The sequence below is a fragment of the Ictidomys tridecemlineatus genome, unplaced genomic scaffold (genome assembly GCF_052094955.1).
Source record: "Ictidomys tridecemlineatus isolate mIctTri1 unplaced genomic scaffold, mIctTri1.hap1 Scaffold_259, whole genome shotgun sequence".
Classification (NCBI taxonomy): domain Eukaryota; kingdom Metazoa; phylum Chordata; class Mammalia; order Rodentia; family Sciuridae; genus Ictidomys; species Ictidomys tridecemlineatus.
Genome location: NW_027522254.1, coordinates 239,292 through 383,470, shown reverse-complemented (window position 1 = coordinate 383,470; position 144,179 = coordinate 239,292). Strand labels below are relative to the sequence as shown.

At 39.4% G+C, this 144,179-nt stretch overlaps 1 pseudogene; it reads right to left on the bottom strand.

Annotated features, from left to right (window-relative positions):
• Positions 1–61,095: 61,095 nt before the first annotated feature.
• On the bottom strand, positions 61,096–127,789 carry LOC144373140 (biotin--protein ligase-like; annotated as a pseudogene).
• Between the last annotated feature and the right edge of the window lie 16,390 nt (positions 127,790–144,179).

Sequence of the window (144,179 nt, the reverse complement as noted above, 5' to 3'; positions counted from 1 at the left end):
ATGGCAATTTCACATAGTTCACCCTAAAACAATATCACCATGGTAAAGACAGCATATCAAAGAGGACATTGGTGAGCACTGGAGTCCAGGCTCTGGGTTCATATGCCTGCTGGACCACTCACTAGCTGTGTTATATCAGCTAAGTCACTCAACCCCACTGACTGAGCCTCTTGCACAAAGTAGCAGGACCTCAGATGTGAATCCTTACTCCTTAAGTTTCCTAAGCAAGAAAATTAATAAAGCAACTTGCCACCCTCCTTCAGCTTAGAGCTACTGATCATCTTCCAGCTTCTCACAGACAGAGCAGCAATGCCTGCAAATTATCCCATACAAAGAAAAATAAATAAATAAAAATTTTGCAAAACCTAAAACAATTCACAACAATTTTTAAATGTAATACATCTGCAAAGACTATTTTGAATCTATAATGATTAAAATTCACCAGGAGTCATAATAGTATTCAGTCCCCCAAATATTGAAAATTCCTCTTCAAAGCAAAACAAAAAATGAGCCCAACATCACTCTAACAGAACAAAAATCAACTCAAATACAGCTACTCTTTCTTCTTGAGGTAATGAGATCACAGAGACTGCCTTGGTCCACATCCTTGTGAGAGTTACTGTTGGGCTCCTTAGCTTGCAGCCAGATACTTTGCTGCCAATTATGAACTCTCTTACTACACACACACACACAAAAAAAAAAAAAAAACAACCCACACCACCCAATGAGCCCAACTCTTCCTACAGCTTTCAGTACCCACTCCCATATCTAGTCAGCAGTCTCATAGCTCATATACCTGTGAGTTTCACACCCGTGAGCTCATTCCCCCAGGGTGTCCTGTGTTGTGCCTTGGCACTTTGGGCTCTCCTTTTTTTTAACTGTGAATGGCAGCACTTCCCTCAATGAAAGCAACTCAGTCATCTGCAAGCCTATGAGCAATCAAGTAGGACACCATTTGTACTTATGCTTGTTTCTTTTTTCTGCAGGCACTGTCATTCATTTGGATAGTCCTCAAACTTGTCTCAGCACCTATCATATATAGTGCTCAATAAATCTTTTATGAATGCTTAAAGACACACTCATACTAAAAAAGTGAAGGAGGGGGATGGGGTTGTGGCTCAAAGGTAGAGTGCTCACCTAGCATGGGCAAGGCTCTGGGTTCAATCCTCAGCACCACATAAAAATAAAATAAAATAAAATAAAGGTATTGTGTCCAACTACAACTAAAAAATAAATATTTTTTTTAAAAAAAGTGAAGGAGGATCTACCAGTCCCTTCCAGACACATCAGAATGACTTCTTTTTTTTTATTCTTGGATAAATACCTCTCTCCCTAAGGCTCATGCTTTCCTTCCTTCAGCCCAATACCAACACATATCTATTGTGTGCTTACTGCAGACTAAAAATTATTTGATTTAATGTCACTAAAATAACCAATAACAATCAACATTTACTCAATGCTACTTTGTGGGAATCACAGTGCCATTATCTCATTTAAAGTTCACAATGACTCTGTGAAGTAGACTCTATTCCACCTGAATTTGCAGATTAAAAAAGAATAAGGAAATTAAGCCAATTACCCACAGGCATAGAGCTAGTGAGCGGTAGTACTGGGAGTAGTCAGCAGAGTCTAATATGCTATGTTACATAATAAAAATATGCACTGATATCTTATTTCATAACACATTTTTAAAATATCTTCTAATACAACCCTATGTTTTTTAGGACTTGAAACACCCAACTTAGAAGCCTAGGGGGTAGATGGGCATCATGGAGCACACCTGTAATCCCCACTAGTCTGAAGCCTAAAGCAGGAGGACTGCAAGATGAAGGCCAGCCTAGAACTCAAGTTTTTGAAACCCTGTCTCAAAACACTTTTTAAAAAGAGGTGGGTATTCAGGGGGTAGGGTGATTACCTAGCATGTCAGAGACCCTGGATACAATCCTCAGGATCTCTACCACCACCCCCCCAAAAAAAATAAATTAAAAGAAACCTAGAAGTTAGACTGCCTCATGTTCTAACAGCAGCAGAATTATAATGTCAAAGAAGGCCCTTTGGCCCTGCAAATCTTAAACAAATCATAGAGAGACTTTGCACCTCCCTGGCCTCCAATCTGCTATTTGATGACCTACTCTGTATCTCACACTTTCTTTCTAAAGATAATTTTTAAAATACAAGAATCCTACATGTAGAAGTACTGTTCAATGTGTTTAATATTCAATTTAGAATACTGGTATCCATAAAATCTTTAAAAACTGTGTTTTATGCATAGGTGCTAAAAAATATTTTATTACTAAAGCCAGGTCAACATGTTGAAGATATATCAGTAATAATTTGAGAAAGACAAAGGTTTGGGGGAAAGCAGTTTCCAGTTATGATGAAACATGCTCAGTTCCAACAAAACAGTTCAGAGTAAAGAAGGTAATGAAGGAAAGAAAACCTCAGTTAGACAAGAATAGCAAGACAATCGCTGTTTGCATGTGATTTTCAGAGTGACACTGTTACAAGAGTGACTACTGGGAAAAGAATATGTGACAATGATCACAGGTAACTTGCTTATGTCAAAAATCCAATCCTCAAAATCCCATCCTTTTCCTGACAGCTCCACTCTCACTTTTAGCTCCTTTGAATTATGTGCCTTCAGCAAATAGTGTAAACTAACCATATCATTTCTGACTTGTTTCTTTTCCCCTGTATTCTTAGGTATTTCAAGGACTCTCTTCTATTTTGCCCACTAAAGTGTAACTGGTCTTGAGTTTTCCAGATTTCTGCTTCACATATCTTTGCAATTAATCATTGCAACCTGCCACATTCTGCCAAATAGTGGTGATACAGCCATGTGCTGGCAATGCAGAACAATGAGGAACACACAAAAGGCCTCAGCATACACCATAAGAAAGGCCAGTGTTTCATGTTTTATGCACTTTGCATTATACTTAGTAACATTAACAAGATCAACAAAACACTGGTTCCAACTAAATTAGAGATTTGGTAGAAGCTGTTTCTTAGAAACTTCTTTTTCCCTAGGAAAGTAGCCTGTGTAAAGCAGTTTCAACATCCCTGGAACAAAGAAGGCACTTGGGAAATTCTGGTTGACCCTCCCTCCAAGCAGAAATCTCTGCTTCCTTTAGAGCACATGATGATAAGAGCAAAGCACAGGGTGAGCCCAGCCAACTGCAGAAGTCACCACACACACAGAGCACAATGCTCAGAGGGCTGGGAGTCAAGAGACTGCAGAAAAGAGAGGAAATAAAACCTACATTTTTTGGATGTGAGGATTTAAAATTCACATTCATGAGGGAACTACTCTTTTTTTTTTCCAAAAGCATTTTAATTGACATCACAAAATTCAAAAAAGCTAATAATAGATCTTGGAGCCAAATACTTTTCTAGCTACTCCTCTATTATCTCTTGTAGTCCTCTGTAAATCTCTAAAAGGTGGGAACAAGTGTCTACTTTCACAAAAGGAAAAACAAGGGTTAAAGGGGTAGCATGACCTACTTAAGATCTCACAGTTATTATGGAACAGTTTTGATTCCCATCCAGACCCACCTGATGCCAAGACCCATGGCTACCCTGCCTGGTTGCTTAGAATGATATAGGGACTTTACAACCAACAAAATCATAAGCTCACTGCAATATCATCTCCTTGAGCAAAATTCATAGATGGCAAACAGATGGGCTAGGCTCAGAAAGACGCAAAAACATGAATCCTCTACAAATAGGAAGTCACCACACATCCTTCTCAGCTCTGTAATCACCATGGACAATCACTCTCCATGGCATGAGATAGGAGAAAGGGAACTGAGGTTGGGGCAGTCTCTCTTTAAAGCAAGGTGCAACATTAATGCTCCATTGATAGGGATTCAGGTATTCCAATTTGTCTAAACTCCAGACAATCTTTATTTGTATGGCACTTATGCATAGATACGAGCACTTTAACTCAGAGAATTTTTAATCACCATTTAATCATCTGGAAAGACATCACAAACCAATTAGAACAGAGATGTAAGCACCAGATAAAGGGAAAGCAATAGCAGTAAATATAATTTACTAAAATTATAAAGATAGACACATCCTCCCCCATTAAACATGCACATGCCGTGAACCAAACATAACAGCATTCCTCAAATGAGTAGACTAAGTAGGAAACAAAGACATGCTTTTGGGGGTTCAAGTAAAGCCTTCCTTGAATTTCTCCACCTATACACAATACTTGCATGAGTCCCTGCCTTCAAATAAGGCAATGATCCATGTCTTCCCATGATGTGACTCAAAGAAGACAACACTTTCCTCCCAAAAGCTAGACTCCAAGAAAACCAGAAGAGGGTGGGAAGGCAGGTCATTGAGCACATACCAAGCAGCCAACACCTAGGAACTAACAGGATGGTTCTGTGAGTCACTAGGTTAAGGCAACAACAAAGGAAAGACTGGAGGTCAGAATGGCCTGGGGAAAAGGAAGCAGCCAGGAAGTGGCCATGCCAAGGGGCCAGAGGATGGCACAGCATCCCAGAGAATGCTGGAGAGTTCTCCATTCCAGTTCTTCAATAGAACCCCTAGAGGAGAATGGCAGCTATCATCAAATCTTCCCCATTTCCCCCAAAGGCAGAAAAGAGTCAACACACACACACACACACACACACACACACACACACACCATCTAGGAAATACCCGACTGCCACAACAGGTAAATCATGTCAAATCTGACAAAAAAGGATAACTTCTCTTACTAATCCACATATGTGTGTGTGTGTGTGTGTGTGTGTGTGTGTGTGTGTGTGTGTGTGTGTTGGCTTCTGGGGATTTAACTAAAAGGAGCTTTACAACTGATATAAAACTAGAGAGTTCTTTTTTATTTATAATTTTAAGACAGGGTCTTGCTAAGTTGCTGAAAGTCTAACAAATTTCTAAGGCTGACCTTGAACATGTAATCCTCCTGCCTCACCTCCTGAGTCACTGAAATTATCAGCTTATACCATGCCACTCAACTGAAAATGATATATTCTTAATTGAATATACTGGAGAAGACATCACTGCTACATCTTAGCTAGTGAAATGTATACACTAAGCAGCAACACAGAGGTAGCTTTTCAAATCTTGAATTCAGGTCAAAGCTTATCTTGAAGCTGGATGAGCTGAACACTACAGGCTTTATTCATTTAAATCCATTCCTCTCTCCCTGACTTGTTCCTCTCCGAAACCACAAACCTCTCATTCTCATACACAGAGAAGGACAGGATTCCACAGTTGACACAAAATCCTTTAATTCTGGCTTTAGGAGGATGAGAGATTTGAAGGTAGGTGAGTCAATGGGCATAAAGCGATAATTAGGGAAAAGAAATGAGTTCAATGTTCTATTACACAGTAGGGTAGAATAATGTAACCTATTTCAAAACAGGATTTTGGGGCTGGGGTTGTGATTTAGTGGTAGAGTGCTTGCCTAGCATGTGTGAAGCACTGGGTTTGAGCCTCAGCACCACATAAAAAATAAATGAAATGAAAATATTGTGTCCATGTATAACTAAAAATATTTTAAAACAAAAAAATAAAAGAATTCAAGTGGTCTTAGCAAAAAGAAATCATGACTGAGGTAAAAAATATGCTAATTACCCCAATTCAATTATTTCATAACATGTACTAAAGCAACACACTATAGCCATAAATACAACAGTACAATTATATGCTAATAAACATTTTTATAATGTTCTGGTTTCATCACTTACTCATCATCTCTGAGCCTCAGTTTCCTCACCTAGAAAATAAGAAGTGTGATTTCTCTAAACCAAACATCACTCAGAGTGTTCAAGAAACAAATTAGGCGATAGTACTTTGAAAGAAATACGCAGTCAGCGAATGCTTTTTAAAATATTCAAAGTTTATAAGCTTATAAAAGATGAATTCTAAACCAAATAAATATACATTATTTTGCTAATAAATTATAATAAAGACTATATGAAGGATAAGATTAAATTGAGTAATGGTAGTGTGAATATCAAAAGGGATTAAATATCCCAACTCTTCAGTTTAATAAAATGTTTGGTATTTAAAAAATTACTATTAATACCAATGTGTCTCCAATTTGTTTTGGTAATCATAAAGGTACATAAAAGACCATCTGAAAATGACAACTAGAACTTGGCTATTCAATATTATCATAGTAAAGATTAAACACAATTGTGAATCAAATCTAATTTGTTGGTATACATTAGGGTACAATATTTTTGTAGTTCTAGAAATTAATGTTATTTTGAATTGCCAAAAAGATTATTAAACTTATGCAATGAGTTCTCCATAGATCTGAGGAATGAAAGTAAATTATTTTATATTTGCTGTAACTTGGGAAGTCAAAATGTGCTTCATCTGACATCACTTATAATATAAAAGAGTGGTTTTGCTAACAGCAAAATAAAATTTATTTTGATAATTATATATAATATTAACTAAGTCTTAAGAAGCATGTCCTAAAATTTACTACTAATGACAATATCATTGCCCTTTAAATAAATTCTAACAAATTTGAATTTGAGCACCCCAATGAATTTAACACCAGTTATGTATTTAAAGAACAAACCAGTACGAGCATATTTTATGTTTGCTTCTTTAAAGAGGTTTATAAAGTTTTATAACCACAGAATATGCTAACATTTAAAAATTATAATTGTGAAAAACACGTTTTTCATAATGGTTAACTGTGAGAACATGTAATAGTATTAAAACAAGAATAAAAAAATATGGGGCCATTATCATGTGGGCCCTTTCTCCCTTTGATATAAGGAAGGATGTTTCTCTGGCATTTGCCCTAACTGTTTGAGAGAGAGAATTTTTTAAATATTTATTTTTTAGTTTTTGGCATACACAACATCTTTGTTTGTATGTGGTGCGAGGATTGAACTCGGGGTGCACACATACCAGGCAAGTGCGCTACTGCTTGAGCCACATCCCCAGCCCTGTTCTACAAATTTAAAGGAGGTATTTAGAAAACAACAAGCATGGTATATAACACTAATAAGTATTTTTTTTTTCTATCTGTTCTACTTTTAGTAGCACAGTAATAGAAATTTTAACATGGAAAACTTTTTTTTTCCTCCTACATGCTCTGTAAATCACTTTAAATGTAAAACATCATGTGAGATTTTCCACTAAAGCAGTGTTTCATCTAAACAGATTAAATAAGCAGAAAAGCTCTCCTTACCAACAAAAAGTGGTTTAAAATATTAAATCTGTCTGATTACACAATTACAAATTACTCACTAAATCTACTTTCTTACTTTCCAAGTACAATATCAAAATAGTACTTACTTATAATTCTCATTAGAATTCTAGTTTAAAATATATTAATATTTAGGACTACCTTCTACAGAAGTCCCCTCACAGAATATCATATATCAATCAAACTTATTGAGGTCATACACCAATGAGTACTTGATGGATATTAGTGGCAGATTGTTTCTAATGTCATCAGTAAACTAGCTCTCATCTGTATTTTTTGCAAGCTTCTACACACAGTAATTTTGAATACTATAAATATGTCATCATAAATGATACAGTGACTAGACAGGAGAATGCTATGTAAGTAGAAAGTACCATGATGTCTCTGGCTTACTTTAGAATTATTTAGCAGGGAAAAATAAACATAAAATAGATATACATATAGGTAGAGACAAAATAAATACAGCCAACATTAACATTTGTTGAAACTAGATGATACGTACATGGATATTCATTGTACTAGACTAACCACAGGCACCCACCAGAGGACTGAGTGTGTGTGTAATGCTTGTGATGTCTCAGACATACAAAGCACTTTGTTAAAGAATGTCCATTTCCTTTCCATGGTAAGTAGACATAATTTTTCACCCTCTAATACTTCTATTGCTCAGAGTGGCTTATGTTATGAGTTATGCATTGCCATTTTCTCTTGTTTATTTTAATAATATGAAAAATTACATTCATAAAATAAATGGTTTTGTTTCATGATACCCCAAAAAGTGTAAATTTTTCACTCTATATTGAAGTACAGTTTTCTTGCTATTGCAAAAATCTAATAATATTTAACACTATTTACTAAAATGAGAGTCTTCTTAATAACAAGCTATTATTCTTGAATACTGAAACATCACCTACACCAAATTCATTTTGTAAGTCTATTGAATTTACTTTTCTTATTAAACTGGGCACCGAGCAAATAGTTTTAATGCAAGCATAATATTTCCAACTACTACATTTTTAATTTGGCAATCTAAAACAATGTGGAATGAATCCAATTCTCATTGATTGGATTCCAAAAAGCACCCTTAACCCACCACAAAGACAAAACAGCATTTTTACTATCTGGTGTCAACGCTCTCAAGTAGAGAAATTCTGAGGTCCCCTAAAAATCACAAGAATTTCAATGTCTAAAAAACCAAACTGCATACACAAAAGGCTCTTTATAAAGGCTTCAACCCTAAGCAATTCTACTTTCACAAACATTATACAGAACATAACATACTTTCCTCAGGAAGTGCACACCCCACCATGTGATCAGACTGAAGGGCCACACCAGCTACCAGAAAGAATTATGGTTTCTAATAAGAATAGATTGAAAAGATGCTGCTGCAGCTTCCCAATGGGTTGCACCCACAGATGGCACCCAGAGCTTAGCTCCTCACCTGTGAAGTTGTCAGGACCAGGAGGGGTGCCCCACTAAGAGTTACAGCTTATGATTGGCTTTCTTGTCAGTCTCGGTTTTTGTTCACAACTTCAGTGATGTTTGCAGGTGGTGAAGCATAACAATGGAAGGTATTTCGACTAGAAACGCCCCTTTCACCAGTGCTATGATGGGTGTAAGGTAGAGAAACAAGATGAGGCCCAGTGTGCCAGCTGGCCATCCCTGGGGCTCACACACCACCAGGGCCATTACCAGGATGAGGGTTTCCGTCAGTCGGTTTGCATGTGCTTAGGTTCCCACTCCCCACCACCCTGGGGAGCCACCAAGGTTGTTTGGGTACAGAGCACAGTGTTCCTTACACAGGTGGTAAGCGCAGCGCAGATGGAAAGTGTCGCAGCCATGCACCTGGTGGCACAAGGTCTTCTCCATCAGGTCCTGAGATTCATACCCCATCAGCTCCGCCACCCTGCGGAGAGGATTTTGGGTGGGCTGGGTGCCCCGGTGCCCTCAACTCCTGACCAAACACAGTTCCAGACCTGGGTGCCCGCCCTCAGTTGCAGAACCTGGTTCGTTGCCTCATCTGCAGAATGGGTCATTCAGATCAAGGGGAATCTGTCCCTGACTAAGAAGGGTTGCATTACACTAGAAACAGCCATTTTTGGTCCTGCCCACCCACCCGGAGTCCAGAAAGATGAGCTTCATGTCCAGGCTGGCTCGAAACATGAACATGTTACTGTGCAGCTTGATCTCCGTGACAGTGCTAGGAGGCAGCGAGTGACCCACAGCCACCAGGCCCACATTCTGGTAACAGCTGTCAAAGGGGGACATGTCCAAGCTGTATTGGCCGATCTTCAGGGAGCCACTGCAGTGACTGACCTGTGGCAGAGTGGGAGGGCGAAGGACTCAGCCCCACTCAGGAAGAGCCCCAGAAATATGAGGAGGGGGTTGAAACATGTGGAAACTACTCAGCCAGAAATATTGTCTGGGCCATGCCCTTCTGGGAAGGGGCCCAAAGTGAGAGGACTCTAAAGTATCTCAAGAGAGTGACTGCAGGTACAACTGAACTCACTTGGGAGCTTGTAAAAATGAAGATGCCTAGACCTCCACCAACCCTAACGGTCTTAGGATGTTCAATCGCATTCAACCTGAGAACCACAGCTTTGAGCTGAAGCTTTGATTCTTAACTTCTTTGGAGGTCCAAATCTGGTGCTCGGCTTAAACTCCTAGGAATCCACCAAGGGTTCCTCACCACTTCAGAGGTTTTTCAGGATTCTTCAGACCCATCTCTGAGAGGCCCATGACTGTGGAGTACTAGGCCAGTCAGACCCAGTCTTTAAGCTTCATTTCCAGTAGTTCATACAGTTCGGGGACCGATAGAGCATCTGGACCCGCTGCTCTTTGAAACAAAGGTACTACATATGGCTCACACAGGACTGTCCCTGATGTGGAAATGACCCTCAGACGCTGCAGATGCCTTGGGTCCCCGCGCCATCCAAAACACCCAACCACTGCTGGGTGTCAATCTTTCACCTCAGCCACTTACCTTGTAGTCCCGCAGGTGAGGCCAGCGTTCCGCTTGGCTAAGACACACTTCATCCTCAGGAAGAAGGAGTGCTCGATCTCGTGCTCTGAGAGAGAGAGAGAGAGAGGAGCAGAGGGAAGATCAGGACATGAGACATGCGACTGAGTGGCTCCAGCCACGACAAACTTGGGGAAAACCACAAACTGAGCGCCATGTGCTTAAGCATCGCAGACAAGTGTCTGCCTTACACTGTACAAAGTGACGGTGGTAGGGTGGGTGGGCGGTGGGCACTGCGGTCATCTCGTCGTGGTCAGAAGGGTGGATGTATTCAAAAATGCTGTTTCTGGTCAGCTCTATTTGTAAAGACAAGAGTATCATCACCTGTGCAGTAATAGAATGTCCCATGGAGAAGCTGAAAACTTGGTGTGTGGGGGGGTCTGTTGGGCCATGAAAACAGGAGCCAGCAATTGGCCCTGAGTTCTGATTTCATTTCTCCCCTTGCTACCTATTGCATCCTATGTACACCTCAGCTCCCTTATCTGTGAGATAATAACTAGTAGTCGTTATAGTAGTAGTAGTAGTAGTAGCAGCAGCAGCTCTGGTAAAGATAAGTATATAATCTCTTCCTACAGTATCTGGCTTATTATAAAGCCTCAAAAAAGTAGCAATTGCCTGGGCTTTGGGTGGAAGTTAATGGATAAGGGAAGTCTAGGAATGAGAAGATCCAGACCTGTTTAATGAATCCCTCCATCAGCTGAGAAGTCTCTAGCCCAGAAATGCAGACATAAAAGGATTGGGGAAGCCCCACCCTCCTGCTTCCAACTCTGGCTGTAAACACTGCAGGATGGAAGTGTAGACCATTCACTACCTGAGAAAGACCCAGGTGAACTGAGGCTGTCTCTGATATGTACATGATCTTCCCATCTGGGGCCACCACAAAGATGAAGCCGTCCAGGTTCTGGGAGGCAGAAATAGAGTAAATGGAGAGGCTTCTGGGCCATCTGTTGAAATGCAGGGGTGGGGAAAGGCAAAAGTTAGAAACATTCAGACACAAATGCAGAGAGATAGAAAAGAGAGAGACTGTTGGGAAACAGGACATAGAACCAGTCACAAGAGGCCCTCCTTTTTTTTTCATTCATTCCAATTTTGTAAGCATCTGAAGCATTTAACACACTAGAAGAGATCCAGAGGAAGTTGTGGACAATGCTCATGTTGCATAGGCTCAGGATTTACCAAAGGGGACAAAGAAAACATGTTTGTAATAGACATGAACACAAATTCTGGAGATAAATCACAGAAGTAGATTAGGTTCTACTGAAAGAACCAGAGGTTTTCTGTGTCAGGCTTGAAGGGCTCTGTAGGGATGTTGTTAGATCATGAAAAGAATAATAGCAGTGTTTGGGAAAGATCCGATCCCTACTGCACTGGTCAACATGGACGAACCTAGAGTCTGAAATCTATAGAGACAATTAAGCTGGTCAATGGCACTAGAAAGTGTACAGGAAAGGGGGATTTAGGAGATGAGAGAAGGGGAGTCAAAGATGCCTTACAGGAGCTGATGTTTGAGCAGAACTTTGGAAAGGGAGGTTGGGCTAGAGAAGGGAAGAAGAGCATCCTAGGCAGAAGGGATAATGTGGCAAAGGCAGGGACTTTGTGGGAGGATGAATCTGATGTATTCTGAAGTGATGTGCTTGGTGTACTACAGGTGGAGCTGAAAAAGTACACCCACAATGAATTTTTGAAATGTGGAATGTCAATTTGAGGAATCTGAAGTTGTTCTTATAGATATATAGGATTCCAACAGAGGTTTTCTAAGCAGGAAAATAACATACTTAGATATATTATTTTAATCTTGGAAATGACCTACAGAAGGAAGGAAGGAATGGGGGTGAAGAGGTCGGAACAGATAGCTGCAGCGGAGATGGGTCAAGTCTGAAACTGAGTGATCACAAAAGAGATGAAGAAAGATGAGAATCTTTGCCTCTGAGCTGTAGCCCCAGCCCTAAGCCCCCTATTTTGTAGGATGAACAAGTTGAGGGAGGATAAAAAAATGGGCATCTAATTCTTAATGTCAAAATGCAGTGGGGCCTTTGTAGAGCCTAATGGGTAGAAGAGCTGACAGACTGCAGGGATGTTGGAGCAAATGGGGAAGGGAGTGAGCCACTGAAATAAGGAATGGAAGTCAATCCTACCAGAAGTTTGGGGGGGGGGGAAGGAGAGATTGGGAAAGAGCTAGAAGGGGTTAGGGATTGTTTGGGGGTTTTGTTATCTTGTTTATATTGCCAGAAGAGATTGGCTGGGATTATGAAAAGATGGGGGGGGGGCAACTGAGAGACATCTGATGAAAGGTGTTGAAATGAAGGGAATTACAGCACCTTTTCTAGATAAATTCAAAAGTATGGAAGCCAGGCCAGCAAAGAAAAGCTCATACCCTTTTTTCTTTGTTCAGTGCAACTAAAATCTCTTGTTTCTTGAGGGAAAAGAGTATGGGTACTAGTAGAACATGAAGGCTGTGGGACCCTGCGGAGAGATTATGTTCATTCGGGTCCTGGAGGAAGAATTGAGGGCTTCCCTTAAACTTCTTAGGTTCCAAGCTACCACTTCCAGTGGACTTGAATAATAATAAAGAGGGTGTGTGGTAGGGGACAAGTGTCAAACCTAAAAATGCCATCGGGAGTTTTATTATTTAAAATATTTGTTCGGTGACTTAGGATGGCAACAGACAATTTTAAACCATGTGCACTGCAAACAACAATGTAATCGGCACCTCACATGGGTTCAACTCATTACCTGGGGGTGTGTATGTGTGGAATCCAGAGCCTGGCCTGGCTTGGGGCCAAGGGGAGTCTGGGAACTATGAGGAAGAGATGAAATGAGTTGCAGACCCAGCTGGAACCGCAACGTGTAGGTTAAAGCACAGACGGGCACTTCTACCAGATTCCTGTTATTTCCTTGGGAAATCCTTTATTTCAGATGGTTCTGCGGCTCTATCTTGGCAGCTTGGCCCTGGGCTTCCAGTGCCAGCGGACGGAGAGATGACAAAAGATGCCCCCTGCCTTGGTCTCAGCACCCTGATGGAGCCCTGCTGGGCTGTTTTCCAAACCCCAAGCCTTGGTTGCCACTTGCCTCCCTCTCAGCCTGGCGAGTCGCCCTCCGCCCATCCTCGCCTAGGTAAGAGCTTTAGTTCTAATTTGGAGATGCTGTTAGGCTGAGAGAGCCATGTCCAGAATGGATCTTTACATTTTACTTTTTAGTTAGTTAGTTTTTAAGAAAGCAGAGGCCCATCCAGGAATCCAGGACCTGGAAGGATGTGAGCCACTGGGAGACGTGTGTCCTACCTGGAGGATATGGGAGCCCAGTTCGTGGCCAACGTGGTCCAGGGGGCTGGTCCGACTTGAGTTGCCCCCTGCCTCACCAAGCCCTGGGAAGAAATAGAAACAAACTTTAGTATCAGAATCCCAGCCCGAGTGTCAGTTGGGGACCAGTTTGCATTTTTTGTGATTTGTTACCCATTAATGCAAGAAGCCCCTGATAATATTTCCCGTCCCCTCCACCCAACCTGCACAGTGGGAAAAGGTTATTCCAGAGAATAAATTTTGTCCCCTCCCTGGGTTCCGAACAGAGGCCAACCTCTGGCTCTGAGGGAACCAGGTGTCTCAGCTAGGAAGGCTCTCCTGGAGTGCTTTCCTGGCTGGACCTCAAGGGGCCTCTGCGCTAGAGAAGCCCCCAACATTACACAACAGCGATCACTTTTGCGTAGGTTCACTAGGTTGTTTAAGGAAAGGAGAGACACTCATTTATTGCCCAAAGTTTTCATCATTGTCCTTACCAAGAGGCAGAGGATGTCCCCCCACATAGCGAACCTCTGCCCGCAAAGTGGCCCCCCAAAACTGGCCAGGTTCATCTGGTCCCTGGCGTCCTCTGTGATTGGCTGCGTGACTTTCTAGACATTCTCCTCTCCTGGATCTGACTTTAATCGCCTTCAAAAAAATCCTTGAGCTTGCGGTTGACTTTCAGTCTGACGCTTACCAGCATCCCTTCCTAATCCTTCATCTTCCTTTTCCTTGTGAGCCCCAGCATTTCACACCCTAGTCCTGTCCCCTCCACCTCCAAAAAGGGGCAGGGGGACTTCCCTGAAGTCGGTTACCCTGAGGTTCTAACAATTTCTTAGCAATATTTTCATTGCATTCTTGACATAGAAAGTAATTCCATTCTCTACTTGTCAGGTACCGTCTCCTATTAACAAGGACAGTCCATTCATCTCCTCTGTTACCAGGTTAAGATCTTTTGAGGCTTTGCCAGTTTTTATGGTGATGCCTAAAACAGCAAACCTTCAAGACTCTCATGGTTGATTTTTTAAAAATTAATAGTCTACTCTATTTATTACCTGTGTACATAAAGAAATAAAAAGGCAGAAGAAACTTGGACAGAGCTATGTTGAATTTGTTATAGATAATATCTCTAACAGGGCTTGTGGAATGATATCATCTAGAGAGTGAAGTCCTTCCATTCTTACATCATTGTACAAGGTTTAACATGACATCTTTTAATTTTTTTAGATGACCTTCATTAGGGGAACATTCTTAAAATGTACGATGACAAAAACACTCTAAATGTGGCGCTGGGAAGAATCTTTCACAATAAAGCAAGGAGTTAGGTTTTTTTCAAGGTGTTGGCCAGGAGCTGCTTCCTAAGCAAGCAATCAAAATCCTGGCAAAGAGTAACACTGAATGCCCCTTAAGCTCAAATAGGGTCTTTCTGGGCGTTTGAACATCTAACTAAATCTAAAGATTTCCCCACCGCTTGGTAAACACTGAGGTCCCTGCCTGCAAAGGGACTCCTGACAATCCCTCGTGCAGACTGACTCCTCCTGTCTTTTTAGCCCACCCCAACTTCCCTCCCCAGAGTGACTCCACTGCCCTGGTTTCTTTCCTTCTCTGGACCATTCCAGGAGGTCCTTGTCACAGTCACCTGTAAACACCCCTTCGTGTTGTCTCCTTCCACTTTGCTCCTCATGATTAAACCAATCTATTCTCCTTGATATCTGGCACCACATTTTCTTTTCTTTTAAGTTTCTGTTCAGACATTGCTACCCAGAAGAAGAGTCAGAAAGAGCTGACTGTGGAGGCTAACAGGGTAAAGGAAAAGGACCCTGCAGAGAGTGCCGAACTACATGGTTTGCCAACATATTATCAACCACCATAAACTACTGGGAGGGTCATCTGGCATCCCAGGTATTTCCCTGTTTCATGCTGATTGGTGGCTGCTAGGGTTGCTATGGATCCCCACCTAGCCTGACTGAGTCAGGGACACCTGGCACAGCAGATCTCTCCGGTTATTTGTAGATAAACAACTTAGCAGGGTGGGAATGTGCCTAGGAGAGCTCTGTGGGTTTTTCCAAGGACAAAGATGATGTCCCTTCCTTGGACAGGTTTTTCACTAAGTCTTCCTTGTGTGGGGAGACCGACTGAAGCCCCCAGAAGTGTTGGAAACCTGTGCATGGCCAACAAACGTCTTCAATGTGAAATTCTGTTGGTCTCCAGGAGCGCCTATCCTACCAAATGATCTGAAGATCTCCCGGGCTGGGCTGTTAGGGGTGGGGGTGGGACACTGGTCTAGGACTTGCAGCCACCCTCCACTGTTTCTGGTATCGGGTAACGGCCTTATTATTATGCTCCTATGAGGGAAAATAAGACCTTTCAAAGGTCAATAAACAGCCCATCAGGGACGGGTTAACAGAGACCTCCCTCCCCCTCACTTATCCACTCTCCACCCACCCCCACCACCTTTTTAAGGAACCTTTTTGCTTTCACAAAGCATTGCCTTCTATTTTGGTTTCCCTTGGAAATCTCCGTCACTCGGTTGAGTCTGGCTTAAGGTTTTATAAGGAACAGGCTACCCTCACCTGTCCGTCTTCCCTGAGATAATACCAGGATGAACTCGCCCTTTGGGGTGCAGAGGACACTCCCCCAAGCCTGCATCAAGGGTCCTCCTTTCCAAAAGTCTCCAAGTGGGCCAGAGACCCCTCTCCATGGACCCCCTCCCTCTTTCATTCAGTGTCGCGCTCTGGCACCCAATTTCAGTTGCGAGGGGGGAAGCTGAGATTTCCTTTCTGCACTTGACCTACTGCAGAAAATTTGCAAATCCTTTTGATTGTATGTTTAAAATGAGGAGGAAACCAGCTCCCTTGGCGGTGGGATTACAGTGGGAACAAGATCTAAAGATTCTCTTGTAATTCGGTGAGGCCGAGGGAACAGGGTTTTGCAAAGGAGAAAAGGAGCTCTGTGAGGGAGGCAATCACTAAATCGTTTTTTTAGACAAAAAGATTTTCCCCAGCTAAAGTGGCTGAAGACAAAAAAAAAAAAACATTATCTATTTTGGAAGATTTCCAAGATATGCCACATTAACCTTAGCAGACAAATTTTGCTTCTCCCAGGCCCCCCTCTTTCCTTCAAGTCTGGTTTATCATATTTACATAAATAGCATTAGAAGGGATGTATCTATTATGGATCTAAAGGGCTAGCTCACATTTCACGTGAAAACCCCTGTAAGTTTCAAGGTTGCTTTACCCTTGGTTCAAGGTGCCATTTCCATTTAAATACCCCCTGACCCAAGGATTACCTCGATGGACTGACTGCATGGGTTTTGTAATTTTCTGAAAATGAGATTTTGATTTATAAAACAAGAAACCAATTAGTAACCAAATGAGGCTAAGTAGGTCCACTAAAATTGACCTAATCCCACAGGCACCATTTAGGCCCATTCTTGCCGAATGAATAATGTGCCTCAGTCTAGCTGAGCCCAAAGCATCATCCAGCTGTGTTATTGCAAGCAGCAGAAATAAATGGATTGAGGTTTTCCTTCCAAATGAATTTCATACCCTTGACAAAATACAGATTACAGATCCTGCATCATTGCTGCGTTCACTCTGACAGGAAGAGGTGGAAGGAAAGAGCGTGTTCTTTCTTGTATTCTGTACACCCTCTACTGCCTCAGAAATGCATGCTCCCTGTAGTTGTTCCCGGGACCACTATCTACTCGATGGATCAAGGTATGCCTTTCAGGCAAGGAGGGGATAAATGCATAAACTAGAGAAGCTGTCCCTCCATTGGACGACCACCTAGAGACTGGGGCTGGGAAGACCCTGGAAGGCACAACTCCTAATGTTTAGTCCGAAGTCATTTGTCCAAGCTACCTGGGGTGAACTGCGACCAAGGGTGAGGGGGAGAAGGCTGGACCAGGAAGGAAATCCCAAAGCCTATGTATCCTGCAGAGCCTGGGCATCATCACTGAACACAAATGCTAGAATTCCTCCGCCACCTTGATACCACGCCACCTTGGTGTTGGGGTTTCCTGCGCCTCTGCAGCTGGACTCTCTGGGGAAGAGAGATGGAGAATGGACACTTCCCATTGAGACAGACTCCTGGATCAGTCCTTGGGCAAAAGGTCAACTGGGGAATGGACATGCACCCTCTTCCTCCTCTAGTGCAGGGGCACTTCTAAGCCACCCGGCCTGTGTGACAGTGCTCCCTAGGGCATCGATGACCCTGCCCTGCCAGGCCTTGTCCTGCACCAGCTCCCCGGGGCCCCACAATGTATGACTCTCCTCTGTCTGCAATGCATGTGCCCTGCCTTCGTTTGCCTGCCGCTCAGGGGCCAGAGACGCTCTGTGGCTGTGCCTGAGAAGCCACTAATGTTACTGCAAATGTGGGAATGGGGTGACTGGGCCACTGCAGAGAGAATGGGACTCACTATGCCAACTTAATTGGCCTTGGACCTTCAGACCTTGATACAGGTGAAATGAACTTGAGACTGTGATATGGTAGCTGTCCCTAGCCTAGGCTGAGCCACAAAGGCACAGTAGTCGCCCACTGTGTGGGGAGACCTGAGGAGGAAAATTTGTTTCATTGTGGACATTCTTTTAGCATCCTCAGAATAGAAGGACCATTCCTAAATAATTGAGATTCCTCTTCCTAGCATAAAATTTAAATTTTTATGGATCAAAGACTGGCAATGAATAACCCACTAAAATCATTAATATTATAAGAGTCTGAACCTTTTTTAAAAAAAAAATTCCTGGATCTATAGAGAAATGCAGCATCAATCCGTGGCTTTGTATTCTGTGTCACCATTTGTCAGGAAAAGTTTCAAGCTACTGGGATTCCCTAGAACTGAAAAACAACTCTTGTAAAAATCAGGTTTTTTACTCTGTAAGCTTAGTATTGTTTTAGCTTCAAGTACATGATCATACCTTATTTGAAATCATCACCATAGCTTTTTATACCTGTTTTTTTTTATATTTTTTCAGGTTATTATTTTTTGGTAGTGATCTGTCTCCTTAAGAAAAAAAGTGTTCCTCCCACCCCAGTGGCTAGACCTACAATTTCTAGCAAATAAATCTGCCTTGCAAATAATCTGCACAAAATTTAGTTCTTCACTCCACATTTTAAATCAACATCAAAACTAGAATCAAACGGAGAAAATCAGTGTAGAGCATAAACTGTGCTTAAAGGCTTTTAAATGAGAAAAACTTCTGTAAGAAAATAAACATGGAAACTTAATGGTCAATCATTTCCTTGAGCAGAAAGAAAAACAGTCTTGAATCACCGATGCACGTGGGAAATGGGCGCCGCTTTCTTTTCTTAAGTTCTCTGCTTCAAAAAATATAATACAATTAGGGATTTCAATCTAGAGATGAATATTATAGAAAGGGTCTGTGGAGGTTTGCTTATTCATACTCTCTTTCCTGAACACTCACTCATTTCAATTGTGATTATTTTTATTTTCTAAAGAGGTTTTGACAATGAAATGGCAGATATTACCAAGACTGAACAGCTATAGACTTGAAAACATATTTGATTCCTTCAAAGTTCATTCCACATGCCACTATGCCCAGTAAAATTGCATTATAGATGGATAATTAATATGTATTTCTTTTTAGTTGAATTTTTCCTATTTAGCACACAAACAAGGTCAAGACATCTCTTTTTTATCCTGTCTTTCCAGCTTTGATAGCACATAAGATTTATATATTTCTACATGCCTCAATCTTTCCTTTTCTAGACTATTTAGAAAAGACTATTATCAGTCAGAAGATATGTGCTTTTAATGATGTCACAATAATGTTATCAGAATTTCTTTTTTACTTTACTTTTTTTTACTATTAAATCTCAAATTCAACATAGAAATCTAATGTTTTATTCTTAATTATTTGGAATATCCATATCCCATCCTCTTTTCTCTATCATCCCCCCTTTATTAGTTTATTATTCTCTACTCAGGTAAAATAAGTTTAAAAGCTGAAACAGGCCACCAAATAAAAGCTAATAGACTCTTGAGTGAAAAACCACACTTAGCAAGGAAGATTGGAAAGGAAATGATCTATATTTTAATTATTTTTCTCCTTTAAAAATAAGTATGGGGAATTTTATTTGTTCATTTAATTTATAGCTTTTTGCATTGTACAGTAATATAGTTGAATTTGATATGAACAAAAAAAACCAAATTTTACAATCTCATTATGCCTATAGCTATGTCACCAGATTTATAATTATTTGAGAGTGTCTTACAAGAATCTTTGTGTAATGGAATATTTACCATAATAATCCCCGACGTTTGCTCTTCAGTCCTATTGCATCCGAGATGACTCTGAGTCCCTTTATGTAAAACATGAATCCCAGGTAACTCTTTCCGACCACTGCGAAGACAACAGCATCAGAGCCTAAGAGATCTGTGGCTCCGCCATCACACCCTTGCCCCTATTCCGAGAAACTGCTGTGAAGGGGCCTCGGCGCCCTCGGCTTTCCTAGCAAGGATCAGTCATTTTTGTTTTTTTTTTTTAAGATACAAAGAAAGGAGCAGCGGGACTGAGCACCCTGCAAATAACGCTCGCCTTCCCTCACCCATGTCAGCCACGTTCTCCAGCCTACTGGGAACCTGCCCCAAAAAACAAAATACATATTTTTGAAGACCCTTAGAAGATCTTCAGCCTTGGGTCTCTGCACGGGCGCCCAGGCCAGGCACACGTCCCAGGAAAGCAAGTTTCAGCCAATCAGAATCCTCCACAGCTCTGCGGACAACGCCTTTCAGGCCCGACCTTGGCAGATCTGGAGCTGGGTCACCTCTGTAACATGGGTCTCAAGTCTGAGGGCTTCTCAACAAGTGGCACTGACTCATCAAGCCCCTCGGGGCTCCAGAAGGGAAGAGACCCAGCAGGGGAGGTAACCCTCGGGGTACTCAGCGCCAGGTTAACAGGTGGCACACTCACCGGCAGCCGCTTCGCAGGCGCCGGGGGACGGAAGCTTCCCAGCCTAGCACCCCCAGCCTCAGAGCTGGAACGACGCTGGGCGGGCCTAGGGTGTCTTCTGCTTTACCTACCTTCAGTCCTGGAGGGCTGCAAAGGGTGCGAAGAGACCCACCTCTTAATTGTACTCATGCCTATGGTCCAACTGAACAACTATGCCGGCCTCTCCGATTCCCGCTAGCAGAGAGGTGCAGAGCATTCCCTGGCTCCTGTCCCTTGATCATTAATTGGGGGAGGGGTACGTGACGGAAGCAGGAGGATGCCGGCTTTGGGACGAAAGAGGTGGTTTAAGAATCCTCCTCCTCGGTTGTTGCCAGTATTATTCCTAATTGGAAGCCCAAAGCGCCCCTCAGTAACTTCTTTACAGCTCAAGGCGCTTAGCTTCCACTTCACTCCCGGGCTCCCTTTCTCCCACCCTTTCTCAATGCCACTCACCAGTCTTCCCACCTCCTATTGGCCGGATGCGCCTGCGGGGCAGTGTTCATTGGCTAATGGAGCTGAGTGATGACAGGACGCCCCCACTGCCCCCAAGTGCCCCCGTCTGAGCTCCCAGTCCTACCACCCGCGGGGTCACCACAAACCTAATGAGACCAGGGTGCAGGGGTCCAGTTGCCAAGCTGCCATGGTCTTTCCGGGCCTCTGGGGCCTGCTGGGTGTTGTGCACGCCCCGTGCTATCCCTGCTCCCCTGGTTGGGTGTCTGAGCACTCAGCTTGAGGCACCAGCGTAATGGTGCTGGGAGCACTTAGAGGTTGTGTGCTGCAACCCCCAGGCTGCAGAGGGCGGGCTTGGAGGCTGGGGCTGCCGGCAGGCAATACCGTTGCTTCCCGGACTGAGCACTCTGCCCAAACGCTATTTTCTCTCCCATTTCTCTGAAACCAGAAGGACACCGAATTCATCACCAGAGGAAATAAATACAATGCCTGTCTTTACTCCCAAAGAAGAGCGTCTTTTTTGAAAGGCGTCGGATTTGTGGCTCATTTGCTCACTGTGGAAATCTCTGTTGGGGGAGTTTCTTCCTATGGCAAGCAGCAAATGGACACTAGGAGAAAAGAGGCTATATTTCAGATCCAAATAGAATTAGAAGTGATTGACAGATATCTCACAACAACCCATTATCTTAAATATCAGCCGACTCTTTAGTTGGGTTTTGTTTCAAGAAATAAAAGCCCAACATGAATATTCTTTACAGAAAAGATACAGTCTGCAAAATTGAACTTAAAATGTCTACAATTCCCCACTAGGAGCTTTTTAAAAGAACGCTCCCAAGTGTTGTTGCTGACAAATGATGGTTTAGATATCCTCTAATTTGGATTGCCCTTTCTTTCTGTCATCTGAGAAAAGACAACAGATAGCAAGTCCCAGAATTGGTTTCCTAATTTGAGAATATCTTGAAAATGCAGAATAAATTTCCTATAGGAAGCCAAGAGACTGGGTCAATTCAGGATGTATTTGTATGAATATACCTCCTCACTTGCAGAACCATAGACATATAGAGGAATTATTATCTAATTTAGTTAGATGTAAGTAGATCTATCCATATCTAACAAATATGCAGAATCTAGCAGTGTTCCTGCTTTCTACTGGATACAATTCAAACAAGTGGAATAAAAAAGAAAGTCATGTTTGGATTAGTAGTACTTTCAATTGAGCCCAGTATCTAATGTGTTGACAAAAGCACTGTTGGGCTGCTTCCCAACCAGACACATCAGAGGGACTGAACAGAAAGTATTAACAGGGCAGTAGAGGGAGCTAGGAAAAGGAAAAGCAACCTTGAGTTTATCGAGGACTGAATCAAGTAGGTAAGCTAAAATTCCCATATTTACTACAAATATGCACCCATATTTACTACAAATGTAGTAAATATGGGTGCATCTTCCTCACTTGGGTAGGCTCATTGTCTGGCAAGTTCCTACCCCCTTTGCTTTGAAATTCCTTCCAGTAAAGTCACTTACCTTGTGCGAACACCCCTCTCATTTTGAGATAGCTGGTCATGAGTGAGTCTGATTATGGAAGCTTTGTCCAGCTGAGAGGTGATAGCTGAGGGCAAAGGCAGTGATTCAGCAAGTTCATAAAACTCACTGTTTTCCTTCTCCCTCCTAGTCTGGGCAGCATTTTTGGACTTCTCTTTCATTGTGTCTCGTTCCCCCCTTCTTCTTACAATGTGAGCTCCACAGATTTATCCAAAACCAAAAATCAATTTTCAATTAGATATCATACTTGGCAAAAACATAAGACATACTTTAAATGAAGAGGCTGAAGTCTGCACCAGGGAATGCAGTGCTGGTAGTAAAAGGACAGCACAGAGAACAGAAAATATCTTCTTTGAAAAAGTGTACAATAGGAAAGTTGCTGATACACGGCAATTTGGGCAATCCTGAGGTTTCTAGTCTCATATGTTGTCAGGGCAACAGAGGAACCAACCTTTTCTTGTATTCAGTGCTGTGAACCCCATTCCTTGGACAATCTTTATCCTCCCGTTTATGGTGCTGATTGCTGCTGGAAAAAAAAATACTCTAGAGAGGGTTGTGTGCCATTCTACTGATGTTCAGAACACCTTTAAGAGTGTTTGTTTAAAAATACAGACATCTGCTATCTCCTTGCTGCTCAATGGCATAAGCTCTAAGTTGATGTCAGCTTTCTGGTGTTATTTTCACATCTGGGCAACACCTGGCAAAAAGGGGTCAAAGGTTGGGATAGTCAGAAAAGAGGGAAAGAACCAAACAGATTTTGTGGGTGTTTCAAAACTGGAACCAGCTAGTGGGCTGTAATCTAGAAGGAGGAGTCATTTCCCCAGTGGGTGTAGCCACTTGGAGACCTATTCTGGGCAGTACGCATCACCAAATGGTGTACAGTAGCAAGAGATGGTTAGGAAGATTGAGATGTTATGTGGTCTGGTCGCTTTTACACAAAATTCCAGAAAGATCAGATAAAGTCAAGTCAGCTACTACAGTAGCAGTAGCAATTGGAACCAGTGGGAGAGATTCGGAGGGCGTGAAAGAACCTTTCCTAGCTCTCCTCTTTCTGCCAGTGTGGACAGATATCAGGATAAGATGGAGCCACCGGGCTAAGCAAAGCCACTTTAGGGTTAAGAAGCAGTTTTCTATTGTTCTAGACAGGATTCCAGTGAAGTCTGCGGCTGCTCTAAACCCTATCTCTTTTGCAAATAGCGTGCAGGTGTGGAAGTGCTTTTCTGGAGTCTGAAACCTGTACTCTGTAGGGACTCTGGTGGGCGGGGGCGTGTGGAGAGCCTGCATTTCCCCCCTTTTCATGCAGGGTGCGTTTTAAATGGAAGAAATGTAGTATTTTTTCCTCAGAAGCAAAAGGGGAAAAATCAGTTTTGAAGTTTTTACACCAAAGGCGGATGTTGTGGGCTGCCTAGCGGGTTACTCCAAGGCCCCAAGGTATCTCTTTTGTTGATGAACCCAGTAAAGGTCATTTAATAAACAAAGTGAACATAGGGCCCTGAGGTAACAGCCCCTCACTAAATCCTTGGCATACAACTGTGTGAGCCGTGTTTACCCAGAGAGTGAATCAGCACAGCGACATAACACCTGCTTTTCTAATCTCTGAACTCAGTTTGGAGCAAGGACTCTTTCACTCCCCCACCCGACCCAAGGACCCCACTTGGCACCCTCTTGGCAATCCCGCCCACCAGCCCCGCACGCATCTGCGCCTTGCCAGCCTGGGACGTGAACCCTGAATCAGAACTTCAGGTGCCTCCCACGTGTTCTGTGAGTTTGCCTTTGCCTCCAGCATGGGAAATTTTAAATAAGTTTCTTGAGACTAAGAGGCTAATCCTACCAACCTCTTTTCCAATATAAGAGGAAAGCAAAGAGATGGGCACAGCGAGCCACCCACACCAAACAGGGATCCTACAGAATCTAGGCCATCGCCTCCTTTGTATTAAAACTTAGCCCTGTGGTCCAGAGGTGGTCTACACTGCCCCTGGAGGAGACTCAATTAAGTGAGGAAAGTGATCCTGATCTATACAGACATCTCCCCCAACCAAGAAGGGCAAACAGACGAAAGGCAGCACGTTGTTTCCTGAGCCCCTTCCACATTTGGGGCTCCCTAGAATGCTGCCTTCGTGGAACCTGCTAGCAGCTGTGGCCCAGACACCTGGACATGCATAAGCCCAGGGCTCTGGTGGGGTGAGCTGTGAGCTCGCTGTGGCGGATTGGGAATCATGCCTGTGCCTGTGAAGTCTCCTGCACTGCATGTGTTCAGAAAGAAAAAGAGGGGGGCCCCCAAGAGCCGCCTGACCTTTTCGACATCAGGCCAACTCTGACTAGAGATGCTGTACCTTGTATTATAAAAGAAAAGGTCAATGCCAAGAGGAATTCCCAAAACAAACTGCCAAACTGGATTGTAGCACTGCGGCACAGACCTGGGCCCATTGCCGTTCCAATCCTGCTCCAGTATAGACCTCCGTCCTGTCTTCCTGTAATTACTCTCTGTTCCCAGCTATCTGAACATTTTAATCAAAATAAGAGTGATTTCTGATGCTTTTCTTTTTAAAACTGCCAGAAAGTCACACAGTGTCATCTTCTCATATCACATGTGCACAGATGCACAAAAAACACAGACATGGATTTTACTCAATGAGCAAGGTCAGAATGAGGGATATATTTATAATCAAGATGAAAAATTCAAAGGTGTCCACATAAACATCTCCGTATGATATATCCAAATGTTCACTCTTTACCATGGAAAAAGGAAATTTTATCCAGAAAACGTTAAGGTCTTTAGAAATAAATACTCACATGTTTCTTCCATGTATACAAGGTGGATTTTTTGGTTTGCTTTGGTTTGGTTTGTTTTTGTGGTACTGGGGATGGGACTAAACAAGTTAATGTTAATCTTGTCCTTGACCCATTTTATTACTATAATTAGGATGTTGACAACTCTGTGAAGTTGTGATGTTGAAGCAGAAAAAAGGGATAAGCCTATCAGAAAAGAAAGGAAAAGAGGAAACAAAATAAAGGGGAAGTAGCCATTCTTAATGCCTTAAAATTACAGGAAATATTACTTCTTTGATCAGGAAGTTTTGAAAAGTATATTTTCTGCCAAAGAAAGAAAGAAACCACACACACACACAAACATACACACACACACACACACACACACACAGAGAAAATAAAGCAACTTGAAAGATAAGAGTGGTGAATATAAGAAAGGATTCTGCACAGTTTCTCTAAATATTCTGAATAATGTTATCCATCCAGATTTTCAAACCACATTCTAAAACATAACCTTTAATTGGTTACTGAAAAAATGAGTGCTTTAAAACATTTATTAGAAGTTGCAATAGCTACAAAGGAAAGTCTGAAACTGTTTATTCTGAAGATAGAGTCAGGTGGGTTGCCTTCTGTTCCCAGAGAGGGCCATTTTTACAGTTTTTTCCCCTTCCAGAAACCAACTAAGAATGATGCGTGCACATAAGCCAGCAATTGTGGACCTAGGAACACAACAGAGATATTCAAACCTGATGATGAACATGGACTAACAACTTCAGGTTGAAAGATACTTTGATTCCTAAATTGTTTCTGTATTTCAGAGGAAACTACAATCTTGGTAAAACTGCCTATGGGGGGGGGGACCCTGCTAATAGCCAAGAGGGACTGGGTAATGTCATTAGCCTGGGAAAGGCTGAAATCCCTGAGAATGGGCTGGATTCAGAGGGCAGGTGCCTATGTAACTTCAGGTCTTTAACACAAACTTTTCACAACCTTTGAGACCTTTTGGACTAGGTTTCTAGAGAATTTCTACCTCTGAGTCCCCTTCTCAGGACCCAGGTGGCAGTGCACCCCAAATTATGTCACAAACACCTAGCCCTGCACTCTTGAGGCAGGGTGAGTAAGGGATTCTGGTGAGGTGAATTCTTTAAATCCATGAACAGATTCTCTACTTCCAGACCTGGCTGATCCTCAGGGTTACCTAGTACAGAGGTGAGAAAGGAAGGCATCTTTTAAATATGGGCTGTGGGGGGCCTATCTGATTTAGGAATCAGAAATTCCTTTTGAACTCCCAAATTGGCATTCTGTAAGATGAGAGGCAAGGCGAATCTGATCACCAGGCAGCCACAAACGTGGGTGGGAGTGGGAGTAAGGGTCCACTGATCCAGAGGCATGAGTGCATCTCCTGCAGCTCAGTAAGGGGGCAGGGATCTGCAGCAGTTTAGCAAGACTACCACACTGCAGGACTAAGGGCTTTGAATCTCCTGGCACAGAGCCAAAAGTAGCTGCTGCCTGCAATTGCTTTTGTGGTGTTGCATCAGGACCCTGGGCCAGAGATCAAGTGCTTCAAGTCTAGGTAGCACATCCCTATGTCCATCTTTATCTCTGGGCCAAGGATACCCATTATCTGCCCTTGAAATGCTGGGTGCTTAGCGTGGTGTATTTGAAACTTGAGTATGCACAGAAATCTCCTGTTGTGTTGGTTAAAATATAGATTTCTGGGTCCCATTATAGAGTTCAAGATCAGTAGAACTAGAGTGGGACCCAGTGATTGACTTTTCAGGTGCTGCTGCTGCACACTTAGAGAACTATTGCTTTAGTCTGCTTTTTCTAAGTCTATTTATCTTATTTTATTTTTTATTTTTTTCTTTTTAGATATACATAACAGTAGAGTGTATTTTGACATATTATATATGCATGGAGTGTAACTTATTTTAATTAGGATCCTATTCTTGTACATGATTTCAGTCTTGCTTTGATTAGGAGGGAAAAAATATTGTAGTGTCTAGGGCATGTGACATGGGATAATATGGCTGACAGATTGAGGCCCAGGAGTGAAAATCTCCTCTAGAAAAGTGACGGGATCTCTGAAGGTGGCTCCTTTCTGTTTTCTAAGGAAAGAGCATGGCCTCAAGATCAGGGAGAGTAGGCCATGACTCCAGCCAGACCACACTTCTATGGGGAGTTTGGCCTCAGAATGATAGAGAAGTGCTTTTGACCATTAGAATGTTCCAGGGTTTGGGGGTTTTGGCTCTTGCAAGAAAGAAGTCCAGAGAATTCAGGAAAAAACTAGGCACTGGTTCTTCTGTTGGTCCCAATTTGTTTTCCTAATTTTAAAAGAATATGTATAGATAAAGGGTCCAAGGTATTTGTGGTATTGTGGCAGGGGAATAGTCCATAGAGAAAGAGGCCCTGACATTGGGCTGGGGAGGTCTAGGCCTTCTCCCTCCTCTTCAGATCACATCTTAACATTATAACTTTGTTGGCAATTAGGAATTTCTGTTATGTTTTTATGTGCTCCTTCCTCCATAAGAAGATATTTTAAATTATATTTTATAACTATTGGTATAAAGATGGATGCAATTCATGCTGGATTTATTATCATATACTTATTATTATGTTTATTTTTATTCTGATTATGAAAGAAATTAGAGTTAAAACATTCTCATAACCCATAAAATTATATGGGATCAGGGAATATGGCTAAGTGCAGAATGGTTAAGTCAGCACTACTCCTGAAAGGGTATGGAAGCTGCTCATGCCTCTTTTAAGCTGTGATATTTATCTCTGAGTCAAGTTCCACATCTGGTGTGAAACTGGTTGGCCCCTTAGTACATCTACTAAAAAGTCTGTCCACCCAAAAACCGGGTAGAAAAATTCAGACAATTAGGTTACCAGCATAATCTTATCAGCTGGCCTGTGTAATTTATTTTCTTTATCTGAAAATCCAAATTATTCCATGAAATCCAATTGATGTAAACCAAGCAAATATATATTTGGACTATTCTTCTCTGCTGCTATACAATGACTTAAGTTCCTAATATCTTACTAGAATTTCTTTAAAGCAAACACTATGATTAATATTTTATACCCTCTTCTGCACCTATTTTTTTTTGTTTTTATTTTTTTACTTCTCATGACAATATGCACGGATCTTCTTTATCCTTTCTTTCCTAAACACCATGTAGCATTCTGTTTTAAGGATATAGTGGTGCTATTTACAACTGAAGGCATCAGTTTTGTTTTCTGTTATTGATATCACAAGCAATACTGCAATGAATAACACTTTATACATGCCATTCACCTGTGTACAAATGTACCCACAGAAGAGTTCTCAAAAGGGGAGTTGCTGGGCCAAAGTTTACATGGATTTGTACTTCTGATATACATTGCTAAATTGTCCTTCATGAGAATTGTGCCAACTGACATTCCCACCAACAATGTGGAAGGACAACTGTTTGCTCTATGACTGAAGCATCTTATCACTCCCCACCCCTTACTTTGATGGGTGAAAGTCATCAGTTTATTTTAATTTTTTTCTTTTATTAGGGAGATTCAGCCTAAAAGCCATTTTAATTTCTCATTTGTGAACTGTCAATGCAAGAACATTTGAAGGTGGGGCTTTCTCTGGCTCTAAATTGGTTAAAGCCCCTTGAAAAGGAAGAAGAGGTAGAACATGGTTTTTAAAAAGAGATGAGGGCTTCTTGAAGCCCTGGGAGCAGAGCTCTCTAATCAACCTGACAAATGGAGATAATTAGGAACACAGGTTCAAAGTTCAGAAGTCATCTACCAACACTTTTATTCATATAAAATATTTAGCACTCTCTAATGCAAAACACAGAATAAAAATATGCAAATATAGTTCCAGCGTGTCTTTATCCAACAGACTTCATGACTAATTATAATAAATTCTATTATGTGTACATATTTTAAAATTGTGATTAATTTCTGGATTCTGATTGCTTTGAAATTCAGTCACCCCAAATTGACATTTGATAAACCTTTTTCTGTAGTTTTACCTACAAACACACAGGGATTTTACCACAACAGCTCAAGTAGTGACATATGCTAGCCAATCACTTTTCATGATTTGAACAAATAACTTGGATAAAACAAGGGGATAGATTCAGCTCAGCATCAGTTTCACAGGAGGGAAAGCCATAATGTTTTGGTTAAGGATCTAAAAAAATGATGCATAGGAGAAAACAGAGGAAAACAAGTGTACTGCAAATGTGCAGCTATGGCAGTTTAGATCTGATCTGATATTTATTTTCACTCCTGGAGAGCCAATAATCTGTTTTCAATGATAAATGTCATACCATAAGCCATCATGTATTCTCTCTGAATAATCAAAAGTCACAAAAAAGAAACCTTGATGACAATGTATTTTACTCCAACACTTATAATTTTATATTAACTCTTCTTAATTTTTAAAGACCTAATTTATTTAAGAGCCTGGCAGCATTGGGAGTATAACCCAGTTCGATATCAGATAGCATCCCCTCTCTTTCTCTTTCTCCTGACTCCCGCCTTCCTCCCATCAGAAAGACATGATAATGAGAAATTATTCCAGAGGAGGAGCTGCTTTAGAAACCAATAGATTTCATGGCAACTCCTGATTCCACATGACTCCTAATAACCAGCATTTCAGTTAAAAATTGTCTGTCTGACAATTACTAATTGGGCATTATGTAAAATTGTGGATGTGTAACTGACGTGATTCTGCAATCCGCATTTGGGGTAAAATTGGGAGTTCATAACCCACTTCAATCTAATGTATGAAATATGATATGTCAAGAGCTTTGTAATGTTGTGAACAACCAATAAAAAAAATAAAAAATTAAAAAAAAAGCAGAAAGAGGTTCAAAAGCAAGTAATCCCTTCAGAAACCCTCCTGCTCTGAAAAGGCTTTTACTAATTCTTTGTACATCTAAACCAGAAATAGTATTTAAAACCAAAAGACAATGTGTACTTCCTTTGTCTAGATCTGTTGGCAAGTAGACAGCAAGTAAAAAGAGCAAATCTTCAAGCCCCAATCACTCAACAGTGAGCAACCCACCCCTCACTCAATGCCGTCACCTGCCTGAAAGTGAGATAATTTAAATAAAATGCTATTTCCAGTATAAGGGTTACAATTACCCTTTCGTTACCAACAGGGAAAGTGAGCAGCAGATTAAGCAGCTGAAGCTGTTAAAATAGTCCATTCTGGCTAGGCCTGCAAAGACACAAGCTGTAGAATGCCTGGCATACATGCTTAGCACTTTTTATTCATCACTAAAATTAACACTTAAAAAAAATTGTCTGTCTGATATTCTGTCCAATGCTGGTGCTTTATGTGGGGTTTGCCCTAGTTTACATCTCAGAAATAAAGTCTTAACCTCCAGTTTTATGAATAAGCAGCAGCAGCAGAGATATGTCACCACCTGTAAGCATGATGGAGCTAGTGATTTGTCAAGTATTTTTGTTTCTGATTTTCAGACTACCTGATAGAGATGGACACTGAATGAGAAATGTCCAGAGCTGGTAGCACATAATGTAGAAATCTGGGAGGTGTGTTCCACTGCAAATTGACAGGGAGAGTCAAATGTTCTCATTCCTCTCCAGACCAAGCATGGATCAGGCCGTTGATGGCAGGTTGTGAGTGTTGGGCTTCTAGTCACAGACCACTGAACTGGAAGATGAAAACTAAATAAAAACAAAAATCATCCAAAATCATTTGGTTTTGCCCTAATGAAGAATGATCTGCTGGCCTCCCAAGACATATTGGCACCACTGTCAAAAGTCAAAAGAAATTTGTACCAGGACAGATTTGTAAAACGTCACATCTAACTATTTTATAATTCTTCACTGTAACCCAGAAGCAAATCGTCACTAGTGAGTCAAGTGATTGCTCTTGGAAACACTCCAAGTCTATGATGGAGTTTGGTACAAAAGTAAGGCTGAGTTAGTTTTTATTCCTGAGCTTCTTCCATAGTTTCTGGGTCCACTTAGGGAGCATGGGCCTCAACTATAAAGAAAAAGACTGGAATTCAGCCCTGGATCAGTCCCGTGTCCCATGCAGAGAGTGTGACATTTTCCTGTTTGTACAAAAGCACTATACAATCTAGCTCCAGCTCTGCTGATGCTAACTTTGAGGATTTTTTAAAAGTTTGTGTGAAAAATGCCAAGGAGAATTTACCATAGTGCATTGGACATAACTATGTGGTGGCTGATGGATAACCAGCAAATGAAATTTTTACCCCAACATGGGATTGAAATAACAGAAGGTATATAGCAAATTTGCTTAGTGAGGGCATATTCCAGAGAAAGTGAAAGAATTAAAAAGGAATGTTTCTTTGAGGGAGAAAGAGATGAAAATGTGGAGGTGGGAAGCATTGAAACCAGTTTTACAAAAATCTTCACATCAACATGTACAAAATGCTTTAAAACTCAATTGATCAAGTTTAGAGGAAAATGCTTTAAAATATCTGGATATGTTTATTTTGAAATATTAAACAATCAGTTTGTGCATTAAAAAACCACTCTGCTTTGACTAACTGAAAATATAAAGAGATGTATGAACCTAGTGTAGACTCATAATATTTAATAATATTATAAGCCATCCATTCTTTTTTTTTTAAAGAGAGAGTGAGAGAGGAGAGAGAGAGAGAATTTTTAATATTTATTTTTCAGTTCTCGGCGGACACAACATCTTTGTTGGTATGTGGTGCTGAGGATCGAACCCTGGTCGCACGCATACCAGGAGAGCGCGCTACTGCTTGAGCCACATCCCCAGCCCCAGCCATCCATTCTTCAATGTTCAGAAATGCTGTAGTTTATACAGAACCTTTCCAACTTTTTAGAATGAGCTGAAACCTGACCAGTGAGACCAGTTCTTCAGTGTCTATGAAGTAACCTAAATGTGGTAGGTGCTCACATTAGGAGAGAGTGCTTACCCCAGCTCCCAGTTGTCCTGTGATTTCTGCATGGAAGGAGTTAATTAAAGCTTCTGTGAATTTGTAATCTACCACATTCCTGTGAATAAAGGAACATAGGATATCTTCCTAAGTGGGCAAAAGGGAAGGCTGAAGAACAGAGAGCTGTGAAACTTTTTTAGAACCATAGTGGGATAATCTTCACTCAGTTAAGGATTCTCTGAAAAGAAAAAAAAAGACCAAGTAAAAAGAAATTAAATATATTGAAATTAGAGTAACCAAGGTTGGGAGGGAATAGCATCCCAATAGAAATGAAGGAAGCAGAAACATCTCTTTCTGAAAGGAGCTTAATAGTTAGCATAGATTTCTTTTCTTTTTTCCTTTTGTTTTTGTTTCTATTTTAGTCAGCTTTTTCACTGCTGTGACTGAAAGTTCCAACCAGAACACATGTAGAGGAGGAAAAGTTTATTTGAGGGCTCATGGTTTCAGAGGTCTCAGTCCACAGACAGCCGGCTCCATTCCTCGGGATTTTGAGGTGAGGCTGAACATCCTTGCAGAAGAGTATGGTGCAGGAAAGCAGCTCATGTGATGATCAGAAAGCAGAGAGAGAGAGAGAGAGAGAGAGAGAGAGAGAGAGAGAGAGAGAGAGAGAGATTCCACTTTCCAGATACCAAATATATACCCTACAGTCATGTCCCAATGATCCACCTCCTGCAGCCACACCCTACCCATCTTCAGGTACCACTCAGTTAATCTCAGCCAATCCTATTAATTCACTGATTGGTTTAATTAAGAATCCTATAACCCAATAATTTCTCCTTTAAACCTTTTTGTGTTGTTTACATATGAGTTTGGGGGGACTCCCTCACAGCCAAACATATAACATAGAGTTTTGCTAAGTTGTAGAGGCTGACCTCAAACTTGCAAACCTCCTGTTTCAACCTCCTGAATTGCTGGGATTTCAGAAGTGTGCCAGTACTCCCGGTTTGGCAAGGATTTCTTGAAGCTTTATAAACTTCTTATTTTGAACTAATGACAGACTTACAGAAAGTTGCAAATAAATACACAGAGAAGTCCAGTACACCTTTAACCCAGCCTGCTACATTATTAACATCTTGTATAACTATATTGCATATAAATAACAGAAAACTGACATTGATATAATTCACAGGGCTTATTGGTTTTCTCTGGTTATATTTGCACTCATGTGTGTGTGTGTGTGTGTGTGTGTGTGTGTGTGTGTGTGGTTTTATGTGGCATTGTGACATGTGCAGCTTGGTGTACCATCAGCACAAGTCTCCCTTATACTACCTCTTTACAGACACACCTGCACCTTTCCCTCTGTCCCCATCTCTAATCTCTGGTAACCATAAATCTTTCTTTATTTCTTTAATTTTATTATTTCAAGAATGGAATATAGAAAGATGGAATCCTAGGTCACTGTTTGAAACTGAAGTGTTCACTAGGCATACCTCCAGAGAGTCACCCATGTTGTTCCTTTTTGTTGCTGAGTGATATTCAAAGGTATGAATTTGCACAGTTTGCTTAATCACTTACCCTCTGAAGTCATTTGGGTGTTTTCCAGTTTTATGATTCGTAAGGCTGCTATGAGCATTGTTGTACAAGTTTCTGCATGAATGTCAGTTCTCCTTTCTCTGGGACAGATGCCCAAGACAGCAACTGCCTGATCATATGGAAAGTCCCTTGTTTTGAATTTTAAAAGAAATGGCCAAACAATTGTTATCACCATTTTTCAACCCTACCAACATGTGTGAGTGACCCATCTTCTCTACATATCCACCATAATTTGGTACCACTGCTGTTTTATTTTAGCCATTCTGATGTCTGATATTGTGGCATTACTTTGTACCTCCCTAATGACTAGTAATAATGAATATCTTCTTAAGTACTTATTTGCCACATGTATGTCACTTTTGGTAAAATGTCAACTCATGTTTTTGTGCATGCTCTAATTGGATCATTTGTCTTTTTGATTTTACTGTTGAGTTTTGAGATTTTTATACATATACATACAAGTCCTTTTTGAAATTTGTAATTTGCAAATATTTTCTCTTTGTATGTAGTTCATCTTTTCATTTCCTTTACACTGTTTTTCATGCAGCAAAAGTTTAAAGTGTTGCATGGTATCCAATTTTTCATTTTTTAAATTGACTTTTTAAAAGTCTTAGGACAACATCACCCACAAAGGTCATACACCAGCATAAAACAACAGCCCCATGAGGTTGTTTCCATGATGGCAATAAGAACAGGAATGGAATGTTCATAGACTAGATGGATCAGAGTGGAGATGGAAAGTGGGGGAATGTGAGAGAAGAGGTCACACTTTGCATGCATTTTACTTTGAGCAAAATAAGGACATATGGCAAGGTCTTGGGCAAAGGGCTGAAAAGATTGGACTCGGTTTTGATAGAGAAACTCTGGCTATGTTTGAAGGGGGTCAGAAGGGAAACAGTGGGACTGCTATGGGGATCCAGGCCAAAACTTTAGCAAGGGGATAGCAGTAGAGGTGGTGACAAGTGGCTGGATTTTGCACATATTTAAAAGTAAGTACATCAGTATTTTCTGATGAACTGGATTTGGTGTGAAAGAAAGAGGAAAAAGAAAGACTCCAAGATTAAAGATAAAACAATATAAAAAAAATTCAAAGTTAATGAGAAGAAAAGGAAAGGAGGGAAAGAGAAAGAGAAATGGAGCCAATGAAAAGACAGCTCAGTCTTTGTATGGGGTGATTTATTAGTATTATTTAAAATTTAAAATCAAAATATACTTTGGTCCAACTATTGTTTAAATAAATCTGTCCTTCAGAGGTACTTGCCCATGTGCACATTTATATGTAAAAGGACTTGCTAAAGAGCTGTTTTTCATAGTGATAAGCAGAAACAACCTCAACATACAGCATTTGGGGAAAGTTTTTTATATTATATTAACTATAAACCACCATGTCCCATGAAACTAAGTGACATATATCTACACAATGCTCTTCAAGGTACATTGGTAAATGAAAAGAAAGCAAATAGTGGAGTAATATATGAACCAGGTGAAAAAATTACATACACGGTTGCTTCTTCACATATATGTAAACATCTAGGGACAGGTCCGAAGTGACACATAGGAAACTCTTCATAGAGCAAGGAATGATGAGAGAAGACATCTATTTTTATTTTCATAATATGTTTAAGACTTTATTGAATGCTGTTTCAATGAAACACATTGAATGGGATTATTATATACAATTTTTTTAAGTAGAAGTTTTTTTTTTTTCTTGTTAATCAACTCAATTATTCACTACCTTCCTTAAAGGTCCAAGGAGGTCCTGGCCTCACTCTAAGGAACATCACTTTCCTGGTTAGGGAATGAGTGTGGGGTGGCTGGGGTCTCAGATGGCCAAGGACAATCTATTCAGAAATGCTCTGGAGAAACTGAAGGCACGTTTCTGTGAGTGATACACCCTCAAAGAATTTGTGAGCCTACCCTCAAATCCTGGACCACTTTGGCACTTTCAGTGTTTTGTGGAAGATAGAGATAAGACTCCAGTATACCTCTCCCCTGAGGCTCCTGATCATCTGTTTCCTCATCTATGAAATAAGGGATAAGAGCCATGGTCCCAGGAGAGATGGTGCTAGAAGGACTTTGCAGTGGCAGTGTTGGTGGAGGGGGCTGAGGTCTCAGGCTGCTAGGGCTGTCAAAGTACGAGTGTTTTTCTCACTCCAAGCCAGGGGGTGCTATGTTGTAGGACCTCTATAAATATGTTAATAAATGCATTTGCTGCAATTCAAGGAGGTATTTTTTCAGGCTAATCTAAGTATTTTGTGGATGTTTTTTTCTAAGGTAAGTTTTTGTGAAAATGGTCTTTCTGGATCCATTTAGGTTTCTTCTTTTCATTCTTCAAACTTTACTTTCATTTGCATCCCCAGTGGCACTTGTTTGCAAGGGTACTCAAGGACAGAATGCCGGCAGTCCAATTTGCCACCTATAGGTGGACATTTTCATGACATGAGTTTCCCTGTGGCCCAGATAGTGGACTAAAGAAGCAAACAAAAACTAACTGCAAATGAACAAACAAACAAAAAAGTCATGCTCAAATCTCCTCAATGACTTCAACATCAACCTTACTCTCCACATTTCTGTTTTCATTATCCCATTTTGTTTTCATTATCCCATAAGAATTGATGTTAATTAGGGTCACTAGCCATGATTTTGTGATTACAAATCTGTACAACTTTGGTTATATGAAAATTCATCTAAATGTTTTATCTTTTCCTGTTAGGATTTTATAATACTATTTCTTCCCTCGCCTTTCCCCTGACACTGTGCCTAGTTCAAATGACTTATTTCTTTAAAAAACAAAAGAACATGCCTGTCACCCTGCCTTGTTTCTTATAGTACAGGAGGTGAAGCATGGAGCTGTGAGTCAACATCATTCACATGCTCCACTGATATTAGTCAGTGGAGGGAAGAACCCAGGACTTGTTTTACCTCTGAGCTTCATCATGGTCTTGCTTCTGAATAGACATTTCCTCATCTGCTGTGCAGTCCTTTCTAGCTCTAATAAGCTAGGCTCTATGGTCTAAATATAATTAAATCATAATAGTTCACATTGATTAATCCTTTTATACCTACCAGGCCGTGAACTAAGCACCATCTTATTTGATTTGTTTGACAAAACTGAAGTAGGTGCCACTATCACAAGTAAGAAAACAGAGAAATATGGAGTCTTCCCCAACTTAAAAGGAAATGCATGCTAGGCCAGAATTTGAACAGACAATCTGACTACTGAGTCCATTGAGCCTCGAGTCACTGTAATGTGTTTCCTGCTAAGTGTTGTCCCCTTTCATATAGATCCTGTGGATGTCTAACCATGTATTCCAATAATGTTGTCACCGCTACTTTTGGAGTACTGTTTAGAATAATAGAGTATTCAAACTAGTGTACTAATTTGAATCAAACTAGAAAGTTGGCTTTATTTGTGTTTGGATGATGCCAAGGTAAGCAAGCATCCTAGCCAACTGATGTTCTTTCTTTCTTTCTTTCTTTCTTTCTTTTTTCTTTCTTTCTTTCTTTCTTTCTTTCTTTCTTTCTTTCTTTCTTTCTTTCTTTCTTTCTTTCTTTCTAAAGCCATGCTAGGAATTGAACTCAGCCACAACTACTGTTTTTTTTATCTATCTGCATCCCACATATATCAAGCTCCTAATGATCTTTATACAAAGAGATAAAAGAAAGGGGTCTGCAAGACAGCATGTGCTGGTTGAGGGAGCTGTGGGAACTGCTGAGGGTCAAGAAAGGAGCTCCCTCCCAGGCAAAGTCCTTGTGAAGAAGGAGTGGAGCACAGCAGAGAGCATGTGGCATGTGAGAACAGTGAAGAGTTGGGCAAGTGCAGTAGGTATGTTTAACCAGAGAGGAGGGTTTGTCTCTGGAATCAGAGACAAAGAACATGGAAGTCTTGTGCGCCAGGTCAGGTAGTACAGAATTCCCTTGGGAATGAGAAACTTCTCTGAGCAGGGGTCTTGGGTGACCCTGCTTGGATCTTCACTTATCTTTTCTCACTGAGCTCTTAGATAATGTCCTTGATGCATTAGGGACTCCCCATCACCCCATTTCCATGGCTGTTCACATTTTCTTATAGCATAGAGCACTTCACATAACCCAGACTTGTATTAATATGCCACACCCATGTGCCTACTGGTTGTTTGCTTTAGGACACTCAGACTGAGCATGTACTGAGTGGGTTTCTCATTTGTTCATGGTCCTAACATAATGGAAGACACCAAGATCAACTGCTGAAGGACATTGTCAGATCTTTATCTCTTCTGTCTTTCACAGACCCCACCAGTCACCAAAGCCTATCACAGATGCATTTTTCCATGGTTAAAGCAAACAGACTTTGGAGTTGAACAGATTTGAGTATGGATCTTGAATGTCATTATTAGTTGTAAGGCCTTGGCCAATCTTATTGAGCCACATTTTCACCATCTATTAAATGGGCAAAATGCCAACCTTACTTTCTTACCCACAGAATTAAATGAGCTACATGTAACAGAAACTTGCAGTGATATTATGGGAATTTTCATTTTCAATACTCAGAAAATGTCTATTAGATTGAAGGTTTCTGAACAATCTCATGGTAGCTAAGTGCTCTTCCCCAAGGGCCTCCTACATATCCATTTTGTATCCTTTCTACCCTGCAGCTCTGTGCCCCAGATGCTAAATATATACAGAGTCCCAAGAGGAAAACTGGACTTCCTCTATCTTCTAGTTTGGTTTAATCAGGGGGCATCCAATGGAGAATGGAGGAGAGAAAGTTTTAACTGTTTACTGCCATGATTTGACCACTTCTTTCCATGAACTTGACAATGGCCACATTCTTCTCTGGTGCAACTCTGATGAGCAGCCTCTATCTATGGCTGAAGCACTCACCAGTTTAGGGAATCCTTCTTTTCTTGCCTCATCTTGCCCAGAGCAAGACCCTAGTGTTGCTTGTACCCAGTGTTAGTTACTCTTTGGTGGTGCCCAGAACAGGGTCCCATTTCTGCAAACAGGTTAAACCTGTTTTAAACCCTTATCAGTTAAACCTTGTGCATAGGCTCATCAGTTTGGGTTGGAATTGGGCTAGAATAATATACAAATGTCCTTTTGGAAAGGATCATCTGGTGGTGGCCCACAAGGTGGCTTGAAGGGATGAAATCTATCTGGAGAGAGATCTGGTGAGGGACTGGGTTAGAAGCAGCAGGCAGTTTAGTGAGGGAGGAGAATAAGGGCAGGTGCAAATGTCCTCTTTGCTATGCAGCAGCCCTACTTCTGCTCCCAGCTACGTTGTCTAGAGGACACAACTGTTCACTGCATATTTCAAATGCCAAATATCATTTTTAGGTGACTGAAAGATAAATCCAAGAAACAGAACATCTGATAGGCTCCCATTGTTCCAATGAAACCATAATCAGTGCTCAGGACTGTCTGCATCTCATCAGAGTGCCACCCTATCTTGGTCACCTTCACCATAACAAATTTGAGATTTGATTTAGATGACACTTTCCTAACTGAAGCATATTTTGCACTCTGTTCTTTTTCTTCTGGCTTTATGTGCATCCATCCTACCCACCCTCTTCCTTTCTGGCAGAAGCAGAACCTGCCTGGGAAATATGTGGGCACAGCAGGAGCTACTGGGTGACTGGGTGGTGCCTACCTTTGTGTTTCCCATGCGCAACACAGATTTTCTCTCTTGTCTTCTTCCCTGGCTTTCACTCTTTATATTTCAAAACTAGGAAATGTATTGTAAGACTGCTTTCATTGATTCCTGGATTAAAAGATGGTCTGACAATGCTGTGATAATCTCAAAAGGAGAGTGATACCCTGTCCCCAATAAACTCTTTCCTTTTTGTTTTTCATATTTTTATCTTTTCAGCCTTGACTAGGCTCAATTAAAAACAATGGCCACCTCTTCAAAAAGGAACACCAAGCCCTTTGAATGGGCTCATTCTGCTCCAGATTCTTGCCATCTATCTTCCCTTGGCAAGTGCCAGGAGAAGTCCGCAGGTAGTTGTCCAAATATAAATGAAAAGGCTTAACTCTAAAACATTACCATCTGAGAGGGGTTTTAGGAGACTTTACTCTGTGGTTTTGGCAGTGACAGTGTGTTCCTTTGCCAGCATGCAGAGAAATTTGCCCTGTGTCTCTTGGGAGTTAGAGATTTTCATCTCTAGTATCACCACACAAGACCTATCCACACTTTCACCTCCCCAATAAATCAGAAAACTCAAAAATAAAAAGTGAACAGCCAAAAATAAAATAAAAGTGAATGGAGAGAAGGTAGGGGCTGAGGAAACAAAGGAAAGGGAAAGGTATGGCAACACTGAGTCTATATTTTATCCCTTATCAAAGACACATTTATACATGTAAAAACAGAGGATATTTCAATATCTGAATGAAGGAAGAAGAGAGGTGTTTTCAAGCAGATTCCTCCAGTACAACTGTCTCCATGCTTACACTAGTGTGGCACATTATTGGAGTTATATATAAAAACAATGTATATTTAAGTGATCATCAGATTCTCAGGTAAGGACAGAAAAATAAAGCAACAAGAGAATATTAGAGGGAAAGACCATAGGGTATAAGCTTTGCAATTTACCCTTAATTTTTTTGGTACTTTCTTTTTTATATGTCTCTGTTAGGCAGCAACCACCAGAGACAGGTCTTATGAACCTACAGGAAAATGTTACTTCCAGGCAAAATCCATTTTCCAAAGCAGATTCTGTTGTGTTTCAAAGTTGCAGCAAGTTTAACAGTAGAATGTGTCACATAGTAATATTATTGAGAACTTAGGGCTTCAATTATGAATCTAACATTAGATTCTTCAACTTTCTGAGTGAGTGATCCATTTTAGACTATTTAGAATACTTTATTTTCCATTTTGGTAAGCCATTCTAAGTATCTAATAATCTCAAATAACCACTGAAAAGGGATAAATATGACAGCTTTTTTTTTCTTATTTGGAGGCACAAAGCTTTGATTATTTAAGTAAAAGAACATAAACATCTGATCTCAACTTATAAATGACCTTAGAAAGAAAAGTTATATGAACAAAATAAAAATCCCCAGGTAAGTATCAGTAACAAAGGTAAAAACTCACATCAACAGTAGGCCAGTGTGGAGCCCTTGATCCTCCTTCTTGTTAGAGGGTGGGAAATCTTGACCCTCAGCCCTAAATATTGGGCTTAGGTCAGGGGACAGACCACCCAGCCTCAGTATCTGCCATCCCAAAGGTTCTGTGCAGACAGGCCACTTGTGCCTCCTGACTTAGAGTTCTCTTAGATGCCTGAGGCTCCTCCTCTGTTATGTGGCCCAAGGGAACACACACCCTGCTTTAGCCTGATGCTAGTTTCAGATGGGCTCATGACAGCTGACCACTCTACAACAGGAGTCCCCGGTAGCCTGGGTAACTCCAGTGTGTTCCCAAACACTCAGCCAGAATCCCATCTTAGCCTGCTACTGCTGCTGGAGGCTCAGCATGGAGCAGGGAAGATGCTCCTGTGCTTTCTTCTAAAAAAGAAAAGGGGCAGAGTTGGACCACAGGGAGGTACATAGATGCTTCCAATGAGTCCAGAAAGGACATCATTATAAAAAACTTTATCCTTTATTTTCCCATATGTACCAATCTTATTCTTTCCCTAGAATATGGAGAAATTGCCAAAAGAACTGAGCCCTAAGCATTATAAGCACCATGAGTGCAGAAATATTTTGTTCCTCAGCCCTTGTGATGGCATTACAGAGATTAGCACTTGATAACCTTGATGGTTGTGCACTTCTGAAGTAAGTAAAAGTCTCCTAATGAGCTCCTAAATTAAGGAAGAGAGGAGGCCCAGCTAACTTCTACATGCTATTAGCATCAGAAGCATGGCAAAGCTACAATTTAGCACTAATCTTAAAAGCTTATGAATGCCAGAAAATGATGTAAACTGAAGAATAAGTCTATCGAGCAAATCTGCTGTGTCCCCTCTATTAGATAATTAGTTCTGTGAGCTCTAAGAGAACTAATTTTCTACATTAGACAAGAAATAAATTACTGATCCAGGTGAAAGGGGAAAAATTTATCATCAAGTCATAAATGTCTAATTAAAACTTTGAGAAAAGCAATTAGCAAAAATGAAGGCTATGATTTAAGCTGATTTAGGCTCAAAAAGAGAAGAGAACACCTTTTTACACCATCCATTTGTGATCCAGCAAAGCTTCATTTGTGTGAAAAAGACTTTCAAACTTCTCTTTGTGCACTAATTTCCAAATTGACTAAGACAGAATCTCAGTATCATCTTGTTTTTGGCCAAATCTGTTTTTACCTAAATTGATTGTGTCAGATTTTTTTGCCATTTCCAAAGATTAAATTCTGTCTCCAAGAATGTTTGTCATCACAGAGGAAAAACATTCTTTAGGTTTGAAAAGGAATTCTGCAAAAAGTTTCAGAAGCAAGTGGGCAAGCTGGGCATAGTGCTGCATGCCAATAATCCCATGTTCTCAGGAAGCTGAGGCAGGAAGAGTGCAAGTTCAAGGACAGTGTAGGTAACTTAGCAATACTCTGTCTTAAAAAAACCCACACTAAAAGGTGGCAGAGATGAGCTGGGAATTTAGCTCAGTGGAAGAGCATTTGCCTACCATGTGCAGGGCCTGATTTTCATCTCCAGTACCAGAAAAGTAAAAATTTTAAAAAGTGCATAATAGTTGCATTGTTGAACCAAGAATAGCCTATGAAAATTATTGTTTTGCAGAAAATAATATTAATTTAATGTTATTTTAAACTTTGGCTAAAAGTCAAATTGATTTATAATTATTTCTTTTAAAACTAAGCATCTATATAATCAAATTCATGAAAGTCTTTTTTATATACTTTTTCTATTAAGTTATACATGATAGTAGAATGTATTTTGACACATTATACATTTCTGGAGCATAACTTCTCATTCTTCTGGTGGTACATGATGTAGAATTACATTGTTCTTGAAATCATATATGCACATAGGCTAGTAATGTCTGATTCATTTTACTGTCTCTCCTGTTCCCATTCCCCCTATCTTCCCTTCATTCCCCTTTGTTTAATCCAAAGTACTTCCAATTTTCCCTAACCACCACTTCCCTTATTGTGAATAAACATCTGCATATCAGAGAAAACATTCGGCCTATGGTTTATTTCACTTAGCATGATATTCTCCAGTTCCATCCACTTATGGGCAAATGCTATAATTTCATTCTTCTTTATGGCTAAGAAATATTCCATTGTGTATATATACCATATTTTATGTATTCATTCTTCTGTTGATGGGCACCTAGATTGCTTCCATTGTTTCACTATTGTGAATTGAGCTGCTATAAACATTGATGTGGCTGCATCACTGAGTGCTGATTTTAATTCCTTTAGGTATAACCCATGGAGTGAGATAACTGAGTCAAATGGTAGTTCAAATTTCAAGTTTTCTGAGGAACCTCAATACTGCTTTCTGTATTGGTTCTACCAATTTGCAGTCCCACCAGAAATGTATGAGTGTACCTTATGAGAGTCATTTTTAATCAAAGGACTATTGTTGAAATTTATACAATTGCTTTTAAGATAGTTGAAGAAAAGAGAAAATCTTTTGTTTCTCTTTAAAAAAAACACTGGCATGCTAAAGCTCTCCTTTTACATTCTTTGTTCTTATGAAAAGATCTCATTTCATTTTCCATGTCTATAATTATTGGCTAAGAAAAATTATTTCCTTTCACTTATTTTCCATTTTATCTTTACTCTGTCTTCCTCAGCCTATTGAAATATATGTTCTCTAAATTTTAGAGATTTTGACTGATTTTGAATTCCTTGAAATTATTTTCTTGTTGATAGATAGCTCTTAGGTAGCCAGGAAGTTGTGGGGTTCACCTAGAGTAAATAGAGATAACAAGCCCTAAAAGAAATCAGGAAATGTGTGAAGTCCTAGATTCTAATTCACTTTTCAAGATCTTTTTTCATCGAATTTCCCAGTATCTATCAATTGTAGTAATATGGAAGCATCATTGCCCTCAGCTCTGAATTAGTCTTTTCCTATTTCCCTATCTTCACATGCCACCTTCGTCTTGTGTCTAAAACTCACATTGACATCTCTGTAACCACTGGAAAATTTTCAAAGCTCCAAAGTTTTCTGAAGGGCTGATTTAGAAAGATGAATTGCTTGAGGTGCATTTTTAAAACTTTTCCAAAGGTTTCCTATTCTTGTGGTAAAGCAATCAACATGGGTGAAAGAATTGCATAAAGCTCTAATCCTTGCTGAGTTATGAAATTATCACGTCTGCCTCACACACAGGTCAGTATACTGGTGCCTCACAGGGCACTTGGAGTGCAGAGGTTAGAGAGGTAGGAGGGTAGGTAGTGGTGATTTTTTGGAAATAAACAGCATTCACTGGTCAAGGTGTTTACATGATCTCTTTAGAAGCCACTGGGATAGAGATAGTGGGGCAAGCAAGGTGATTGTGACCACACAGTGTGGGAAGATAGGTTTCCAGGCAGGGAGGCCTCCATATGCCCTATCCTGGCTCTAAACTACCAGAACCCCAAAGAGTAGGAGACATGGGTGGCCACTGTGCTTAATGCTGCAATGTTGAGACCTGTGAGTTTTCCATATTTGAGTTTGACTAGCCAATCTCAAAGTCAGTGTACCAGGGTAGATGCTACAGCTGAATAGATATTTGGGGGTCAAAATTTCCAGTCTTGCTCTTCCCATGTATTATTTGCATGTAGAACTTTTGTGTGAGTGCTCTGTACCCTGTGTTTAACCATGTGAAAGGAGGTGTTCTGATTTCATCCTACAACTTGGAAACAAGATTCAAAGGTCTACGACACACAGGTAGGAAATGGCGGGGATATGGCTTCCCTCTAGGCCCAGCTCCAAGTCCTGTGATTTTTCTGCCACCCATGGGTCTTGGTAAATGTTAATTTCTCCTCAAGAAGATTCCTCAAATTTTGAGATAATAGGGGAGAAGGAGAGTGGGGGAACAGGCAACCCTGGTAATAATCTGAGGAAGGCACTGGTACTTTATGGGGACCTGCTGGCAAAGGAAAGATGTGTTTTCAAACCCGTCCTTAATATCAGCCATGGTCAACCTGAGAACAATTTGCAGTGGAAAGTTGCACCCAGAAAATTCTGCAGCCTGATCCTAATTAGGACCTAACCTCTTTCATCAGGTGAACTTTTTCTTTATTCCTTCACTGTAGAAAACGGACTTTAATTTGTTAGTGAAATAGCATATTAATATATGTAGCCTTATAATTTGTGGATGATTGAGAGAAAATAGTTTCATTGGAAAAATTGGGCTTTTGTTTCTAACTTTCCTTTTTTTATTTCTCCAAAATAATTAGTGCTTTAAATGTGTTCTTTCAGTTTTATAATAAAGGAGTGAAGGAGACAACTAACTTCTTCCAGAGCCTTCTTTCTTATCTACCTGTGTGTGTTATCTTCGTGGCTTTGTGGTTTCAAATCAGGGAGAGTTTATATATTTCCCAGAGGACATTGAATGGCAGTATTTGAAGTGGAGGCTGCAACCTCAAAGAAACTTACCAACAAATGAAATCAAGGCAGAAGCACATGGACACAAGTGAGAGAATAGGGAGTCAACATGCCCCAGAGAGTGCAGGTTTATAACCCAGATCTGACACCACTCTGGGGGACTTCTTTGCACCTTTGGACTCTTATTTCATGGATATTTTGAGTTGGGAGGAGCAGTGATTATAGAAGTGCTAGAAGCAGACCAGATGCCCAGTTTCTCCCTATCTTGACCTCTTCCCTTTCTAATCCACTGCAGGTTGCTTATATTCCAGGCAATGGCTCTTTATTTGAAGGTGTTTGAAAATGACATGCTTCTGTGTTCTGCCAACAGTAGGAAGAGGGCAGTTCCACTGAGGAAAAATTCATTGAGCACTTAAGTGTCAGGCCTTGGGAATAAAAGATGAAGAAACCCTGCCATGAGTGGGTTACCCCCACTGGACCAGGAAGACCCAAAGGCACTGTAAGCATCATGGGTAGGTGCCCAGGGAAGTGCTGGGGAGAACAGGGAGTGGACACTTGGCCAGTCAGAGAGATGCCTCTGGAATAGACTTGAAGAGGAGAAATGTCACAGGCAAGAAGAGGATAAAGACCTTCCAACAGAGCTGGGCCTGGACATGTGGAGAGGGAGGCAAAATGGGAGGTCTGCAGCGGAGACACAAGGCTGCTGGCACTAAGGCCTGGCAGGAGTCTCTGAAACCTGTGAAGCCCAGGAGGTAAAAGGAGAGGGTTTCTTCAGTTTCTTAGGGCTTCCATTAAAACAAAACAAAACAACAACAACAATAACAATAAAGCCAACTCCTAATTGGATGGCTTAGAACAACGGAAATTCCCTATGGCCTCACAGTTCTGGAGGGTAGAAGTCTGCTTTCAAGGAGTCAGCAACCTGGGGAAGAAGGATCCTGGTCTCATTGGGTTCCCATCACCCTTGACTTTGGCTTCAGTCTCTGTGGACTTGTTCTCCTGGGGTCCTCCCAGTATTTCTTCAGGCCATGATCCCTCCACACATGTCTGTATCTGTGTCCAGACTTCCCCCTTTTTATAAGGACACCAGTCCCACGGGATCAGGGACTCCCTGATGACCTGTTTGCATTTGAGTGCTTCTGTTAAAAACACTATTTCCAACTCCGGTTACATTCTGAGGTACTGAGAATGAGGACTCAAACGTCCTTTTGCTGAGAGAGGAGTGGGAAGAAGACACAATTTCAATCATTCTAGGCATTAAAGGGGAAAATAACCCTGAGATTTTTTAAAGCATAAAACAAGCAAGACAAGACCTCTTTTAACACCCCTCCACACTAACCACCTCCTTCCTCCACCCAAAAAAACCACAACTTTTTTTTCTGCCTAAAGCACAATGCAGGGTCTACTTTTGTTTTAATCATCCTCTATTGCAGACTCATCCCTGGTGACCATCTTACTCAGGATCAGAGTTTTATGGAGGACTTGAGGGCTTTGGGCAGCAGTGGGGTGATTTCCCCAGACTGCAAACACTTTGGAGGCCTTGTGCCTTCTCGGAGGAGGGTCTCCCCATGGACCCTCTTCACGGATGAAAAATCCCCCTTCCCCGTAAGTTGTCCTTGGCAGGAAATGAAAGCTTTTCCCTCGACTCTCCATGGGATCCTCTCCCTTCATACAAACAGCTCACAAACCACTTGTGAAGGAAACACTGCATTCATCTTTTGGCTTTGTTTGTTGGAAGCAGACTATGATTTTGAGCATTTTATTCTTTTTAAAATGTTTTTATTAGTACATTATAGTTATACATAATAGTGGGTTTATTTGGACAGAGTATATCTTCATGGAATGCAGTTTGCTCTATTTCAGTCTCCAGTACTTTCTCTTCCTCTCCCCTCCTCCTTCCTCCTGTTGGCCTTCTTCTCCTCTTCTGGGCTTCCTTTTATTGATTATTATTTTAATTAGTGCTTAATAGACATGCATAAAGATGGAGTTCACTGTAGTCTATTCATATATGTTCATAGCATCATTTGATTAATTTCATTACAAAGTTCCTCCCTTTTCCAGTTCTTCCTCCCTCCTTCTCAATTCCCTTCCTCCACTCCACTTATCACAGCTCTATTTTCAGGGATCCATCTTGTTTTTTCCCCCTCATGTTTGAACATATTCTTTTATCCAACATTTGAACCAATATTTTTTTTTTGTCATGCTGGTTATTGAACCTAGGGCCTCATGCTAGGCAAGTGCTCTGCCCCTGAGCTGTATCTCCAGCCTGAATCCAACTCTTTTCAATGGAAAATTACTGTGTGAGCATGAGGTTACCAAAAAAAAAAAAAACCAAATACTGCAAAACATTAAACATGAAGTCTCTCCCTCTAATCCCTCCTCAGAAGCCACTGCTCATAAATTTTCTGTACAGCCTTCCAGAATTATTCTATGTAGAGCATTGAGTTCTTTAGACAACACACACTTAGTAGGAAACATGTTGTTAAGTGAATAGCAGTCTGGGGTGGAGGCTGTATAATATTCTCCAGCAGTGTCTGTTAGACGTTGGGGACCGAGTTTTACCAGAGAACTCTTTGCCTGAAAAAAACCTTGAATTTCTGAGATTCTGTTAGTACTTTGTTCTCCTTCATATCAGCTTTCCAGCTACAGGAAGGGATTTGTCTACCTAATGACCTGCAGCCAGGAAGGATATTCGGTAACCTCACTTTGTTCTGTTGACCTTCACTGGAGCCTCAACTGATCCTCTGAAGAGAAGATGGGACAATGAGCATGATGAGTGCTTGAGAAAGCTCTATTTAAATGTTCATTTTCTCCTGTTCGTTTGTTGGTTTTAATCCTTAAGTCCATTATTTTAAATCTGTCTGCATTGCACAGATCATTCTCAAGCACTTCCTCTGTACAAGGCTGTGGGTGCAGGTGAGGAGACAAGGTGAACTTGTGCCTGAGCACCGACAGCATTCCCGGCAGAGGTGGTGGTGACTCACTGGGTGGGAATGGTGCAGGAAAGGGCCAGGGAAACCATCCAAGGCTTGTTCTTATTGTCTTTTCTATTCTGAACATCTGCACAGTTCAGTTCCGGTCGAAGGTTGGACTTTGTATGTATTTCTTCTGATGATGCATATGAGATGCAATATATTCTGAGAGGGATACGGATTGCTTCTGAAAACAATTCAAATGATGAAGGAATTTTATATGTGATCTTTTTGTTTTTTCTTGAATAAACCTTAAGTTATGGTGACATGGTGACTGAGGTGCTCTGACAAGTCTGACATCTCTTTAAATAGATCCCCCATTTGGGTGTGCATCAGAATGAAAGCCATTCGAGGCAGTTCATTGCAGAGTGTTGCGGTATTTGCATTTCTCATCAAAGCTGTCTTTTCTTTATTCAGCACTTTTATTTCTCAGTGAGGGTGGTGTTGGAGGTAGTGATGTTGGAGGTAGTTTGCTTCTATGGTTGTAGCTAAAACTGGGAAGTAATAATTTTCTGGGTTTTCTTTTCCAATCCATGTGATAGGAAATACAAAAACATAAAGAAATCTGGTTAATATGAATACCCCAGGGAATACCATTTTACACCAAATATACTCTAAGGGAGGAATGATTGTTAATGTCAGCTTTAAAAGTCTGTAAATCAAAAATAGAAGAGAACCTTGAAGACCTTTGTCACACCATGAAGCATTGTTGATTCATGTTAACATTTTAGCCACCCTGCTTTTCTAGGAGAGAAAGAATTCAGGACACATTCCCATTTCTTAGGAGATTCACTAAGAGACACGGGCAGCCCAGTGGCTTCACTGTGCACCTTTGGGCAGAGCTTGCTGTGTCTCACTGGGAGAGCAGGAAAAGAGGGGGCTCTTGACTCTTATTCATGGGATTCCCAGGGAATTCTCCCAGAGGAAATCTCCCCAATCACAAAAAATCCCAGGAGTTCCTGGGAAGTTTTGCAGTTGAACCTTAGTTTAGAACAGCAGAAGAGCAAAGCACATGCTAACCCTGTCGTCTTGATATATTTAGGGTAATTGTGAGAAACTGTTGCCCTGTGGACCTCAACCTGGGTCTGAAATATGTTGTGTGGCTGCCTTTATTCTACAATTTCAGAATCACCTGCTGAGATATAGGGGCTGGAGGTGGAGCTCAGTGGTACAGCACATGCCTAGCCTTCACAAGGCTTTGAGTTCAATTCCAGCACCTCACCACGCCCCAAAAGTCATACTACTCTAGGAAAATCATCATTTATTCTGTCTGATTTCTTTTGATTCCTGAACTAAAATTTGAACTTGAATATTGGTTACCTATGTGCATTTTTTTTCTGCTAGGGATTGAACCCAAAACCTAATGCATGCTAAGCACATACTCTATCACTGAGCTATATCTCCATCCTGGCTATGTGCATTTTGATTAAATTAAAATGATAAGATCAGAAATGGGAAAATTTTTGTTGCAGCAATTATTTGTAGTATCATGCATATAAAAGCTCATCGACTTAAAAATGAGCAAACTGTTCTATGTTCATACAGTGTAATAAACTAATTTTGTGTGAAAAATGTTTAAAAGCTTGGTAAGTGCTTCTGTGTTAGTTATCTATTGATAATAAACCCCAAACATGTTAGCTTAAAACAATACACATTTATTATCTTGTAGGTTCTGTTAATCAGGGATCCTGGAAAGATTTAGCAGCTCATTCTGGCTCAGAATCTTTGAGGAAGCTGCCTTCAAACTCTCTTCTTGGCTATGGGTGCCTCTCTGCAGATCTTTTTCCACAGGGATGCCTCATGACATAGCACGGCCATATCAGCTGCCTATCTCCAATAGGGATGAATCCTAGAGAGAATAAGAGAGAGTGCCCAAGATAGAAGTCATAGTCATTTTATGACCTAACCTTCTAAGTGGCATCACATTACATATTCTGTTCACTTAATGAGAGAAAATTCCCCAAGGGTGTGAAGAATAGAAAGTTGGGATAATCAGGGGACCAAATGGAGGCTGTTACAACTGATTACTATTTTTGAATGTATTAAAATAAATGATAAAATTGTATAAAATATGAAAAAAAATTGTAGTAACATCAATAATAATATTATGAAAAGAAACATGAAATTTGGGGTGAGGATTGGCTCTTGGAATAGAAGGTGGGAGCAGGATTGGGAAAGGGTAAAGAGTACCTGTAATTTTTTAGTTCTCTTTAAAACAGTGAATATGGGGCTGGGGATGTGGCTCAAGCGGTAGCATGCTCGCCTGGCATGCGTGCGGCCCAGGGTTCGATTCTTAGCACCACACACAAACAAAGATGTTGTGTCCGCCGAAAACCAAAAAAATAAATACTAAAAAATTCTCTCTCTCTCTCTCTCTCTCTCTCTCTCTCTCTCTCTCTCTTTCTTTAAAAAAGAGTGAATATGAAAATGTTATACTTCAATAAATTTGGAAGACAGTGAATAAATGTACATTGACATTTCTGTATTGTTGATAGGTCTGCAATATTTCACAATATTAAGGAATGAGCAAAATAAAAATAATCAAAACCCCTTCATCTATCTTTTTTGAGCTCACTGGGATGGGCTTCAGACATTTGGCAGAGATGTGAGAGATAGAGGAGAGGGAACCCCCGACTCTCTGGTTATCTGTTTTGCTTGGGTTTCACTTTATTGGAGATTCTAGTGTTACTAAAGGACCACTATTCAGCCAACCAGTAACATTTTAGTGTGTAATAGACAGTCTTAGATTGAGTGATAGGAAAGCCGACTCACCCTCACACTCTAACCCGAGTCTTCCCTAATTTAGGGATATGGATCCTTGCAGGAGAAGGCATAGTTAAGTTTTCATGAATGGAAATTTGTTTCTGCACTTTATTTTTAAAGATTTCTAGAAACAACAACTTTCATCTCTAGTATTTAATAGGTTACTGAAATACATTTTCAATAAAATGAACTGGTGAAATGGTCTGGAGACCATATCTGTATGTAATTGCAGCCTGTGTATACTCTATATTTCTCTTTTTCATTTAACATCTCATTGTTGTCATATTATCTTCATCTGATCTTATTAAAAGATTTTTGTTATGAAACATTTTCCTAGGTTTTTTATTATTGTAATTGGTAATGTTTTTCTAAATTCTTTTTTAGCAGTTTTCCTGCATTTTAATTGGTGTTTTTCCTTTCTGATTGCTGATTCATGGATTTTCTGGAATGCACATGCAGATTGCATCTCTGTGAACAGTTATTTTAAATATGCCAGGATTGTTCCTAGAAGATTTCCTAAGTAAAAACTGATTCCAATCAACTTACTTAAATTCATTCTGAATTACCTCAGACTCTGTCTTTAACACATTCAATATTTATGAAATGCATCCCCATGAGTGTTTAAAAAATATTGTTTGGGGATGGGATGAAGCATCCAAAAATAATTAACACAGTGGAGAAAGATAACAAATGGAAAAAACTGAAATAGGTTTTTAGTGAATATAGTTAAATTGATTTTCATGCTTATATAAGCATGGGAGGAACACAACTCCCAGGAAGGTTGGGTGGGTATAGCTTGCAATATTAAGCAAAGTACATAAATGCTTTCAAAGGACACTACAGAACCTGCTTGACCATTTTATTTCACTCTAGGTGTAACAAACCTTATGATCCATACACTCAGTGAGAGTGTGAAGTACCCCATATTCCTGCTCTCAAAAGTTCTTCTGCTCCAGAGTGATCCCTGTTTCTGCTGATTCAGACATCAGAAATGGCCTTTAGTAGTCTGTGAAGTGGTGAAGTTTGTCTCTAGAACACAGATGAGTAGAAATGAGGAAGTCAGACCTCTCTTCTACTCTCTGGGCTTTCTAGGTGCTGTTTACTATCCCCTCAAAACATGGTCTCAGGAAATACCCACAGAAAGCTCCAATGAAGTAACTCAGGTTTCCATATGGGTACTGAGCTACATTTCAGAAGTGGAATACCTATTCCTGAGAAATAGGACACAAATACAAAAATTTATTATTTTTGGTAGAAGTGGAGATGGTAAAGTGTGTTTTTAGTCTACTACCTTACTGACACATAAAATCAACCCTGAGAATGACATTATTCATAGTTTACTAACTTAGACTTCCATTCTGTTAGCTATTTTTAATTATTTATCATTTTCTAAGCATTTTCACATAAATGATTCATTTAATGAAATTGATCCAACACTTGCTGTGTGAGAGGAAGCCTGAGCAAGAGTTAGCTCTGTTTTTATGGGTGAGGAAATGGGAACAGAGGATAGTCAATAGGATATTTTACCCTAAATCTTTCAAAATGTGATTGGATTACCACATACAACATGGGGTGAAGTAACACCACAGAAGCTCATTAAAAAACAAACAAACAAAAAAAACCCAATAAATCACACAAACAAGAACTGCTTCTTTTGGCATAGCAAATACAGCTTTTCTTTATAAGCTTTTCCTATTCCTTCTAGATCCCTGGTGAAATCATGTTGTAAAAGACAGTAAAGCATATTTATGATAATACTAATGAGCTCAAGTAACACAGATAAAGATGCACACTCTTGGTAAATAGCCCATAATCAGGCCATTTTTTGTATTGTAATTAGAAGAATTTATTTGAAGATAAAATTGAAGTTATCAGCATTCCTTGTTAGAATTGTAAACACTTTCATGCAATATTGATTTTAGATATTTAAGGAAATATTCAATGACTGGTTTCCAGTGTGTCCTAGAGTTTGGTAGAGAGAAACGGTTATGTTGAGGAAGATAATGTTTGATTAATGAAGATTTCCATTGGTAGTTTGCCTATTCATTATTTTTTAACCATAGTGTGAAGTTTGATTTTTTTCTCATTTTAATCAAAACTTTCTCTTCTATAATTTTATTTTATTTATTTAAAAATGTATCTTGTTTTTCATGGACATAAAATAATTGTACATATTGATACAGTACAATGAGGGTCTTGATACATGTGTCCATTATGCAACAAATTGCATCAGGGTACTTAGGATATCCATCACTTCATATGTTTGTTTGTGTTGAGAATATTAAAAATTTCCTTCTAGCTATTTTGAAGTAGTCACTAAATATTGCTGTTTTAAAATGTTTGATGAATATTGCTAGCCATATCTCTACTGTGCAATAGAACACCAGAACTTATTCCACCATTTTAACTGGATTGTCTCCTGAATAAATGGTGCTGGGAAAACTACAAAAGAATGAAGCTAGACCTCATTGCTCACCAAATACAAAAATCAACCCAAAATTGCTTAAAGGCTTAAATGTTAGACCTGTAATAATAAACTATTAGATACTCATTTTTTTTGCCAGTTCACTCTGTTTAGTTTTTTTTTAATTAACCCATGTATACAATTTGACTCAAGGCAGTTATAAACCTAGAACTCACATATCCAAATAAGTCCTGACCTTTTAGTTTGCTACTTTTGGAGAATATGTGCCAATCCTGACACGTTGTCATGAAGAACACTTTTAGGACTTCTCTTTTCTGATTGTCTTTCGTGTCAATTCACAAATCATGAGAAAAGTAGTTTCATTTTTGACAGTTAGCATTACTCTGTGTTATCAGCCTTCTCCTTCTCAGAAATTATTTGGTTATTTCAGAAGTTCCATTTATACCACAAAGGAGTAACATTTGACACCTTTAAGGGCATTTGGAAAAATGGGTCATTGGCTTTGGGGAGTTCCAGAATTCGCTGTAGCAGTCTAAAAAAAATAGACTTTCAGGACAACCAAAAATCAATTATTATTCTCAGAATTTTTGAGAACCTGGAAAGAAATAATATAACAAAACTTCTTAAGCTCAAATTTTTAATTTCTTGTGTTGGCTAGATTTTAAATTTTTATTTTTATTTATTTTTTAAAAATATTTATTTATTTATTTTAGTTGTAGATGGACACAGTATCTTAATTTTTATGTGTTTATTTTTATGTGGTGCTGAGGATCAAACCCATGGCCCCTGCGTGAGAAGCGAGTGCTCTACCACTGAATTACAACCCCAACCCCTAAAATTTTTAGTTTTGAAAGCAGGAAAAAAAAAGCTTATCCAATGCATGTCTTTGAAACAAATTTCTATATTCAGTAATACTCATTTGAAAGCTAAAACCTTAATTCAAGTTAGTTTTTCTTTTTAAAAAGAAGGTGGTTTATGACATATTTTTTGCCTACTCACTTTGGATTATTTCTGAAAGACAGAAGGCCCAAATTTTTACCAATCTTTATTCTTTAGATATTTGAAGCTTCTGTTTAGGAGGCAAACTAAAATGGTCATATTCATTTGCAACTTTAGAATACTTGTAATATCCAAGATGTATTGCTATATAAAAAATTTCACTCTCCTTTTCCTTAAATCACCATCATTGTTATCATCAAAATATCAATTAAGTATACTTTTCCTTGACAGAAGATATAAGAAGATCTGGTTAGTTTTTGTTGAGCCTCTAAGCATAGCTGTGATTTCTAGAACGAGGTGGAGGTGTGTGGGTACTTTATAATTCATCTGACTGTCCATGAACATTTAATGATTCAAGAAATATTTATTGAGCTATTGTTAAGGTGAGATTGCAATAAATCACCAAGTCGATCTTAAAGCAGGAGACAGAAACCTTATTCATCAGCCATTGGTTCAGATCCACCAGCTGGCAGGCCAAGGGGTAGGCTGCAGGTCTGTACTTTTTGACTCCCTCCTGGGATTTGAGGACACTTTTTGTAGTCCCAAACTATACTAATCATAAGTAGCTGCTGCTGTGATTCCAAACAAATTTCATGAGATCTAAAATCATAAGCAGAAGGGGGAGTGGGTCAAAATGTCCCTAGTTGAGTACAAGTTGAATGGTTACTCACATTTAGACAATCAGTCTTGGAGAGGGTACATTGTCCAAGAAAAATGAGAACCAAAGGGAGAACAATTTTACATTGTATAAGAATTGCCATTTTGTGTTGTCAAATATGCTTTGCTAAGCAACTATTGATGGATACAGAAGTGAGGCTTTCCCACGGGAGAAGCAGTTTTTATGTGACAGGGAGTCTCAGGGGAAGATGGAGTCTGTTTGGTCTTTGCCTGTATAACGTGGTCTAGAACACTACCACAAGCCAGGACATGCTGTCAGTCCTGGTTTTACAGTAAAAGACAAAAGTGACAAAAATTTCTGCCTTCCTGAATCTTAGTCAGGAGAGACTCCTGCTTCAGTAATAAACCAAAGGATAGTTTTATAGTGGTGATAGAAATGATGGAGAAAAACCAAACAGGACAGGAGAATGGGTATGACTGATGGGCTTGGCACTTAAACTAAGATGGTCAGACATGCCAAACAAGGCAGGGAAAAGCTTTCCAACTGATGGAATGAAAGGGAAGAGGGTTTTCAACTAGCCGCAATGTGACCCATGGTTTGATGTGAACTGAGCAGGAGAGAGAGTAAGGAGATAAATGAGAAGGAGGTGAAGGCAGGAGACAGCAGACCATGCAGGGCCTTGGAAGGCACTGTAAGGATCTGGGCTTTTATTCTGAGAAAGGCATTGGAATCTCTTGAGCAAATCAGACTCCTGTTAAGACTTAGGTTTCAAAAGGCTGACTGTGTAGAGAAAAGATTTGTGAAGGGGCACGATGGGTGGGAAGCCCATCAGGAGGTAGCATGCAAGGGGTGGTAGAGGTGGAAGTGTCTGGACGAATTCAAAGGTGTAGCTGAAAAGGTTTGCTGACAGATGTGGAAGATGTGCTTGGGAAACGACTGCAGTTTTCCAAGGATGCTGATTAGTGATTCACTAAAAGGGTATGCTGAAATTTGAGGGGGAGGGCCGATTTTGTGTTTTGACTTTGTTGTATTACTTGTGTGTGTAATATTTGGTGACCAAATATCTCATGTCACTGTATCCTCTTCCCACCAAAGCCATCTGTGGAATTTGAAAGAACAGGAAAAAGAGGGTTCCTTATCCATGTAAGAAAATAGGTATATTCCCCTTTAGATGCTGATAAAGCTTTTGTGTTCTTATATCAAGGGTTATGGAGTATGAAGGTGGTTTCAGATCTTGAATTCTAGTTGCTCCTACATGCAATAGAAAATGTAATAGGAATAAATTACAAATATATAATGGGGATATATGTACACATACAAATACATTAATTTACATTAATGGATGTGGCAAGGGGAAATACTGGAAGGAAAAAGGCTGATTTTTACCAATTAGTAAAAATTGATGCCCTATCATCACCCACCTCAATACAGGTGATAGCATGGGATCTTTGAGGAGTGAAGCCAGATAATTTACTTATTCATTACCTATCCTTTCTAGTTGCCCACCCAGATCCTTACCTCCTACTCACAAAGTTTCTGTCTTCCTGTTTTGCTGAAATACTTAACCATCACTAATGACAACTACACTCAAAGACCCTTGACTTAGTTCATGCTTCCTTGACCTCTTGCCTATTTGGTACCCATTACCCACAACAGACATGGATGCATGCCCTGTTAGGCTCTTGGGTGTCTCCTCTTTCTACTGATTCTTTGTTCTACTCTCAAAATATTCTTTTCAAAACCTTCTCTGGCCCCTCAGGACTCCTTACTAAGGAATACTATATATTAAATTATTTTCAGAATGTTTTTTCCTTGACTTTCTTAGTCATACCTTTCCTACATGTACAACAATCAGATTGATTTTCTAAAGAAAGTTTCTCCAGTGTCAAGCCCTGAGCACTCGTGAATTTTCCGAGAATTCCGTGGCATGTGCATGAAGTTTGCAGTCATTACTAACTCAAGGTTACTTCACAGACTTGGGTTTTTGTTTGCTGGACTCTGAAAATGCAAACCTCCCTTTCCTCTGAACGGAGCCTCCGCTGCCATGGATGAGATGGAAAGCCTTCCAATATGCTGGGCCCATCGACCTCAGATTGATCTATTTTGACCCTCAGCAAGCAGCAGATGCAGGAGCTGGAGGCACACTTCCTGAAGGACCCCTTTCCATCCCACGGTACCACGGTGGCCATGGCCTCCAGCCTCGTCCTAGAGGAGCAACTGGTGCAGAATTGGTTTACGATGCAACAGAAGATATAACCCAACTCTGAACGAGGCTGTCACCCATTTGCACAATGCCTCGGGAGGCCTTGCGCTCATCCTGGGCACACTCCACCTGGGCAGGCCCATTCTGGTCAAGCTTCTGTTGTCCATGCCCATACTGCAAAGATGTCCACTACCCCAGCCCAAGAAGAACCAGAAGCTTCTCCATTCAGGCCCAGGAGAGTGCCTGGCCCCTCACGGGAGAGGATGAGGAACTAGAAGCCGCCTTGAATAGACTCTACACTGCAGAGCCTGAGTAAGGTGACCTTGAAGACTCAGACAAATCATCATATCCAGCAGATTTCTGAGTGGATGGGAGTTCTGCACCTGCCACCTTCCAAAGGTCCCACAGGTCCTCCCTCCGGCTACTATTCCATCTAGTTGTTGTCCCCACCTGTCATTTGAGTCACCTAGAAGTGTCTGAGTCTCCAGTCCAGGAGTGCAATTCCTGGGTGCATTTCCTTCCCTTGATGCTGACCCCGCCCATAGCCAATTTTATCACTCTTTCCTAATTTATGGGGATCTTTGCCCGCAGCCCAGTGCCGCGGCTGCCTGCATCTCCAGGAATGAGGGACATCTGCTTTCCCCAAGGATTTTCCCACAGTCCTCTGCTGACAGCCACACCCACATCAGATCCCATCCCCCACCTCCATCTTTTAGATACTATATCCAATATAATTTCATCATTTTGAAATAGTTTGGAGCTTTGTCTTAATTTAGGTATTTTTCCTCTTATTTTCTTTTGGTCTTTGCTTTGTTACTTGTTTGAGGTTATTTTTCTGTTTGATTTTCCATAAATTTTCTACTTTTGCTTCAGTGAAAAAAAAAGAAAAAGAAAAAGAAAATGCAGACCAGTTAGACACTCTAGGTTGGGCTATTTCAGAGTCTTGCTAATACTGTTTTAACTGTAATCTTCTTTCATCCTCCCCTCCCAATTCTAATCAGCAGCATTAAATGATTAAATGTGTAGATCACTTTGGGTCATATGGACATTTTAACAATATTAATTTTTCCAATCCATGAAGATAGAATGTATTTCCATTTATTTGTGTTCTTTTCAATTTAGTTCTCTCTCTCTTTTTTTCTTTGAGTTCCTTATATATTCTGGTATTAAGATCTTGTTGGGTGAAGAATTTGCAAATATTTTCTCCCATTCTTTGTTTTTTTTCTTCACTCTTACTTATAATCTTTTGCTGAAAATGTGTTTTTTAGTTTTATAGTATCAGATCTTACATATGTAAGTCTTTAATCCATCTCAAGTTAATTTTTTAATGTGGTGTGAGAGAGGAATCTAATCTCATACATCTATGTGTTGACATCTAGATTTCTCGATAGCATTTACTGAAGAGGGTAATTGCCCAAAAGCATGATCTTGGTGTCTTTGCCAACAATTTGATTTTAAGTGCATGAATTTATTTCTGGGTTTGAAAAATCCTATTTTATTAGTCTTTGTCTATATTTGTGCTAGCACCACAGATAGTTTGGGTCACTATAGTTTTATAATATATTTTGAAGTTGGATTGTGTGATGCCTCCAGCTTTGTTATTTTTGCTCAAGATTGGCTATATTAGGTCTTTTGTCATTCCATATGAATAAGAGTACGAATTTTAGGATTTTTTCCTATTATTGAAATAAGTATGACTTTAACATTTTAATTGCATTCAACGGATACATCATTTTGGATAGTATGGATATTTTAGCACTATTAATTTTTCCAATCCATGAAGATGGAATGTCTTTATTTATTTGATATGTTCTTTAGTTTCTTTCACTAATGTTTTATGGTTTTCAATGTAGAGATCTCTTGCTTCTGTGGGTAAATTTATCGCTAGGTATTTTTATTTTATTTGTAGCTATAGTGAATGAGATTGACAAATGATGTGAGCAGACATCTCAAAAGAAGATTACAAATGGCTAACAATTACCTAAAAAAACTGCTCAATATTACTGGTTGTCAGGGATATTCAAACCAAAACCAAAATGATATCTAAAAACCCAGTTAGAATCACAATAGTAATAATAGTAATAATAATAATAATAATAATAAAATACCAAAAAGGCAAATGTTGATGAGATTGTGGAGAATAGAAAACTATTATACACTATTGGTGAGAATGTAAATTAGAATAGCCACTATGAAAAAAAGCATGGAGTTTCCTCAAAAAACTAAAAGCTGAACCAGTACATATAATAGTAACCCCATTACTATTAGCTATATATACATCCAAAGGAAATGAAATTAGCATATCAAAGAGATACCTACACTTTCATGTTTACTAAAACACTATTTACAATACTCAAATATGGAATCAACTGTGTCCATCAATGAATGAACTGATAAATAAAATGTCAAACACACAAATGAAATATTATTCAGCCATAAAAGAAAGGGATTATGTTATTTGTGGAAACACAAATATGTTGGACATCATGTTAAGTGAAATAAGCCATGCATAAAAAGACAAATATTGCATGATTTCACTCACTTGTGGAATCTTAAAAATGCTGAGCTTATAAAACTAGAGGGCAAAATACTGTTTATGAGAGGTTGGGAGACTAGGGGAGATGTTGAGGAGGAGATATTGGTTAATGTGTACAAAGTCACAGCCAAACAGGATAAATATAACTACATATCCTTAGTTATTCAATACACAATGTATCAATGTTCCAAACACCCATAAAGATGTACAATTATGTCAGTAAAAAGAGCATAAAGTAAAAATAAAACTACAACAAACCCGGTCTAAATATTCCTTAATATTTTTATGTAATATTTCTCTAACCCACAGAGCATTTTCTTCCTATTACTATTTTGATTTCTTTATCACAATTATGTACATCTTGTTTTCATCACTAGACTATCTCGTCTGAAGGGCGGGTATGTCTTTAATTCATTAGAGTACCCAACACGGTACCTAGGACAAATAGGATCGGCACTGCGACTATTTTGAATCGATAAAATCCAAAGGAATATGAAAATGACCTACCATAGAATTTTAGGGTTGTACAATGTAATAGCCAACTCAGAGATGATGCAGTATCTGAGGGGAAGGGGGCTGTGGGGAGTCTAGTTAAGAAAATCATTTTATGGCAATTAACTGAAATCTTTTTTCATTTCTCCCTAAGAAAACAAAATACTCCTCACAAATTTTAGGACAAATAATTCTCTGAGCAGTCAGTATTTGAATAATTTTAAATACTGATGAATTTTTAGGCCATGAAAAGTTATGAGAAATTTATGATTTATAAATCTAAAAATAGGACTAATCTGATTATTATACATCCTATTCATGAAACACATAACACTAAAATTTTGGGTGAGTAATCAGTGTGGATACCATCATAGACCCATCAGAATAAGATTAACTTTTGTATCCAAGTGCACCCTGCTTGACTAGTACCCTCTGTGCCTTATTTTGAAACTTAAAAGATTTGTCATGTTACTATTTTTTCTCTCTGATGGATATAAATCCTCCTACATCCTGTGTCATGATCAGTGAAGCAGATTTCCTACTTCCCAAAACCTGCGTGCTCCCTAACAGAGAGATGATGCTAAAAACAGGAAGTTTCAGGTGAGGCTGTATCCTTGCAAGTTTCTGTATGGACTGGTAACTGTTGTCTACATGTAAACTTCATTTTCTTTAAATTCCACTAAAACTACAGAGAAGGCACAAATCTCAATTAGGAAATAAACTTCCAAAAGAAAAAACACAGAGAACTCACTCTATCTAAAGCTTTTGGGGACACCTCATCCCCTCATTACTTGGCATGTTCATCTCAGTTATTTAGATTTTATTTTTGGAAAGTGACTGCTGGTTCCCTTCATGCTACTTTTATTTCTTCTTCCTCCTTTTCTTTTTATTTTAGCATGAAAGAGGAGATATACATAAACCATAAATTTCGAATTCAGAAAAACTTATATTTTACTACTTGTGACAATTAAAAAATATTTAAAGGTCATTCATTCAGGAATCACTTTTCAAAGACAGAATTGCATTCCACTAAAATATATACTATGTGGATGTTGAACTTTAACAACATTTTAGTTTCAAACAATATTTTTCCAAAAAGGAACTTTATGGACATAGATATTTCCATGATTATACTTGGGAACCTATCTGTGGAAGTGGATGATAAAGACCAAAAATTGTCTCCACATGTTACTTCATAAGTTAGACTGTAGTTTCCTCCTTGCATAAATAAATATGTCAAAAAGAGAAGTAGTCTTGAAGTAGAAGAGAAAGAAAAAGAGGGAAGAATAGGAAAAAGGGATATAAAGGGAGAGAAGCAGGAGAAAAACCTGAGTCAGCCAGAGAAGCAGGAGAAAAACTTAAGTCAGCTTGTCTTGAAGTGGCACTCTGTATATTTTATTTCCACCAGTATTGTATCTACCTTTTCTAAGATCAGTATATTCTTTTATCTTTTTTTAATTGTCATTGGACTCTGAAATATAGTTTTACATCATGTATTATTAACATTTATAAGAAATTTTTGAAATCATTTCATCGTGATCAGATCACAGTATAAATTTTGCTCACAAGACACACTGTATATCACCTCATAGATTTATACATTTTATGATGCAGAGTTAAAATCCTAACATGGTCACACCTCAATGTAGTTTGTATTTAAAAAAGGAAAAACCAGTATTCATGTAAACAGTACATTATGAGATGTAAAATTTGATTGATAACTCATATAACCTCAAATATACACAAATTATAAGATTATTCTACATGCTCATTCATTTTACATGTAAAGAAAGAAGACAATATTATAAAAGGCAACATTTGTTAAAAGGCCACTGTGGCTAACTTGGTGTCGCTGGAGTCAGTACTGCAGCCACTGTTAATTTCCTGGATGTCTTGAGGTTAGGAGTAGATTCTGTCAAGGCAGACATCAAGTAATTCAACTTTGTCCAGATGACTGAACAGCCAGATTCCTTAACAAATTCCTTCAAATGCACTGTTTGTGTCAGGTTATTGTATTGCCAGGTCAGAGAAGGCATCAGAGACCTCTGTGTGGACCTGCATGGAAATGCTTGCTTGTGAAACGTTGAGATAAATGTCACACTGCTGGTCCAGACCAAGGTAGCAGTCACTCATGAGATAGAGAGTGTAGATATACCTAGAATAAGAAAACAGAACAAAAATGTAAAACTGGTTTCCTAATCAGAGTCACACTTAATTCTTTTATAACTTTGGTGGTAAGATTCTGCTTACCTTCTGGGTATTTCAGTGGTGAAAAAAGAAAGGGAAGCAATGTGATGATTTCGAACATATCCTACTTGTCTTAAAGCAAGAAGTTCTCTCTTGTCCACTTCTCCAATATCAAGAACCATCCTTCATCTTTTGATTTGGGAAATCAAGGGGTAACTGCAGAGCTCTCTTGCTTTCCCTATAAACCACAGAAAAAGATAAACTATTGACTACATCTAGACTTTTCACATGGTTTGGAGGTGGTTAAAAGGCACCGCTCGGGGCTAGGATTGTGGCTCAGCAGTAGATCACTTGTCTAGCTTGTGCAGGGCCCTGGGTTTGATCCTCAGCACCACATAAAAATAAATAGATACAATAAAGATATTGTGTCCAATTACAACTAAAAAAAAGGCACTAGGGTCTTACCAGAAGGCCATAAAAAAAAGAGTTCAGCACTTCCATCTGGGATGTCTTTAATTCCCTTCCTTTGTGGTGATTGATATGTTTTTGTATGTTTCTTCAGGGCATACAGAAAACCCTTTGAGCTACTACTACCAGAATATTTGGCTCAGAAAGAATAAAGCTCTGAATCCTGACATCAAATTAGTAAAATCTCAAGCCATTCCTCCAATTAACATTAATACCCCACTTATAGAAAAACAAACAGAGATATAGCCATGTGAACCAAATCTTCCCAGTCTTATTTACAAAGAACTGATGCTTAGGAAAACAAACAAAAACCAGTCAAGACTAGACTGTGTAACTCAAGATAATAAGCACAATATCAGATCAATATCTTCTTTCCACCCAAGAATAAAATACACATAAAAAAGCACATAGTATATCAAAAGTTCCTTTCTTTGAGGAGTGAGGAACTATAAGTCATGCAATTTGTAACACACAGGAATCACCACAATTTAAGACTAGCACCAAAGTCGGAGCTGGGGTTGTAGCTCAATGGTAGAGCGCTTGCCTAGCTTGTGCAAGGCCGTGAGTTTGATTCTCAGTACCACATAAAAATAAGTAAATAAAATAAAGGCATTGTGTCCAACTATACCTAAAAAATATTTTTTAAAAAATTAAAAACAAAAGACTAGTACTAATGTAATGACAGAATCTGGAGTCTTTATCTTGGATCAACTTTTACAAAAACAAGGTTACTATAATGTGTCTTTAAGACAATGACTTTATGGCATAAAACATATTAATAATGACATGTTCCTATTGAGATTTCACTCTGTATTCCAAGGGGAGATGCTTCAGTTATAGCATTTTAAAACAGAGCCAGAGAGTAATATATAGTTCCATAGCAGTTAGGAATAACATCTACAATTTTTTTGAACATGATTACATCTAATTTTAAAGTAGATTTTGAAGGTTAAAAAAAACAAATCTACCTTTGCTCCATGATTTTATCTTTATTATTATGATTTTTATAACTATTTATATGATTAGTTTATGATTATTACTATTTTTGGAAGCTGGAATTTAGTAAGTCATCTAGAAATGCTCATATTGAAGCTCTGAAATGCTAGAGGCCTATCAGTTCATGTTAGTATTGGCTGATATTTAGTATTAGAAATGAAATGAAGTGAGACCTGTACTGAAAGGACATTATAACAATACACATGACTATTCTATGAAAACAGAGAAGCTTACTCATCCCAGAGGGTTACTCTAGATATTAAAAACCCTGAATCCACTAGGATAAAAAGAAAAAAAATGGACAAATTCTTTCGTATTTTAATTACTATGGTATTAAAAACCAATCAGCTCACACTATGTGTACTAATATTCTTAGAGGACTAAATAATTGATTTTGGTGTCAGAGGCTACAGAAAAGAGCATAGTAATTTAAAATAAAACTACTGTACATTTTTGGTCTGTATGAAATTGACAAAGCTCTCTCATGTGCATTATAATGAAGGAAGCAGCTAGATGTGGCAACTGAGTCTCAGAAAAGCTTAGCTTCTAATTCAAATTCAATAGAGCTAAGAAGGAAAGCTTCAATTTCATCTGCATCTGGCCTGATGTGTTTCCTATACCAAAGTGCCTCTAGTGCAGTACTTCTCAAACTTTAATGTCCTTAATAATCATGTGTACATGGGGGGACTGGGGATGGTAGAGCATTACCTAGTGTGTGTGAGACCACTGGATTCAATCCTAGGTACGAGAAAAAACCAAACCAAAACAAAAAAAGGATCAAGTGGGGCACCAAAAAGAGCTTCAGTTTTGCGAATCGCTCAGACCCTGAGATTCTGATTCAGTCATTCAGGAGTGGGGCCAAGAATCTATACTATAAAGGCACTCCAGGAAATTCTGCTAGACTGAGTGTGTAAACCACACTTTGAGAATAGTACTCCAGGCAATATATGACTATGTAAGGTGGATATTCTGGGGTTGAAAAATGGCACATGAGAACTGACTGACTACTGTCAAAGACTGACTCTTACTGGTTAAGGCCAGTTGAGAAAGCAGGATTCATGAATGACACGGACACATTAGTAATAGAAAAGATATGTGTGGTGGCACATGCTGGTAGTTGGTGCCAAATATTTGAGAATGGAGACCAAATACTATACCTTGTGGAACCCAAAGTGAACTCTCTGCAAGCTGACTTGGAGCACATACTCCTGATCAGCGTGCAATCTGATCCATTTGTTGTCATCTCGTTTGTCTGCAGTCAGAGTTGAGACAGAGAGTTCATTGTGTCCTTCAGCTAAGTCATCCCATGAGCCTTTAACACTTATGCCAACATCTATCACTGGCAAATGAGATAAAAAATTCCATGCCTAAAAAAAAGGAAAAACAACAAAAAATGTCACATGGAGTATTCAACTAAGAAATAGTGTAATTTTAGAAAAAAATCAAACTTTTAATTTTGAGATTAATTCTGAATTAGATGCAATTGAAAGAAATAATGGACATCTTTTGCATCGTTTACCCAGTATCATGCAATGCTGGCATTTTTCAATACCAGGATACTGACATTGACACAATCCACTGATTATTCAGGTTTCCCTAGTTTTTCTTGTACATAGGTGAATATATGTAGAACAGTGTTTTATAAAATCCTCTTTAAGTTTTTTTTATAAACCAAAAAAATTATTATCTAAACTTTTAACTTATTATAAATGCCTTTTCATATTGAGTGGTTATTGACTATACTTAAAAAAGAGGGATTAAAAGTGTTTATTGCTATTTTTTTTTAAAGAGAAGCATCTATTTTAACGTTTATGTGACATTTAAGGTAGAAAACATTACTTAGCGATATAAAGGAAATCTGAAAATAAATCTGTGATGCAATTGTTAATGTCAGTATAATCCATTGACACTTGTTATATAACACAGGGAATCCTGTAAGACTAGGGTTCCTTGTATAAACAAATAGGTTTTTTTGGGCATTATCATGCTGAAAGTACCAGCTAAAATCACACATATTAAAAGAGTAGAAATATTTTACCAACTTTATTCTTGCCTTTTAAATTAAAAGATATTTGTGGGTAATCAGTATTCCAATAGTACATGCTTAACAATGCTGAATGAACAAATCAAGGAGTGAATCTTATATTCATGGAAAGTATATATAACACAATAAACTTTAGGACTATGTAACTGTAACTTTTTTTTTTTTTAACATTCACAATTATGTGGTAATGTAACTATTGGTCAAGACACCTTTTTTTAACATTTATTTATTTTTTAATTGTAGTTTGACTCAATATCTTTATTTATTTTCATGGGGTGCTGAGGATTGAACCCAGGGCCTCGCACATGCTAGGCGAACGCTCTACTGCTGAGCCACAACCTCAGCCCAAGACAACTTCTTAATAGCTGTTTTATCAGTTGTTACTTTCTAAGGTCATTTTATTTTATTTTATTTTATTTTATTTTTAAGAGAGAGAGAGAGAGAGAGAGAGAGAGAGAGAGAGAGAGAGAGAAAGAGAGAGAGAGAGAATTTTTTAATATTTTTTTGTTGTTGTTCTCGGCGGACACAACATCTTTGTCGGTATGTGGTGTTGAGGATCGAACCCGGGCTGCACGCATGCCAGGCGAGCCCGCTACCGTTTGAGCCACATCCTCAGCCCTAAGGTCATTTTAAAAATTACACAATGAGTTTAATTTTAGTTTTCCTTTTAGTTCTTTTATATATGGTATGGATTTCCTTATAAGCTTTAATTTTCTGTTTGCTAAGACTTTAGTGTTGCTGGTATATGTAATTAAACGCAGTAGCCCTGATGAACCAAACTATCACTTAGGAATTAAAAAAAAATAAAGATAAAAAAATAGATCCAATGCAAAATTTCAATTCAACTCCAATCCTATAACTTGTCTTGTGAATTTGAAATTATGCCTACAACTAGACTTCTGAAATTGAAATTGTCAAGCTACAAAATGTACTTCAAGTACAAATGATGGTCTATCTCCTACTAGAACCAAAAGTCACTGAGTTCAGAAGCTGCACCAATTAATGTTCTAATATTGGCCGACACAGAAAAGTGGTCGAGGGAACACTTAAATATACAATTTCTGCAAAACATTTAATTTTGTGAAACAAAGCAACTAACATTTACCACACAAAGCAGGACTTCATATGCTTTTATACTCATACCATTAAATTAGTCAACAATATGATGTTTTCTGATATTAGCAACTCACTGAGATTTTTCTTTACAAAGCTTCCAAATGTCTAACTGGCTTATATTTACATATGACATCTTTTTGTAGGACTTATTATTATGTTTTAACTTATAATGTGTACACATATATTTATTTGGTTTATATGTATTTATGTATATAAAACATGAGCTTTTTAAAAGAAACTGCTAAGATATTTCAATACCAGCCAAACATATCTATCTGAGGATTAATCTTCATCTATTGAATGAAGCACTGCCATGCATACAATTATTTAATTAGCAGCCAAATCCTCTGCCAGTCAGCAACCGTTCCAGGCATACTGATGGGTAGGAGATGCAAATCTCACAGTTGTACTGCTTTTTCTCATTACTACTGCAATTAGCACTTAAATTGATGCTTTAAACATACTAATTTCTGGAATAATTCAGGATTTGTATGGGATCACCTCACTGCAAAGCCAACACCAGATTGCTCTGCAAATTAAAGAACTTTTGAGCCCAATAACCATCATCATATTAGACAGAGCCAATTTGCATTTGGTTTTAAAGATAACAAAATGGAAATTTATGCAAATAAATTAGTAAGTTTACTTGTGAATTCTCCCTGAACTAATTATAACACATCTTGTTCAAAAAAAAGTTTTACTTGGAAAGAAAAAGAGACATGCTTTAAAAGTTTCTTTAATATGTGCACATACAAATCAATATAATTATGTTATAAATCCTGAACATTCACTTTGACACATTTAGGGTAAAACTGCTTAAGACTTAAAAGGCTAGAAAGCCAAGTATCTGGCATTGTTCATTTGGTTTTTGGCCTTCCAAAGATTGTTTAGATTTAACTTTCCTTATAAGTTACATAGTGAACAAATAAGGGGTTTATTTGAAAGAATCTCTTTGAATCTAGGAACAATAATGTAATTAAAATAAGAGTGGAACATAAATAATTGAAGGAATTAGATGAAAATATACCCTACCATAAAAGGGCAAAACTCCCTAGAAGAGATGGAGTAGGTTCCTGGGTAATGCAATCTGGTGATGTAAAGGCTAAATGGAGCCTTCCAAAGTGAGCTTGAAAGCCTTATACTGAACAAGTTCTCATAATGCCAGTAATGTTATTAATCACTATTACTATCATTTGTTCAATTATTATTCTATGTCAAGAACTATATAAAGCAGCTTACATAATACTATTTTGCTTAACTTTCACAAGAATGTCATAAGATATATATAATGTTTCTATAGTTAGTAAATGACAAAGACAGAATTTTAACACAGGTGGGACTGACTTCAAGACACACACCCTAAGTTAGAAAACTCTTGGTACAACTTCACAGAGTAAGGCGGCCTTACCTGCTTTGTTTTGGTGACCTGCAGCTCCTTCTCAAACATGGAGCTGAATATATGGTCTTTCCATACACAGGCATGAATCAGGGAGGCACTCAATGGAGGTTTGGCACCTACACATGAGCACTTTATAACTGGTTTCCATTTCCTTAGAAATTATATCAACACCAACAAAATAACTCTTTCAAAGCACAAGTAAGATTTCTGATAACATTGGTGTGTATAATATTAACAATTGTTAAAAAATTATCATATAACTCTTTATAGGCCATTATATTAAGTTTTAAATATTGGCTAACATTCTTTATATCAACCTAAGGCAGTATCACTATCATTATATGAAATCTGTAAACTTTAAATAATGTATCAGGTTCAGTAAATACATAAAAGAGTTCATATGCAGTGGATGTGTTTCTATAGGAAGCACCGATGTGAAACAATATTTCCATGGAGATAAAAGTGCTGATGTGAAACCCTGACATGATTTTGGTGAATGTGTGCAAGTGTCTACTATAATTACTTGAATAAAGTTTTTAAATTTTAAGTTTGGGGAGCACAGAATTTAAAGTACACTTTGGAGAATTTTGAGATAAGTTTAAGTTGTGCCAGATCACAGGAACACGAGCCACCTAAATGTTATGGTAAGAAGAAAATATAGTTGAAATTATATTAATATTGAATTTTTAAGGGTGATAAGAAAATTGGACCAAATCTCCTATACCCTCCAGCAGATTCCCTCATAGATGATTCTGTGTGAGGTTGTGCCTTTAATGTGCTTTCTATACTACTGAAATCCAACTCACATAACCTTCAGAACCTTACCAGCAGAGCTTCTGACAAGTTGTAGATATATCTACCTTCTCTCCCTGCCACCTGTTGCTGCTATGGCTCACTTTCTGAATGTGTCTGTTAGTTTCCAGGGACATCCTATGGTAGGGAATCAAGCATACCTGTCACCCTGTCACCCAGTACACTTGATTCAAATTAGGGATTTTTCTTAGGGGACCCCAGGTGTTCCTGAGGTTCTTGGTGGCATCTGCACTTGGATGGCTTAAATAACTGTGATCCTCATGCAGCTTACAAGAGGTAGAGGGTGCATGATGGCAAGCCAGACTATTTTGGTTATCTCCATAACTTTGAAATAACATTCTGGCTTCAAGGTATCTCAACTGCTGTGAAACATTGGTGTGAAAGGATATTTTCATTTAAACACTTTCAATCTAGCGTGTATACTGTAATGTTCTTTTCCTTGTTAAAACATTTGCAGCCATGTATGTGAGACCTAAGTGTTAAATTATTCGACACTATTACAAACTCAGTACAGATTATACCTTGAACTCCCACTACACCTGACTATCTAGTTTTGGACATTTCAGATCCATAATTTACTATTTTTTTTTAAAAAAACATTTTCTTTTAGTTGTCATAGGACACATATCTTTATTTTATTTATTTATTTTTTTGTAGTTCTGAGGCTTGAACCCAGCACCTTGCATGTGCTAGGTGAGCCCTACCCAGTCCCCCATGGTTTACTTTGGACAATGGATTTCAGATCCCTCAGTCTCTTCTACTTAACAGAAGCTGCCAATTTATCTTGGTTTTAGATCACAAAGCACCTTAATAATGTTTTCTTAAATAAAGCTGATAATGTATAGAAATAAATGCAGTTAAAATAGAAACATATTTAATATTGCAAAGGGAGAACACACAATTTAGGTAGGAGAAGGTTAAAATGAATTGTGGTTCAGCTTGGTACTGAGGGCAGGTCTCCTTCTGGGAAAGGGGCATTTTTACTCCAAAGAATCAATATTGTAGGCACCACATGAAATTCCAGTGTCTATATGTATTTTAATAAGGGAATTTTTGGGGATCTGGGTGTGTAGCTCAGTGGTACAGCCTAGCATGCATGAAGCCCTGGGTCTGATTCCCCAAAATACCCACTCCTCCCCCCAAAAATGCATTAAAAAACTTTTAAAAAATTACATTGCAAATTAAAACAATTACCTGAAAAGGTGAAGATGGTGCTGTTCTATGTTTGGTAGGTAAGAAGAGAAGAATCTTTTAACCACCGGCCCTGGATCAACATCTGAATGAGATTGGTGGTATTCAGGGCAGTCACCAGCCAACCTTGGTTTGCAGCCACATCCAGCATTGCCTGAATAGGCAAATAGCACATGTTACAAGAACATCAAGGCATTCACCCTCTCCCATTGGAAATCTTACATTAGCTTTAACAAAACAAACAAAAACAAAAAATCAATCATTTTATCACTAAATTAGTATTCATCCAAATAAAAACAGAATAAACTACAGTTGGATGGGGAGAGCAAAATGAATTTCCTGTAACATCCTACAAAAAGTCAAACCCTAAGCTAATTTTAAGAGTAAAAACTCATTGTACTTTGAAAACAAATATTTAATAATTCACTATATCAAGAATACTAGTAGTTGCATTTCTTCTTTTTTAAAACAATTCTTTTTAGTTGTTGATGGTCCTTTATTTTATTTATTTATTTATACACAGTGCTGAGAATTGAACCCAGTGCCTTATGCATGCTAGGTAAGTGCTCCACCACTAAGCTACAACTCCAGGCCCTTCACAGAGTCTTTTAAATTTGAAAACTATTTATGATGGTAAGGAGAGAGAAGGTTTTCTTGTGAAACCCTCATTTTCCCCAAAGAGCAAGTTAAGAATAGAGTCTTGTTCTCAATGACAATAATACACCACATCCTAGGCAAAGGGGCAATTGCCAGTGGTATATGTGGAATGATGGAGAGCTATTCATATCAGTCTATACATTTAATCCAATGTTTTATGAACAAACAAAACGCTGCATTTGCTTAAGGCAAAACTAAACAGTGAAATCTTATTAGTTTAAACAGTGAAGTCTTAGAAGTTTACACAGGCAAAGCCATTTCAATTAAATTAGATTCTGGAGAATGCTGTCTTAAAGACACATAAGTTAATATTATGATCTTAGGCAGTTATTTCATACAGTTTTAAGACTCCACTCTCTTATTTTTGGATGTACCTAGCAAAGCATTACAATGATACTTTAATGGTAAATATCTCACTGACAGCAAAATATTTTAAAAATATTGAACAAAAATCTATTAATTTTGAAATAATTTTAAACTGTTCTAGTAAAATCAATTTCCTGTACTTCTAAGAATTTTGACAGAAACACATTCTTCTAAGTTGCAAATTTACAATTCTGTGTTTTCTAATTTACAAAAAGTAAACTATTTTAATAAATTTGGTTAAACTAACCTATGATCTCTTTATATACATTACAGGGAAATAGAATAAAGTTTTTGCATACCCTAATTAGTGTTAAAGGATGGTCAAAATGATTTTTAGTACCTGCTAACCTGCTAGTTATACATTATAAAGTCTGAATGTTGGTGTAATAAATATATGTGTCTTTATGTGCATGTATGACTGTGTGTACACATATGAATGTACATATTTATGAATCCAGAGAAGATATATCTATATTTTTTTTACAAAGAAGAAAAATGCACTTTTTCTGTGAAGTATAGGAAACAAGCAGGTTATGATTAATATATGCTACATACAAAAAAAAGTAGTTCACTAGTTGTAACTCTTGAGACTTGCTAAGGGAAAAGGAAAAGAAAAATGAAAAATTATACCTAATTCAATATCATAACTTGTAATGTGGAGTAAGTATGGCAATTTTATGTGTGATTTTACATTACAACTTGACTGGAAATAAATTCCAGACCAAAAATTCACATACTAGGAGAGTTGGATGAATGAACCATATGTTTTTAACTTTGAAGTTTTGACGATAAAGTTGAAAGATTGCATAAAATTTATGAGACTTCCCCAGAATTTTTTATTTTATGATCCAGATGTGAAAATGTAAAAAAAAAAAAGCAAAATAAGTGCTTATCATGTGGAGTAAATGAACGGCCATATCACTTATCATTTATTTTTTAGTTTTCGGCGGACACAACATCTTTGTTTGCAAACTATTATCTTTTATTAGTTTACAGAAAAGTCAGGTGGGTAGATCAAGAATCCGGGATGATAAAAGGTTTTGAGGCTTGTGTGGTGAACCAAATACTATTCCCCTTTTCTCTCTGCTCACCCGGCCCTGGTGCTCCTGTTGTCTCCTCCCCACTACTTGATACTGATGCTCCTGTCTCTGCTGGAACATTATATAAATTTCCTTTATTCTCAATCTCATAAGTTTTCTTTAATTTGTACTTTATATTTTTTCAAATTGAATTTTTAAAAAGGTAAAACTGGTCATGTCATTCCCCTGCTTAAATTTCTTCAATGCCATCAGTTGGTAAGGAGAATAAAACTAACATGTCTCTCTGCATTACAGATGGTCAACACCCCACTATCTATTTGGTCCTTGATTTATCTGGTCCTTACTTTTCTCTCTGGCCATCCCCTCACATAGAGCACTAGAAAATTACTGGTATTTTTTCACATTTACCCTTGCTTTTATTTATTTATTTTGTAAAACAAATATCATTCCTTTTGTTCACCTGAGAAATTCCTATTCATTCTTTGGGTCTAGCTTAAACACTACTGAAACATCACTGATTCTTTTTTTTTAAGAGAGAGAGAGAGAGAGAGAGAGAGAGAGAGAGAGAGAGAGAGAGAGAGAATTTTAATATTTATTTATTTATTTTTTAGTTTTCGGCGGACACAACATCTTTGTTTGCATGTGATGCTGAGGATCTAACCCGGGCTGCATGCATGCCAGGCGAGCATGCTACAGCTTGAGCCACATCCCCAGCCCTTCACTGATTCTTTCAGATGGATTTAGTCCTTTCTCTATGCCTTTGCTGCTTTTGAGGAATGCCATCATTATTATAGCATGACTTTTTGTTTACACATTTGTCCTTTGAACTATAGGTTCTTTGACAGCAAGAATCTGGGATTATTTTCTATAACTCCAGCCCTAGCAAAGAACACTCAAAAAATACCTGTTCTACTAAAGAACACTGGAAAGCCCATGGTACATGCTGATAATCCCAGTGGCTCAGGAGGCTGGGACAGGAGGATTTTAAGTTCAAAACCAGCCTCAGTAATGTAATTAATGTCCTAAGCATCTTGGCAAGACCTTGTCTTAAAAAATAAAAAGGGCTGGGTATATGGCTCAGTGGTTAAGCACCCCTGGGTTTAATCCTCAGTAACAAACTAACAAACAAAAGAATATAGATTAAAAAATTATAAGAATTATAATAAATTCTGCCTAAGTTACTGTACAAAACAGAAGATAAAACACAAGTTTTGATGTCACACACACACACAGATTTGTATCCTAATTCTGTCTCATTTATAACTCAGGAAGATCACTTTACCCTACTGAACCTAAGCTTCTCACTAATAGAAGGGTACCATATTTCACCTCCACATGCTTTCTTTTCCAAGAAGCAAGATACTTGCAGCCCTGCCTGGCCTAAGTGGACAGAATGTCACATTCTTTAGCAAACTATCTGTTAACTGCCAGAGACCAGATTCTGAAACTTTGAGAGATTAAAAAAAAAGGTTCCTTCTAACCATAAAATCTGTAATCCAATTTGAACCGGTCAGCATGGGTGAAGGTGATCTGGAGTTGCTATGACAATGGAAACTTGAAAAATTCAAGAGGTGAACCTAGCCGGGAAGCCTGGCTCTTGCCCCTGGCAAGACCCCTTGCTATGACACTCCTAGGCCTTATATTCACTCCTTACACGTTAAACTGCCTGGTCCAGTTTGTTACGTCATGCCTAAAAGCAACAAAACTAAAGATGGTCCTGACTTCTGAACAGAAAGACCTTAAATATCCAGCTTTATAAAGGTTGATGCCTCATATGATACAGACAGGCATCAGAGGGGGAAATGAAGAAGAAACATTGGTTTACATTACATTACATTACTTTACAGTTTTGGTCTTTGTAAAAGTGTTACTTAATTACTCATCCCTGTAAGAGTGTAGTTTAGTGCTAGATTTTTTTTTAATATAGCTCTTAGAAATGTAAGCTTACAGTTTTTGAGAAACTGCTGCCTGTGGTGAAGGTCACTTGTGATTTCGCTTGGAGGTATTTCACTGCATTCATTCTGCATCTGGGTACTACTTATTGAAGAAATCCTGTACATGATTCTTGGTCACACAGTTCAGTAATTCAAACTCACCAATGTTGTAATGGTTAAAAGAAATGATATCAAATTTCCTACAACAGTTCCACATAACCTCAGCTCGGGGCCCAGAATTTCAGAGCACTAACTCATCTGGGTACACCGGAATCATAAACCTGAGTTCTCCAACAACAATCCCCCCCCACAAAAAGGTATCATATTTCCTTTTAGGTGATGTATGAGGGTAAAATGAAATGTTCTACTTACTATATTAGTACCTAATATACTATGCTACAGAGTGGATACTAATGGACAAATGCATATTTTAAAGTTCCTCTATGATAAGATAAAGACATCCTAAATCAACCCATTCTTTCTAACAGGAATTTTCTTTGATCTTTTTGTTGTTGATTTCTACACTGGGCAGTAGTAGATGGGCAAAGGAGATGCATGGGATGGAAAGTACAGGTCCATCAAAAGAGGTGTGCAGTTATAGGAAAGCCAGGAGAGAAGGTCAAAAGCTGATCCTGCAACTTAGGTCACACTGGAAGGTGTGGGCCTTCTCAATTCAGTAGGCAAGTTTATTTTACTCTTCAGAAGTGCATTAACTAATAGGAGGTAAAGATGGGGGTGGTCTAGGTAAACAAGCTGGGGGATTCTGGTAGTATGTACCTTTATATGACTGAGCCTAGAAGAACTGACTCTATCGCCTTATCTTTATAGTAGTCTGTCTGGAAGATAAGGTCTAATATGCTCCTCTCCAGAGTCTGGCTTTGGCTACAGTGGAGAATATGGCTTAGTTTCCATGTTACCTTGAAGTCCTTTACAGTGATGCAAGGCTTAACAATAAAAGGCTTCTTCAGTACGTTGAGAAAGAACCCTGGACATTTTTTAGCAACTTTACATTAATATTAGGTAGATACTGAATCCCCTTTCACCTCTTATCCACTTTCTCCTTGGCACACAATCTATCAGACAAAGAATAATTCTGAGTACAGGGGGAAAATACATGGGGCTCACTGCATAAGACCTTCTACCACAATGGCACCAATTTCAATTGATTGCTGATTCAAAACAATTTTTCATATCCAGTCATGGCAGAGTGGAAATGTGATTTCTAGTACACTATGCATTTATAAAATTACAATGTAACCAAAGAAAACCTTTATCCTTATTACTAGAAGCAGTGGGGCAATTGTCATTTGCTGATGAGGGGTGGGTTGAAAAGGAGGCGATGAGTTTGGTCTTGAACACATTTTAACTAGAGTGCTACTATGAAGCCAGGTAAGAAGTTCAGGTGAAAATGAGCTGTGGAGAAAGTAGAGACTGGAGCTCTGGACTCTGAAATCCTGTCAAAGAGTTATATGAGCCACCCTGTCTGTGGCAGAAGTAGAGAGAGTAGAATTGAGGTTACCAGGAGATCTGGAAAGACAGAAAAGAATAATGGAGGAGGATATCTAAGGATTCTCAAGGCCAAGAACAGACATTTGTTAAGTGTCTACTATTTGCCAAAAATTCTGAAAAATGTTTTATGTAAGATACTGAATTTAAGCCTATTTCACAGATGGAGAAATTGTGGCTAAAAGAGGTAAAGAAACATGTCTAAGCCTGCATAATTCTAGTAAGTGGGATTCAAATACAATCCAAATGATTTACTTTAACAACATTGTGGGTAATATGGAAGGTGTGTAGAATTTAAATGGGGTTATAAACTAGAATTACAGATTTTATGAGAAATGGGTATAGCTGTAACAATGAAACTTTGAGAAGTTTTCCTGACAACACACTGTATTTAAAGTGAATATAGTCAGTAATCCCTTGGTATATAAGAGGGATTGGTTGTAGAACCCTGGCAGATACCAAAATTTTTAGATGGTAAATCTCTTACTTAAAGTGGAGAATTTGTATGTATCTTCCTGTATGCTTTAAATTCTCTCTAGATAGCTTACAATACCAAATAAAATGTAAACATTATGCAATTAGATGTTATACTGAATTGTTTAGAAAATATGATGAGAAAAATATGCTGTACATATTCAATACAGATACAATTTCTTTCCTTTACATTTTTAATGTACCATTGATTGAAACTGCAGATATGGAATTGAAGAAAATGGAAGGCCAACTTTTTAAATTTTGGATAAAGTGTAAACAATAGTATGATTCATGAATATCTGACACTGATTTGAAGGTGGTGTGTGGTACACTTCAGAGAGACTCAGAATGACAGTTTCAAGTTCCGTGCCTCTAATTTTACTATGAAACCTTGGGAAAATCCCTTAACTCCTGGTATTTATTTTCCTCATCTGAAAAATATTATTTGATTACGTACTTTTTAAGGTTTGTCTTCTGTCCAAGCTTTACTCTTTCAGTGATTAAATACTAATACACTCATAGTATGTAATTATTTGTTTTTATGAAGTTTGCTTTTTATCATTTTAGGTGGGCAATAAGATTCTTAAGGTCAGAGGAAGATTATACTAAATACAAAATAAGCTGTATGGAGAAAACACCCTCCTGAGTTCAGAAGATGAGGGTTTCTGAGGTCCAGAAACTGATGATACTGATGCCAGAGGCTTTCAGTAATCTCTGTAAATTGGAGGTGATATCTTATGCTGTGAGAAAGAAAAATGCTGGGAATAATTACTGGTAGGATAAAGATGTGGAAAACAACAAAACAAAATTAGAGCTGCTGTGAGCTTCAATGACTCTGTACTAGCAAAAATTAGCAGTGCCCTGTGGTTGTTTACAGCAATAATGAATAACTTGGGTGTGAAAGCAGAGAATTCAGGTGTTACCCAAGGAGGTAAGATCTTTTAGGGAATTCTGGCATTATTGTTAAAATGGCTAACTCTGGGACTGATGCTATTTAGGTGGCAATCGAGGTTTTAATGGGACTGAGAAATAAACTGAGGGATCAGGAAGGAGAGAAGATATCCCAGGTCATAGTATCACAAATGTTTAGTCAAGTTGATTGACAAAAATGGTGCAGCCAAAGAGGTGACTTGGAAGATGATATCACAAAGGTGGAGGTTGAAGTGGTTTGGATATAACAGCAATAAGAGTAAAGGAGTTTGGGATGCATACCATTATGATATACATAAGGTTATTTGTTTAAGCTTCTGTGATGGAACCAAAGATGGAGAGCTGAAGGCTATTAACTGGTGCTTAAGGAAGGTGGGGAAAGAGATCTAGAGATTGGGAGACACTTGAAAACAAATCTTATGTACAATGAAAATTACAAACAACATAGATGGAAGAAGCAGGAATCTGAGAAGGAAGTGGTTGGAGAGACCCAGGGAGGTCTACTCTTACTGTGGGGAGTAAAAGAATCAGCCAACTCAAGAGTTTCAGAGAGAAAGGTGAAATGAAGATGGTGTGTGTATCTGCTTCTATTTCAGCAAGAGAACAAGAGAAGGGAGGAGAGAAAGAAGGATAATGTGAAAGGAGGAGGCAAAAAATAAAAAGAGACAATATACTCTTGCTAGAACTCCTCCCCATATAGGAAGTCCAAGAGCTTCTGAAGTACTTGGTTATATACAAGGGTAAAGCCAAACAAAACAGCAATGGAAAAAAAAAAACAAACAAGAAGACAAGGCTTAAAACAGTGAGAACTTAGAAAATGAACAATCTCTAGAAGGAAATGTTTTGGGTGTGAGATTCCTAAAGTCAAGGTGTGCTTTTTGACTTAGATACATTTCATGTCCTCAACATTTATTTTGAATCCATTTCAAGAATTCCCTAAGTTCATCAAACTTGATCTTAGCATTTAAATTCAACCACAGTTTTATAGTGCTGGAACTATTTTTGCATGTCAGATTTATTCAAATCTACTGATATTTTTCTTCTTATTTTCTGAGATTGCCAATTACACTTTAAACAGCTAATACTTAAAGTTTGACAATATCTCTATATTTTATAGCAAGTATTATGAATCTCATGCAATTATTGTGAAAAGATTCAAATGGTGAATTATATAAAGTCCAGACTGTGTAGACAGTATGTATATATAATATAATGAAAATATTTGTACAGTAATATATAGTATAAAACACTTTCACAAATGGCTATCATTTAATCCATAACAATACCAACTATGAGGCAGGCATCAGTATTACCTGCTTTCCACAGACAGGGAAACTGAAACTCACTATGTCATTCTTCTGGTTAAAAAAAAATGGGATGGAGTTAAGGATTTCTCTCAGATCTACGCTCATTGCACAATAACCCATTACTTCTGCTGACTTGCACCCTGTCTTGTTTCAAAAGGATTTGAGATGGCTTACATCTGATTCTCTTTTGTTTACATAGCTGAAATTACAAACTGCAGATAAAATTATGTGTTTATTTAATTATTATCTCTGCAAGTGAATTTAAAACTTATGTTAACATAAATTTTAAACACATAAAATTTAAAAATTAATTTTAATCTACCATTGGTTATAACTACATCTGAATATTTGATCTTTAGGCATTTACCTTTTGGACACACCTGAATTCTTTAGTTAAATAATTCAAGGGTAGAATAGAAAAATTGAGTACTGTGATCAAATTAAGTCAGCTTCTTTGTAAGATAACTGAATCACTGACCTAGGCTATTAAAAGAAAAAATGATATCATTAGAAGAAAAATGATACCATAAAAAGGTATATTAATATATCTGGCTCTAAGATTTTTTTTAAAGAGAGAGTGAGAGAGGGGGACAGAGAGAGAGAATTTTAACATTTATTTATTTTTTCTTAGTTCTCGGCGGACACAACATCTTTGTTGGTATGTGGTGCTGCTGAGGATCGAACTTGGGCCGCACGCATGCTAGGCGAGCGCGCTACCACTTGAGCCACATCCCAGCCCCCCCTGGCTCTAAGATTTATTATTAAAAATTTCTCCTAAAATCTAAAGTTCAATTTGAGAAATCTGTGAGTTTAACCCTCAGTGTTGTCAAGATTCTGGCTGTAGGATGCATGAGTGGAGCTGGACAGATAATGTTCCAGACTTTTTCTACATAGTGGGCACATTCTATAGACTTGAACCCTCTTTTCCTTTTCTCTTGATCCTCCCTCCTCCTCCAGGGACCCCTGCCCCCTGGATCTCTTGGAGTCGTCTTGATGTCACCAGTGATTGTACAGGCACTGCAACAGCACAGGAAAATCATATCATGATGAAAGTTAAAATGGCTGGTGATGTTGCTAATTCTATTCAGGTTAAATGATATGAAGATAATATACTGTTATAAGATTTAAAATAAAGATTTAGTTAGTCCAGAATGAGAAGAAAATTGCATTGATTTATAAAAATCTAGTGGTTATTAATGGAAAAACAACAAAGTAAGAGAAACTGTCACAGTCAAGATAAGAGGAGTCAAAGGAGACATGAAGAGTACAGTTAAATAATGTGGTATTATAAATGAAATTCTTGAGTACAGAAAAGATATGAAATACAAATTAGAGAGTTATGAATGAATATGCACTTTTGTTGATAGCAAAAATAACTTGTTAATGTATATAAGCTACTAACACTAGAGGAAAAGCAGGTTCAAGGTACACAGGAACTCTATATTTTTGCCACTTTCCTGGAAATCTAAAACTATTCTCAAATTAAAAGTTCATTACAAAACAATAACATAACCATGGAAGTTTATCCTAGGCAGCTTGTTAAAACATTAGTTGTCAGACGTCTGCTAGCAAATGCATTATTTAACTCAAGAGCTCCCCAAAGCTTTAACAGTGCTGGGAAGACCTAAAAAAGCTTTCTTGACAGAAAGGCACACTCTTTTAAAAGTTCAGGTCAGTTGCAAGTAATGATACAATATTTTGTCAATAATTAAAATGCTGTAAGTACATTTATAAGAATATTTTCCAATAGCACCAGTTGTTCATAGTAACTTTCTCCTGAACTTGTACCCCCAAAAGGTTAGCATTCAGGAAGCTCAGCTGCTGTCTAACAAACTTAATTAATCAAAAACTCATTTCCAAGCTGTAACTATGAGTAACAGCACTTCAAGTGTGCTAGCAAGCCTACAAGTTAATCAAAATGCTAATATAGTACAAATTATAGTTGTGATTAACATTTCACAGTAGCTGCTTAAGTAAATTGATCACACAAATGGGTTAAGCATTACTCATTTCCTACAGCCCCAACCGGGAAAAGGGTTGTTATGTGGGGATGCAGAGAGGAGCTTTGGGGAGAATGATCCTTCATAATAGCATCATATCATCAATACACCATCACTGAATTGTCATACAAAAGCTTACAGGTAAAGTCATCCATGAGAAAATAGCCTCCCAAATTATATTATAGTCCTTGAAGGGAGATTGCTTTTAAATCCACAAGAGTAAGTAAAGGTGTTTAACACTGCAAAATACACACATTTGTGTTAGTTTCGGACATGCTAAATACACCAGCTCAGTGCTGTTTTCCTAGTGGGGAATGGTGCTTTCTTTTAGGGGATGTTCTAGTCATTATCCTTTGGAGTTAAACTGTACCTTTGACTATCCAGGATGACTTTTCTCAACTACTGTGTGAATCTTTGTAAGAGTAAATCATTCAAGAGTAAGCTCATTTCTTAAAACTATTTGCTTTTAAATACCCATTAATAAAACGTCATCAGGTTTTTATGGCAAGATCTTAGCTTCTGGAAATCTGGCCAGGAGAGCAGCCAGATTAGAGTTTACACTGCTCTTTATGAATTTGATAGCACTACACAAATATTTATAACAGAGACTACATTTATTGGTAGAAAATTCAGATTTGGTAGACAATCTTGAAATAAGTGGTAATCTATATACATAGAATAAATCTATCCTTTACAATTTTTTCTTATGAAAAAACTAGAAAGGAAAAGTGAAATATTTATTTCATTCTGAAACTGATATCTACTATATGCCAAGCACTGTGCCAAAGTAATCTTAATAGTGATGCTACAGGTATTGAAAAGTTTCCAGCATATCTTAGGTGACACAAAACCTCCAAATATATGTTCAAACCATTGATACTTTTTGAAACATGTTATGATAGACATGTTATTGACTGATAATCTACCTGTCTTTTTAGAAGAATGATCTGAAAAAGCTTTCTAAAGCCTGTTGTGCTACACTAACCTTTGTTTTCATTTGGTTTAATTATAAACATTTAAAAATTTCAAAGAATTTTACTAAGAGTAGTACTGAAGATTACCTGTCATTTGCTGTATCAAAACATTTCTTGCAAGTATTGGATTAAGGATTTGACTAAGTACTTCTTTTGTTAAATTTGATACTACCTTAGGACTATTTTCACTGCTAACTGCATTTGACTCTGCAATTCTAAAACTGACATTCTTCAATACACTACCAATCCACTGTACCTTACTATACATGGGAAGCATTTGTCAATGAGACATAGTCCTCTCTTATAGTATCCTCAATTGAAAGGCCTTTTTTGAGTTTACCCATCTTTTGTTGTTGTTGTTGTTGTTGTTTTGGTGCTGCTGGGGACCAAACCCAGGGCTGGAAAACTGTTTCTGTGTCCTTTACTTTCCTTTTCTCCGACTCTGATATGTGTACATACATGTTCACACACATATATCTTATGCATCTCTATAATTATAGAGAGTACAGAAAAATATAATATTGGCTATGTGAAATGTAATATATTTTTAATTTATTAGATGTTGTCATAAAAATAAGAATGTCAAAGTACTATTTTGAAATTTAGACTAAAAAAAAAACCCTGCCAATAAACTTTAAATGTCTATTTTGCAAATTTCAGAAGTCTCTCTATAAAATAAAGAGAATAAAAAATTTTTAATGTTAAGTCACTATGACACAGTAAGGATATAGAAAACCTACTAACCATGAGAATCCTAAGATTTATTTACTTGAGTCCCCAACTTATTGTTTTACTTTATGACGATTAATAATGCTTCATGCTTGTAAGATATTATTTTAACTCAGACATCAGGGTTTAAGTGATCTTCCTAAGGTTTCATAGTAAAATGACAGCAGAGGAAATTTATAGAGGTGGTGTACCAAGCCCCATCCATAAAAGACAGGATCAGGCTGCTGTGCCATGAATGCAGTATATAATTTTCAATCGCTAGGAGGGCTGTATCTTGGAAAACTGTTGAGCCAATACTTTCTATGACTAAGAGTACCCATGTATCTAAATGAGAACAAAGGCACAAAATTAGAACATCAATCAGTCTTTACAGAAAATTTTAATCTGAGACAATTTGAGAAGCAAAATAAAAATGACAGCAAGGAAGTTTAACCAATAGGATAAAACAAACATCTATGATCCTATAGTTATGTAACTGAATAAAGTAAATAAATGTGAAAGAAATTTGTGCAACTTTATAGTGCAATTTCAGGAATGACAGAAATAGAAACTCCCAATAGTGGGATTAATGCAGATCTTAAAAATTCCAGTCATACATTTTAGCTGTTCCAATTTTATAAAATACGTTATTCACTAAAATAGCACTTGTATAAAAAATGTCTCAAACTAGAGTATTAACTTTTCCTTTTGATTTTTTTAAATATATGACAGCAGAATGCATTACAATGCTGAACCATGTTGGCTTAGGAAAGGACTTCCTCAATAAGATTGCTAAAGCACAAGAAATAAAATAAAGAATCAATAAAAAATCAATAAAAAGTTTCTTCACAGCAAAGGAAACAATCAAGAATGTGAACAGAGAGCCTACAATATGGAAGAAAATTTTTGCCACCAGCATGTCAGACAGAGCATTGATCTCCAAGATATATACAGAAATCAACAAACTTAACCAAATAAATAAGTAAATAATAACAACAACAACAACAAAAACAAATAACCCAATTGACAAATGGGTTAAGGAACTAAACAGGCACTACTCAGAAGAAAAAAAAATATGAATGGTCAAAAAATATATGAAAAAACATGTTCAACATCTCTAGCAATTAGAGAAAAACAAATCAAAGCTACACTGAAATTCCATCTCACCCCAGTCAGAATGGCAGAGGTTCATTCATACATTGTTGGTGGGAGTGCAAATTAGTGCAAACACTCAGAAAGCAGTATGGAGATTCCTTAGAAAACTTGGACTGGTTGTACATTCTGTGTCGAAGGAACTGCTGAGCTAGAGTCAACACTATAAATACAGAGATTTGATAAATTGTGGTATAAAGGTGTATTAAGAATCGTAATGCAAAAAATTATGAATGTATTGCACTCCACTATTGTCATGTATGTAAGAAATAATTAAAAAAAAGAAAACTTGGAATGGAACTACCATTTGACTCTGTTATTCCACTCCTTTATTTATATCCAAAGGACTTAAAATCAGCATACTACAGTAACACAGCTACTTCAATGTTTATAGCAGCTCAATTCAAAATAGCTATGATACCAACCTAGGTGCACTTGAAGAGATGAATGGATGAAAAAATTGTGGTATATATACACAATTGAATATTACTTAGTCATAAAGAAGAATAAAATTATGGCATTTGCTTGTAAGTAGATGGAACTAAAGAATATCACTCTAAATTAAATGTCAGTCACAAAAATTCAAAGGCATAATGTTCTTTCTGATACGTGGATGATAAGTCACAACAAAGGGAGTGGGGTTTCGAAATTCACTGGACTAGACAAAGGGAAATGAAGCAAAGGGAGGGGGTGAATGCAATAGGAAATATGGAATATCATTCCTATCCTCATATATAAATAAATGACCAGTATAACACTACATCATGTACAACCACAATAACAGTATCCTAATTGTAACAAGTTACACTTATTCTATGTATGTATAATATTTCAAAATATACTCTACCCTCATGTAAAAAATAATAATGATAAAAAGAAAAAAAACCTTTCTTTTTCATAAGGTTATAGCTGAAATCAAAGAATTCTAGAATTTCAGAAATAATGGGGACTTTAGAAATGATTTAATACAATTTTTTAGGAAAAAGTTCCAGAGAAGTTGTGATGTCCCTTGTGTCACACAATAAATTGGTAGTGGGGGTAGAACAAAAACCTGATTTTCTTTCTTTGACAAACTGTGGAAAAATTTAGAAGCCCCTGATTGATTTCATGTAATGAAATCATTATGTTTTCTTTGGAGTTTTATTTAGTTAAATTAAGTTTGCCCTGTTCCTACATTTATTCAAGTAGTACTGACAACAACAGAAAAAAATCCTCAACCATGAGAACCAGAATAAACGTGTGCAATCACAGTTCATCTATTTCACCAAGGACTAAAGGTCCAGTGAAGTTGTGAAACTTGCCATCATAAAGAATTAAAAAGTGTCTACCCATTCTGGATCACAGTCTCCTTTTCCAGCTTCCACTTTCCAGTAAAGTAGACTTTATTGCAATCTGAGTCACATTATGCTGTTTTATAAGCATATAAAATAAAATTAAATGTTTAACTGAAAAAAGTAAGAAACTAACTACCCAGAACAATCTTCAGATTCAATGTAATCCCTAACAAATGCCAATAGCAGTTTTCTTAGAGATAGAAAAAATCTAAATTATTAAGGAACCATGAAGAACCAAAAAACCAAATAAATCTTGAGAAAGAATAAAGTTAGAGGCATTCTACTTCTTGACTACAAATTATAGTACAAAGCTTCAATAATTAAGATAGTATGGTGCTGGCACCAACATATATACATAGACCAACAGAACAGAATAGAGTCTAGAAATAAACACACATCCTGTCACTAATCTGACAAGAATACTAAGAAAGAAAAGGATAGGCTTCAATAAATGGTGTTGAGAAAACTGAACATCTACATTTAACAGAATGAAACTGGAACCTTGTCTTACACCATATGCAATAATCATCTCGAAATTTACTAAAAACTTAGATGTAAGATCTGAAACCATAAAATTCCTAGAAGAAAACAGGGAAAAAGATCTTGACACTGGTCTTAGCAATGAGTTTTTGAATAAGTTCCCAAGAACACAGGGAAAAAAAAGGTACAAATAAACAAAGCTACAAACCTTCTGCACAGAAAAGGAAGCCATCAATGAATTAAAAAAATAACATATGTAATAGGAGAAAATACTTGCAGATGTTAGTAAGGTGTTAATATCCAAAACCTAAAAGGAACTTATATAGCCCAAGAACAAAAAGGCTAAAAATTCTATTATAAAAAAAAAAGGTGGAGGGACAAATGAGGCCAATAGATATCATTCTGTTGAAATACAGAATGGCTAACAGACATGAAAAGGTGCTTACTTTCACCAATCATTGGGGAAATGTAGATCAAAATCCCAGTGAGGGCTGGGGTTGTGGCTCAGTGGTAGAGCACACGTCAAGCATGTGAGAGGCCCTGGGTTTGATCCTCAGCACCACATAAAAATAAATAAATAAAATAAAGGTATTGTATCCAACAACAACTAAAAAATAAATATTTTTAAAAAATTGCAATGAGTCAACACCTCACATCTGTTAGAACGAATATTATTAAAACAATGAAAGTATTGGCAAGGATGTGGAGAAAAGGAAACTGCTACACACTGCTGGTAGAAATGTAGTTGGGGAAGCCATTATGGAAAATACACATGGACAGCCTTAAGAAATTACACATGGAAAACATCATCATCATCATCATAGAAATTCTACTTTTGAATACAGAGAATTCTACTTTTGAATACAGAGATCAATATCCCAAAGACATGTACACTCTATGTTTATTACATCATTGATTAGAAAAGCCAAGAAAAAGAAACAGTCTAAGTGACCCAAGATGGATGAAAAAAGAAACTGAAACACAATGGGAGATCTTTCAGCTTTTCAAAAGAATAAAATCTTGCCATTTGCAATACTATACATTGTGTTAAGAGAAATAAGCTGAAAACAACAAAACACTGAATAATTTCATTAACAGGTGCAATAATAAAAAAGTCAAATTCATAGAAGCAGATTAAAATAATGGTTAAGAGGGGGTGAAAGTGGGAGATAAGAGGAGATATTGCTTAAAGGATACAAAGTTTCATTTATGTAAAACAAGTTCTAGACATCTAAGGTACAGAAGGGTGACTGTATTTAATAATATCGTATTAATAGACTTGAAATTTGCTAACTAGATATTAAATGTTCCCACTGCAAAAATATGTGATTATCTGAAGTGATAGATATCTAGCTATCTTGATTCTAGCAATTATTTTATAATTTATATGTATATTTAAGTACCACATTGAACACCTCAAATATAAATCATTTTTATTAAAAATAAAATAGTATTGGGGAAAATTTACTAAATATTATGTTTTTTAAAAAAAAATAAAAATCAATACTTATTTGATTCCGGTGTTATTTGACATTAATTGATAATATCAATATTTGGAGGAATGTAGCATAAATTATGTCTATATTTCCTGTGTATAAATGAAGTGTTTTAAAGTATTAGCATTTCATTCATATCCAAAGAATGATTATGAATCATTATATACCTAACAAGTACAGCTAAGAATTAATTACCTCATAAAAGAAGTACCCATGAATTATAGATATGAGGATGTGTGAGCACTATATACATGAGAAATTCACCTAGAAGCCTCCAAAGTTGATATCAAGTTTTTTGCAACAAATTATTTTAATACTGATATGGCCCCCTGGAAAATTCACTGAGAGTATAACAAAGCTATTCACCAGGGTATGTCAGGATATTTGGACCTGGCTAGTTTAGAGACATTAACTATCTTTTCTAATTGAATATAATAAGCACACAATATGTTCAACATACCTTTGAGGAGGGATACTTGTTGAAGACTCTGAAAATAGCTAATTCAGCTGCAACAGTCTTTCTTGATCCAGTGGGTGCTCCAACTAGGACACTACAGTCTGTGTGATAACAGTGTATGAAATATTTGTGTCTGCACAGGGTTAAAGTGGCTGAAGTTGTACAGGGCTTCATATGCTTTACATCCCAAAGCCATAATTGGCAAAGGCTGAAGATCCAGTAATTCTGAAAAGATCCAACAGGTACTTCTGAAAAAAAAAAACTGAAAAAACATGCACAATACTGAATACTGTATTTTAAAGAATAACATTTCCTAATTATCTCTAGAGAAGAACATATTTAATATAAATTCTTATACACCAGTGACACATCTTATTCAGTCACTACATTTAACATAACTGATAAATAGAACACTTTTATTGAAGAATCCCCTATAAACCAACTATATATTTCTCTTCCAAAAAGGGAAATAACTTGAATAAAAGTACATGAAGGTATGTATGTTATGGTACAAAAATAAATCAAGGAAAACCATTTGTAAACAGCAGTATTGGAAGGGTCATTAACAACAGATTTGATCTGCTACACACTGACCAATCCTGAGTAGCTGAGGGATCTTTTGGTATAGCCAATGGAAACAAAAATGAATTTAGCCTTATTCAGGAAGGAACAAGGATAGTAGTTTCAGAACACAGCATGACTGAGTAAAACAAAATAAAATAAAACAAAAACTCTCCTTAAAGTGTACAGGTCTTCTTACTTTCACTAATCATTGGGGAAATTTATGTTTGTAAAGTAAATTTATGTATTGAAAGACACTAGATTTGGTTGCTTCTCATTATATGGACTGGGTGCTGAATAAATTAGATAATTATTACAAAGCTTAAAAAAGAAGATATAAAAAATCAGTTAAGAGGACACCTTGATCTGACCTTTATAGTATGGTTGCAAAATGAAAAATATGGTAAATTTTCTTCTAAAAAATATACTTAAAATCAAAAACTAACTTAGTTGGGCATGGTGGCACAGGCCTGTAATTCTAGCAGCTCAGTGGCTGAGACAGAAAGATCCCAAGTTGAAAGACAGCCTCAGCAATTTAGTGATATCCTATCTCTCAAAATAATAATAATAATAAAAAGACTGGGGATGTGCTTCAGTGGTTAAGTGCCCTTTGGGTTCAATCCTGGGTACCTTGTCCCTAAAGGAAAGAAAAACAAATAAAAAGATGACTTTAAGAAGTTATCTTTTCCCCAACCATTGCTCTACTCTATTACAAGGATAGCTGAGAGCTAACTTCATACTCTCTATGTCTGATTATGATTGTTTAAATTTTCCGTAGCTCTGGAAATCCAGGAAGGAGGAAGACATTGCATGATAAGGCATGCAATGTTAATCAAACATATTTTTTAAATAAAAGACTAAAAATTAAACATTGTACAATGTCAAATGCACAGTTATTGACAATGTTAAATTAAGATGATCTATTACAGTGATTTTACCTAGATGGTATGTTTATACTACATCAGCTAATTATATAAATAGGTTGATATGTATTTGGTTGCTTAAGAAAAAAATTATTAAATTGACATTAACATATAATGCTAATATATGTGGAATTAAGTACTTTACTAAAAGAAAGAAACCTAGCAATGATATTGGAAGCATATATTTTAAGTTAAAACATCATCACTTCCACATATTTTGAACTTATGAGATTCTAGATATCACATAAACACATTTGATGAAATAAGACCAGAAAGACCCTCTGCAATAAGTAGATTACTAGATTATACAGTCTCAATATCATTCTATTTTGATACATTTTTTTGGTTTTGCTATGCCAAGATATCAAAGAGAAATTGAGATGTAGTATAAAGAGTATCTCAATGAATAGTATGAATAAGGTGTACATTTGACAAAATGAAAGATTATAAAGTCATATTTAGGTCTCCTTTCACTTCTGAAAGGACTGTCAAATAGCATGCTATTTAAAGTAGTCAGAATAACATTTTTATTCTGAAAAGTCAAGCAGTTTGTCTGAAATATACATGGGAAAGAAAATATGACTCCTAATTTATGTCTGTAAAGTAAATTAAGGACCTCTGAAAATCAATACTCATCAATTATGAATTCTCAAAAAATGAAATTAGTATACTAGTTTCAAGATGTTTTTGAAATAGATTTCAGGGGTACTTGAAAGTATCACTGCAAATATTTATTCATGAAATTTTGCTTTTTTAATAAATCAAAATAGAAAGGCATTTGTTCATTTTATGAAAACCTAGAGTTTATACATTACAACAATAAAAAATGCTGCTGAATGCTCTTACTATATATCCCTTTTAATAATTTATTATATATATACAAACATTCCAAAATCTAAAAAAAAAATGTAAAATTTGAAACACTTCGGGTTTTAAAAATTTTGGATAAAAGATAACCTGTACTAGAATTAAGTTTATGTGAATTGGACTAAATGTAAGAAAAAAGAGATATCTCAAAACTTTAACAGAGAATACAGATTAAATGATAAATGACAATTGCAATGAAAAAGGAAGGCTATATGGAGAAATAATGATTATATGTACAGATGAAAGTCCAGTAACTCAGAAATAGTAACTCTCCACATTACTATGATTATCAGAATTGACTAAGCCTACTTTCATGCTTTTGGAGCTTAAATGAACAAAAATTAAAGGTCCACAATTTGACTATCTACATATACATATTTGATTTTGAAAATTTTGAACATACATTTTAGAAACAATTTTGTCAAGTAAGTTGGACTTTGATTCAGAATAAAACAACTTTATACTTGTCAACATTAATTAAAATAACAATTTTGGGAAGTCAATAATTCACATCAACACATTAATGTTCAATTTGTTACCTGTATGGGTCTGATGCCTGTCTGGTAGAATCAGATGTTGGAAGCTGATAATCAAACAGCCTCTGCTCCTAACCATCTATCAGAAACTGCTTGGATATAGTATTGGGAAAGCAAAGGTTCAAAAATAGGGATTGCAAATACCAGTAGTTAAGCTTCTTTACTAATGACCTAATGTGAAATAAAGTCTAAAATAAATAAAGTTCTTAGTAGTCAATTCTTAATAGTATCTATACCAGATGTAATAAAAATAAACTATGTTGTATTTCTAAATAGCTCAGATATTCAGGTACTACAGTAACTTGTAGGTGATTTCCTTCTGAGGATTATTTGACATAACAGAAGGTAAAAAATTATACTAACTTTATATTATTTATATATATGTTATCATTATGACATGTTACCAGTTTGATTCATTATCAGAATTTCCCAAACATGATTCATGCAATTATTTCATGATTTCTATAATTTCAAGTACCATATTATTATTTACTTAATATTTTTCTTTAAATCTGATCAGTATCTTAAGTGAAATATCTGAAATCTCTTAAAATATATAGGTTACATGGTTATCAAGAAGATAAATGCATGAAAAGAAAATATTGCTATAAAATACTATTGCTATCTAGTCAAGATTTTCAATCAGAAGCTTGCTTTCTCTGATAAAAAGAGAAATTACAAATAAAACATGAGTTAAAGATGTAGCAACAATTGAGTCTTTACAGATAATTTTACAAGGAATGATCTTTTCACTAAGCAATTTATTATTTTGCAGGAAATTATTTTACCCCCCTTATTTTATATATTCCACGCCTCTAGAAGCCATGCCTTAAACCATGGTAAAGATTATAAATGTATTTCTTGAACTAGGATCAAACTGAATAATCAATATTGTCACACTGAATCTCCGTGTTCCTTTGAAACAAAACAGGAAAACAGAACATAACAAAACTTTCATGGCACTCTGAAATCAGAGAGATAGTAAAAAACAAAAATTGTTTATGTATTTTTTTATGATAGCTAAATAATAAGGTTATATTCACCTGTTTTTTAAGAGCTAGAAAATACTCTGAATGATAAATATGATCATTTGTAGGATCTTCCACCCAAATCCACCAGGGTTCTCCTACTGTCCCATGGACCTAGAAGAAAAATTATCCTAGTACTATGAAAATCATAACTCAAGTAACAGTACTGTTTATATATCAGCACCTATTAGTCTAACAACTTTTTTGATATATAATTTATAAAACAAACTTCACTCATTTAAAGTATACAGTTTAATGGTTTTAACATATTTACAAAGTTGTACAACTATGAACATAATCTAATTTTAGAACATTTTTATCACCTCCAAGAGAGTACTTATATTCATTAGAAGTATGGACATGGCTATTCTAAACACTTTGTTAAATGGAATAATATAACATATGGTCTTCTTTGACTGGCTTTTTAAACTTACCATACTATTTTTGTAGTTCATCCATGTTTTAAACTGCATCAGTACTTTGCTTCTTTTTATTGTCAAATAATATTCTACTGGACACATATATCATATTTTGTTTATATAAGCCAATCTCTCTTTTTTCTTTATATGGTCCAATACTATTCAGTATCCACTTCTTCCTCAGGGACTCATGAAAAGGAGATCACATCCCAATCATTTCTCCTCCAAATCTTCTTGCACTATCTCGCATGAGCTTTTGGGGGACACCACATTTAAACCATAACACCTGGGATAATTTTGATTCACATAAAGCCAATCAGCTCATGGCATTCTCCTGACAATATCTATAGTAAAGGAGAAGTCCATAACAAACACTTGGCATAATTAGACTGGGGGGGCATATATTTGTGGGAAGAGGGCTTACAGTTTATGTTGTGGGCTGAGGAAGTGGGTATGTGTTCCCCTTACTCCATTAACAGTGAAAGAGAAGCAGGAAAACATTCGGGAATAGTGTGAGCAGAGCAAAGAAGTGGAAAGATCTTGGGCCTTGAACAATACTATTAACCTCAAGACTGGACCCTCTTTAGGGCCCATCTGATCTGTGGACCTTTTATTGTACAAAAGAATATATTACCTTACGTAAATCAGACTGAGGCAAGTTAGGTTTTACATTCTTGAAGTTAATAGCATTATAAGAGAGTTCATTATAAAAACAATCAAGTACTTTCTCCTATTAATTAATAAAACTAAATTAGGATGTATTATGAATAGCAATAGTAGAAAACCATGTGCAAAAATAATGAAACTTCCATTCCTTTAAAAACAATCAAAAATTTCAAATATGAGCTTATACTTAAATATAATTTTATATTTTATATAAAATTTCATATTTATAAAAATATTAACTGTAATTTGGTGTTATCAACTAGTGCTCATATACTGTGAGAAAAATAGGAATTAGGAATGCTTTAGGAATTAAAGGTCTGAATGCTTTAATGACAATGTGGAATTAAATTAAAACATAGATGGGTGACTTTAGAACACGCTGCTGAACAAAATTCATTTACATTAAAGATGCATAAATGTTAACTAATATAGGAAGTACCTGTAAAGGTAAAATTTCTAAGCTGATTCTAAGCTGCAAAAGTCTGAGTTAAAGTGTAAAAGACCGGGCATTGTAAGGTCTCTAAATGGCAAGGCCTGGGCTAAAAAGTAAAGACTAGGTATTGTTAAATTTCTTCTGCTACCCCCAGAACCTGTAATCTCTGTAGCTGTTAGGACAATGCTGGAACTGCCCAGTAAATATCTCCATTGATTCCCTGGTTGTTTAATAGCTAAGTGCTCCAGGTAACATGGCATGTAAGCCTCTAGGCTCAAAAACCAATCAGTTTAAATTTGTACCCCGCTTAGAAATGACCAATCACTTCTGCCCAGGTTGTTCCCGCCAATGTATGTACTAATCCTGACTCAGAGATGTTGTTCAATTTTCCCGCACCTCATGATGATTTGTTCTGATGTATGCAAAGCCCCCCACCCTCTCCAAAAAGTGTACTTAAGATCCTCTTGACCTCTGCTCTGGGCTCTGGGCTGCTCTCCCTTCCTGAGTGAGCCTTGAGCCCCAGCATACTGGTTCAATAAATCCCCTTTTGCCAATTGCATGGAGCCAGTCTCTTGTGTGGTCTCTTTCTCCGACGCTCCGCCGGACCCTTACATATCCAAATACATTTAACTAGAATTTTATAAGACTACTTGATGTAAGCATTGTTATATACAGTTTCTGATTTACTTGCCTTGCCCAGTTAGTTTTTTGAAACTGAAGACTGAGTAGAGAAGATGCTACTTTAATACTTTAAAGCATTAGGTAAGTGCCAGGCTCAGTGGCACACACCTATGATCCCAGTGGCTCAGAAGGCTGGGGCAGGAGGATCGTGAGTTCAGAGCCAGCCTCAGCAACAGCCAAGTGCTTCTCAACTTGGTGAGACCTCTGTCTAAAAAAAATACAACATAGGGCAGGGGGTGTGGCTAGGTGGTCCAGTGCCCCTGAGTTCAATCCCAGGTACCCAAAAAATAACAAAAGCCTTCGATGAAAACTTTAGTAAACTCAGAATTCCCATGTTCAGGTCCCTCTCATTATTTCAAAGTCATCTATTTGGGAAAACTTAGACCAAGTAACACAAGATCCACATTTCTATACAATTATATTTTATAATCTATAAAAAGAAAACTCCTGCAAAGTAAACATTCAGGAATAATGAATAATTTAGAAAGTCTAGAACAAATTTTTACATGTTGATATGTGTTTGTGTGTATGCATATAATATTCCATTTGAAATAATGCAACAGTGTAGGTTATCAAACTCAGAAAAAAATATCAATCAACATATTTAACAGCAGCAATATATTAATGGGTCTGACTTTATATATATATATACATATATTATATATAATAAAATATCTTTTAATGGAGCTTATGAATTTGTATATATCTTATTAAATATCTTATTAAGAAGCCCATTACTTTAAATATATCTTACTAAGTATCTTTCAATTCTCAGTTTCATTAATATTCAGCCTTATATTCTTAATATTTTCTTTCATTCAATTTCAAGTGCTTGAGTTAGATGTTCCTGACTTGAGTCTGAATGCTGACAAGCCCATAGGTGCCTTGCGACTCCAGACTGAGGCAGCTGAAAGCACAGAGGGAGATTCTGAAAGGACATACATTCATTGCTCTTTTTTTCTTGATATGATGAATTTACTTACTGCCTTTTTAAAAGAGGCTAATTAGCTTTTCAGAAGCTGCTGGAAATAAATTATAAGGAATATACTAATAGATGATACATATTCAGATGGACAGGACAATAATCTTCTCGGAGTTCAAACTGTCACTGTGGAACTGCAGGTTTCCACACACACTCTGTGCTCAGTAACCTTTGCTGGGACTAGAGGTGTGGCTCAGTTGTACAGCATGTGTGTCGCTGTATGTGAGGTCCTGTGTTTGATCCCAAGCACTGCAAAAATAAATTAATAAATCAGAAGCAATATTGTCAAAATGGCCATACTAAAAAAAAGCAATGTACAGATTCATTGCAATCCCCTTCAAAATACCAATGACATTCTTCACAAAATTAGGGGAAAATTTTTTTAAATTGATCTGGAAGAATAAAAAGCAATACTAAGCAAGAAAAGCAAAGCAGTAATTCAGTAATTCAGCAATCCCAGTAATTCAGGAGGCTGAGGCAGGAGATGGCAAGTTCAAAGCCAGCCTCAGCAACTTAGCAAGGCCCTAAGCAACTTAGTGAGAACCTGTCTCAAAATAAAAAATAAATAAATAAAAAGGGCTGGGGATGTGGCTCAGTGGTTAAACTCCCCTGGGTTCAATCCCTAGAAATAAAAAAAAATATATAGCACAGAGGCAAATCCACATACCTACAGCCATTTGCTATTTGACAGGTGCCAAAAATATATCTTAAAGAAAAGGCAGCCTTTTAAATAAATGGTATTGGGAAAACTGGATAGTTATATGTAAAAAAAATGAAATTAGACCCCCCATCTCACCCTTCACAAAATTCAAATCAAAATGAGACTTAGGAAATATACCAGAAACCTCACAACTGCTAGAAGGAAAGGTGGGTCAACACTCCATCATAGGTGCTGGCACTGACTTCCTTAACAAGACCCTCAAAGCATCAAAAAAAAAAAAAAACAAGAATCAAAAACAGGATGCCACCAAACTAAGAAGCTTCTGCACAGCAAAGGAAACAAGAATGTGAAGAAAGCCTCCAATGGGAGATCTTGGACAGCTACTATTCCAGGAGGGGACTGGATATGTATCCAGAAGACACAAAGAAGTCAGAAACTTAATACCAAAAAATAAATAACCCAATCAATAAGTGAGCAAAGGAACTCAAAGTAACTTCTCAAAAGAAGAAACACAAATGGCCAACAAATACGTTTTTAAAATGTTCAACATCTCTAGAAGTCAGGGAAATGCAAATTGAAACTACATTAAGGGGGCAGGAGCTGTGGCTCAGTGGTAGAGCACTTGCTTAGCATGTGTGAGGCACTGGGTTCGATTCTCAGCACTGTATAGGAATAAAATAAGGGTCAAAATATCAGGATAACTTTCCAAAAGCTACACTAAGATTCCATCTCACTCCAATGAGAATGGCAATGGTCAAGAATACAGAAAACAATAAATGCTGGAGAGGTTGCAGAGGAAAAGATACACTGGCAGCTTATTGATGGGACTGCAGACTAGTACAGGCACTCTGGAAAGCAGAATGGAAAGTCCTCAAAAAACTAGGGATGGAACCACCATACAACCCAGCTGTCACACTCCTGGGTATTTTCCAAGAAATCTAAAATCAGCATACTACAGAGACACAGTCACATCAATGTTTGTAGCAGCACAGTTCACAGTAGCTAAATTATGGAATCAACTCAGATGCCTGTCAGCAGATGAAAGGATTAAGAAATTGTGGTGTATATACATACAATGGAGTTCTACACAGCCATTAAAAAGGAATGAAATTACGGCATAGTAAACGAAGGAAATGGAGGCTATCGTGCTAAGTGAAAAAAGCCAACCTCAGAAACTCAAAGGCCAAATGTTTTCTCTCCTATGTAGAAGCCAGAGTAAAATAACAGAAAAGGGGAGAGGCTAGAATATCATAAAAAGTCAATCAAATAAAAATTAATAGATAAGTGAAAGGAAGTCTAGTAGAGTAGAGGAAGGAGAACAGGAGAGGGGAGGGAGAGCAGAAAGAACAGAGGAAAAGGGGAGGATCATGAACCAAAATTGATTCCAGGCATGTATGAGTTTGTTGGGAAGAAGCCAACTACTATGTAAAACTATAAAGCTCTAATTTTAAAAATCAGGAAAAAAATAATGAGGGAAAACAACTAAACGAAAGTCAAGGAAAAGCCACACAGATAGAAACACTGGCATGAGATGACAGACCCACTTGGATTCTGCCCCTCACATGTTCCCACTCATCTACACAGTGTACACGTGTAATGTGACATTCATACATGCATTCTGCACGGCCTAATTGTTCAATGTTTCACTACGGAGGCCAGATGCAGGGGGCACACTTGTCATCCCAGCAGCTCAAGAGGCTGAGGCAGGGGGATTACAAGTTCAAACCCAGCCTTGGCAACTTAGTAAGGCCCTAAGCAATTCAGCAAGACCCTGTCTCTAAATAAAATTTAGAGAAAATTTTAAAGGGCTGTCAGTCTGGTTAAATGGTTAACGCCCCTGGGTTCAATCCTTGGTGCCCCAGAAAGAAAATATTTTAAATTACACTATTTGAAGAAATTAACAATGTGGTATAAAAATAAAATTATTATAATTTTTTTTTTAAAAAATGGATGGTACACGGGCTGGGGTTGTAACAGTGGTAGAGCACTTAATTCACATGCGTGAGGCCCCAGGTTCCATTCTCAGTACCACAGTGCTGTAGTCTGGCTGGGCACAATTCAGGAGCCACTTGTCAAAAGAAACAAAATTTACTTTTAGAACCACACAGGCCAAACAAAACAGCTCCTCAGGAAAAACCCTCAGAGCCCAACTGCCACCACAGGCTTCCCACAAGCCTCTCAACCTCCCCCACTCCTCCTGCTCTTGAGGCCGATTGGCTGGATCACGTGGGCGGAGCCAAAAAGTCCCCCAATGAGCAGCTCCATGGTCTGAAAGGGCAGGGAAACAGCACAGTGAGCATCACTCCAGAGGAGCCAATCAGCTGGTAGCTAGAAGTTTGCTGGGGCCGCTGTGAGCCAATCATCAGCTGGCAACTGGAAGTTTGCTGGGACCCCTTCCGCTGTGGCTCTTAACACCACAGAAATATTTTAAAAAATAAAGACATTGTGTCCATCTACAACTAAAAAGAAATTTTTTAAAAAAAGTGGATGGTACATGGGGCTGGGTTTGTGGCTCAGTGGTAGAGCGCTCACCTAGCATGTGCGATGGGTTCGATCCTCAGCACCACATAAAAATAAGTAAATAAAGGTATTGTGTCCAACTACAACTATTGTAAAAATAAGTAAATAAAGGTATTGTGTCCAACTACAACTAAAAAAAATACATATTTAAATAAATAAATAAAAGTGGATGGTACAAGTAAAACTGTACACTGTAAAACTCATTTTTTGGTAAAGGATGACAAAGATTATGAATAGCAGAGATCCCAAAAGGTGGTATGTTAAAAACTGTTACTCAACTTATCTTTGAGGAAACACAAAACCTCAACATTTCCTCCCCAACCACTTCCTTCTTTTAAACGTGTTATAAAGCACTCATCCCATCTTCCTAACATGGTTCTTGAAAAGAAGGTTTGATCTTAACGTGGATCTTTCTTCATCACATGCCTCAGATCTTCAAAAAAAGTTGACCTTTAAATTCAATTTCTTCTACTTTCACCCTGCAACTAGATCTATGCTTGTAAGAAGATAAACTGGGTTTTCCTTTATTCAACAAGACTTTAGTGAGACCCTGCCCTGAGGAACCCCTGACCTAACAGGAGGCAGGCAAGCTCATGCGTGGTCACAGGATCCCGATGTGTCCTCGTGCCACAGGAGCCTGGTGAACTGGGAGAAGGAAGAGGAAGAACTTCCCAGGAACAGGAAAGCAGATTTTGTTTTGTCCCTTCCTAGAATCCAAATTCAGGAAAACAAAAGGCATTTCTATGGCAATCCCAGGAAAAGACAGAGAGGTAACCTGACCATGGTGAGGAGAGCAGGGGGCCCAGGAGGCAGGGCAGTGTGGGAAGTCCTACTGCCTGTCACTATGCACCAAAGCTCCCTTCAGCCCTGCCCCCCCGCCCAACCAGGGAGCACGACAGAAATGAATGGAGAGGGAAGAGCAGAGGGTACAAGGGAAGGTGGCGACAGGAGGGGTGCCACACCAGGCGCTCAGAGTGGAGGCTGCAGACTCCCTCCTGCTGACCTGCAGGGACTCCATGTAAACAGGCAGCTGGAGTCAACAGCAAGTTCTGTTGGTTTTCTAGACTAGTCAACGTGAAGAAACAACCCATCTCTTACCAATGTATCTTACACACAAAATATTCGCAGGCACTGTCACACTCAGGGATGAAGGCACACAGCACAGGTGACTTCATCATCAGAAGATGGCACTGTGGATACATCAGTCCTGCTCAGGGTCCTGGCCCCACTGAAGGCAGGGGTGCTCACTGGGCAGCTCTCAGGTGGACTGTGATTCCCAGAACCAGGATCCAGCCAAACAGGTTTCAGGCAGGGCGTGGGATAAAGGCCACAGGTGCACCTCCTCGTCTGACTGCCCCAAGCCAGGTGCTCCTGTCCCAGCCACACCAGCCCCTCTGTGGTCTGCTGCCCTTGCCTGGCTGGCCAGACTCCTGGTAGGACGGTGGCTTCCCAGCCTGGGTTCCCAAGGCTGGGCTCCTACTTCTCAAGTGCTCATCTGTTGACCCCAAGCACCATCGTGCCACAGTGAATGGGCCCAGAGGGGCTTCTGACCTCAGTGACACTGTGTTGAAATCTGTCCCCTCACAGACTTCAGGGCAACCATCAACAAGAGACACCCAGGAGCCAAGATGAACCTGGAGATGTGGTTTGTTTGGTCCACCCATTTTGAATCAGGGCTAACATTTAGAATGGGGCTATTTCACAGCGCCTCTTCTGCCTCTTCTGAAGACACAGCAACTCTTCCCACATGGCAGTCACTGGCTGGGGCCAAGTGGGACACACTCTCCAACTGGACCTGCATGTCCCCCAACTGGCCAGCTTCACTGTCTGCCCTTCCTCCTTCCTCCACAGGTATCTGGTGGAGGCCACACATCTGGCCCCGATCCAGCAAATTCTCCCCTGGGGCCCTTGATGACACTTTCCTAGTTAGGTACATGCTAGTTCATCAGAGTGACTCTAGCAACACCGACCCTCGAAACAGAAAGGGCCTATAATTTTTTCTTAAAAAGTTAAACAGAGAATTAACATATGACCCAGCAGTTATGCTCCACCCTGTCACCCAAAAGAGCTCAAGCAGGGACTCAGATACTGTATGCCGCTGCTCAGAGAAGCAGCGTCCACCAACCAAGGAGGAAATGAACTGTGACCATCAACAGATGACTGGATAAACAAGATGTAAAGGGGGCGGGACAGGCATTAGATATAATATTTAATTTAATATTATCCAGCTTAAAAAAAGAATAAAGTTTTGATACATATTACAACATGGACGCACCCTGAAAATATTACGCTAAGTAACATAAGTCAGTCACCAAAAGACAAATAACTGATTCCACTCCTATGAAATACCTAGAATAGACAAATTCATAGAGGCAGAAAGCAGAACAGAAGTTATCAAGAACTGGAAGTTGGAAGAGAAATAGGGAGTAATTGATTAATGGAGAGTTTCTGTTTGGGGTGATAAAAAAAAGTTTGGGAAACAGTGCGGGTGGCTGAACAACACTGTGAGTGGGATTCACACCACTGAATTGTACCCCTAGAGATGGCTGACGTGGCAGTTTTACTTTACAGATACTTGATCAGGAGAGAGAAACGGGGAGGAGGCCTCGATTCCTTCATTCCCAAGAAGCTCCCTGATCTCTGTGAGTTCACCTGCCACTCCTGGGCCAGCCGGCACCTTAGCCACTCAGGGACTTCTCAGAACAAAAGTCTCTTTCAGAATGACTTTCCACCCGGAAGCAACCAGCAGCCTCTTGCCAACAGTATGAATGCCACACCTGTTGCACACTCGCTCCCTGCCGAGCACTGTGCTGGGTGCCCTGGATCTGGGTCCCCACTCCTCCCCAAGCCACACCGCTGCATTACTGGTACCACCCACAGGTGACAAATGGAGCCTCAGGCAGCATTAACAGCATGCCCAAACCACACAGGCAGTTAAGTCACAGAGCTAGAATTTGAACCCGTGAAATAAAATCTGCCGGCCCCTAAATACTTGCCCTAATTCTTCTCCCACAAGCCTCAGCCAGGAGACCCACGGGACCCAACACAAAGCAATATAGGAAATGCCTATCTACTGCCACCAAAATGCTGATGGCATCACAAAGAAACATACACTCACATGGTATGCAAGCATGAGGCAGTGATAAACATGGGCAGGGCTTGGAGCTGGGAAGTGGGGTGGAGGGAGCTGGGCAGTGGGGTGGAGGGAATTTGATCCACCACCCACTAACTGCAGCTACTTAGACAAAGATCCAAGAGGACATTTTCACATTTTACCACGTGAGTGAGTTATGGCTGACCTCCCCACAATCCAGTTTTGGCAGAAGAGATGGCACTTTGAGAAGAGTTCAACAAAGGACTGCCTGCAGAGAAGCAAAGCATGAGGGGCAGAGAGGCACCAGGGCCAGCAGTGGGGACAACAGAGCCACTAACAGGAGCTGCTAGGCAGGAGGAGGAGAGGTAGGGACACGGCTCTGGACTCTGTCCATCAGTCCAGCCAGCGCATCCCAGTGATGGAATCAACCAGAACTAAGAGGAAGGGCACCCAGAGAAGAGCCAACAGCACAGAGAGCAGGGTGGACAGTGTGGCCAACACCCTCCAGGAGGGAACACCACCGTAGCTCAGGGCTGGTTGTGTGGACCCCTGGTTAACCACTTAACCCTCGAACTGGCCGGCCCCAGGGTGCTGTATGAGCTTCCACACATCCAGATTTTTCCCCAGTGCCTAGACCAAATCTACCATGGCAATTCTGCGGCTCTGAATGATCTCCCACGGAGGGTCCCACTATCCGAATCCTAGGAGTTGCTCAACGGCTGAACTGGGGCTCTGCACCCCAGGGTGCTGGTGGGAAATGCCTGCACACTGGCCAAGAGTGGACCAGCCTGGCAACGTGCACTTGAAAGTGACTGTGAGCACTTCCTGCCACGGTCTGAGTGTGTCCCCTACAAGTTCACAGGCTGGGATCTCAATTCCTCTGTGCAGCAGTGCTGCCCGATGAGAAACTGGGTATAGTTGCACGTGTCTATAATCCCAGTAACTTGGGAGGCTGAGGCAGGAGGATTACAATTTAGAAGACAGCCTCAGCAATTTAACAAGGTCATAAGCAATATAATGAGAACCTCTCTCTCTCTCTCTCTTGTGGGAGACCTTTGAGTCACATGGGTGGAGCCCCTGTGCAGGGCTCAAAGCCTCTCTCCAGGGACGAGTCTCAATCACTCTGTGAGTCTGCATTAGCTACCATAAGGGCAGCTGTCATAAAGCAAGCCCACCCTTGTGCTCCAGCTCTTCTATCATCACCTGCTTGCTCTTCTGCTTCCCACCATGAGCTGAGGTAGCACGGCCCCCCAACCACCCTCACTGGTGATGCTACTGCCCAGTCCTGAACTTCCCAGCCTCCGGCTGAACTTCCTGGTTCCGACTTTAAGTCTCATTTTCCTTTATAAATTGAATGTCTTCCAGGTGCAGTGGTCCAGTGGGTCAATAATCCCAGAGAGAGGGTGAGGCAGGAAAACCACAAGAAAATCACAAGTTCAAGGCCAGCCTCTGCAACCAAGCATGGCCCTAAGCAACTTTGTGAGAACCTGTCTCAAAATAATAATATGGTGGGGATGTAGCACAATGGTGAAGCACCCCTGTGTTCAATCCCCAGTACCAAAAAAATTAAAAACAAACAAAAAAGTTATCCAGTCTACCAGGTGCAATGATGCACACCCGGAATTCCAGAGATGTTGAAGGCAAAGGCAGGAAGGTTGAAAGTTCAAGGCCAGCCTCAGCAACTTAGTGAGACCCTGTCTAAAATAAAAAAATAAAAAGGCCTGGGGATGTATCTCAGTTGGTAAAGCCCCCCCACCCCGCCATGTTCAACCCCTAGTATGAAAACATGAAAATTTAAAAATAAATAAATTATCTGGTCTCAGTTATTTTGTTCGAGCAATAAAAAACTAAGACACCTCATCTCTTCTCAAACCTGAGTGTGTCCCAGAACCTGCTACTACTGTCTGCTGTGTGCCTGTCACTGGTCGACTGGGCTGGACCCCTCTGGAGCACTGTTTGTGAGATAGGGCATGGGACCAGGCCAACAGCGCCACCACCAGCCAGCAGTGAGACCTGCAAGGCATTGCGGACCTCATCATGGTCATCTTTTTTTTTTTTTTTTTCTGGGGAGGGGTGGGATACTGGGGATTGAACCCAGGGTGTATAGCCTCTGAGCCAATCTCTAACCCTTTTTATATTTTATTCTGAGACATGTTCTCATTATATTGATTAGGACCTTGTTAAATTGCTGAGGCTGTCTTCTAAATTGTAATCCTCCTGCCTCAGCCTCCCAAGTTACTGGGATTATAGACACGTGCTACCATACCCAGTTTGTTCATTTTTAAAAAGAGAAAACTAGAACACCCCTTTCTATCAAAATTGAGCTTCAAGTCTTGTCTCCATTGTTTGATTCTCCACAAAAATGTTAATATTTTTTCCAGGATTCCAGTATTAAAATATATGTCACCTAAAAGGAGAGAAGTAGCTAGGAAAGAGTAGCCGGGAGAAGGGCGAGCCCATCCTCCTCCAGGCTGTCTTAGCAGAGGTTTGTTTCTTCAGCTGGCTGTCCCTGTCACTCTCTGGAAAATTCAGAGAATCCAGGGAACAACCCATGCAGGGCCTGGAGGGGAGAGCAGGAGTCCAACGTGAGCAAACAGCGGGCAGCTCTACACGCAAGAACCTCTTCAGTTTTAAGAGGATGTGATCCGAGACACCATGCACTCTGGACAGGAAGGGGCAGCTCGCTGACGGTCAGTACCAGACATAAAGATGACTGGACGCATCTTTAGTAACAGGTAACATGCTCCCAGCTTCTTCATGGCTCCATCTTGCCGGTTTTCCCTAACACATCCGTAGCCAACTCTGGCGAACTCTCCCACACAGCTGCTGCAAATGTTCTGCTCCATCTGAATACAGGGTGACAGAGCGACTGGGCCAGGCGGCCATCCCAGGCAGGGTGGGCTTTCCCTCCAGGCCTGTCCAGAGGTGGGTCAGTTGTGGGCTTGGAAGCCAAGAGGGTGTCCCATAATACGTTAGCAGGAAACCTCGAAGTGCTGTGTGAGTCTCACACACGCGCTTGCTGAACACTCGCAATAAGCAACAACCTGGAAACAGCACACAAAGATCAACACCACACAGTCCTAGTCTTCAAAGGTCTCACATTACAGTTAGTGGAACAGATATATGCAAATAATATAACAGCATTTGCACAGTATTTAAATAATTTTTGACCACAAGTCATAATACCTGGTTTAAGAAATTTAAAGAAAAAATATATATGTTACATGGTCTTTGGAATTTTCCTAGACAGGGGACAGAATCCGTTTGGGGGGCATAAAAGAGCAAACCTTCATCCTAAGAGCATCTGGTCATAAGTTTTTTTACTGTTCTATGATTTAAGACTTTTAAAATATCTACTGTTGTAAGAACTTCACACACATAGACTTTATCTGTGCTGATTCACCTGAGGATGGACATGCCCCTCCTGAGGTCAAGTCACAGGAAACCCTTACACACCAAGGGCCTCCAGTTTCCTTTACAGCTTCAAAACAAACCCACCCAGGCAAAACGAAGCTGCTGGTACCCTTCCCACTAGGCACCCAGGAAGAAAAACATCAAGGCGTCCAGCCCTCGTAAATAACTCCTGGTAAGTTCTGTGCTTTTACTTAAAAGCAGTAACGTATGCACCCATCTTTTAAAGCAAAACATAAAAACCATCTCTATCAGAAAAATATGGCAAAATATTACCCAGTAGAAAATTCCAGTGAAGGCTATGGGGGGTTTTCATACTATCCCTTTACCTTTTTCTGTTTCTTAATTTTTTTTTAATAAAAAACTGGAACAAAAATGAAGGGACTGACTTCAGAACCTCAAGACCTCAGCCAGCTCCAACGTGGGTTGCTGACTCTGGAATCATCAAAGGAGCAGTCTTTGTGAAAAAAACAGGACAGCAAAGCAGGACACCTTGGGGAGGTTCACGTTCAAGCTGGACTCAAGGAGCCCTTGTGCTGTCTGTGCTAGGGCAGGGCTGCTGAGGCCACATGGGGACAAGATCCCTTCCCCAAAACCACAGAATTCCATCTGCACGGAGCCGTCCCTCTGGAGCCCAGGTCTGAAATGGTCCAAACGCAAGACATACTTTTCCAAGTACAAAAACCAGTGCATCTCATGGAGCTTTTCGGTCTACGTGGGATCAGTGTGTTAATAACAGCTTACTGGCACTGAATGAAAAACACACAGGTCTTAATCTTCAGTCTTGAATTCTGGCCAGGTTCTATGTAATAGCTGGCTGCAAGGACTTGGCCCTAAGTGGGCTCCGTGACTGCAGGCTGTGTAGTGAGACCTGAGTTCTAAAACCAGGGTTGGTAGCTTAACAAAATTTACTGGTTGTAGAGAAAGTAAACTTGCCTCAAGAAAGGTGAGCTCAGCCTCGCCACTCTGACAGCAGCCCCTGGTGGCCAGTTCTGTAAAAAGTGTTGGCTCTGATGCCAAAGGCTCCAACCTTCCCTTCTTAATGAAGGTCGCTGGAGCAAGCAGGCCATTCTAGGAAACAGCTGGGGGTCAGGAGGGAAGCACAAAACCCCAAACTAAGGTGTGCCTTTGGGCCATGTAAGTTACCACGTCATTAGATGACCTGCCTCTTACACTCAAAGTAAAAATGATGTCCTTGCTTTCAGAAGTGGAAAAGGGGCAGTGGGCAGAGAGCTTGGCGTGTGTGTGAGACCCTGGGTTCCCACCCAAGCACCACCCCCACCACACACACACACACACACACACACACACACACACACACTAGGGAAGAAAGAGAAGAGGATCTATTATAAAGGCTCAAGCCACAGGCAGATATCACTTGGACTGTACTGTTATTCTTAATTGTGTAGAAAACCTTAAATATTTCAGGAATGCAGAGTCCTGTATAAAGTAAAGCAGCCTCTGATGCTTACCTACACAGCACCAAACAGTAGGCTAATTTCTACATGCTGAACGCTAGGAATTCTTACTGGAATATAAGAAAACGCTCCTTATGGCAGAAACTTCTAGAAAATGTTGCTGCCATTCAGAGAATAAGAGAACACTCAGGATTGTGAGACCTGATTTCTAGTGGCCCAGATTCACACCATCTCTCCCGATATAAATAGAAGAATGATCACAGGCTGACAGCTGGCTTCAAAGGCAGGCAGCACAAGAAGTGGAAGCCGTCAGCTTCAAGCCTACCAACTTCTTGTTAAGGTGCACTCCGTCCTCAGCCATGAGAGAACAATCTGGAAACAATCTGCTGGGCAGCTGCTCTCATCAACAAACTGTTTATTGTAAGAAAGTGGCTGGGTCAAAGGCTAAACGTCAACCTGAACTGAAAGCATACGAGCAAAAATCAATACTGTCCCTCTAAGGAAACCCCAACTTAGCATGCAGAAAAGGAAGGGTGAGAAGCTCCTGCCTAGCTCTGAAAGGCTCGAAACAAAGTCCACGTACTTCAGCCTGTAGGGCTGTTCTGCATGTTACCACAACTGCTGCTGTTTTCAGAATGGCCTTATGAAAAGGGGCTAAATACTGCATTCAAAGAGATGTAGAAATCAGCTTCCCAGATCCCTTCCCCCTAAAAGTCACAATGGCTCATCTTAGTTTCTTCCTCCTCCATGTGTTTTACAAAGGGCCCAACATGTACACACGATGTGCAGGCAGTGCACCCCGTCTTCACATAGGCCACTTGGAAACAGAAAGTCCAACTAGATCTGATCATGGGAAGGAACTGCTTTACCTGAGGGGTGACAGGTCTTGTGATCAAAAAAGAAGATAAAATATTAATAAGTTTTTACCTTTTAGAGACACATACTTAAATTTTCACAGATGAGAAATACAATATCTGGGCTTTGGTTCAAAACAGTTCAGCAGAAGGAGCGGCAGGAATGAAGGAAATAAGACTGGCCAAATGTCGGTAACGGCGGAGGGGACTGAGGGGGACACGGGAGCTCACCGGGTTCCTCCACTGACTTCTGTATTTCTGAAATTTTCTGCAAAATGTTTTCTTTTGCTTATCTTCACAGTTCAACAACTACTTCAAAAGAAAAAAAAAACTTTCCTTAAATATGAGAATTAACCAACCAACACAAATGTACTAACTGCCACAAGTACACACACAGACACACAATGCAGTTGTTACCAGGCGTGACCGCGTTCTGAGCCATGTCTGAGACAGGGCTGGTATATTCTAACAAAAAACTGGAGAAGCAGAAAGGGACAGTCCATGGCTTCCTGCTGGGCCTGTGGTCCATCCTGCCAGACTCCGACACAGACACGGTGCCCTAAGGTTCCCCAGGACAGCAACCAGCAAGGGATGGAATGGAGAGAGGGGCAGAGCACTCACCTGGCAGGACGAGGCAGGTGGATCCTGCTCCACACACATTACATAAAGCAACATTTAAATTACTTTGTGACAAATATAAAGTTGCATTTAAGACAGTATCTTATAGTTTAACTGCACTATGGAGCAAGAGAATATGTGAGCTGACAGGGAAACCCAAGGGCCACATGGAGAGCGAGATTTTAAACAGACAATACAGCACACACACTTGGAAAATGCAGCTTCTGTAAATGTGCAGCTCCTACACGCTTCAATCATGATTCTCAAACTTAAAGTAAAGTTAATCCGAGAAAGAGCCTGAAGTAAATAAAAGTAATCAGAAAGCGAAATACTTTTTCATTGTACTCAACTGTGAAGCTGCACCTATCGACAATTCTAAGTTGTTCCAGTATAAAAATGAATATGGCAATCATCACAAATTCTTAGTAAAGGATACACTGATGTGAACCTCGTAAAAAGTCTTTTTAAAGTTTGTTTTTTAGTCTAATTGCTTTATCAAATTATTTTGTAGTCTGACAGCTTTGCCAAGACTAGCGCAAACACCGCGAAGCCTGGAAAGGATCAGAAAGGCTGTCTTGTCCTCGTGCCTCCTGATAAAACTGTTTTGCAATGAGAATTTGGTGACCGGCCTTTAAAAGGCCATTTCCTCTGATGAGCTCATTTAGCCAATCTGAGATACCACACCCAACCCAACATCACGGAAGGAAAATACACCCAAATGGGAGAATTTGAAATTACAGACTTTTGACCTCTATTGCATTTTTATGGACCAAAAAGCTGCAGAAAAACAAACCGTCAGTGTATCAGGGCCACCAGTGGAAAGTGATACTGCTGGGTAATAACCTGGGCATTCTAGTGAGCCAGGGTCTGGATGGGCCCAACTCTCCAAAAATTGGCCATCTTTTTTAAATTTATGAAACCACTGCTTGATGATTCTTTTAAAAGATAAACATCTTTATTAACAGAGTTTTAAAATGGGAAGGGGTAATGGATTTAAACACTACACCATGTACATGTGTATCAAAGCATCATATTGTACCCCACAAATGTGTATGATTTTTATATTATGTATCAGCTTTTAAAAATGGGAAGGGAAACTAATGAATGCCATCACTCAACTGCTTTCCAATAACAGCTGTGTGTAGGATTCACTTTTGTTCAAAGAGAAGAAAATCACTTGCCAGATGCTTTTCTAAGGCTCAGAAAAGCAGATCCTTGCATGCAGAAGGCAAATTCGCTTTAAAGCACAAGTTTCTGCAGCTCAGTCCTCGGGAAAGACTGTGGTCTGTGACCCCAACAGTCGGAGGACGCAGGTGTCCTTGCAGACTGCTAACGGATAATGCCTTCCCACCTCCGCTCGGTCAGAATCTGAATTTCAGTCTTGAAGCAAAACCGTCCAGGGCTAAAGCAAGCCCTCTCTTCACCCTTAGCCCGAATCATGTAGCCACACACCTTCCACTGTGAATCTCCCCTCAGCAGAAATGTTCAGACGTTCCAGCCCATGCCTTGGCATCCCCAGGGTCAATGGGGAGAAGACTGCAACCACAAGGTCAGGTTCTAGTTCAGTAATCTTATTTTCTCCTGCAGCTTTAATTAAAGTGGACATATGGGGTTAAATACATATTTATTTACATAAATATAAGTTTAAATAAATGTACATATGTGTGTATTTCTACACATCCATCCACTAACATACATGCTTCAAATTGAGAAAGATGAAACACCACTAAGAAGAATCAAATAAAACAAATATTTTAAAGGCTAAGTTGTACTTATTTAAAATCATGTTCCTCAGTTGATGAAATGGAATTTAGGGCTGGGGTTACGGCTCAGGGGCAGAGCACTTGCCTAGCATGTGTGGGAGGATTTAGGTTCGATCCTTAGCACCACATAAAAAAATAGAATAAACTTTTAAAAAAAAACAAGATTTGGAATTTAAACTGTACAACTTTTTATGAGGAATACTGTCTCCCACTAAGAACTGAAATTATGATCAACTCCAACATTTCTCCTTTCTAAAATAAATCTATTTTAATTTGTAAAAATTGTATCTATTCTTTGTGTGCAACATGTTTTGATAAATGTATTTGCTGACTCCAGCATTTCTTCCACAGATATTTTTACAACAAAGACCAAAAACATTTTAAGAAACAAAAATGCTCATGCCCAAGTAACAGGAGTGCATGGACTGGTGCTAAAACACGCAGTCCTAGACACTGCGTGTGGTCCAGCTCAGCCCTGTAGTGCCTGGAAAGACATGCGCACCTGCTCACAGGTGGCCGTGGGGCCAAGGCAGAAAACTGACCATGGAGAAGACAGCTGAGAAGAAATGAGCACTCTTCTATCTGCAGGAGAAAGAGCCCAATGGACAGATGGACAGATAGATGAACTAACCTTGGCTGTGTGTCCTGCTTTCCTAAAGAAGCCAGAGAAATGTACTTGCATGCCCTGGTGTCCCCGCTGAGGTGCGGCCAGGAAAGAGGTACTCCAGCACCCTGAGATGGAGAGGCTGCCTCCACCATCCCACTCAGGCAGGAGAAAGGCCAGATTCAACACCGTTCCACCCACAAATTGCCCGTCAGGTCTGAACCCCCCAAAACCCACCAGCGCTTTCCCAGACGGTCAGCACCATACTTGGAGGAATATTCTCAAACTATTAGCATGACTGAAAACTCTGATTCACATCCCAAGAGCTGAAGGAGAACATTTATCAAACAGCACTCAGGTCTCAGACCCCAGCATTCCTGAGCTGACACGCAGGCTCTGCGGTCGTGGACAGCCTCCTCCAAGGGCTGTTCCGATGCCACGCATGGGACACTGCGCACCCTCGCCCTCTAACCCAACCTTGCTTCTGCACCTGATTGCAGGACCTTTGACCGTGCCCTCTAACCTGGTGCCAATGTGGGCTTGTTCCCTGGGATGTGTTTTTTAGACCTGGGAAACAAAAATCTGCTGTTAAGAATGTTCCAAGATTTCCTAAAGACAGCTTCAATCGACTTCCCGGGAGGTAGGGCCATAATCCATACCCGCTCACACATGGCAGCGATTAGGAGCTGGTGGAGAAGACAAAAAGCATTTGGTCTTGGAGAATTTTTTATTCCGAAAGAGCCTGTTTCCCATCCACGAATTTGTGACTGTATAAATGGTAGATATAAATAGTATGAGGAAAGAAAGCCGCCCTTCCTAGACATGGTGCCACCCTGAGAAAGTAATGGCTAGGCAGCATGTCCCTCCAGCCCAGAGCCCACCTTCCCTTCCCAGACCCCACAGCGAAATCATAACCCAGAGAAAGCCACCACCCCAGAACTCAGAAAAAGTGGAAAACAACCAAGTGTGTTTCTCTGTTGCCCCAATTTGCGCTCTCGATTTTTACACTGGAGTAAGGACTCCGCAGGAGGCTAGAGACATGCCAGTGGAAACTAGATCCCAGCAAAGAGGTCACACAGGAGCCGGAAAGCCTTCTCACAAAAGCAGACTTCTGAGGATGAACTAAGGGGAACACGCCACCTACGATTTCTTCTGCCTTTTGACACCAAGTGGCATCAGGCCTTTTGCCCCAGGCACTACGTGTGACAACAGGAAGCCCATCAAAAGGAACAGAAAATGTCCAGTTTCAGTGAAGAACGAAGGAAGAAAGGAGAGAGGTACATGAAAGACCCTTAAAAACACTCCTGGCTATAAAAGCTCTAGAATGTTTGCCTTAATCCTCCAGCTGCCTCGGCTGTGGTACAGTAAAAGAGCCGGCCACCCCCGGCCACCCCGCAGCCGCGGCTGCAGCGATTCAGGCTGCACCTGGGATTCTGGCTTTTCTCTCCTTTTGTGTCTCCAAAAAAGGAGCATATCAGCTGCACTGCAGAGCAGTACTGCCGCCTCTGTGCCGGGCAGGTTCAGAACGAGGGCTAAAGGCAGCAGAGGCAGGATTCCAGGCCAAATGCTACAAGTCAAAGTTGCAGGCAAAGTTTTTGGTTCTTCGTTTGAAAGGAGAATTCTAATTAATTCATTAGAAAACTACACCACGCTCTTCTGTGTTGAAACCCAGTCTCTGGGCTGAGGGTAAAGCTCAGTGGCAGAGCTTTTGCCTGACCCGGGCAAGGACCTGGGCTCAATCCCCAACATGGCCAAATATTAAACAAATAAACAAAACCCCGACTCCTAAGGCTGAGGAGCTCTGCTCGGCCTCACCCACCCGTCAGGGTTACTGATACTGAGCCCGGGTGCCTGTGTAGCTCCAGAGCGTGCTGCGAAGATCAGAAATATGCTCTCGCAGAAGCCCCCATGGCAAGGGTCTTACACTCGATAGGCACTCAAATATTTGCTGAATAAAGTGGTCTATTAGACGGGGAGGGGTGAGGACTGCGTGATGTGACTTAGTCTGAGCTTCTTCCCAAAGACACCATTAGCAAAGTCATTGCCACTTCACTACAGATGAGTAGATCAAAACACACGTTGGACACCTAAGCCCTGACAATAAAAGATAATTCTTTTTAAAAAAGGAACTCTTTGGGTAGAAGGGGCTATAGTAGGAGTTTTTCAAGTTTTTTTATATTGATAAATATCAAAATATTCTTGCCAACAATACCTGTTTTTTAAAGGGAGGAAGTTTCAGAGTAAATAATTTGGGGTTGAGTTAAAATGAAACTCATTTTTGTTCCTAAGCATGTGTTATCCCTTCCACAATCCCACACCACCAAAACAACACACATACACACCACGGTGATTTTGCCCAGTTACTTCAATAACAAACTCAGTTGTCACTTCTTGTTACGGTTACATCTTGATCCCAAGGGTGAAGAAACAGGACACCTTCACAGAACCCCTGCCGGCTTCCATTTCTCAGGTCACCTATGTTCCTAGCCACCATAAATGCCCAAAAGAAATTCCAAGAGTTTCCATTTTAGGGGGAAAAAATCTGTGCTCCCCAGTTGCTGAGCAGGAAGCTCAGGGAGCTCTGCAAACGGCCCTGAGCCACAGCTGCCGCCGCCCACCTTCTCCCCACCCTCTGCTGCATCCTTCAGCCTCAATGGGAGAGGGAAAGGGACTGGCTGGTGACGCTGCCGAAGTGGAGGGGGTTCTGGCTCTGTGCCAATGCAAGGGTTCAGGGTCCCACAGGTCCCCATCGCTTGGCCTTGCCACAGGAACCCCTCTGGCTGGGTAGAATGACCTCTTCCCCTTTGTCCTGACTCCGGCAGAGATTAACTGGAAATGGAACCAGAGACCAGAAACAAGACAGCTAGATTCTAAAATGGAGAAGAATTGTATTATCTATAAAATCAAATTTTATACAAAATAAATCTATTAAAATCATCCTATGACACATCAAAGAATTGTGGGGTTTTTCTACAAAATCAGTGTTTCCCATAAACACGACCATGCTTCCTCACAGCAAAGTCCCCACCCGCATGGAGGCTGCCACGCAAGGTCACTTCACAAGACCCACATCAACAGCACAGCCTCAGTCTCCCAGTCCTGCAGAAAGAAAGCCGCAGGCAGCATGTCACGTCCAGAGAGCCCTCCCAAGAAACAGGACAGCCAAGCAGGGCTAGCACTGAAACTGGGAGCTAACACCAGAAGCACCTTCCCCGAGGCACCGCACGCCAACTAGAGAGCTCCTGATCGGTCACACCACTTACCAGAGTCGAGTGATTTACTAGCAAAGCTGAGCCTTTAAAATAACTAAACAGATGCCAAATATCCACTAGGTATCAATATCTATGCAAGACACTTAACCTTTTAACATTCAAGTTTTATCCATATATGGGGCAACTCCCAAGTTCAATGACATACACTAATTTGGTTTTTTAGTTTTTAATAACTGGTTTGCTCATTATAGAAAGTAACATCCACCCATTGTACTAATTTGGAAAACAGAAAGTTTTAAAGGACTATTAAAATCACTCACAAGCCCACCATCAGAATTTACTCCACACATATATACATGGACACACACACACACACACACACGTAGACAGGGAAATACAGAAACAGACAGACAGACATGAGTGTACTACATTTCCTTCCAATCTTGATTCTGTGGACAGAGGTGTGGGCTTCATGGTTTAACATACTAGAACTCTGCTGAAGCAAGCCCAGATTTTGACCCTGCCCCTGGGAGGCTGAATTACAAGAGGGGTTCTGGTCAGAGGGGAAGCCCAGCTGGCCACCCAGAGGCACACCCAGCACAGCCTTGCCTGCGCTTCTTGTGCACAGGGATGCTGATGAAGACACACGTGGCAGGATGTTCCAGTAGGAGTCTCACACTTGCTGTGGGGTCTGGGTGTTGTAGAGCCTCAGAACACAACCCTATCACGTGGGTCAATGTCCGCCAGGTGGGCTTCTCCTGTGTGGAACTCTCCCATTCTTCTCCATTGAATCACAGTAACATAGAAGCACACAGGGGCTTCATAGATCTTCTGTGCCACTCGCTATCAAGAGCATGGTTAGGGCACCAAACTGTATCAACTCGCTGGGAATCAGTAAAACTATTCAAGTAACGCATGCATGCATTTTGTTTTCATATTCTTTACTATAATAGGACCTAGTATATGGTAAATGCTAACTCAAAGTCATTATGAGCTATGACACTAAAATAATTTCTACAGGCCTAAAAGAAAGTGCCACCAAAATAATGCAAAACTTCTAAATTATACTAGGTGACACTGATAAAGAGAAAAAAAAATTTCTCAAGAACTACTTTGTGGTTCTAGGGGCCCATAGGCAGGCAGCCTAGATCAGCAGCAACACCTTGTGGTGGAAGCTTGGCTTACAGTAGCAGAGTATTTTCCAGGAAGTAGGAAATAAAAACCTGAGACATCCAAGTTCTAGGACAGGTGATTCCAGCAATTGGCAATACCAAGGTACTTTTATGTAACGTAATCCCACAGGCGTCAATGTGATCTATTAAGGCCACAGGAAAGAAAGCTAAAGGACAACTCACTTGTATTCCCAACTCTTGGGTCTGTGTCTGTAAATATGAATCCAGCAGTACAATGACTAGGTACTCAGATGTGTCTGTCTCAGCCTCAGTGACATCAGGACAACCACAGCAAGAGCAACCATCTGGCCACCTCCAGAAAGGCCATCTCAGTTTATCTATTTTCAAATTCATTGGAAAATAATAATATTAAACTTCTGACAATGTCCTTCTTAGTAGATTCAAGGTCTTTTAAGAGGAGTTGATAAATATTAAGGAATGGATATAGTCTCGGGGCTTAGTTCAAGGGAAGAGCACTTGCCTAGCATGTATGAGGCCCTGGGTTCAATCCCAGTACAGCAAAAATAAAAATATGTACAAGTGTGTGCAGACATGCGTACACACACACACACACACACACACACAAACACACACACACACAGTACAGCCAGAAATGAGCAAATAGAAAAATGCAGTCCACAGCAGAGACACCCAAGAAGACCAAACAGGACTCAACATTTCTGAGGCTAGTATGTAAGGTGGGGCTGATAGGGAGCATTTGTGTGTCCACAGAGCAAATGCTTGCTTTAACCAGCCTCGCCTAGTTTATGAAGGGTGAATCAATATTCCCCCAATTGATCAATAATAGGGGAAAATTTTCTCCCACACCTGCTGCCCCAGACAGTTTAAATAACTGGAAGGTCAAAAATATGTTTTAAGGTAAGTAGACACATAACACAAAGTTTTAGCTTGGGTATTTCCTTTATGCCCACCCTAAAGAATATACCAGAATGGGCTGAGGTTGTGGCTCAAAGATAGAGCACTCGCCTAGCATGTATGGGGTACTGGGTTTAATCCTCAGCACCACATAAAAATAAAATAAAGGTATCGTGTCCACCTAAACTTAAAAAAAAAGAATATACCAGAAAAGACCAGTGTTCAAAAAGTCTGCTCACAGGCCACTCTTTCCTCTCTGTTCTCAGTCCAAGAGTCCCAAGGTCCCAGTCCCGAGTCCACCATGGTCAGAGCTCCCAGGAAGGGTGAGGAAGCACTACCAAGGGCAGTCTGGTCCACGTGGGGGGAGCCCCGGAGCAGACAGGCACTCCTTCCAACTCCAGTCCAGCTCAGGGAAGGAGGGAAAAGCTTCAGACCGTGACGTTATACTCCCCCAGGACCCGCAGTCCTCATCCACAGGGCCCAGCCCCTCCTACAAGGGGCTTGTCTACAGGACCTGAAATGCTGCAGATGGCTTTATTGTGGTGTTTCTTTACGACAGAGTGGTGCTTTTCCTTCTAGTATCTGAATGCATGAAACAGATGAAAGACGGGGAATTCTGAGTTCCTGAGACGAAGGTACAAACAAAAGCCCCATCATAACTCCCCAGAGCATTCATCAGGAGCAGGGCAAGCTGTCAAGAGCTGGGTGAGGAAAACACAGCAAGAGCATGTTTCTTAAACAAGAAACAATCCATTGCTGCATTTTAAAAAATATTATTTTAGTTGTCAATGGACCTTTATTTATTTATATGCAGTGCTGAGAACTGAACCCAGGGCCTCACATATGCAGACAAGCACTCCTCACTGAGCCACAACCCCAGCCCTCATTGCTGTACTATTAATTTTTAAAATTAAACACATTACCTTTGATTTTTCTAGACTAGGTGCCAGGCACTGGTCAAGCACATTCTAAACTTTAACTTATTCAACCTCCCAAAAACCTATAATAATCATTATTACACTGTTATTTAAATAATAATTCTTTGTATCATAATGTAAATTATATATAATCATATAGTACATAATTATATTTCATTAAAATAAATTGTTATTATGATATTTTATTATTGGCTTATTTAATAAGCTGTTATTTAACAATAATTCACACAGAACTTCCACAGATATTATTTCACTCTGTCCTCAGGGAATCCTGTGAGGCAGCTCTCGGGTTAGACATCTGTCTTCTCCAAGGAGCAAATGGCATCCCTCTGTAAATTCAGCTTGCCAAGGACCCGATCGGTCAGGAAGACAGTGCCCTCTCTAGCCCCTCTGTTGGGGCGAAGGTTATATTTTGTTCTTCTCAAGGGAGGGCAGGTGAACCTGGTGTGTACGTCACCTGGGCAGCAGGGTATTTTCTGAATCTACATGGTCACATCACTAAACTGAGATCCCCCTGTTTAGGGGAGACAATGGAGAGACACCCCCAAGATAATCAGATTGTCACTAGGAATAAGAAACTGACAGGCAGGGCCACGTGAAGGGATTAGCAGGAACACACACCTGTAGAATTTGGCGGCCTGCCCAAAACCCGGTTTCAACAACAGGGAGCAAATGCAAACCCGAGGCCAGAGAATCCCCAAACACATCCCCAGCTTAAGGCATTTTACTTCTAGACACAAGTGACAGGGATGGGGATCCAGAGCACTTCTGCCACAAGATGGCAGACGTCTGCACAACACAGGGACTAGTCCAAAGATACGCTGAGGAAGGCCCAGAACAAAATAACTCATTTTTATCCCAAACAATTATGGTTCCCAAATGCAGCCATCCCTCGGGATCCATGGGGGACTGGGTCCAGCACTGCCTTCCAATGCACACTGAGGTCCACAGGTGCCCAGGTCCCTCATAGCAAAGGACAGAGTATTTGCATTTAACATACGCACATCCTCTGAATCCCCTAAATGAACTCCAGATGACCTGCACACCTCCCACAATGTGAGTGCTGTGTGAGTAGTATCACACTGTGTTGTCTAGGGAGTGAGGACAGGAGAGAAGCCTGCACGTGCTCAGTAGAGACAATTAATTTCTCCACTGTCTTTTGCAGTTGGCTGGCTACACCCTCAGATGCAGAGCCCACAGATGTGGAGGGGCACTGTTCACTCTTGACACACACAACAGGGATCTTCCCCCTAAAAAGGGTCATAACTTGCAGACCTGACACCTCCTGAATTCCAGTCTTCTCCACCTCCCTTACCTATGCACACCAAATCAAGTCAGAGACACCCGCACATCAGTAAGAGGGTTCCTAAACTCAAAGTCAAAGCAGAAATGGAAAATCATGATAAAAATCAACACCAAAGCCAATGGAAACAGCCACAGAGCGGAGTATGAGGTGCTCACCTCCAAAGCCAACAGCAGGTACAGGGGCATTAAGGCAGGAGCTTCTCACAGGTCACAGCTGACACCCAGGGCCAAGAGGATCTCCTGGAGGACTTCGTATCTTCTCATGTTCTTGGGTCTGCACCATGAAGGATCTGGGAGGTAGTTCTAAGTGCATCTGGACAAAAAGACAACACTTGTTAAATCAAGGCACTTACAGTCTCAGAGAGCTTCTTCAATGGGTTTTCTAAAAGTGAGAATTCCTCTCCTCATCAACAGCAATATAAACTTGGGACCTGAATATCTGAAAAGTAATGGCAGTAAAAACAAAAATATTCGAAAGGACCCTTTCATTGTTGTTGTTGTTGGTGGTGGTGGTGTTACTAGGGACTGAACCCAGGGGTGCTCCACCACTGAGCTACTTCCCCAGGCATCTTCAATTTTTATTTTGGTGGCCATTCTGGGGGTTAATATCCTGAGTTGCCCAGCTGGCCATGAACTTGTGATTCTCCTGCCTCAGCCTCCTGAGTTGCTGAGATCACAGGTGTGTGCTACCACACCGGGCTCTTGAGGGCCTCTTGCACTTGTTGCTACCAGGCTGAGACGTTGGGTAGAGTCAACCCTAAGGGGTTATCAAACTCTTTACAGGTTGATTTTTATCCCCAGCTGTGTGACCTTGGGAAAGTCACTTTAAGTTGGTTGTAAGCCTAAGTCACCTGCAGTATCCTTGTGCTGAGAGCCTAAATGAGGTGCTACTGAGCTCACACAGGGAGGCAGAGGGCCAAGCTGAGAACTTCCACCCTGTCCATCAGTCCAAACTGGGAAGCAATCCCTGGAGGACAGCATGGGGAGCATCTGTAGGACCTGAAACACAGGGGACCTCCCCCACTGCCCTACTCGATCTGGTGCAATTCTAAGACTCAGAGCCTCACGTGCTTACCCAGACCTGCTGTTCAGTGAAAATCAAATCATCTCTACCACCAACCTCTGTCTCACACACTGGAACTTCCAGCTCCCCTGAGATCAGATTTTAGTTGTGTTTTAAAGCCTAGAGCTTCCAGGATACCAGCAAAGTGACCAGAACTAGTTTGCTTTACTTGGTTTTTGTTCACTGTATGGAGACCTTCTGACCTGGAGATTAGGAAAATAAACAGCAAGGTGCCAGCCTTCGGGTACCTGCACAACTCTCAATTCCCACCTGAGCTCTGACCAAGCCAAAGACTCTGTCCCAATATATTGTCTACAATGGTCCAGATGCTAACGTCGAGGCCACATCTGAAAAGGTTTGCGGAACACTGTCCAACATGGTCCCCACGCTCCAGTTAGGCATCAGTGGCTGGGGCTTCCCCACAGACTGAGCAGGCCTGTCAGTGGGCAGCAGGGTCCCGCCTGTCCTCCAGACAGCCCCGGGCAGGGAGGAGGCAGAAAGCCGGAGCATGGGTGGGATCTGTGTACTCCTGTCTCCTTGCCCCAAGATGGGCCTCTGCGCTCAAGTGGACACAGCCAGGCTGGTGGACAAGCCACACCACAGTGAACACACTTCCTTCAAGTGAACAGGTGGCCATCCTGGGGGTTAACATGCCAGGATTTAAAATGAAGGAGAAATAAAACAAGCACAGTTCTGTTCCTGCCAGAGCTCAGGGAGAGAGGGAGGCACTGAGTGAACACACATGAATTCACTGGATGGGGTAAATACACAGAATATTCTAGAAGCTGGGGCAGTGAAATGTGCTCATCCTCACACGAGAAGGACACCGAGGGGGACTCCATCCACTAAGCCACCATTAGGCCTCTGAGTTCCAGGAGACAAGCCACTGAATGGGGAAAACACTTCTTCTTACTATCTTACGGTTTCAAGATTTTAGGTGCTGGGCCTGGTAGAGTGTGGCACATGCCTGTAATCTCAGCAACACTGGAGGCTGAGGAAGGAGGATCACAAGTTCGAGGCCAGCCTCAGCAACTTAGCAAGGCCCTAAGCAATGTGCTGATGGGGGCCATGGTTGGGTACTCTGCTATAAAAGCAGAACCAATCCTGCCCTGAGTTAAAGACCCTGTCTCAATAAATAAAAAGGGCTGAAGTTGTAGCTCAGTGGTAAGCACTCCTGGGTTCAATCCCTGGTACCCAAAATAAAATTTAAAAAGAAACAAAAAAATGTTAGATGCTGGACTGGGGTGTAGGTCCATGGTAGGACACCTCCTGGCATGCACCAGGTCCTGGGTTCAATCCCTAGCACCACAGGAAAAGGTTTAGGTGCCATGAGAAAAGAGGCTGCATCTGGCTCTGTGCTGTTAATAAGGAACAAAACAGCACCATGGGTATGTGTGTCAGGTGTGTAACTGGTTCTCCACGGTGTCAAACCTCAGTCTCACCCTCTGCTTATAAAACTACTACCACAGAGACAGGCCCATCTCCATAACTCAGCTTCTAAACTTCAGGCTTTTTAACTGGACTGAAAGTTAGAACATCTCTGGCTACAAATGGGGTTAAAGGCCTCTAGCAGGCAGAGCTGAGGGATCTTGCCAACCATCCTAACATGCACAAGGACCATCCCTCCCTACAAAGAGTTATTAGGCCCCAAATGTTGATGGGGCCATGGTTGGGAACACTGCTATAAAAGCAGAACCAATCCTTCCTTGAGTTAAAGCTCAATAAGAAAACACAAAAATCTTAGCTGGGCACAGTGGCCCATGCCTGTAACCCCAGCAGCTGGCGGTGCTGAGGCAGGAGGATCACAAGTTCAAAGTCAACCTCAGCAATTTAGCAAGGCCCTAAGCAACTAAGCAAGACACTGTTTCTAAATAAAATACCTTTTAAAAAGGGATGGGGATGTGGCTCAGTGGTTAAGAATCCCTGAGTTCAATCCCTGGTACCAAAACTAAACAAAATCTTTCTAGATCCATTTTTGAGCTTTATCTGAACAACTTCATGCCAAACTCTTGATACATTTGATAATCAAATAACAGCTTTAATCCATGGCCTTAGATTTTCCCTGCAAACTTGGTCAGCACCCAGAGCATCCAAATGTGTCCTTTTTTCCTGCATCACTGAAATTGAGCGGGCATCTAACAGGCAGCCTGCCTGCTGGGGTGCCTCAGCCAGCACAGCTGTGTGTCGCCTGCAGTACTTCTTCTCCTCGTCACCAAATTAATCACAGAGATGAAGACGATGAAACTGAACAGTGAAAGGAAACTGACCAGATTATAATATTTACTGGTTGATCCCACCGAGGGGTCACAGCAACACAGCCTGAGGAAGAAACACGGACCATATCACACAGAAGACTGGAAGTCATCTAAAATAAAAAATGGCATCCTAATCCTCAGAATCTGATGTGTGTAGTGGCATCATGTTGCCTTTTGTCCTCGGGCTACGCACTGCAGTATCAAGTTTTACGACAGTGATGGGGTCAATTTAAATGGTGCAGCCAAGAGATTGGCTGGGTAACTAGAAGAAGTAGATCGCAACAGTGCCGAATCGATTTCCTACTACAAATCTGCACACAGAGGCGGTAAAATTCGTTCTTCAGAACTGAAATATGGCTCTCAGAAGTCAGGGGTTTAGGTGGATTTTTTGAGAATGCACAGTTACTATAGTGACCATATTTGCAGAAAAGATAAGAAGTACATTTATTAGAACTCCAAAAACCAACCCAGGTGGCTTGCAGCCCTACAGGAAACCTACTTAGATTGCACACATTCATCTGGACCAATGTCCAGATTTCTTAATCTTAAGCATCTCTGTCCGAGTTCTCATCAGAACAGATGGGTGGGCTCTAGGATAGCAAGAAACTGACCTGACCCACCGGAAGGGCACCGGCTCAGAAAACTCAGGGGATTGGAGCTTCCAGAGGGATAGGAAAGAGACAAGGCCTGCAAAAGGAAAACAAACAGAGGAAGTGAGCAATTCTCAAACCCAATAAATAAAACCAAATCCAGGACGGCCACCGTTGGGAGCCTTCTGGGCAAAACACCTTCATCTCCTCAGCTCTTTAGATCCTGGTGCCTTGAGGAGGGAGCATTCCTCTAAAAACTCGTGCGCTCAGTGTGCAGGATTTGCAGTAGATGATGAATGATGCTGATCTCATCTGTGACTTTGCCCCCAACAACAAAAAGCCAAAGGGGAAACCGCAGAAGAGTCCAAGGACTTCCTAAGCTTGGGAAGAAAATCTGCATTTCTCTTGTCCTTTTTTCCATTTTCTTCTTACCTCTGTATGAGTATGCCATTATAAATCGACACAAATTCCACTTTATTTATTTAATTTTTTCGTAGTGGGGATTGAACCCAGTGGCACCTAACCACTGAGCGACATCCCCAGCCCTTTTTATATTTTATTTTGACGAGGGTCTCAGGGAGTTGCTTAGGGCCTCACTAAGTTGCTGAGGCTGACTTTGAACTTGTGATCCTTCTGCCTCAGCTTCCTGAGCCTCTGGGCATGTGCCACCAGGCCCGGCTCCACATTCTCTTACTTGGAAGTTTCCTCAACGCTTAGTTTTAAGAGTGACAGAAAGGAACTGTGGATTGGAGGATGTTTCTAACCCTAACTCCCTCCACGACTGACTGCAATATTTTAACAAGATGATCAGTCACTGATGTCTGGAATCACCACCCCTGAGTCTTCCAACTTCCCACATTAAATAAAGGCTCCTGATATTACCCAGAGTGTACTTGAAAGCAATGTGTTTTAGAAAGACTGCAATCAGTAAAGATGGGAACAAGAAAGAACTTCCGGGCTAATGCTTGCTTAGCCAGCAGCCCTCCTGCCTCCTGCCTCCTTCACAACGTGTGGCTCCTCGGGGTTTTCACAAAAGCCCTGGACCAAACTAAACTTCCCCTCACCTCAGAACAACTCTCAGTTGGAGTCAAAAGTGCCCAGTGAGCCAAGCAGGCTCAGCCGAGAAGCACTTGCCCAGCTCACGTGAGGCCCTGGCCTCTGTCCCCAGCACCGTGGCACACAGCATTGAGACCTATACACATACAGCCTTCAAGAGCATTCTCCTTCCCAAAGACACCCAACAGCATCACACCAACTCAGTACCTGGCAAAGAATGGCTTCCCCTCCGCAGGTTCCAAAAGACACTTGCATGATCATCCTGTCCTTGTCCTCATTGTCCAGGTGGCCCTGGAGCTTTCCAGGGCTGAGCTGCTTCCCGGGGCCCTCCTCATAAACACAGCCACTGCTCAGAACGCTGAACTTCATCTTGCTCTGGTCAGCCTTGGAGAAAACCAGGCTCTGGACTGTCTTCTGCAGCACACCCTTGCTTGTCACCTGCAAGCCATCAAACGTGAAGGATGAAGACAGGCCCAGTACCTTCCTTCCCTGAGAAAGATAGGCTAGGAACTTCTGGTACAGGTCTTCAGGGATGGGCTCCCTGATGGCAATGACCAACAACAGGCAGTTGTCTGGCCATGGGTCCCTGAGCACACTTTCCTCCTGCAGGTGGTACAGAACATAGCTGTCGGTGTCCACACAGTCAGCCAGGATGGCCCACACCTGCTGGAGCCACCCGAGGGCCTCCTGGGAGTCGGGGCCTACGCACAGAAGGATGTTGGGTGCCTTTCCCGTGATGTTGACTCTCCTCCCTTCTTCTTTAGGGCAGATCTCATCGGCAACACCCTCCAAACTGCTGCCATGATCATAGGGAAGGTCTGGAATGTTCTCTGCAGATGCAAACTTGACTGAATCAATGGTGCTATTCTCAAGTTCTAAGCATTTGTGGCAACTAGACAGGTGGAGGTGAAAATGCTCCAGAGGGCCCGCTCCCTGATCACTGTCCCCAGGAGGCTCACTCCCAGAGGCACTGCCCCTCCTCGGCTTGGAAGAACCTTCTGGAAGAGAAGAACCTTCTGGAAGAGCCTTTGGGTCATCCTTGCCAGGGTGCTCCATAAAGTCCCGTGCCGGCTCGGTCTCCAGGGAGGGTTCAGGGTTCCTTCAGAGCAGAGTCTTGCAAGTGCACAGCTGGAGTACAGGAAAGATCACAGAAGGCTCATCAGCACTTATTTGTCATGCAGCTGGCAAAAGAGCCTCACCAGCTCTCCACATTCTGCCACCTACAGTATGGCAGAGCCACCTGCACAGCTCCCACTCACATCCCCACCTCAACTCTGGGCATCCCTGGGAGCCACACAATCGATGCCACCAGCTGGAAGGGTGCTCCTGAAGACCCCCAGTGAAATTCCTGATTTCCACATCCTTCCTACTCAAATCAGAACCCCAGATCATCTTCTTGACTGATGAAGAAGGTGAGATTAAGAGGGGAGATTTTGCCTATTAGAGATTCAACTAGGCTAGGCTGTTATTCTCCTACAGGACACTGAAACTGAGGAATAAAAAGGACACATTCATAGACCCTACCCAAGCATGCCCCAGGAGGAGTCATGCACAGGACACTTCAGAGGATCTGCGAAATGGTCTATCCAGTGCAACATAAGCTTACAATAACTGATCCAAAAAACAGGTATTGAGCGCTTTCTGCACATGGGACACAATATTAGGCATGTGTGCATGGTAAATCAGATTCCCAGAGCCAATAAGTGGCACTTACTTGCCCCTGAAACAAATGAAAGCATCACACACAAGCCTAAGGAAAGCAGGTCATGTGCTACTTGTCCAACACTGTGAAATGCATATTTAAATAAAAAGCCTTTAGATTTAGACCTTCACAGTACAACTGGCTATTATTCCCTTTCAGTCAGAACTATAGGCGAGAACCATTATATTGTATTATGTTATGTAAAATAAACACTATAAGTCATCCAATATGGATGCTATGTCACAGATATTGCAATTATGAAAAACCCTAGTTTTTAATTAAGCACTAAAGATACATCTCCCTGACCCCAAAAAACCTCAATATTTGTGTGAATCATATATTTTCCTTGTTAAATCAAATCAGTTTTCTGAATCAAACTGAAACCAAGCACTGCCCTAAGTTACACCAACAGCAGCACTCCAGAGTCTACAAGCTGACAACCTAGGACGTTCCACACAGGACAGAAACATTTCCTAAAGTTACGTACAGACGATCTTTTGGGGCACCAGTCCATTATCCATCTGGAGAACATCCATCTGGAAAACATCACCAGAATGTTTTTTGTTTGTTTGTTTTTAATTTTTGAGACAGGCTTTCACTAGGTTGCCCAGGCTGTCCTTGAACTTGCAATGCTCCTGTCTCAGCCTCTCCAGGTGCTGGGATCACAGGTGTGAACCATGCCCTATGTTATATGGCACACCATGTCTTTGTTCTTCTGTCAAGAAGGGGATGTTGAAATCAGCAGGAATCAGTCAGGACCCTTCCTGAGAAGTTTGCAGGGAACCAAGCATGAAAATTAATAAATGAGAATTGCTGAGGGCCATTACCAAGTAGGAATGACGCATCGAAATTTCCTTGCCAAGCGTACCCCATGCAGCTTAGAGTACATTCGATGGGACATTGCATGCATGCTTTAATAAGGTGACCTTGCTCAAGGACCAAGGCGGATCCGGGTTTAGTGCTGATCAGGTTTGAGGAAGTAACCGGCTCCTTGAGTTTAAGGCGTTGCCAGTTTAAGATAATGGGTTTTAGGGAAATTGGAAGTTGAAGATTATTTCTGGGATTAGGGTGTTCCTGCTGCTTGTTCCCGTTGAGTTCTCGTGAGATTAAAATGGGATTTGGAGATAGCCTTGTGGAGTAGGTGAATTGTGCGGGAGACGGCAGAACGCGATTGCCCCTGGACCTGTGTGGAGGCAGTGTGAGATCGGGAATAAAGAATTGCTGTTTGAACCTACAAAGCTGTGTGGTGGCTCGTGATTCTGGTGCCAAGCCGAGACCTTGCAGAGAATAACTTGAATTCCAAATCCCACAATACCTGGAATCAATTTTTATATATTCAAGCTTTTTTTCTCTCTTTTTTCCCCCTAAGCACATCTTTTCTATTTTGTCTAAGCCAGGGATCCACCCCTCCAGGTTCTCTTATAGTAACATTTGGAAAATTAGCTGCTTCCATGGATCAGAATTTCAGAGTAAAGTTTCCTCCAGACCCCAGAGGGTTCCATTTTCCATGCTCAAAAGATGGGGGTGGAATGGGGCCTGGTTCCTAAATGGGACATCATTATCCCAGAGGTCTCAAGTTGTCCATTTAATCAGAGTGGGCCTATTAATTCTGGAATCCAGTGTTTTCAGTAGTGTATTCTCTTTGTTGAAGTGCACCTTTTCAGGTCAAAAAATTGATTTGCTCATTCAGAGTTCTGATCTAGTGTGTGGTTTATTACCAAGTCCCCTATCTAGGTGGTCACAGTTTCATGCTCTACTAACTTAAAATCCACTGTATGTAGGGAAGGCAAAATCAGACAGGAAGATGGGGGAGTTAGCTGCTTCTGGGGAAGAGAGACTTGGTAGTGTAGGCCAGTTTTCAGGTTGATTAATGATGTATTTGTTTCTTAAATATTAGACTTTATTTACCCATTTCAAAGCGTCAAGAATACCTGCAGAGTTCTGGGGAGAAGGTGCTAGCCAGTTTCCCAGTGCAAGCCACCCTTCATTTCTACAACGATGAGTCTGAGCTGGATTCAGATGAGGAAGAGCAAGGGGAGGAAACACAGACCTACCATCTTAAGTGCCAGGAGTCAGAAGGTCATCAGGAAAATGGCCCAGGGGGACAGGGCAGAGGCGGGCTGGTAAACCCATCTAGAGAAGGGGATGGTCTAAGGGGCGGCCTCCGTGGTAAGGGTCAGCTCCTTCGTGGTGACCCTCCTGGGGGCAGTGAGTGTGTCTCATGCAAATGAATTGGGTCTCTCCCGTGTCTGCCCCACTGTACCCTGGGGCTGCTGGAAGACCCCTGCTTGTGTCCTAGAGACAGCCCCGGCAGGACATGACATCTTCCACTAGATATTCAGAGGCTGGAAACTGCATGTGCTGCCTCTGCTTAGCAGGCTGAGAACACAGCTTTTACTTTTTCTTCTCCTGGTGATTCTTTTTTGGTGCACTCACGCAGACCTTTTCAGAAAAGGTGCCAGGACAAAGAGGTCTGTGTCCACACAGGTTGTTATCAGGAAAGGCCAGCTTTCAAAGCTCCTCATCAGATTACAAGTGATTCCTATTAATAGACTGTCACCCATGCTTGCCTCTCACTTAAACAGAGTCATAATGCAGCTATTTTTGCTTTTGCAAAAATAATTTAAATATTAAATCCCAATTTTAACTCATTGTCCAATGAAAAACTAGGTGATGCTCCGTAATTAGAGAGTGTTTCTTTAGAGACTAATTATGAACACTGATAATCAGTGTCAGCCTTTGCCTGGAAGGAAATGAGTCACCTTCTCATTAGTAATCAAGTTTGTCCATTTTTTAAGAGTGACCCAGAAATTCAAGGATATGAGTTTCAGCAATACAAGACAGAACATCAGACACCACAAACATTATACACAAATAGGACTAAGGCAGAAAAATTAAAGTCAAGGAGCTTCTTGAGGTACTTTTTAGGATGACTGAGGTTTCAGAAAGGACAAGCTGCCTGGTGAAATAAAATGTGTCTGGCTTACACAAGAACCAACATTTCAAAATCTTAAAGGGATGAGTGTTTAAATGACTTAAGGCACTGCCATGGTCTAGGCAGGAGAATTTAAACCACTATTAAATGTTTTCCACACAGAATAGGCAGTCCTGGTTTATTCTGGATAATTGAGGGTTTGGATATGTAGTATATAATCAGAGGAAACAAGCAGTAAAGAACAAGAGCTAATTTGGGGTAACCAAAGACTTGGCTAACAGATGCTTCCTTACTCTGGATCCCTAAAATGAACAGATTCTGACCAATATTCACTGGACAAAAGAGTTTGAGACACCTGAATTCTCAGCTAAGAAACTGAACCACGCAGCACTATGAAGACCAGCCCTGTTCTCTGTTTTTCTATCACTCCCTCTACCACAATCCATTCTTTTTCTTGCCCTAGAGATTCCTGGACTGTTTGCTTACAAAAGAGTGTTCACAAGCCTACCTGGCTGCTCTGTCTGGCAGCAGCACAAGAATCAACAGTCAAGGCCAAAAAGGTCTGGGGAAGGGAATGGTAATTGCTCCCAGCTGCCCTCTGTTCTGGTCCCTTGGTCCTCCCCTCACCCTTTTCTCCAGGCATTCCATCTCCAAACAAAGCTAACACATGCTAAAGAATGATTTTTCAAATCGCTTCCCTGTCACTGTGAAACCAGATTAATCCACACACCATCTTATTAAAACCTCACACAAATGGAAGCAGAGACAGAAAAGAGCCACCAAAATGTAGAAGTTTTGAAGTTCTATCACTGAAGAAGAAATAAAGAAACTGGTATTGACTACTCCAAGTGTTAATAGTGCTTTCTAGTTTCCTCAGTAGCCCCACCCATCCTTTTTCTATCACTCCATCTCCTACAGCTCCAATAATATTCCAAGATTTAGAATCTGAGTAGTACACCAAAAATCCTTCGGTCCCATTGTAGTTGTTCCTCATGGGATGCTCAGTAGTTCTTGTTTTCCGTGCCACTTCAGGAAGTTTTATCTTATACACATATGTATGCGTCCTCCCCCCAGCAAGACTTCAGAGGGCTGCCACTCTTCTTACACAAGAGAAACAGTGTGCACAGACACAAGCTCGCATGGTACAACTGTGGATAATTCAGTCATAGGCCTCATGGTTTTTCTGCCTGTTCACAACACCCAGCATGGTGATCGGGCATAGTAGTCTGCTCAATAAATATCAGTGTGATGTAAACTAAACCTTTGTCTGAACAGTGAGAATTCTATGGTGCTTCAGAGTCCATCTAACCCTACAGCATTCAGGATTCAGGGTCACAGAGAGAGTAACTGCAGGAAACTGGCTTGAATCTACTCTAAATACCACTGTTCTACACAATCACCAAATCACACTATTTTCTCACTAATCTTCTCTTCATATTTATTTTGGGGGAAAAATTTGGACAAAATTCTCCAGTTCAATGTGTTCACAGAGTAATACCACCTGTCACTTAAATAACTTTCTTGTTCTTTACTTTCACTTTTCTTTCCTAAAGCCCCTTTCATAATGATCAAGTAGGAGACTACTTTGGTGAAGAACATTTTAAATTGAAGGTATTGCATTAATAATGATAATGGTACTAGTCTGAGAATCAGCAACCATTTTAGTCATATGAGACTAAATGCTTAGTGATATTTATAAATAGGTTTTAGAAAATTTGGGGAAATCCAAGAAAAATTCCAATTTACCTGACATCAGTATGTAAGGCAAAAAAACAGGACAAATATGGAAACAGCATACATAATACTCACACATATACATACTCATACAGACACACACGTATGACAGCGGAGGTAGGAGAGATACTAAACTTCATTCCTACCTACAAAATTCCTACTACTGGACATTGAGAAGAGGGCTTAATAAAAACCTCCATCATACCCACACATTTATGCTAGCTTAACAAATAAAGTCTACAAGGTTTTCATTTTTATTGTATTCTGATATGCCCTACTCCTTTGCTAGCACATATAGATAAAATTAAAATGAAGGACTTAATTAAGCTTCTCTAAATCCTGAAAGAGAAATATTTTTCCATTCTGCTTCCAAGAGAAGGGACAAAAACAATTCCTACATGAAATGAATGGTGCGGACAACCCACAGTTGAACAATAAGAAGGAAACTTCACATAGGATTATTGTTAACCTGGAGACTGTGTTGAAAGAAGTCAAGCTAAACTCATATCTATTAATGCCAGGTTTACAGGCCACACAGCACAAGAGGGAGACAGACAGTGAAAGCAGACAATGAAAGTTTTATTGGATGGGGAGCCAGAGGCATCTGGAGCTGTCAAAACAGCTGGAATTTTCTAGAAAAGACAACCATAGAAGAAGCAGCTCAAAGTATGCATAGAACTCTGTTAAAATCCTTTAACAATTCACTATGCAGAAGCAAATGGGATTCAGGAAACCAAGAGGAAGCAAGAAACTCAAGAGTGAAAAAGCAGGCAGAAGGCTCCTGGTTAGAGCCTTGCCAAATTAGTGGGCCTTGATAAACACTCCAGGGTTTGGTCAAGCCCTCATACTTTCCACAGAACTCTCTGAAGGGTCCTTAGAAATAAGGACCACATCTCAAGACTAAGATTTCACCTGTTAGAAAGAGAAGCAAACCTATTCTCAAACTAAGCCTCCATCAGATCAAGGTTATCTCTCAGGAATGGAACTGCCTACTAAAACAAAATTCAACATTCTTTAGTAGAAAAACCTTTTAAATGCATCAACCACAATGTCCAGTCAATAATTAAAAACTAAAGCACACTCAAAGTAAAGAGCAACTGAACCCATAGTCAAGAGAAGAAGTTGATAGAAACATAGCCACAGACAACCTAGATGTTAAGGACTGACAGAAAAAAAAACTTTAAATAATAATTGATAAATGTTTTTATAATACACATTTTATAAACTGTATAATTCATAACCTCACCTACCCCCAGCATCTCAGCAAACTTGAGTTTCCCATGATTTTTAATCAAAATAGGATTTGGAATGGGTTATTTTTGAAATCCTGGAGCGAACAACTTGAAAGTGATTAATGACATCCAAACTTAATTATATATTTACACCTCCCAGTAGGACAAGGGAGAGAATAAAATGCCTTCTCTCTGTGTAGTGAGAGGGCTTTATTAAAACCTCACAGCAACTATTTAGCAGCAATAATTGAGTTTTATGCGAGATTACATAGATTCCCCTTGTCTGGCATCACAATCTGATCACACACTGACAGGGTAGGTAAGTTTCTAACAGTGAGGAAAAAACAGTAGAGCTTTGCATAAAACCAATCTTTAAAAGTACTTATCCTCATCTGTCAATGTGATATTATCAAGGGTTTCTGTAATTTCTATAAACAATCATTATGTTTTAGCTGAGTCAGTAACACAATGCCCTCTTTGAGGAGTCAGACATCTTCTGTTTTAAAAATCACTTTCTACCAATTCCCACCCTCCAAAAAAAGAATTTGGCTTCAAATTTATTTTCTTAATCCACTGAGCAATCTCATGAATAAAAATATAATCACATAACCTGCATGCCTGATATAATTTTCATAAAACTTTCTAAATATTTTAATATTTATTTACTATTTTGTGAAAATATTTACTGAACATGCCGGCTTACCTTCTTTCCCCTGGAAAGGAAAGAAAAGAAAGAAAAAGCAAGGCTGATTAAGATATATTGAAAAGTATACCAAGTACACATTACTTTTGCTTAAGACTCTGAAGGAATCACCAACTCAGCCTCTGTGGTGAGTTCTTGCTTTCCCTATGAGTACAGATGGTGACTTTGCCATTCCTGAAAAGGATAATCTTACCTTTTCTGAAGTAAACACTCTTTTTACAAGTTCAGTTCTTCATATTGATTTCTCAGATGAGAAGGATGGCTTTACCATTTTTTTTCTTATTCTCCCTTTCTCAATCAAGGACCTTGCTTCCCTCAGAGCAGAATTGAAGATACCAGGTCAGTCATGACCCATCCAGAACTTTATATCCATAAATATTCCATTCTATCAACAATTAACACAGGCCCAGTGACAGAATTTAGGTAGCTCTATTTTTGTTAGCCACAAAGGAAGTTCCTTGCTTCTGAGTAGTGTTTCTCACAGAAAATGAATTGAATATCTTTTACTTCAAGAAACACATTGTTGGGACTGGGGTTGTGGCTCAGTGGTAGAGTGTGTGAGGCACTAGGTTCAATCAGCACCACATATATATAACTAGAATAAAGGTCCATCGACAACTAAAAAATATTTAAAAGAAACACATTGTTGAGCAATAGCAAATACCAGGTACCTTGCCTCTCTGGTCATGCTTACGAAGTCTGAGACTAGAACTCACATACCTGCTTCCTCACAAAAGTGACCCTTACTGTTCTCTCCAGGTAAGTGCTCAGAGCTTTCTCCCCTAGAAATTTTCTCTCCCCATGGCAGATCATAATCTATAGACTAACATTCAGAACCTATGTGAGGGCTGGGTTTGTAGCTCAGTGATAGAGCACTTGCCTAGCATGTGTGAGGCACTGAGATCCTTAGCACCCCATAAAAATAAATTTAAAAAATAAAGGTATTGTGTTCATCTACAACTAAAAACTATTTTTAAAAAAGAACCTATGTGAAATTCTCCCCACATAAATTACCACATCAAATTATATCCAAATAACTTGGCTCTCTGTATGGTACTACTATTCTGGATGCTGCCTAAAGCAAATAAAATAAATAAAAGGAGAGAACCTGTATCTTTTTTTTAATGTTTATTTTTTAGTTGTAGGCGGACACAATTTTGTGTGTGTGTGTGTGTGTGTGTGTGTGTGTGTGTGTGTGTGTGGTGCTGGGGATTGATCCCAGGGCCTTGTACATGCAAGGCAAGCACTCTACCAACTGAGCTGTATTTTTATGTGGTGCTGAAGACCAAACCCAGTGCCTCATACATGGTAGGCAAGTGCTCTATCTCTAAGCCACAACCCCAGCCCCCAGTATCTAATTTTTGAAAACAGTTAAGAGGCATATAAATTGAAGAGCTTTTAGTTCAGGAAGCACACTGTTTAGCAATAGCTACATGGCTGGTCCTGTGCAAGTTATTAACCATGAAATATGCCTAAGATCAGGACCTCATAATCTAGTGAGAGGAAAAAAATATCAACAAGTAATCACAGTGTAATGGGTTAACTGCACAAGACAACTGAATAACAGAACTGAATAACAAAGCAAGCAAGCAACTAAGGCACCAGATGCCTCTAAGAGACTAAACAAGATTTCAGTGACCAATTCTAAGGTATTAAGTTCCCTCCCTTATTATCTCCAGTTGAGGTCCCATTCTTAGAGGAGAATACACCACATGTTTTCTTTGTCAGCTAGAAAAACCAAGTAAGCAGTCCATAATCAGTTACATAAAATCTTTCATTTCCAATGTTATCTTTATTTCAATCCAAATAAACTATTGTTAAGCTTTACTGTCATCACAGCTTAAAATATTTTCACTTTGTTAAAGAAAACTGTTTCTGACTTGGGAAAAAAATAAATGTGACATTAAAAAAGTTAGATCCTGGTGTCAGAATGAACCCAATTGGCAAAATCTTTACAATTATATGAAGAAAAAGAAGACAAATATTATCAAATCTTATTTTTCCAACATTTTCCCTGAAATAAATAGAATGATACTTTATTATCAAAACTTTTCAGTTAAGATTAAAAAAAAGATCTAGAGAAAATATAAAGAAGCTGTTTATGAAATTATCTCACAGCTTTCCTCAAACAAGAAGTCTGGCGAATTATAATGCATTCCACTGTTGTCATGAAGGAAGAAAGGAAAGAAGGAAGGAAGGAAAGAAGGAAGGAGGTAGGTAGGTAGGGAGGAAGTCTGGCGAGACCACAAGGCTGGAGAAAAAGAAAAGAAATGCTCTTGACTCAAAAACTAGATGGCACAGCCTACTTTATCCCTCCTCCTCCTCAACAGTGATTTAACCCCATAGGATGCCCACTCACAGCCCTGCCCCAACCTTACATATGCATATACTGGGCTAATGAAGGGTCACAGAATATACATCTTATACATCTTCCTCCTTCACAGTCTCACTTTCAGAACTGGAGTTTTTTATACCGGGAGGAAAATTTCATATGATTATAATATTACACTGGACAGAATTAAAGTTACTATCTAGAGTTTATCTTAAAAATAAGATCATAGATGATAAGAGATTCTAAAGCTATGTTTTAAACTGAAAAATATAAGAGAACACACTCAATATGTATTAATTAGCCACTCACTAAAAATTCCTTTATTTAATTTTTATTAATGCATATTAATTACATAGAACAATGGGTTTCACTGTGGCATATCTATACATTCATAAACATATTTTTATCATTTCAAGCCTCATTTTCCCCTTCTTCTTCCCTGCCTCTCCACCTGATCCCCTTTCTTTTCTCTAATAGTCTCCATTCTATGAAGTCTTTTTTCATAAGGCAAAATATAATGGTAAGATAGCAAAAAATTCTTATTGACCATTTATCTGACATCCACATCTTTCTATATTCATCACCCACTAAAACTATCAGCAAAGTCTAAAAACCAATAACATTTCATAGAAATATTAAAAATAAAAAAAACAAATATTGTCCAGTATCCTACTGTATAAAAAGAAAATATGTGAAGAGAAAAACTTACTTGCAGTAGCCAGTGCCATTGTGATAAGTAACACAAATTCCTTCATTAACACAGGGCTCATAGCCATCTCGACACTGCAATGCTGAAAACAAGAAACATACATATAACAGAAATTAGTCACTAATCATAACCCTCAACACCAAATGAGATCCTCATCAACACTGATCCCTACATCTAATCTGATCTGGGTTTCCCCTCAAGTTTTAATCAGTTTATCTTTTAGCTTCTAAATTCATAAAAGCAGAAAAATTCATTCCTCAAGTGTCTTCCCACATGAACTACTTTTGTGGTCTTATATGCTTTTATTTCTCTGTGTTTCTGTATCTTTGGCTATTAGATCTCTCTCCCAGAGATAGACAGTAAGACACTTTAATCTATAACATCCATGGCATGTCATAACCATCTTGAGATTTGGATACTTCAGATAGAGTAATATTAGAATTTATAAATGAATGTTTAGAAGACCTAGGTAGATACTAGGTCACCATATTAGGAGTTATTTATCCTTAAGCTGAAAGTTTAAAACACTTCACACACAAAAAAATCAGAAATATCAATAATATCCATTCAACAAACAGAAATTGAAAGCCTAGTATACACACTACTAAGACCCAGGGAGAAAAAGGAGAAATTTTTGAATATATATTAATGAATAAAACATAATCTCTAATTATAAGGGCTCACAAAAAGGGAGTAAATCATGAATAGAGATTGTAGAGGAAGGGAGAACAGAAGTTAACAAAATGAGGACTGCAAATTGATGCATCTACTCTGGAAAGCATTATGGAGATTCCTAGAAAACTTGGAACGGAACCACTATTGGATCCAGTCATCCCACTTCTCAGTATACGTCCAAAGGATGTATACTACTGTGGCACAGCCACATCCATGTTTATAGTAGCTCAATTCACAATAGCAAAGCTCTGGAATGAACCTAGGTGCCCTTCAACAGATAAATGGATACGTCCAAAGGATGTATACTACTGTGGCACAGCCACATCAATGTTTATAGTAGCTCATTTCACAATAGCAAAGCTCTGGAACGAACCTAGGTGCCATTCAACAGATGAATGGATAAAGAAAAAGTGGTGTGTGTGTGTGTGTGTGTGTGTGTGTGTGTGTGTGTATACATACATACATATATATATATATATATATATATATATATATATAAATACACAATGGAATATTATTCAGCCATAAAAAGAAATGGAATTATGGTATTTGCAGGTAAATGGATGAAACTGGAGATTATCATGCTAAGTGAAATAAGCCAATCCAAAAAAAAAAGCCAAATGATGTATGGATTTGATGTGTAAATGCATAATAAGGAGTGGGGAGAAATAAGGAGTGGGGAGAAATATAGAAGAAGTTCATTGGATTAGACAAAGGTGAATGAAGGGAAGGAAGTGGGGATGAGAACAGGAAGGCAGTAGAATGAATTGGACATAACTTTCCTATGTTCATACATGAATACATGACCAATGTAACTCCACATCATGTACAACTACAAGAATGGGAAGTTATACTCCATGTATCCACAATATGTCAAAATACACTCTACTATCTTACAAAAAAAAAAGTACATGTATAATGGCATAAATTGACATTAACATACTTTATATACATAGATACGAAAAATTGTGCTCTATATGTATAATAAGGATTGTAATGCATTCCACTGTTGTGTATCTTTAAAAATAATAAAAATAATAATAAAATAAAATAAATCAGACTACTCAGAAAAGAAACTGCACTAGTAGAAACTTTCACTGATTTCAGCCAGGAAAGTCCATCCCAATCTGGCATGCACTTGTCAGAAACTTACGGTTTCTTAATTGTTTTAGCTTTAAGAGTCATAATTTTCATCACCAAAATGCATATCATTAATCCTAAAGACAATTAGACAGGAAAGACAGAAATAAACTTAGTCTAACAATTGAAATCAAAGTTCAAAAACTCCATTCTTGGAGACCATGAAGATGTCCATCTCCTAAGATGTACATATACAAATACTTGAAAGCAAAACTGGGAAGTCCCCACATTTGAGTTTCTCTAGCCACAATGTTCTATATATAAACTGTGCAGTATCAGAGACTATAAGCTTGCCCATCCCAACAGCAAAATCAACTTCTTTTCCCAGAGAGCCTAGGTACAAGCTGGATGTCAGAGCAAGTCCTCTGACATACTACATAAGGACCCTTCATTAGCCCAGTACTGCACCAAGAAGTGGAATAATCTGAGAACATGTTTACAGAAACCTTATCTCATCCTTTAAAATAATGCTGTTTAAAAAATAGTAATGACAATGATAGTAGCAAACACAATGTAGCACTTACTAAATACCAGTTACTATCCTAATATACATCCATTAATTCTATCTTCACAACAACTATAAAAAGTTGTTAATTTAACTTTATGTATTCCACAGAGGGCACCTGACTTGATTACTATTACACTAATGACCTAAGGAGTCTGAATCTAGAAACTGTGCTCTTAACTACTGTGCTCTTTACTACTCTGCTTCCCACAGCCTGACACTGGTCCTCACAGGAAGGGCAGGGAAGGCATTATCACATCCATTTACCAGAAAGTGGAGGCCAGGGACATTAAGAAGTCCCCTCATAGACATCACCCCACTAGCTGATGGCAGTGCTGAGCCTAAGACCCATGTCTCTTCCTAAGTCCCAAAACCATTTCCATAACAGCTGCTGGGATTACATAAGCAGTCACTGGGCCGTGGGTGGAACAGAAAGAGGGTCATCTTCTTGCCCATGTCCCACTTCCCTGTAAGGCTCAAGTGTTCCCTCTTCTCCACTGATAAGCCCAATGCAAGAACTATAATTAAAACAGTTAATGTCAAGTTATTTCCTCCATACCAAAGATCTCAAACTGATTTTTTTATTCTCTTTAGACACTTTTATTAGTTTCCGTGAGAACTTCCTGGCTTTTCTCTATTTGCCCTTCTCCTTTAAATAAAAAGGAAAACTCTCTTAGGAAAGGAAAAGTCCTCCAGGCACAAAGCAAGGTGCTGGTTCCTGTGAGAATCCCCATGCAGTGGAGGAAGGCAGCAGACCTAAATTCCTGCCTCAACTATACCTTCCTACGCCATTGCAAGCAAGGCACAATCTCAAAGGGCTCAATTCCCTATAGGTAAACCAATCTGGAGGTGGACTAAATGTCCCTAAAGGTCCCTGTGATCCAACAATGACTCTCCTGTATTAAAAGAACATAAATAATGTGCCCCATACTTGGAGAAACCTATCCAGGACCCAGCCATCCATGACTCAGAAAACTGTGGGTGATGGGGTGGGGGGGGGGAAATCACAGTCTGTTCCTATTAAGTGTCCTGGCAAATCATTATAGTTGTGACAGGTTCAGAGAAATACAAACAACCCAAAGTCAATATGTGGCAATCAACCTAGCAAATAACTTTATAGCCTAGCCTTAGTGAACCAATCCAATTCGTGACTGAAAAGGAGGCAGGCTTACAAGGCTAATAATTAATGCTGTTTGACTGATTTGTGGGATCATGCTTCTTTGAACCTTTAACATTTATTATACCACAGTCCTCAAACTCTAGTATGCATCAGAATCACCTGAAGGGCTTGTTAAAACACAGTGCCAGACCTAACCCCCACAGTTTCTGATTGAGTAGGTCTAGAGGGCTCCTGAATATCTACATGTCTAACAAGATCCCAGGAGATGCTAATAATACAGGTCTGAGGAACCACATGCTAAGAATACAGGCACTGAGAAGATGTAAGTGTCTCCTAAAACCATACTCTCCTCCACAGGTCTTAAAATATCTAGATATACTGTCTGAATAATAAAAATAAAAATAAAGTAAAATTCGAGACTCATGACTTTACCTGGGGCTGTTTCTAAATGAATACTGTAATTATTTGTAGAAGTGAAAACTTTGATAATACAAAATGATGAGATGAGACTGGGAAAGATCTCATCTCAAACTTTAATTTTCTTTTTTCCAACATACATTTAATTTTAACAATGAAACTGAAGGCATCTTAATATTTGTAGAATGAAAACAAAATACTAAATCAAATCACAGAGAACAGATGCTTAGGCTGATGCTTCAATGGTTTCAAGACAGAAGCCACTCAGAGTGTTTTCCTCGAATTTTCTTCTTACATCACACACAGTAGATACTTAATAAATACTAGCTGAAAGAATTAAACAGACACTTCTTAAAAAACACAAATGGTCAACAAATATTATGGAAAAATGTTCAACATCTCTAGCAATTAGGTAAAGGCAAATCAAAACTGCATTGAGAATTTATCTCACTCCAGTCAGAATGACAATTATACAAATAGGGACTGGGGCTGTAGCGCAGTGGCAGAGTGCTTGCCTAGCATGCATGAGACACTAGGTTCAATCCTCAGCACTACATAAAAAACAACAAATAAAATAAAGGCATTCTGTCCATCTACAACTTCAAAACAAAAATTTTTTAAAGAATACAAAAGGAAAGGTAGCAGAATACAACAGTTACTAATCGGGCATTATGTAAAATTGTGGATGTGTAACCGACGTGATTCTGCAATCTGCATTTGGGGTAAAATTGGGAGTTCATAATCCACTTCAATCTAATGTATGAAATATGATATGTCAAAAGCTTTGTAATGTTGTGAACAACCAATAAAAAAAATTAAAAAAATAAAAAAAACTATCCTAGAATCTGTGTCAACATTTATTCTTTATCTCGAAATAAAGAAATGAAGATTATTAATTTGAAAAAAAACAAATAATAAATATTGATGAGGATGCAGGGGAAAAAGGTACACTCATACATTGTTGGTGGGAATACAAATTAACAACCAATGGAAAGCAGTATGGAGATTCTTTAAAAAACTAGGAATGGAACCACCATTTGGCCCTGTTACCCCACTCCTCAGTATATATTCAAAGGATCTAAAATCAGCATTCTACAATGATATAGCCACATCAATATTTACAGCAGCACAATTCACAATAGCTAAGCAATAGAGACAACCTAGGCAGCCTCCTCAGGTTGAGGAGAAGGAAGAAGGGACAGAAAAACGGAAGAATAATGGCATGAATCTGACTGAACTTTTGTATGTGCATACATGGATGTGGCATAGTCCATTCCACATTGGGTGTATCCACAGGGGACACTAGCTTATTTTTTAAAAATAAATCAACTGTACATGGATTGAAGAGAATAATGGAGTGGAGAGACAGGGAGCATGTTGTATTCCATGACAGTATAACTATGTCAGAGTGTATCCTGGTGTTGTATATAACTAAAAATAATTTTTAAAAATTTAAATTAAAAAATAAATACTGGCTGAGTGAGATCAATCTTACTGTATCTGTGTGTGCTTGTGCATGCTCCTCCCCAACTCAAAAAAATAAACAAACAAACAAGAAAACAGAAGTAGTGGATTTCAATGTCATTGCTCTATCACTTGGCAAAGTAACAAAAAATCTAGAGGCCAATTTCCAATTTGAACATTTTTCAACATATTGTGCTTCAAGACTAGCACACTAGTTCACAACAGACTCACAGAGCATCTGCTATGAGCAGGTGTGTGCCCTGATTTCAGAAATACCATGGCTAACAGATCACCCTCATGATCCTTATTTGTTTTAGGGGGAAAAATGGATAACAAATAAAAAACTACATAAAGCCATTTCAGACAGTGATATATCCTGTTAGAAACAAAACCCAGCAATGGGATACAAAGCAGTCATGATGGCTGAGGGAGCTGGGGAATACTTTCTAAAGTGTGCAGAAAAGGCCTGCCTGAGGAGGTATCCTTTAGGCTGAGAGTGAAGTGGACAAAAGTCATGAAGATAGGAGGAAGATCACTCCAAGAAGAAGAGAGGATGTGGAAAGCCCTTAGGTGGTAATGAGACTGGCATTCCAGGCCTGCACAGCCAGAAGTTACTAAACAAAATGATAGAAAAAGAAGACAAGCAAGGGAGGAAGGCAAGGGTTAGAACTTGGATGGATGTGGTCAGAGTTGCAGCTTCTACTCTCGGTGGGAGGTTAAACTCCTGGGTTGTGTTAAGCAAGAGAACTTACAAGGAAATAGCATAATTTAACATAGGATATTATATCAATAAATGGAATAAATTCTTCCCAACTGCCATCACTAGCAGTCTAATAAAAGACATAACAAATTGCCACAAACAAGACAAAACAGAACTCATTCTTCTTCTTTTAAAAAGGTATAGTGGTCAGGCACAGTGGCACACACCTCTAATCCCAGAGTCTCAGGAGGCTAAGGCAAAAGATTACGAGTTCAAAGACAGCCTCAGCAACTTGGCAAGGCCCTAAGCAATTCAGTGAGACCCTGCCTGTAAATGAAATATAAAAAAGGACTAGGTATGTGGCTCAATGTTTGTGTACCCCTGTGTTCAATTCCCAGTACCAAAAAATTTATAGCATTGCAGGAATAAGAGAAGTGATTGACTAAGATTGACTAAAGGTAAAACAAACACTACATAAGCAAAAATGTTGTTCATATTTAATAAAAAGAATTCCACTAATATTTGTTGAAGAACTATTTTGAGCATGGATCTTTATTAGGCAATGCACGGAAATCAAACATGAATAAAACAATCCTTGGTCATATAGTCCTTACAATGTAATGGTGGGAAGTTAGAGGATTAGAGGCTGAGAAGCTATGACCCAAATAAATGTAAGAAAAATATGAATGAAATAAAAACTGCTCTTATTACTACTAATATCCATCTCAGAATCACCCACAAAGAGCCTTTAAGAAAGAACACAAACTCTTGCTGTTTAACAAAAATCTTAACTCAATCCAGACAAGCCTCTAGTGTGTTTATTCAAGCCTATCAGACTCAACTATATACAAATACTGCAAACAACAAAATAAGCTGTCATTGACTTTTACCAGTTCCAGTGCCTCAGGAATTTATCTCTTTTAGGGATAGGCTAGAAGTGTCCAAACTCCACAAAATCCTCCTCCTTGATATTCCCTAGGTTTTCCAGTACCATGCCAGCTACATATCACTGGCTTAAAAGACTCCCTTTGTTTTAGGAATCTCTAACATGAGTAATTAATTCTGGTACCCAAGACAGTGTAATCTGAGTAACCTTCAATGTGTTTCACTTGTTGCATTGACGTGTAATAGTTTTAAATTGGTATTACTTGTTGCTTTGTAGCCTCTTCAAATAAACTTCTGTTGTCTATCTCACATGATTCTCTGTTGCAGATCCATAGCTCACTCAGAAGACTTGAATGGTTGGGGTTCCTAAAATATGTGAAGAAGAATTATACAGGGTCCCCCCTCCCCCCGCAATGTTTATGCAAATTTCAAGTAGCAGTATTTGAGAGAAGAAGTCTGAGTTTACTCCTAGGACTTGGCGGTGTTTGCCTGCTATTGCTTCTGGCACATGGCCTCTGGAAAAGGCACAGTAAAAATGAACACAGCAAAGTTTTCTAAAATGACTGTGTGTATTATTACCAAAAATAGGAGAACTGAGGGCAGACAAGGAGACACTGGGGATTTGCAATAATTCTCACAGCACCCTGCAATTTCAAACAACAAAGCTTTTACTAAATTTTTTCATTCCATTTTTTGGGGATCAAGCCATTTAAAAAAAAAGCAAGAAAGAAAAGAAAATAGTACAAACAAACAGAATAAGTGTGGAAGCTTCAAATCCCAAGTGGTACATTTAAATAAAAATGAAGTGGAGAAACATCTGTCTTCCTCCTTTAAATTAGTCTTGATTAAAAGGCAAAAAAAAACTGCAATGAGAGACACAAATTTTATTTTTTTTACAGTGTGAAACAACACAAACTCTTGCTCTTCACAGATATCATCTATCAGAAAACGTGTTTCCTACCTGAAAGAAACCAATACCAGATCCATAGATTAAGGGTTAGGCTACCCACATTTCACAGCAAAACAGTATTGCTTTTCAAATCTGGAAATATGCCTTGATTTAGGGATATGTAATCAATATAAATTGAACTTACAAGACAGAGTATATTTAGCGTGACTAGTAGAATTTTCATTTTATAAAGGAATTCATTCCAGAATGAGGTTGATTGTATTATGTGATGTGCATGTAAGAATACAACCTAAGGCTGGGGATGTGTCTCAAGCGGTAGAGCGCTTGCCTGGCATGAGCAGGGTGCTGGGTTCGATCCTCAGCACCACATAAAAATAAAATAAAGATGTTGTGTCCACCGAAAACTAAGAAATAAATAATTTTTAAAAATTCTCTCTTCTTCTCCCTCCCTCCCTCCTCTCTCTCTCTCTCTCTCTCTCTCTCTCTCTCTCTCTCTCTCTCTCTCTCTTTAAAAAAAGAATACAACCTAAAGAATCCCCTATAGGGCTGGAGATATAGCTCAGTTGGTAGAGTGTTTGCCTTACATAAGGCCCTGGGTTGGATCCACAGCATCAAAACAACAAAAAAGCCCCTATTATGTATCATAATGCACCAATAAAATAATAAAAAATTCATTCCAGTGAATTAATAAATCTACAATAATCCTGGAATTCTAAAAATTCCAATTGTCCTTTTTATAACATTAGGTTTATTACAAAAACTAAAAGTCATCAATTTTTTACATCATATGGAAATTTACTATGCACTGTTTTTTTCCCTTTTACTTTTGTTTTTCTGTTCTTATAAAGACTACAGGGAAAAAAAACTTTATGAGTAAAATTCCAATTCCTGGGCTTTGCAGATAAAACTAATGCATTTGGAGATGAAACTCATCTTAGGAAATACAAGGTTTAAAACTCCACACATAAATGAGGATGTGGCTGATTTTACTGATGATCACCTCCATACTTTTTCTATCTGGGCCATAACAAGTATTCAACATTCAACAAGACATTCAATGAACTAATATCTGTAACTAAGACAAAAATCTATTAACAAATCCAGCAACCAGTTTGTGTGTTCAACATGTTCTAAGATTCCAATGTTATTAAGTATAGAAATACTTAAAATGTGACTGTCGAATTCTTACTTCACTGTGTTTAAGAAGTAGAAAAAGTAAAATTGAAGAAAAAAATAGTGCAAACTTCCTGGCCTTTTACAAAGATGAAAAGTTGAGAAAGTAGAACTGAACTTTTTTAATCTTCACAAAACTAAAACAACTTTGAAAGTTCCTATCTTAAAATTTGCATGAATGAAGTTACCCCCTCCAACCTGGCCCCTCTGTGACTCTTAAGCTATGTGCATTGCGGTAAAAACTGCCTGAAATAGTTTGAACAAAAGCCAAAATAATTTACATTTAAATATAAAATAATAATAATAATTCCAAGTTAATGGTAAAATAGTCTGTTTTCATTGTATGGAACCATTTTCCCTAAATAGCACTGATACACAACCACAGAACAAGTACCAATGAGATCCAAAGGAGCCCCAACATACCACCTCAGAGTAAGTATCCAACCCTTGGTAAAATGACACTGACCAAAATAAACACAGGGTGTACATGTCCAGAAGGTTTAGGATCTTGGTGTTAGAAAACCCAACAAAATAGAAGAAGCTGTATAATAATATTGAAAAGTTCAATTATTTTCTATACAAAAAGGCTGTATACTTGTGTTCTTATTAGTGTTCAAAATCAAAAAATGTCAATCCAAAGTGTTTTCACTTTATTTCTCTATTATGTATTCTCTGTTCAATTCTATTATCTCTCTCTCTCTTATCAAGACAAATTTTGCCTGCACCAATATCCTGTGTTTCTAGCAAACCCTCCCTTTTTAAGAAATTTTCTAAAGACAATTGTTAAGTACAACTTAATCTTTTTTAAAGCCATTAATTTTAAATAGATGTTGTTAAGTACCCTTGCTGGAAAAAAATGTATAATATATATATATATATATATATATATATATATATATATATATATATATAATCTTCTTGCTATCCACCCCCAAAAAACAAAGTGTTCATTTAGCTTAAATTGTTCAGAACACTTTATAAACGTAGGAGACAATTTCTAGTGTTTGTTCATTTAGAAGTAGACTCCCAAAAAGGGCAAATTATAAAATGGAAATGGAAAAAGCTATGATTGTTTCATATTGTTATACAAAATTATGAAGACTTCCCAAAACCAAAGAGGGAAAATCCAGAGAACAGTCTCAGATTTCCACCATGTGCATCCTTCCCCATAGACTTTAAAAACTCTCTCCCTCAGGATGGGGTTGTGGCTCAGTGGTAGAGCCCTTGCCTGGCATGTGTAAAGCACTGGGTTCAATCCCCCACACCACACTATAAAAATAAAATAAAAATAAACAAATAAAATAAAGGTATTGTGTCCATCTACAATTAAAACAAAAATCAAATAAAATAAAGGTATTGTGTCCATCTACAATTAAAACAAAAATCTCAACTAAAAAAAATCCCTTCTCTCTCTCTTTCCACCCCTCCCTGTGCCCCCCCCCCACGCACACAACAAAAACCCTTGTGCTGGCAATGAAGTTAATTCTCAAGAACTGAGGTTGAGAGGGGAGTCCCTAGAAGGCCAAAACCAATGTACTGTGTAAATGATGGTAGATAGGGTAGTCTCATATAAGGTCCAACTGTACATGGATGATTGTTCTGCAGTGCAGGTTTGGAGAAGCTAGAGTGCCAACAAGGGGCTATTCTTACATTTTTATCTGGGCCACAGAAGCTCTATACCTACAGGCCAAAACAAACCCTGCTCACCTGTGTATAGTACCCAACCCTGCACATGTCACTGAGAACCATCTAAATCTTAGAGTCTCAAAAATCCCTAACCCTTGGCTTGTACCCAAAACACTTCAAATCAACACAGAAACTAGCATTGTAAGAGAAATATCTAAATCTGGAGATGGTAAATGAATATCATTCCTATTTCTAGAGAACATGCCTGGGGTCAAAAGCCTTGGAACAGAGGAAGGTAGACAGCAGGAAAATATCAAACCTTTATTAAATACTAAGCACAGAAAAACATATGAAACATAGACCCAAACTTCAACTTTTATTTTGATTTTTCAATTTCTCACTTTCTTTGATTCTTCATACATAAATCTGTGTTAACCTACACCAATATAACTTAGTCAACTGAAAAAAATAATAATGAACCCCTAAAGCATAACTGATAAACAGCTAATGACT